This window comes from Larus michahellis, chromosome 6 (assembly GCF_964199755.1).
Source record: "Larus michahellis chromosome 6, bLarMic1.1, whole genome shotgun sequence".
In the NCBI taxonomy this organism is placed as follows: domain Eukaryota; kingdom Metazoa; phylum Chordata; class Aves; order Charadriiformes; family Laridae; genus Larus; species Larus michahellis.
Window position 1 is genome coordinate 27,742,747 of NC_133901.1, and position 139,268 is coordinate 27,882,014.

At 46.6% G+C, this 139,268-nt stretch overlaps 4 protein-coding genes across 11 annotated transcripts in view; 2 read left to right on the forward strand and 2 right to left on the reverse strand.

Moving 5' to 3' along the window:
* The first annotated feature begins 2,756 nt into the window (after positions 1-2,756).
* Positions 2,757-46,563, forward strand: LOC141744697 (putative cation-transporting ATPase 13A4). The gene is made up of 30 exons (XM_074591226.1): positions 2,757-2,947; positions 10,668-10,841; positions 13,342-13,479; positions 15,644-15,714; positions 15,802-15,882; positions 16,766-16,835; positions 17,648-17,782; positions 18,198-18,270; positions 18,926-19,057; positions 20,263-20,433; positions 20,870-21,027; positions 24,267-24,455; positions 24,773-24,834; positions 25,571-25,721; positions 27,125-27,211; positions 27,906-28,059; positions 28,661-28,772; positions 30,640-30,764; positions 31,742-31,905; positions 32,972-33,094; positions 33,702-33,781; positions 35,144-35,186; positions 36,026-36,135; positions 36,950-37,046; positions 37,779-37,851; positions 40,005-40,179; positions 41,173-41,387; positions 42,134-42,222; positions 44,318-44,398; positions 44,920-46,563. Exons 1-30 carry the CDS (start codon positions 2,885-2,887, stop codon positions 45,139-45,141), a joined length of 3,618 nt encoding a protein of 1,205 aa, XP_074447327.1. The 5' UTR covers positions 2,757-2,884; the 3' UTR covers positions 45,142-46,563.
* Positions 46,564-56,952: 10,389 nt separating this feature from the next.
* On the forward strand, positions 56,953-92,036 carry LOC141744611 (putative cation-transporting ATPase 13A5). 2 transcript variants are annotated; one of them, XM_074590944.1, is made up of 30 exons: positions 56,953-57,285; positions 62,558-62,731; positions 63,855-64,001; positions 64,225-64,295; positions 64,372-64,452; positions 65,006-65,075; positions 67,227-67,361; positions 69,643-69,715; positions 70,507-70,638; positions 71,247-71,417; positions 71,650-71,807; positions 72,073-72,261; positions 72,511-72,572; positions 75,208-75,358; positions 76,648-76,731; positions 77,833-77,989; positions 79,426-79,543; positions 80,022-80,146; positions 80,311-80,474; positions 81,066-81,188; positions 82,010-82,089; positions 83,096-83,138; positions 83,954-84,063; positions 84,768-84,864; positions 85,918-85,990; positions 86,602-86,776; positions 87,576-87,766; positions 89,285-89,373; positions 90,076-90,156; positions 90,923-92,036. In XM_074590944.1, exons 1-30 carry the CDS (start codon positions 57,223-57,225, stop codon positions 91,121-91,123), a joined length of 3,588 nt encoding a protein of 1,195 aa, XP_074447045.1. In that variant the 5' UTR covers positions 56,953-57,222; the 3' UTR covers positions 91,124-92,036. The 2 variants fall into 2 exon arrangements, with proteins under 2 accessions (XP_074447045.1, XP_074447046.1); XM_074590945.1 differs by lacking the exon at positions 72,073-72,261.
* Positions 92,037-92,053: 17 nt separating this feature from the next.
* PLAAT1 (phospholipase A and acyltransferase 1) lies at positions 92,054-95,694 on the reverse strand. Of its 7 annotated transcripts, none has more exons than XM_074590947.1 (5): positions 95,294-95,671; positions 94,822-94,935; positions 94,493-94,733; positions 94,032-94,300; positions 92,054-93,635 (listed from the first exon to the last, which is right to left on the reverse strand). In XM_074590947.1, the coding sequence occupies exons 3-5, from the start codon at positions 94,629-94,631 to the stop codon at positions 93,534-93,536; spliced, it is 510 nt and encodes a 169-aa protein (XP_074447048.1). In that variant the 5' UTR covers positions 94,632-94,733; positions 94,822-94,935; positions 95,294-95,671; the 3' UTR covers positions 92,054-93,533. The 7 variants fall into 7 exon arrangements, 6 of the variants coding, with proteins under 6 accessions (XP_074447048.1, XP_074447049.1, XP_074447051.1 ...); XM_074590948.1 differs by having other exon boundaries at positions 94,493-94,736; positions 95,294-95,524; XM_074590950.1 differs by having other exon boundaries at positions 94,822-94,890; positions 95,294-95,500.
* Positions 95,695-97,661: 1,967 nt separating this feature from the next.
* LOC141745355 (IgGFc-binding protein-like) overlaps positions 97,662-139,268 on the reverse strand; it is a 94,340-nt gene continuing 52,733 nt past the window's right edge. The window contains exons 31-92 of the mRNA XM_074593033.1: positions 139,007-139,206; positions 138,526-138,906; positions 137,884-138,170; positions 136,908-137,183; positions 136,703-136,756; positions 136,146-136,238; positions 135,650-135,843; positions 135,186-135,335; positions 134,616-134,872; positions 134,428-134,512; positions 134,223-134,306; positions 133,868-134,109; positions 133,489-133,772; positions 133,099-133,376; positions 132,207-132,805; positions 131,264-131,828; positions 130,913-131,112; positions 130,432-130,812; positions 129,790-130,076; positions 128,814-129,089; positions 128,609-128,662; positions 128,052-128,144; positions 127,556-127,749; positions 127,092-127,241; positions 126,522-126,778; positions 126,334-126,418; positions 126,129-126,212; positions 125,774-126,015; positions 125,395-125,678; positions 125,005-125,282; positions 124,113-124,711; positions 123,170-123,734; positions 122,819-123,018; positions 122,338-122,718; positions 121,696-121,982; positions 120,724-120,995; positions 120,515-120,595; positions 119,958-120,050; positions 119,563-119,655; positions 118,682-118,929; positions 118,223-118,397; positions 116,777-116,885; positions 116,196-116,287; positions 115,421-115,597; positions 113,211-113,501; positions 112,852-113,052; positions 111,875-112,116; positions 111,085-111,249; positions 110,504-110,628; positions 109,492-109,760; positions 108,106-108,314; positions 107,499-107,640; positions 106,025-106,275; positions 105,269-105,398; positions 104,289-104,457; positions 102,901-103,077; positions 101,379-101,506; positions 100,270-100,469; positions 99,157-99,295; positions 98,723-98,854; positions 98,244-98,349; positions 97,662-97,906 (exon numbers count right to left, since the gene is read on the reverse strand). Of these exons, the coding sequence (XP_074449134.1) occupies positions 97,762-97,906; positions 98,244-98,349; positions 98,723-98,854; positions 99,157-99,295; positions 100,270-100,469; positions 101,379-101,506; positions 102,901-103,077; positions 104,289-104,457; positions 105,269-105,398; positions 106,025-106,275; positions 107,499-107,640; positions 108,106-108,314; positions 109,492-109,760; positions 110,504-110,628; positions 111,085-111,249; positions 111,875-112,116; positions 112,852-113,052; positions 113,211-113,501; positions 115,421-115,597; positions 116,196-116,287; positions 116,777-116,885; positions 118,223-118,397; positions 118,682-118,929; positions 119,563-119,655; positions 119,958-120,050; positions 120,515-120,595; positions 120,724-120,995; positions 121,696-121,982; positions 122,338-122,718; positions 122,819-123,018; positions 123,170-123,734; positions 124,113-124,711; positions 125,005-125,282; positions 125,395-125,678; positions 125,774-126,015; positions 126,129-126,212; positions 126,334-126,418; positions 126,522-126,778; positions 127,092-127,241; positions 127,556-127,749; positions 128,052-128,144; positions 128,609-128,662; positions 128,814-129,089; positions 129,790-130,076; positions 130,432-130,812; positions 130,913-131,112; positions 131,264-131,828; positions 132,207-132,805; positions 133,099-133,376; positions 133,489-133,772; positions 133,868-134,109; positions 134,223-134,306; positions 134,428-134,512; positions 134,616-134,872; positions 135,186-135,335; positions 135,650-135,843; positions 136,146-136,238; positions 136,703-136,756; positions 136,908-137,183; positions 137,884-138,170; positions 138,526-138,906; positions 139,007-139,206 (13,487 nt within the window). The 3' untranslated portion in view covers positions 97,662-97,761. The remainder of the gene's footprint in view (positions 97,907-98,243; positions 98,350-98,722; positions 98,855-99,156; positions 99,296-100,269; positions 100,470-101,378; positions 101,507-102,900; positions 103,078-104,288; positions 104,458-105,268; positions 105,399-106,024; positions 106,276-107,498; positions 107,641-108,105; positions 108,315-109,491; positions 109,761-110,503; positions 110,629-111,084; positions 111,250-111,874; positions 112,117-112,851; positions 113,053-113,210; positions 113,502-115,420; positions 115,598-116,195; positions 116,288-116,776; positions 116,886-118,222; positions 118,398-118,681; positions 118,930-119,562; positions 119,656-119,957; positions 120,051-120,514; positions 120,596-120,723; positions 120,996-121,695; positions 121,983-122,337; positions 122,719-122,818; positions 123,019-123,169; positions 123,735-124,112; positions 124,712-125,004; positions 125,283-125,394; positions 125,679-125,773; positions 126,016-126,128; positions 126,213-126,333; positions 126,419-126,521; positions 126,779-127,091; positions 127,242-127,555; positions 127,750-128,051; positions 128,145-128,608; positions 128,663-128,813; positions 129,090-129,789; positions 130,077-130,431; positions 130,813-130,912; positions 131,113-131,263; positions 131,829-132,206; positions 132,806-133,098; positions 133,377-133,488; positions 133,773-133,867; positions 134,110-134,222; positions 134,307-134,427; positions 134,513-134,615; positions 134,873-135,185; positions 135,336-135,649; positions 135,844-136,145; positions 136,239-136,702; positions 136,757-136,907; positions 137,184-137,883; positions 138,171-138,525; positions 138,907-139,006; positions 139,207-139,268) is intronic.

Genomic DNA, 139,268 nt, shown 5'->3' on the forward strand with positions numbered 1-139,268 from the left:
GCAAGTTAACTCTATCCATAGTGGACACACAGAATATAATTTTCTGCATTTATGTGTTTGAAAGCTGTTGTCATGGCTCCAGTCATACTCCTTTTCTTTAGATTAAACAACCCTCTTCCATCTTTTCTGAGCCCTTTCTCATGCTTCTCTGTGCTGTCCTGTAGACTGTCACCCGTTGGTTCACAGCTTCCTTTTTGTAATATGCCCAGGACTGGGTCTCACGTGCTGAGCTAAACAGAAAAAGAGATTTGGGGTGTTTTATAGGCCAAGCTTCTATTTATATAGTGGGATTTTTCAGAGCTAAATAAGTTGCACAAGGATGACATAAGACCTACATGTATTTTCAGGACTGAGAAGTTGTAGGGATGAGGTGAGGCACGTTTTTGTCTTTTGCTTCCTTCCTTCCTTTTAGATTCATATTTAAGGGACTATCTTTTGTTTAAATCTTACCTTTGCTTTTGTATTTTAACTTGTTATTTTTGTGATTTATATCTGGGTTTTAAGACAAATTTCAATTTAAAAATAAGAATGATGAAACTCCATAGGACATGATAGAAATAACTTTTTATTTATAAACTAATGTGTAATTCTTACTTTGAACTGTAGAGGGCAATATATAACTAAAGGTTCTAATATAGGATGGTTTAGAGGTTTTTTCTCCGGGAGAAAGTGAACCCGCTTCAGAAAACGAACAAATTACACCATATTCATTGGTTCTGGAATAACAGATTTTGCTGGAATACTATGATAGGTTATCAAACTATGGAAATTATGAATGTTTCATGAATTTAATCTTTTTTTTTCTTTTTTTCAGAGATGAAGATACAAATCTCTCTAATAAGAATGTTCTGTAGGAGCAGAAATTGTCTACGGGAGCTGGAATAAGCCTATGAATTGTGAGTACATTGGATGACCCTTGATTCTTCCCTATCCCACCCAGGTTTGGTGGGATATTCTGTATGCAGCTCATCTGTCTTCTCTGTGAAAGGGCAGCCAAGGACCCCTACTGCACTCTAGTCTTCTACAGACACTAGAAAGAGCAAGGCTGACATTTGGGGAAGCAGAAAAAGCTGACCAGGCAGAAAAAGCGTGTGTGGCACTCCTGTTTTCCACCCCTGGCACCTCCCAAAATAATGAGTCATTTCCCAAAATCATCAGCCTGCCTTAGAAAAGGTACGTCCGCAGTTATTTCCTGTCTTTTATAGCTTCTAGGTAGCACTGCTCAGTTTTCCTGTATAATCAGGTTTATGACTTTATTGCATTCTTCCTTTTTAATTTTAACTCGAAGATTGCAATTCTCATGTGACAACTGGAGATTTCCTGTTGCTGGGTCTCAGAAGAACAAAATGAAAAGTTGAGAGGCTCAAAGCTATCCTCAGAATTTCAGTGTGGGGAAGGAAGGGGTAACACTGCAGGTGAGGTATGGAGAGCACCTCATTCCCCCTTGATCTTGTTGCAACAAATCTCCCTTAACAGGGAGATTTTAACTCCCTAAGTACAGTTATATTCTTTCCTGTCCAACCTCTGGTCTGGGTTCCTTTTGAAAGTGTGCTAGATGTCCAATGCAAACTGCTTGTCACCAGCATTTTACAAACATAAAATAACAAAAAAAACCCAAACAACATGTACATCTGGTTTGCAGATCTGTGCCTGGCTCATGTTATTAGTAATGGGCAGCTTTTCTGATATTGATTGACCTAGCTCCCTCATTTTCTCTTCTCTGTTCCCTGCATTTCTCCCATTTCAGTTTCCCTGAGCCTGCCCACTGCAGGATGTGCAGTGGTCTTTCCTGGTACTTGGGGCTTGTACAAGTCCGTGCCACATGGAAGTAAAACGCTGTTGAACAGGAACTAAATTCACACCTCTTGATCTGTTTCAGTCACCCTAGAAATAATATTTTAGTTTCCTTAACATATTTGCTAGAAGAACAGGTTTGCCTCTCCTGATCTCATTCCTAAAATATTTGGTGTGTAACTTCTTAAAAATTAGCAAAGGACAAGGAAATGAGAATGAATCACAAGACTAATAAACAAATGCAGCCTGACAGAAACAAAAAAAGGAGGTGACAAAACGCTTAGTGCTGTATTTCTGCCAGCTTCCTTTTGGCCCTGTTTTGGAGGTCAGAGACATTTTTATCTGGTTCACTGACATCAGTGGGGAACTCCACGTTCCCCAAGGAGTGAGTAAATAACTTCCATGATGTTTCCGAAAACTATATAGTGAAGTCAGAAAACATTCTGTGATGATATTCTTAATAATGAATAAAAATACTGGTTACAGATCCTACATGGCTGGATCCTGACACACAGTCAGTGCATAAATCCACCTGCACAAACTGGGCCCCCTATTTACAATGCCAGAGTTTGAATTTTTTCTCCAAGGCATATGTGGGGATCGCAGCTGGGCGCTTAGTTCAGGCTGGTTGCTAAGAGTGTTAACACCAGCAATGCCTATTTTTCTTCTAATTTGGACACGCTCCTGGTCTCCAGTGATTCCATAATCTCTTGAAGAAAAATATTCCCCTCTTGCCCTCCCCTGAAATTTGCATGCCGACAGCATTTGTTTGCACCTATCAATCAGAGTTATGACCCAGAATCAGACTGTGGTGAACACTTGTGAAATCTAACTTTTTCTTTCTTGTAGTGTCTTTGAGTGAACTTTGCATGTACCCTCGCAGTCGCAAAACTCCAACAACAGAATGAAGGGAGGAGGGACGAATGTTACCTGCTAACCCCACAGAGAGGGAGGAGCTCCATTCTTCAAACATTAGCAGAGTTATAAGGAAGGTGTGTACTTGGAGCACTTCCTCAATGTGGAAGTTCAAGCACACAGCGCTGAAGACCTGTCCTGAAGGTGCTCTAGAAAGTCTCCAGAGAGTCATTTCATGGGGGGAAATCCTGCCAAGAACCATTATGCACAGCTTAACCAGGGAGAAGAGAATGAGATGGTGAGTTCTATCTCTGTCTAGGTCTTTCTGAACATGAAGCAGCAGGTGGCACATGTTCTTCAATAAAATGCTACAGTCTGTAATTTAGTTTTGGATGGTGGGGGTGTTCCCATAGCAGAAACATACAGTTAGAAAGGGATATAATTGTTTTAGCGGAAAGAAAATGAAGTTGTATGTGTCCACTGGATTTAATTGGTTATTCCCTCCAACAGGGGGTGGCTCAACAGATTATTGATGTGGCATTATAAATCTAGGTGGAGGTGGTTTTACATGAGCTTGAGGGACAGGAGCAGTGTTCCTAACCATTTGACAGCTGAATCTCCAGGGTCAGCTCCAGTTAGATGAGGACTGGGAACCTTGGCTTTGTCTGGAACATAAAAACACATGTGTTATATTTGCATAAATTATTAGCTAATGCAATCTGTTGAATTGGCAACACTATTCCAGCCTGAGCGCCTGTATAAAGCTGGATTTCTAAATACAGAGCTACTGTAGTTCTTTCCATAATTTCCCAGGGACGAGTATGTTTACTTGCATTCTGTAACACGTGGAAGTAAGTCCTATGTTTACACGAAGTTTCTGATCTACTGCACAGTGCTTCTCTTAAATAGGAAGCCCAGTGCACAACCGTAGTAAATTCAGTGCTTCTTAGCCGCTTTGGCACTACTGTGTGTTACGGATCAGCTATTTGTTGCATATGCATTCTGTCCATCTAACAGGTTCTGCTGGAGATGTCAGACCCACGATGCAGCTGTACAGCAACAGTTCTCATGCATGTCTGGTAAATGCAGTGCTTCTCACAATTCCTGTGCTGCACAGCCGCTGTAGCTCTGCTGTGAGTGTGTGTTGAATTTCTGGGTGTACAGCAGTCCCAGCAAAGCTAGTGAAACACAGTTACTTACAAGCTGACGTGACTGTTCACTTCCAGAAATCCTGGAGAAATCTTCAAAATCTACTTGCTGAGAATTCTATTTTAGTGAAAAAGAGACCATGTCATGGAAAAATGTGGACATTTGTTAACCCTAGATATAGATTTTCAGTCAGCTCTCTGCCATCCAGTGAAGGGGAGATGTCATATTTTCCGTAATGCAAACCTGGGTAATCTGGGATGTGCTGGGGAATGCAGTGCAGAGTCACCCAGCAGTATGAACTGAGCACTGCAGGAGGAGCAAGGCACTGGCTCTGAGGGTGGGGACTAATTAGCTCAGTGCAACGCAGAACCTGGGTGGCTCTGCTGAGTTACTGGTCCTGCACGCAGCTCCTGCTGCTGGTTCTAGCCCTGGTGCTGATGGGCCACTGCTCCCCAGCCCCAAACGGCGGCTGCTCTTGTGCCTGTGCTCCACCCTGCCCCTCTCCTTCTAGGACCATAAACACCCTGTCGTTCTCTTCCCACTACTGGCACCATCGCTAGCAATGCCAGAAATGAGCCTGAGCTGATTAGGTTTAAGTGTACTGTCTGGTACTGTGTAGAGCCCACACTATTGTACCCTGTATGTCCAATTATTCTAGCTGTGCGCTACTGGGACTCCCAAGTTGTGCTTGCGTGGAGCCAACTATCCCACATTACCTTTCCAGTAATATTCTTGTTTCTCACCAATATCATACTGAGCACATGTGCCGTGAGTCCAGTGCTTGGGGATCTGCACTGTGAATCTGAGGTTTTCCATGCACAGTTGATGTGTGTGCACAGTGTTGAGTCAATCTGCACTGTGAATCCGGGGTGTCTGGCAGTTGCCATGCTCTCTGTGCCTGCAATGAGCATGCGCAGTGCTCATTCACCTGGGGCTCCCGAATGAAAATCACAGAAAAAAAGATTAATAAAGCAGTTGAGTAGCAGGTGCAATTAAAACCATAGCCAAGTTGTGCTAGATTTGGCAGGTATGTATATGTCTTTGTTACATATGTGTAAGAGAGAGAAAAAAGTTAACGAGTATGAGATAGAGGAAGATAACTGTGAGGGTATCTGAGGTACTGTAAGAGCAAGAGGAAAAAAACGTGTATAGAATGAGAGAACTAGCATGTGTATTTGTGTGAAAAAGAATGTAACATGCAGGTGAGAGAAGTTGTGAAGAAAGAGACAAAGAAGGCTGTGTTAAAGCAGAGGAGAGAAGGAGAGTACATGGGGTAAAAGAGAATTATGTGCAGACATTCTTTCTTTGTTAAAATCGGATATTTCAAATTATTGGCAGCCACAGCAAGTGGCACTGGCACATAAAGTCTCAGTGACCCTGCAACATTTTTTTAAAATTCTAAACCATGAAAAATATTTTTTTACAGTGTTTTTAACTGTCACTTTAATCCACCTGAACCAAATTATTCACAAGCAGTTCCTGACTCCTCAAACAAGATCACATCACTGGGTGTAATAATGTAACAGCTGACATTGTGCAGGTGCCAGTTCTTCCAGAGTGAAATAGTTCAAGTAATTTTGAAAGCGTGCAAGTAGTTCATTTGGACTCTGGACATACAATGCTTTCCTGTGTTGAACTAGCTGACTTAGGAAATCTACCCTATATATCCTTGTGTACATCTTTGGGATTACTTTACGTGGCTGGAGTACATTTGCTTGAACAAGAGTTCACTCTCCTGGTACCCAGCTAAAACTTAGCAATGTATATGTGGAGCGTGAGATAATATCTCTCCCTCTTCGTAACTATTTGTAGTACCAGCAATATTTCAGTAGTGTGAGAGCGCTCTGGACACAGCAGCTTGCCTCAGAGAGGGCTAATAGGTATGGTAATAGGAAGGGATTTATTTCAGGAATTAGCTTGCTTTTTTTTTTTTTCCCCTTCGTAAAGATCTGCTTGAAGGTGTTTTTGAAAAGAAGTAATTGTTGGTGGAATAGGAAGAGGGAGGAAAGACACAGCTTTATGCCCTTTGCCAATTTGATGCTCCTCTCTGTACAGCTTGGCACTAATCATTCCCTTTGCACAAACTGTAAAGTGCAGAACATAAGTCTTGCAGTGCAAAAGCTTCTGCTGCTGCTTCTGGAAGGATTTGCCAGCAACCTGTCTTAAGCACATGTTCCCCAGTTGCTTACCTCTGAAGGAATGGGACAACTGCAGTTAGTTAGCTGGTGAACCCCAGTTTGCTGCTGCATATTGTCAGCTGTTTGCCTCCTTGGGAATGCCAAAATTCTGAAGGGAATCTGATCCAGGAATTTTACTTTGCATTTGAAAAATTTAACTGTTCAGATAGAATCTGAAAGGCACAATCTTGTTCCTAATGGAATGATAGTGAATGTTGCTGCTGGCTTCAGAGGGAACAGAAACAGACCTTTGATGAAACAGGTTCTGGTTGCTAAGAATGAGATTCAGTTATTAAATTCCTTGTGAATCTTAACCAGTCTTTCAAGTCTAATCCTATTATCTGTTGTTATAGCAACAGGTTGTTCGTAATAGGATACCTGGTGATTGGGTTGCCAGAAATACGATAGTTCACAGCCACTGTTCGGGCTCCTTGCTGGTAGCTACAGGTCTTGTTTTCACCAAAGAAGAGGGTGCCTGAACTTGTTTGACTTTTGCATTTAAATTCTGCTGTGCAGATGACCTGGCAGTTACAGGCAATTTTTCTTTTAAACATAAGTAACAAAGACTTGCTGGACAGTAGAGGGATAAGCCCCTGAGCGCTGCCTTTGTATGATTGTAAAAGCAGCTAAGAACCTTTCTTGGAATAAGCACATTTTCTGCCAACTGAGCAGGTCTGGCAGCTTTTTCTGTCCCATAGTCTATGGCCCCTCCCCAGACCCTTCACTCACAAGTTAAACCATTTTGGTTTAGTCACTCTTCTGACTGTTGGGAGTCTCAAGAGAAAGGGGATGTTAACATGTGAGGAAACAAGGTTTTATAATACACTACAATTTATTAAAAATTATTCTATAGAGATGAGATGAGCCCTGTGTACCAGCCTCTTTTGTAGGCAGCATTACCTCCTGTGAGATAACAAGAAGCCCTTTGGAGTCTTACAGACTCCAATCTTAGCTTTGTTTTCCACTGTCTCTTAATCTGGTGCCCTCAAGAATCCAGGTTATTTGGCTGTGTAATTTTATGTATTCCAGATGCACACTTTGAGCCCTAAAAACCTGCTCACACAGTAGAAAAGTTGTCAAGGTGCAAATCTGTATTCATCAGACCCATCTTCAAAAGAAGCATGTCTGCATCAGCAGAGCCTCTTTGTGCAATGAAATACAACCCAGCAAACATTACACTCTTTTCCTTAACAACATAATACCAACCTGACAGACATGTTCTTACTGGTGACATCAACACCAGGATTTCTGCCAGCCCTGGAAGTATTGTTTGCCATAGTGGACATGCATTTGCTTGGAGGTCTTTGTAGTATAGGCCTTGTGAATCCTGAAGAGTTTCCAAAGAATTCTTCAAGAATTGAATAATTTCCAAGCCTTAATTACTGTAAGACATTCAGGTGGCGAGATAAACCTGCTGAGAAACCTGCATCATGTTGTGCCTGTTTCCCCCTTCTTCATGCATGTTGTAAATACCTCTGTTGTGGGTCTAGTATTCACCTTTTTTCTTTGAGAAGATAATGGTTTTGAGAATTCTTCTAAAGAATTCCACTGTTGATGTGTTTGACAAGTGAGAAGTGTTTGTACTAATACTGTTTCTGTTTCAACAAGGAGCTATTTACTTACTAAATGTTTTTTTAATGAGTGCAGCCTTCATTGCTATAGTCCTTCCAGCTGAAGGCACAGGGTCAGGAAAAACACTTCAACCTAACAGAACATTTTATTCTGAAGTTAAGTATTAAAAGGTTCCAGCCCAGGGAAGTTTGGCACAAGTTAGGTTTGGAGCTCAGTCTATTTCCCTGCCTACCTTTACTTCTAAATGATGTGGCGCAGGTAACCTGTTCCAGACATTTGCAAACTATGAGAAATGCTTTGTTTGGCTTTAGGCTCCTGCATGGACATCCAGATACAAAACAGTAGTTAACATCTGATGTTTATTCTTTCCCAGCTTTCTCCCTGTAGAGCTCCTGAACACCTGTATTCAGAAATGTCATGTTCTTCAAGACACAAACCAACGAACCTGAACCAACACCTGTGTTCATAGGGCAGAATGTGTACTGTGTCATAACTGCTCAAGGGTATCTATCTATCTATCTATCTATCTATCTATCTATCTATCTATCCATCCATCTGTCTATCCATCTGTCTATCTATCTCAGGAAAGTCCCTTGTGAGAAGTAGCAAGACCCAGCAGACAGTGCAGTGAATGCTTTAAGAGCATGGCTTTTTTACCCCAGCTGAGCTGTTTTCCTTGTCTTCCCCTCTCCTAGTTTTCAAGATGAGGAATACTGATGCGTGGCTTGGTTTTGCAAAGTGTCTTGAGATCTAAGGAATACAACCATTTTTTGAGGGGAAACTATTCTGGAAAACGTAGGCCTGGGCACATATGCAGGCATATGGGGACTCAGACACATATTTTCATATATAGGTGCACGGTTTCCTAGGCAGAGAAAGACAGAGTCTGCCCTAGCTCTATGGTTGTTGTCATATCAGGTCTGGGGAATCATTCCATTTTCAGTGGAGAAGAACACTGCCAATAGAAGATGATCCCAAACGACTGCCAATCACATGCCGAGCGCCCACCTTAGCCCTTCTTAGTTCCATTGACTAGAGGCTTACTGACTTCTCAGACTTTGGGTGTAAGGCACAAAAGCTGTAAATTAAAGGAGTGATTCACTGGTAGAAGCAAGATGCACATGGCAGCAATCTCGTTCTTCCCCACCCTGATATTCATGCCCATCCCAATTTGAAAATATTATTCCAGTTATTCCAGGTCCAGCCATTTGCTGGAGAAAGTCCGAAGGCGCGTTCTTTTAACAGTTCTTCCCTTAGGTGTCTCTGTCTCCTTGGAAATTCCTTTGCCGTGCTGACAAGCTGTAAAGTCTGGATCCAAGCATCTGGATCTTGTTAGTAAGCCATTGCTGTGAACAGTAAGTTCACATCATTCTATGTACTGTTCTGTATCCTGGTGCAGACACTAATTTTGTAACCTTTTTCTTAACGATACAACTAGAGAGAGGTGAATGGAGAGCCCTTTACCTGTTTAGAGGAGCACGTTAATATTAATAGCACGTGAGTGCCACACCAACCACCTTCTAGAAAACCTTGCCTATCTGCTGTCCTCCATGAGCTTCCTTCTATCTGCTGCAGAATTGCCTTATTCTCTTGGGCTGCTCAGAGATTATAGGAGCCTTTGAAAATGCTGAGCATACACATCTCAAGGTGGTATAACCAGGTCCTGTGCAATGCAGGCCACTCCCCTGTATAGTTTACCATACTTTGTCCCCACAGCTGCCAACTTCTTCCCTTTAGAAACCCCATGGATATTACCTAGGAAGACAGAGTTTGTCTTCTGGAGAATGACATAGAGCAGGTAGGTCGAGGCAGTGTGTGGAACCACTGGGTAGGGCCCACATTTTGCATAACAAGCAGACACCAGCACAGAACCAGGAATTATGCATTACTCATTCTTCCAATTACATTGCCTTTTCTTCTCACCTTATGAATGGATCTTGCAATATCTGTGGCTGCAGATATCTGATCTTCAGAAGGAGATTACACAATTGCTGCAGGTATACTAGGAAGAAGGAGATTGAGGAATCTTAACCCTTATGTTAGCAAATTCTCCTGGTCACCCGATGTAATTGTAGTCATGCAATCTCCCATCTTAGATCAGGGTTGGGTCTCCTCTATGAATTCACTGTATACATTTAATTTAACCTTTACCAAGTCCCTGCTAGCACTACTGAGGTGGAATTTGGCCATAGTACGAAGACCTGACAGCTCTTAAACTGTAATGCTGACAGTCATCCCTTTGAAGTTTTGTGCAAGTCACCTTGCCTCACTATAACAATTTCCCCAGCTTTGAAAATGGAATAATAATACCTACTCATACAGCTACAGTGAGTAGCTTCCTTTGGCCCTCTGAACATGTGAAGCATTCTGCAAGTCTTCATGAGTAGTTCTTACTAACCATTGTTATTATTATTATTTTGGGATGTTAGGACAATGGCACATTGGCAAGGTCCAAAATCCCCCTACTGGAGCTATTATGGAAGATGGTAACAGCCCTGAGTCTGTGACGAGTTGTGAAAGCAGCTCCAGCGGGTGCAGCCACACAGTGTCATTCAGCACCATGCAGAGACACCAGCTGAGTCTCTGAAGTGTGGATGCATTAATGCAGACTCGCTGCTGTGGCAGGACAGCAGTGGTGCTGCTGGTTCTGAAGCAGGCACCGTCTCAGCTGCTGCAGTGGGCCTTCATCCCCTAGTGCAGATGTACTGAAGTTCTTCAGCTGTCTCAGCCAGGGACCTTAAAAAAGGCTGACCAGGCAGATCTGTCTTCCTGACTTTAGGCCTAAATGTCTGTATTTTGATGTCATTCCAACTCATGTGCACACATAAGTGTCTCATGCTGAGTTTCACACATACATAAAACTACTTTAGAGGTTTGGTCAGACTACAGCAATCCCGATTTTGTGAAGGTGGATGAAAACTTCTGTGGAACATGCAAAATTTTTTTCTAGTCATGTTTAGGACACATAAAGAAGCCAAATACAAGTTCTGTGACTTGTTTTTTCACAGTACCATACCAAACAGTACCTATGGGAGAGCAGTGCATAATGGGAAAGTATAGTATTCCAGGTGTTCCTTTAAGAGAAATAGTACTGATTTTTAACTTGTCTTTGCTGTACAGGAGATTTTTGGTTACAAGACCCAAGGCTGCCGAAAGGCCTTGTGCATTGCTGGATACATCTTGTCCTGTGGGGCGCTGATGCTGCTGTTTTACTGGAAGCCAGAGTGGGATGTGTGGGCAAACTGCATCCGCTGCAGCTTGGAAGAAGCGGACATTGTTCTGCTTAGAACAACAGTAGGTGCCTACTTTAATCTTTAAGTTAGTCCCTAGTATGTAGTTAATTGAAAGATGAGTTAATTGGAAAGAATCCAGTTAGCTGAAATCTCCTACATTGCTGATTTCCTGCAATAATATCTTATGTTTACCATCATTAATCTAAAGAACTCTCAAGTGTTCCACAAATTATGTGTAAGATGATGATTGGAATGGAGGGTAACAGCTGATCAGACAACAAGTTGAAAGAAATTGGGGTGAAAAAACCTGTAATATCCGTGGTTTCAAGACTGTGGTGTTTGCTCTCAGTCCTTACTCCTCCCTTCCACCATTCCTGTTCTTTCTACCTTGCAGATCTGTGCTACAGATTCCAAAGCATCTGTTTGATTGACAATGTCCAGCAGATTCTTTTTCCCTCACTTGGCTGTCCTAGTGAAGCTGCCCCCCTCTGCCAAAATTTACCCAGTGGGCCAAAGCTCTGTCTAGCTCTGTCCCCAGCAGTGTCCAGCAGTGCGTGATGAGGAATCAGTAAAAGGAAGAGGGCAAGCTTGGACTGCTTGTTTTCTTGGCTGTGTGTTTCCATTTTCCATCAGACCTTCCCCATGTCAATAAGCCCTCAATCTTGCAGTTAATGCTTTCAGGGCTGTTATGTTTTGTTAGTAGTTTCCTAATAGAGATTTCTATCTGTTGAGGACTGTACTGAAGCACTGTGACATACGCAAACCTTGATTTAATTTCATGAAAGCTACTGCAACACTAAAAGAAGCAAACTGAGAGCTGACTCTGAATCCCAGCTGAGTCTAAATACTCCAGGAGCTGGCAGGGCTGGTTTACTTCCAGAAGTTTGATTTGTTCTGCTTCAAAGACTCCTGAACAATGGCATTTGCAAAATGTGCAATTGCAAAATGGATCACTTGCTACCGCTGTATTTGAGCTGCCTTGTTAAATGAGCAAAGCAGCAGGCAGTTAAAATCTTGGGTTTTGAAAACCACAGATCTGCCTGTTGAATATTTTATATTGAAACAATCTGCCTTCTAATAATGGGGTATATGGGTTTTTTTAAAAAATAAGCATATTAGGCTTAATCTCCCTTTTTAATCTTCAATTCAGTTTGCATTTTTAATTACCTATTCTTGTATGACATTTTAAATGGATTTTCCATGCCAAGCACTTCTCAGATAAATGAATTTTTAAATGATCCTTTGTGTAATTAAACAAGAATTGAATCATATTGCATGGTCTTTTTATCAGGAAGCTCTCTCAAAGTATGCTCTGGGCATTTGACAATTTCAGATTTTCTTCGTGGTTCTTTGTATTAAAATGACAGTTTTGTGTTTTTTTTCCTCCATTCTGATTATGTCAGTTCTCAAATGTGATGGCTACAGCTAATGAGGATACAAGTAATCCCATCAGCTTGATCCTTGGAATTCTCTTTTGCTTCACATGAAACCTTCATTCATAATTCATCGTCATTACTGCAATTGCAATATAAGAGTCTATTAACTCCCTTTTGTTATTTAATTTTGACTCATTTTAGTTGAGATAATGAGCACCTGTGTTATTCACTGCTTTCCATCTCAATCTGCATCCCAATGTCTACTAATTCTGAAATTTAAGTTAAAGATAAGTATCAGAAAATAAAAGTTATTCTACTCAAAATACCAGTTGAAGAATAAAAGTGCACAAGTAAATAAGATATATAAACATTATTAAGTTCTTTTTTAAACCCTTAAATTATTCAAAAGGACTCATATTTGGTACAGAATCTTCTTTTTCTGTTGTCATTTCCAAATGAAGTTTAATAACTGTGCTTTCAGCACCTGGCTGGCTGAAGTAATCAGCTCTTTGCATCTGCCAAACAGCTCACACACTCAATATGATATATAAGTCAGTCTCATAGTTGGCTTTAATGCATGGTGGTCAATGTTCAGGACTGAAACTTAACATGAGGGTACTTATTACCGCGATTGCTCTAATCTCTGAGACTGTACTACGAACAGTAGTTATCAGGCAGTTCCAATGTTGAACATATTTTACAAAAAATAACAAGATCACAAATTCAGTTTGTGGCAAAAGGTTGTCTAAGATACCATAAGGGGGGCATAGTGCTAACACACTTTTTTCCAATGAAGTGTTAATACAGGAATGACTGTGAAAAGGTGTTGGGACTAAACATCCATTTTGCAGTACAGCGCTATGTTTCTTTTGATCTTCCCTTTACAGTATGGTCACTGCATCTCAGATTGTCCTGTACTGTTTGCCTGTCCTAAATCATGATCTGGGTGTTCGCATTCCATCCTTACCAGCCAAGCACCAGGTCTGCAGTCAGTGAATTATTTGCAGTACTTGCATTTTGACAGGACTGTGGTTCTGCTCCCATTCTGCTGATTTCTTTATTGGTCACAGGGTGCTGGGAGGCCCCTGTGGGTTAATTCTTTAAGAAAACTGGAGCAGTGCTCTAAAAGACTAGAAATTTTGATTTTGAGGGAAATAGTGATACTTCTCTTTTATGTTCATTCAGGATGAATTTCGGATTTATTCTCGTAAGACTGTGACGTGGATCTCTGTGTCTGCACTTATCAGAAGTAGAACGGATTATCCAGCCAGTGCTGAGGAAGACTCAATCTTCAGCAAAGCCATAATGAAGCCAAGTTTGCAAGTAAGTTAAGTATTCCCAGCAGCATCTGGGAGGTGATAGCAAATCTCAGACATGCTTCATGAAGTGAATGAGCTGTGAAACATATCCAGCTAAGAAACTTGCATCTTGGTGAACACAGTGAGCTGTGGAAAAACAAACTAAAGATTTTGGAGAACTGTACTCACCTGTGTAGAAAATCCTCTCTTACTCCAAGGTGGGTATGAAAAAAGAATCCTCACTATTCCTGAGAGAAGACCTACATTATAAGTAGGAGAGCTTCAAGACACTGGGGTTGGCAGTGAAGAATCAGAAACTCATTCCTGGCACAGGAACCAAGGAATTTAGGGGTGGCTCTGTGTTTGAAGGGAAACTGTGAGGAGCCAAACATCACAGCTCCCACAGTAACATGAAAACAGGGATGAATGCAGCAGAGAGGAAACAGAATAGAAAAGTACCTAGGCAGAGCTACATCAGTATTTCCAGAAATGTTTCATCAAGGAGGGTCTGAAACATGTTTTGCCTTCTTGCCTTTGTATGTACCAATTTGTGCTTTAAAGTACATTTGCCGGTTCCATAGCTTTGAGGTCCCAGGGAGGCACAGGGGAGAAGGTAGAGGATTAATTGGTCCAAGCAGATCACAGGGTCTCTCATGAATTGAGTAAATATAATTATCCCCATTTTAGAACAAGTACCAGACAGTTCAGTTGTGTATCTTGCTTAGCATTACACCTTAAGTTGGTGTGAGCAATAGGAATGCAGTGGTACATTTGCCAATATCTGGCTCTTGATTATAGTTACTAGATCACTGCACTGGGGAACACATAAAAGAGCTATTTTCCCTTCCAGGAAATAGATTTCTGACTTGTTAGCATTTGTTTTTATATCTACAGCAATTTTAAGTAGATATTTTCATTATAAACCTATCTTTAGCGGAGTAAAGCTGTTGCTATTACTGCTGGTTTGTGTGGGCATACATTAATGTACATAAGAAAGTTTAGTGCCAGCTAGTTTAATCAACTAGCACAGTATGAAAGTGAATACTGGTTTGTAACATTCTTCAGAGGATTGAGTTAGTAACATAAAAAAGGCCAACATAGCCTCAAATAATAGGCCCTTTGAACACCACTTTCATATCAATCAAAATATCTAGATAGAAAAGAACAGATTTCAAAGCAGCAAAGAGCAAACAGTTTAATCCTTCATTAGCAATTCAAAAGGCCCTACTTCTAAGTCAGTTATAAAACCTTCTTGCTGTTTAACCTGCCTAAGTCCACGGAGTAACGTGAAGTGCCCAAGAGCTGTCCAAGGACCTGTTCCAACAGCGAGCTGAGTCCCTCATTTCCCACTCCGGTTTTTAGCATTGCAAATATTGCAGCTCCTATTGCATGAAATCCTAACTACAGACCTCTTGTTAGGTTAATGGCTGCGGTTATAGCTCCATTTTGAGTCAGTGTATGAGTTGAGTATAGATTTCATTGGCCTATGATAATACTTATTGCACTGGGTAGGGAGAGTCCCCTAGAGCTGATTTCCTTATTACTTATGTGTATAGGTGTATAGCCTTGCCTTCTTCCAGCTGATATGAAGCACCATTCTCTCTAACAGGCTTCGTTATTATTGTGCAGGACAGGACAGACTCCTTTTGCAAGTTATAAATGGCAGTATGTGTTCCTAGTGGATAACTGCTCTGCAAGGGCTTAGCATTAGCAGTGACACAGCACCATGCCTGCAAACTTGTCACCATGCCTGCAAACTGCCCAAAGCCTCCTGCTTTCCTCAAAGCCAGACAGACGATATGGGAGTTGTTGACTGAAGACGGGCTTTGACAGCTGCCTGCATACTCACCACTGCATCAGTGATCTCTTCCCTCCATTCTCTGAAATGAAAGTGAGGACTGTATTCCTTGCTTCACAAAATGGGGAGAGAAGAATGCTGCTTTGTACTTCCTTGACCTAAAGATCTGTAAAGCTTACTGGAACCTGCACTGAAGTGGGGATCCCACTCTATAACATAACTAGGGAGTTAGTAAATGCAATCCTGTATTCTCTACCTCCCTACCCCCCATGTAATTTGCTTTATCTGTGCTTGACCACAGTGAGGATGCCGAGCTGAGATCTGTGAGCAGGCCTGGGAGTATTTTTGTCTGCTGTGTTGCATGTATTGTTGTCCCTGTTTTGTTTTGCAGGTGAAAAGTATTCAAGTACAAAAAATCCGCTATGTCTGGAATATCTATGCAAAACAGTTCCAGAAAGTTGGGTGAGTTCAATGCCCTGGTTACACAAGTCTCTGACGAAGTCAAGCTTGTGAATAACGTCCTAAGGAAAATACTCCTTTATGTTTTAGAGTCCTAGAAGACCACCACACGTGCTCAGCTATACATGCCAAATTTGGTTGTGGTCTCACCCGCAATGAACAGAATGTCAGGTACACATTTTAGAACACAAATACTCAACATATGGATTTCAAAGAGATGTAAATTCACTGCTGTTGGTGCATTTTCCTTGAGTTTCTTGTGTATCCATTAATATGCACGTAATTTTAGATGAAATGGCCATGCTTGAAAAATTGAATTAAAAGGGCTAGAGAATTTTGTGTATTCCTTGTCAAAGTTTTTTAAATGCCTCAGTATTCATCACTGTTATTGTTCTCAATCAAGAAATAACTATGCCCTGTAACTAACTCTAAGCAGTTTTTATTTAGGGTAAGAGAAAGTCTCCATGAGACGGTGCAGATAAGTTGTGTATATGCTTCTTCAGTGGAACTCCATGTAATTGTATTGAACTTCTAAATCAACTAGTTCTGGTCATTGAATTTATTCTCACAAACTACTGTATCATTAGACAATTTACAGAATAAGTATTCCTGAAACTGCCAAATAAAGAAATGATCTTCAGTTGATTGAATACTGAAAATCCAGCTGCTGATCTTAGCTCATGTTGAGTCTTACATTCAAATCAGCCTTAACTGTATCCAAAATTATTTGGGTTTAGATCATTTAGTTTTAGGTGCAGAATTCCTTTGTTTATGGTGCTTCAAAGAAATTTTTGCATGATGGAAATGTTTGCTTAAAAGGCTGTGTTACACCTCTTGTCTGTTTAAGTAGATTTCACTGCTACAGTCATTTCTGACATAAGCATTGTAGGGGCATTTAATTTTTTATCTTCTCCTTGGAGAAAGATCCTCACCTTTATTCAGCCCTTAAACTGGGATCAATACAAGCTCTCAGGGCTATTGAAAGCTGCAACTTCTCGAGTGAGCTACATTGTCACTATTTGATCTGTAAGTGATATATCTTTATCCCATACAGGAGAGTTATATGTGGGCCAAACACTATTGATGTTCCAGTGATCCCTATTTGGAAACTACTCATCAAAGAGGTTAAGCATTTTTGATGCTTTTATTCTAGGCTACTTGGGGAGGCAGAGCGTGCATATAGAATATAATGGATTCTAGGTCTGAATTAGCTTTCCATCAAGCTCCTTTTTCAAATCCTGTTTAAAGCTGTTCCATGATATCACCATAAATTCATTTATTTCCATTGTTCCCTATCCTCCATCCCCATGCCTCTATGGCTGCTTGGTATTTGTACGTATCTGTGTCCTGGAAGCTCGTTCTGTTGGCGTTACAAGGGTCAGTGAATGTTTACAAGCTGCACTGGAAATCAAACCTTCCAGGCAAAAGCTGTCTCTTAGTCAGCAGAGATTAAGTGAACAGCAGTAGCTGGTACATGCCTACAGCCACAGAGAGATCCAATGAGCTCATGACTCTGGGCACAGCACTGTGTAAAGCACGAATATCTTTTTCAGGCAGGAACTGGCTATATGTGGCCTAATCAGAATGTTTGTAGGGATGTGCCTATGGTATGTGAGCTCCATCCTCACCGCACAACCTGCTCTTCTCTCACCTTTGTTACATTTCTTGTAAAGAAGCAGGCAAAACAAGGCTTGGGCCAAGCCATTCACATCCCAAATAGCATCCTATTGGTCCAGATTATTTGGCCCTTCTGTCAGATGGAAGTGGTCCAATCCGATTAGACTGAAGCCATTGTTAACGATATTAGAAAGGAGGTTGTGAGACACAACACTTAATAGGTTTTATTCCAGCCCATTTCTAACAGGATGGTCTGGCTGGGTATATGGTAGCCTTTTAAATGTGACCAGCTCTTGAGTATTGCTCTCTCTCCAAACAGGTCTTAAATCCATTTTACGTGTTCCAGCTGTTCAGTGTGTGTCTGTGGTTTGCTGAAGATTACATGGAATATGCCACTGCCATCATAATCATGTCTCTACTCTCGATTTTTTTGACTGTATATGATCTTAGACAGGTGAGATGCCTCACCTCTTACCACAAGGAGGATTTATTTCTAATGTCTGGGAAAGGCCAGGATGTTATAACATGCACATGTTATGAGAGTTACTCAGAGGTTTAGTCTCATGACATTGTGTAGTAGCAGATGCAATGGCCTGGCCTCCTAGTCATCATAATCTCCATGTGGTTCTTCACCCACATCCTCCCTTCCCCATTCCAGTGCTTTGGTTTGGAACTTTCTGTTACACCTTCTCCATAATTAGGGTGGGGAGTTTCTTTCTCTGTATGATTGTACAGTTCCTGACAGGGCCAGACCCCAGTTTATGAGGGCTCTCATAACCACAAACAACAAAAAGGAATAATTGTTAGTGGATGAATTGCATCATGTAAGTAAGATGTAACACTTTTGTGTGTTCTCCTTTAATTTATAGCAATCGATTAAACTGCACAGACTGGTTGAGTCTCACAACAACATCATGGTCACTGTCTGCAGAAATAAGGAAGGTGACTCCTGTACACTTCTTTCTTCAATGTGTTTCATTTCTATAGCAATTTATATCACAACCGTATACAATGTATAGTATCAAATTCCTTCTAGAGCAGTTTTCTCTTCTGTCTCTCACCTCGATTAACTAGCTTCTGCAGATTGGGTTAATTTGACCTAGAGGTATGTTGTGGCACACCAATCATATTCATAATCTTTTGCTAAGGCTGCGCTCAAACAGTTATCAGGAAAAACAATGTCATTTTTCTTAAATCAGTGCTGATGAAGCCAGCCACATAGCCATTAAATGGCTGTGACTCCACCTAGTTGCTCCATGCAAATTCTGTTCATTGTCATGGTATTTAGAACACAATCCAAAAAGATGGAGTCAAATTAAGAAATGTAGATCCAAGCCTCTTCAGTTAGGTCAGCACATTGGAAAAACAAGCATTGGTTGGACTCCTGGGGAGATAAGAAGGAATTCTGCAGTTCGAACTGATGCCTAGGCTTTTCTAAATATTGGAGGTTGTATTCTTATGTTCTACTTTTGGCCCCTTCTTTATCAGGCATTATAAAGAAGTAACGATCTATTCAGCTGGTAGTTCCTTGTATTTTTTCCCCCTTACCACAGAGAAATATATGAAGTACAAAGTTTGCGTTACATGTCACCTACAGGTTTCCAAGAACTGGAATCACACCATCTTGTTCCTGGAGATATGCTGGTTTTGAAAGAGGGCAAAACCCTTTTGCCTTGTGATGCCATCCTGATCAGCGGGCAGTGCATTGTAAATGAAAGCATGCTGACAGGTACAGCTTGTCCCTCCCAGGTGTACCATCAAAACATCATCATAGCCCTATGGCTTCAGCCAGTGACACAGGACATACAGCATTATCCTTATTATGAGATAGTCCATAGCTATCCTAGAAGGGGATTCTTCCAGGTGTTTGCTATAATAAAGACTGAATTGTAGTTAGCCCCAGCTTATCTAAATAGACAAGATGGACTTCAGAAATGGCAGTTCATCCTTTACTTCCTTTCTGGGGTGCAGCATTTAGGAGGGGATCCTCTGATTAGAAAGGAAAGAGTGGACAGTGAAGAGGAGTGAGCAGGACAGGAGAAGAAACAGTAGATACAGAGCAAAGCTGTTCCCACACAGGGCCCACAGTCTGCTCAGGCTGTAGGGGTTTCTCTCTGTCACTCTCAATGTCTTGTTGCTGATCGCTGCAACGCCTCTAACCTACTGGAGTGTCTGTCTAGCTCTCCAGACAGCCCCACATTCATGTGATAGCAGTGGAGAACACACCACGCGGGAGAGTTCACTGCAAAGCAGGATTTTTGGTGCAGAAAGTGCTCGTAGTTCTGCTTCTTGTCTTTAAATTTAGTCTTGGCCTGAATCAAACTGAAACCCACAGTTCTGAAATTTCATGTGAATGAGAAATTCCAGAAACCACTTTCATTTAGAAAGCTTCAGCTGTCAGAAGATATTTCTTCTGCTTCACCTTAGTGCCTCTGCTCTGACATAAATAGGACATTTATCAGCTGTCAAGCATTGAGTTAAAGGCTGTTCTTTTTACTCGGAAGGGGAAATATGGAATGTCATATTTCAACTGCCTAAGGGAATAGTGTAGTGACCTGCACATGAGTTTCAAACTAGGTAAACAACTTGGGGCCATCAAGTGGAGTCATGCAACTCCAGTGCAGGTCTCTTTTCAAGTCTGTGTATCTACAGCCTGGATTCAGAGTCCTTGGACTGCTTTCAGTTCTCAGGCTTACACGAAGCTATTGTACTGAGGCAAAGGAGAGCTTTTCTCTGGCAGTCTGCTTGCTAGTCTTCAAACTCTTATTCACTCTGAAGAAGTCACAATATAAAGTAACATTTCTCTAAACTGGTTTCTCTAGTAAATACCTTTAACTTACCATCTAGATGTCTAGATACTGTACTTACTTGAAAGTCAGGAGGCTGATTTTAAGGTGTACTGAAGTTTTCTTCATCTGAGCTAATCTTCCCTAGGGGAAAGTATTCCGGTAACAAAGACCCCCTTACCCCAAGCTGATAACTTCAAGCCCTGGAGAATGCACTGTGCGGAGGATTACAAAAAACATGTCCTCTTCTGTGGAACAGAGGTCATACAGACCAAGGCAGATGACAGAGGAGTAGTGAAGGCTGTGGTGCTGCGGACTGGTCAGTCAACACTTCAGTTTGCTTTTCCTTTCATGCTTTTTCTTACTCAACAGTCTGACTTAATGTGCCCGGGTCCCATTAAGTAAAAGGCATTAATCCAAATTCACAACAGTCAGATGGAGAATTGATATCCTGGGCTTGGCTAAGCTATTATGCATTGTTTCTGTTTGCTTGGCATAACTTTTAAAAAAGCACTAACATATGATTACAAAGAAGAATTTCACTTTGCTTCTGAGACATGGAAAAAATCCTCCTCCTTAAAACAAAAGTAACTTTTTTCTATATTCCGCAGAGTGGGTCACATACACTGAAAGAAAAGATCTGGGCCTTCTTTCTTAAGTTACAGAAATTAGGAGTCATTTTCAAGCCCTCCGTTCTTTGTAGAGAACTTTTGGAAATGTTTTCCCCTTGGAATAATTTTAGTTTGACTTTCCAGGTTTCAATACAGCCAAAGGGGATCTAGTGAGGTCCATTCTCTACCCTAAACCCATGAACTTCAAGCTGTACAGAGATGCCTTCCGGTTCCTGATGTGCCTTGTAGCATTTGCAGCCATTGGAATGATCTACACAGTGTGTGTATTTGCACTTAATGGGGTGAGTTACTAAACGCAGGAGAAATGGTCACACCCGTTTTCAAGACACTTGAAATTTGAGTGATTTCATATACATTTATATATAAAAATACGCTCCTTGTCACTCTCCTTTTTGCCTTAGCATATGAGGCCATTTTACAATGTAATTGAATTTGTGACAACACACAGGCTTTCATATATTTAATTCCAAGGTGCCAAAACCACTGTTTCCCCAGTCCTTTCTACTACGGTCTTAGTAAATCCTGTGCAAGCACTGCATGTCTTACCAGCAGCCTTCAGTATACCGACTGCCTCTGTTGTGTGTTGTCTGCCCTGTGCTTGCCGATACATGTAATTATCAATGCATGTAATTAGCATAATGTTTTCTAGAGTTCTGAAAATGGGAGATCCTAAGAGCTTAGCACTCTGCAAGTAGCCTTTACAGAGTTTTTGTAGCACTTTTTCTACATTCCTAGGAAAATCACAAGTGAGCCATGGGTTTAATGGGACAGAGAATGATGTGTCATTGTGAAAAGGCAGCTTTCCGAAAACTCCAGTGTAGGTCAGGTCAAAGACCATCTATCCCTGTCCACTGACTCTGAGAGTTATTGATATCAAATGCTTATGGAAACTGGTTAGGAAGTATGGCAAGTATAGAACAATTCTTCCCTGGTATAATCTTCTAACTTCTTCAAGAAAAAGGTTTAACAGTTCAGTAAGCTGTCATTTCTATGTAGATCAGCTACCTATAATAGCCACTGACAATCTCCCAGAGGGTGTTTTAATACATTTCTGAGTCCATTTATGCCTTGGACTTGACAGCACCTGTGGCAATAGTTCCCACAGTTTCATCACGTACTGCATGAAAATGTTTTTAAAGCTGCTATCTAAATCACTGAAGGCACTGTAGATTTTTGTTTTAGAGAAGTAGCAAAAAGCTGCTTTCTATTTGATGTTTCCTGTACTATTCATGATTTAGAGATCATTGGCTACCCCTTCAGCCACCTTTCTTCCATGTTACAGACCCCTGAACAGTACAGGTGCAAACACAGATCCCTGAAATTTACTGATGTTACAAACAACTCCCCCTTTTCTTCTGCCTCCTCCCCCCCATATTTTTATATAGTCATTTGGTGGTGGGGGATAACTTTCACTTAGTTATCACTCACCTTAATATCCTTGAGAACTTTTGAGAAATAACGTTTGCAAAGGCAACTATCCTGTATCAGTTGAATCACCCACATCTCCATTGATTTTTCCAGAGTTCGCCAGGAGGTTCATGGATGTTTTCCAGGTTCTCCAGGTCTTCCTTCTGTGAAGACTGTGTTAGCTCTTCTCTGATGTGCCATGTACATCAACAGTTGATTAATTTTGTATTACAATTTTAATCAAGAAGTTTCTCAATATAGAACTAAGACTTACTGTGTCAGGAAGCAGCAAGGGCCAGCTATTCCCTAGGAGAAGGCAAGTCAGGAGCCAAGGTAGTGCCCTCACTGACCAGGGCACAGTCGCACAGTATCTGAATGCTGTGGGGAGAGCTGTGCGCTGATAACAGCCTGTCAGTAGTCCCAGGCAAAGCGGTAAATAATCCTGGTAGACCAGTCAGAAGCAGAAAGAGATGAGGACAAGAGACAAGGCTGCAACACACATCTAATGACATCCATCCAGGAGACAGTGCTAGAGGCATTTAAGCCCAGGCCTGAGCTTAAATGGAACTCTGGAACCCATGAGCAGAAGATTTGGGTGGAGGTGAGACTAGTGAAGGTAATTAAGGCCTATTAGTGCATTCTCCGGCCCTGCTATATTGGTCTTTTAAATCTCTGGAAAGTTCACCTGAAACCCTTTTAAAAACAGTTCACTCATTCTTATGCATCAAGGTCAATGTAAGAAATAGTTGCACACTATAAACAGTAGTTCTGTGATTTTTAAAGCCTAATTGCTTTAGAACTTCTTCAAAAACTTTCAAGAAATCATTTCATGCCTTGATAATTATCTGCCAATGTAAAGTCCAAGTCCTGAGTTGCAAGGTTGATTCTGCAATTCAGCTTTTGAATAATTTTTCTCCTTTGGAATAATCTACAATCAGTTGGCTCAGAAGATTAATTCCCCTCGGGATATCAAACAAACTGTATTTAGGAACATATCCTGGTGTCTGCTTTGCAGTTTTTCATTTTTTTTTTGTTTAACTTTGCCCTTGTAATATGTAAAATACATGCTGATGTTATCGCAGCAGCTGAAGCTGTCTTGTCAGACTGATGTAAGATTCAGTCACATGATATACTAAATGCTTTCTCTTCTGTGACTGTATTATCTAAAGGTGGTAAGTGCTTCATTCTAATATAAAATAGATACAAAATATTATCAAACTGGTGCCTTCTATTGACTGAAACAGGATCAATGAAAGGAGAATGAGAACATGATGGAAATTCAGCACATCAAATGCAACATGATTTATGGTCAAAGTCCCAAGCTCAGAACCAGTAATAATAGAACTCTAGTGATGGTTTGCAGATCCTTCTGAACTGTAAATTGGCTTTCGTTTGCAGTACCTCAGTTCTGGGAGCCCAATTTGAAATCCATTCAATCCTTTAGCAGTGATATCAACTGCCGAGAATAACAGTGCCGACATTCAGCATACTGGCAGTCAGTTTTACACTGACCTCTAAGCTCCCAAATTAGAGATTGCTCTTAGAAGTGTAACTTTTACGTCCATGTCTCTTCCTGCAGGTAAAAGCAATTTCCTTTCATAACTCCTAGAACATAAGGTCAGAAGAAATCATTAGCTCATTCATTCTGCCCTCCTTTTCAGCACCATCCCATATGTCTCACCTGTCACCTTAACATTGAATCAAGAGCTATGCCTGTAGGCAGTTGGATGAACGCCCATATAAATGGCAAATTCTTGTGTGCTGTGTCATGGGAAACTGGATTTGACTGAGGATGCAATAACCTAGCTGGCATGTTTGAACTCATTTGCTTTGGAGGAGACTGTGTGTTCTACCTGGCAGGTTTGTTGGCATGGAGAATGAAGGAAGGCCTGGAGGCTGCTCTTTAGCGGTGATGTATCCTTAAAGCCTTTGGTTAAATCAAAGCAATTAATTTCTTAGGGAGATGAATACATGATGGACCATGGGCAGAAAACACCACAGCCTGTATCACCTGCAGTGGAGGGGAGAAGGGATTAAGAGGGCTACACTCAGACAATCCAAGCAGCACTCCTTGCTACCCTCTTGCTGATAATTGCCTTTGGTTTTATGTCAGGAGGAGGCAGGAGAAGTGGTGAAGAAGGCTTTGGATGTTATCACTATTGCTGTCCCCCCAGCTCTGCCAGCTGCCTTGACAACAGGGATCATTTATACGCAGCGGAGGCTGAAGAAAAAGGGCATCTTCTGCATCAGCCCACAGAGGATCAACATGTGCGGACAGCTGAACCTCATCTGCTTTGACAAAGTAACTGCTATGTGGCGATTACTTTCTTACTAGTAATGGGAGCCATACTAGGAGTGGGAGAGTATGGGTTTTGATCAAGCATTTCCATTGTATTTTAGAAACATACTGACCAATCTTATATACTTAAGTTTGTGTTTTCTGAACAGACACTGTTAATAATTGTTGTTTTTCTTGGAATCTAGGAATTGACTGATTGCACTTTTGCTCTGTACTGTGCTAGCATTTTCTGGACGCTAACTTCTTAAACTAAGTCTTTCTTTTTATTCCTGTTGGAGCTTTCATGTGGGAAGTTAATTTAAATGTACATTTTAACTTAGACTGGCACCTTAACAGAAGATGGCCTGGATCTTTGGGGCTTGCTGCCCTCTGAAAGAAACTGGTAAGGCTCCTCCTTGACACGCCAATGGTATTTAAATTTGGTGGGATAGTGACTGGATTCTCCTCCTAGACAGCTGAACAAATCTGAAAGACAATTATTGTCAAACAGCAGTTTGACGTTCCTCATGTTTAGATTTCCAATATTATTTCTGTAGCCTCTGGAAAATTAGTTTGTTGCCTCATCCCAGCAGTCCTGCTTCACGTGAAATGATGCAGCCACTGTCGTCAGTATTTGGCACAGCATGCCCAAGCAGTGTAGCCTGTAGTAGACATGCTAGGTTAGATCTCAAAGCTGCAATGGTGCCCAATCCTTTGTGATGGGAACTCACTGTTACCCATGAGATTGCCTCTCAGATCCTTCAGTGCCCATGATTTTGCCCATTTACTTTTCCAGAAATACGCACACACAAAAATGCTCAAACTTATATGAGCCTCACAGCTCAAGAGTCCTTACACAACCCACAAGGAAGATATTTTATAATAATCTGTTCCTCTGTCCAGCCCAATGGACTCCTTAACTATGCAGAATACACCTACTCTGACCACGTGTATCCCAGCCTTTAACAGGTGCGCGATAAATAGCTCATGGGGGAGGACAAGTCCCCAGAAACATGCTTGTGGTCTGACCACAGGATAGGACTTTTTAACAGCCCCCTGACTTATGATTTTTTTTTTCTGTTAGTCATATGTTGTTTGGTGTTCTCTGGTGGTAATTTTTATGTTCTCTTTTGCATTAGCTTCCAGGACATTCACAGTTTCCCTGCGGACCACAGCCTGCCTTGGGGCCCTGTGTTCAGAGCAATGGCGGTTTGTCATTCATTAATTGTTTGGCAGGGCAAGATCCAAGGAGACCCACTGGATGTGAAAATGTTTGAGGCCACTAACTGGGTAAAGCTGTGCTTTGTTGCTGTGCAAATAGTGTTGGGGAGTTTTATTGTTCTTGCAAAGGAGGAACGTCCCAAACCGTATGATGCCAGTAGCCACTTCCCACACAGAAGTAAAACAGATAAAACCCAGAAGAGATACGACATGCTCAGGCTTTTGGAGAAATGTTCCTTGTTTCTGCCTAGAGCTTTCAACTAGGGGTACTTTGAGTACTTCGCTCCTTTGACTGAAGTGGGGGATATCACGCAAACCCTACTGGGATATCAGCTCTGACTGTGGCTGCTGCAAGATAACAGGAAGTCCCAAATGTGACTTATATGCAGATTAAGACTGCTTTTACAGAGCACGTAACGGACTTCTGCGAACTTTGAACTAGATGCAAGATTTTGAACTTTGTTAGAGCTCTGTCAATGTGGAGATATTTCTGCCATCCTCAGGTTTGAAATCCCATGCTGCTATGAAAGATCTGTTTTCAGTCTCTGTCCCATTACCCACAAACAGCCATCAGTGTTGCAATTCACTCTCTGATCAGTTGTGGAGAGGCGGGGCAGAGCATTTCATAAATGCTCATTCCCCTTCTTGGGGAATGAGCATTTACGAAAACTAAAAGGCTGCAAGTCCGAGATGGATAAGAGGAAACCAGCCCATAACTACCTGGTAGAAGGTATAGCCACAAGCCATGGCTGATGCAAGATAAGAGATTCAGGGCAGGATTAGCTAGTTATGTGCATGACATCTGTCTGTTTTGTATCTGCAAAATGTGTAAAACAGAAAAGTTTCAAGGAATAAACTATGCAGTAATACAGGAGTTAGAGGGTGTTTTTTTCCCAGGGGCATCACCTTGTCATCTCAGCCTTAGACAGACACCCATCAAAGTTGTAAATTAAACAGGAGTGATCCTGTTAAATAATTCCTGTGAAACATGAATAATCATGTGCCCTTTGACACCATAAAATATTTTTGTTCCTCACAGTCATGTTGTTATGATTAAAAAACCCATCTGATTTGTGGAGTACTTCAAGAGCAGAGAATGGTGCTTTCTACACTAATACAAACTCTTATTAATTATTTTCCCACTGGGTCTATGTTAGATCTAAAGGGTTTTGAATATTTCAGTGGGTTGTAATGAATAAAGAATTTATTGTCAGTGAGAGGACATAATCTATTTGCTGTGCAAGAGTACAGCAGTATTTTACTGAAGCTGGTGAAGCTCTGGATTTGATTGCCAAGGGAAATAGTGGGTTTTCCATTAGCGAAGTATTTTAGTGTGAGATCAGACAGACCCCCCGCAGGAATGAATAAGATACCTTGTTTTGAGGGAAGGAAAGGCTCTAAATGATTCCTTGGGGGTCCTTTCAGGTCTGCTGGTGCTATGATCTGAAAGATTTTTGTCTTTCAATACACAGGTGATAGATGATTCCAGTGGACACCAGATTGAAGGTCAAGGATCCACACATGCCACACTTGTTAGACCTGGGCCTAAAGCCAGCAGTGTAAGCTATTTGCGGGATTCACATTCATGATCAAGTTAAACTGTCGGTGTAAGAGTTACCTTTCAGTAGAGAAACATTTGGTTGTCCTAGTCCAAGACAGCTCTTCCACACTTCGTGTTTCTTTTATTGCCTGCAGAGAGATTGCTTTGCTGTCTTTGATTAAAAAGAGATACTTAAGGGGAGCTTGCTGCTCGAAGCAGGGGAATGCTGGATGACAGATTGTCCAGCTCAAGACTTTGCCTGTCCTGGTTGCTTGAGACTCAGTCCAAACTCAACTGAGTGGTGGAAATCTCTAAGAGCACTTGGGACTGCAATGGAGTCTGGTAGCTGATGTCAGACCATTACTGGTGACATACACCAAGGGGACACTTTCAGACATCCATTTTCCCTTTGCAAAACCAGTGTAAGACCTAGCAGAGTCTTGTTAAAGAAACAGGACTGGTGAGTTCCTTTCAGTGAATTACATCTAATAGTCTGCTAAAACTGTCAGTGATCTTTTCCTACTGCTTAAGCTAAATATTTCTGTACAAATTTCACCTCCTATTTAGATACCAGTTCTTTTTGTCCCACTGTGACAAATCAGCCCGTTATACATGGTAAGCTTCTTACCATGGCCCAAAGGATGGACTTAAAATCATTTGGCCTGAGTTTAAAATCCTTGCTGCAGTATCTAATCCACTTGCTTTTCTCCTAGGTCCCAGTGGAAGGAGTTACCATTTTACATCAGTTTCCATTTTCTTCAGCTTTGCAGAGAATGTCTGTCATTGCTCAGGAAATTGGTGGGGAACAACAGGTCTTCACAAAAGGGGCTCCAGAAATGGTAGCCATGTTATGTAGAGCAGAAACAGGTAACTAACATTTATAAATGCTTCCTAGAAACACATATGTGTAAGTGACTTTGATGATGCAGTGGGGTCGAAGGTCCAAATGAGATTTCTGGGTCTAAGACTTTATACTTCAGCCTGACAAGTTAGGGTCTCTCTGTTGTGCTCCAAGTCGAAGCTCTCATACAGCCCTTCTCTGCAAAGAAGAGACGGATAAGACATAAAAGCAAGTTCCAACTCTTGTACAGGGTGTACAATCTCTGCCAGAATAGATATTTGAGAAAGGTGTCCACTGGTCCAGTATACACCAAAAAAAGTTTTAATTTTTCTCCAAAGCTTGGGAGGGCAGCTAGAAGAGTACAGCTCCTTCATGACATGAAGAAGGTAGGACTTCTGTGATTCTGTGACTTTGCAGAATAGTTTAGGATACTAAGTGCAAAGGGACAGATCAAAGATTTTCTTATTGAGCAAAGTTCAGTTCAGCAGCGTCCCTTCATGTCCTTGGCCTATTGGTAGACTCCAGGTGTACCTGCCCTCTGGGGCAGGAACCTTCTCTGTTGCAAGGCTTCCTTTTATTAAAAAGCAGTCAAATACCCTGATGAACTGTCTTTTCCCCTTTTTACAGTCCCGTCGAACTTTGAAAGTGAGCTTCTGCTCTACACAGCACAGGGCTTTAGGGTCATCGGACTGGCATGTAAATCTCTACAGGCAGGGAAGCAACTTACTGATCTAACAAGGTAAGCCACAGACTGCTTCTTGTCAGTCACATTCAGCCATGGGCTAGTGGTGCCTCACATAGTACCATTATCACAACACCCCTGCCAAGATCAGGGCTGTAGTACAGAGTTTGTTTAGATTTAGGCCAGAGGAAATCTGATTTAAACCTGGATATAGGTCTGTCTGAGAACGGGTAGAGGGCACTTCGTTACCCCATGCTTATAGTGCATGCCCAGAATCCTTACACATTTCTTAACAGTACATCAACATAGGAAATATAACTCTAGTACACACTGAAGTCTAGTATGCCCCTCCCTCAGTCCATCATTTCAACCATTCTTCTTGCAGATTTATCCAGGCTTTCAGCTGAAGAGAAGTCTCTCTTCTGTTTAGTTTTGTTTTTTTGTTATCCTGGCTCCTTGATTAAGCAAAGGCAGCAGATTATGCCCATTACACTGCCTGTTCTCTAGCCCAGCCAAAGTCAGCAGAGTTCTGCTGCTGTCTTGGTCCAATCCTTTATCTTTCTAGCTTTAGCTTTCTTTAGTTTCTAGAGAAGCCAGAAAACTCTTCTGCTATGCTCAAGGTATTAGTTTTCCACAAGCCTCACACAAGAACACCTACACACGAATCCATATGCTTTTACCTAAATCCTTCTAGCTTTTGTCTGTGATACTGCAGAAACATCTATTCTGAAACATTTGTAGTTACTTAGCATCTGCTGTCCTCCCTGTTTACTAGCTGCAGGTCCTAATTCAGATATTGCTCACTTGCTCTTTCTCAGTGCTTTTTGCTTTGCTGAAAGGGCCAATGACACTGGGGCAAAGCGCAAGTGGTTTGTTTAATTCTTGTGACGGGTATCATAACAGACCTATCCAACCCAATGAGCAAATGTGTGTGATATGGCCCAGATTTTGCAGTTGTGTGTGCAGTTATAGCATGCGTGAAGTATATACTGCCAGGAGAAAAAAGAAAACTGGAGGACAAACACAAGATCTGCTGTGAAAGCAATGACTATTCAGGCACCACCTGACTCACCTACTCTGACTGCCATGCAAGCGTTTGGCATCACCTGCTTCTTACTACAGAGCCTTAAATAAGTGTTTGAAAGCTTTTATTTTTTTTAAGACTCTTCAGAGTCAACCTGTCTCCCTGAGAGACCTCTAGTTTATGAGTCAGGGATGGGATTGCTTACCAAATTCTGTTCTCAACTGCATGTATTCAACTGTAAAACAGGCAATAGCAGCACAGGTGTAAAGAAAGAGTCAGAGAGAACAGAATTGGAGTTCCCCCATGCTGTTTGCTCAGGTCCTATTTGAAGAGTAGCAGATACGTTTACTAAGGTGTGTTTCTTTGTTGTACAGTCCTCAAATTTGAGAAGGACTAGTGTGCATGAACTTTCCAAATCAGACCACCACAGTTTGGGAATCCTGCAGGAAATTCAGGGTGCTTTTTCATGCTGGCTAAGGATGGTGCATGAGTGGAAAACAGTCCAACTTATCCATCAGGCTTCATGTTCGTATGTGGAGCAGGTAGGTTGAAATTGGCTCTTATTTGATTTGGTAATTAAGCAAATATGAGCTAGAAGCTGGCTATGTTCTGAACTCATTCTTCAGAACAAGGGAAGAAGAGAACAGAAGGATGAAAAATCAAGTGAAGATCCTCCATACATAACCAGCACCACTTGCTGCCAGTGGGAAGTAAACCCTGCTGGTATTGAAATAGCACCACAAAAGACAAGACAACCTGGGACTGCTGAAAACTAACAAGTTGTTTTACTTCTTTTGAGTTAGGTGGAATGGTTAACATCTACTGGCTGTCAGCAAATTCAGTGCAAAAACAGGCCAAAGGCAAAAAGAAGAATTAAATCTGTCTGTTCTTCACTCTTAGGGAGGAGGTAGAATCTGATCTGACATTCCTGGGTCTGCTGATAATGGAGAATCGATTAAAGAGGGAGACAAAGCCTGTCCTGGAAGAGCTCAGTGCTGCCCGTATCAGGAGTGTTATGGTCACAGGTATCTAAAATCTATTTATGTGGCCACTGGCCCAGACAGGGAGTTCAATGATGTTTGAGCGAACAGTCTGCTGCTGTTTTGTCACCACCACTGGTAGGAAGGTACAGACATTTGTATCTTTCAGGCAATTATAGTCCAAGAAGCATGTGTGTTGTAATAATGACATGAGCTGAACCATGCAGACTTATGTCCCTGACTACTTCACCAGGCTGTGTCAGATACCTAACTCTTAATCTGTCCCACTTTCACCACAATCGGAGCCTTCCTGTTCCTCTGATGCTTTTTAGTGAGTGCTTTTGTTCTCCCTGGTAAGGTTATCAGATGACAGGCACAAAAACATGTCATACAAGATACCCTCTTTATAGGGCCTCATGAAATCCTGTTGTCATAAATGAGCAGAGATGGAGCATGGATGCCAGGACAAATCACTAAACCTTATGACATCTAGTAATTCATGCCTAGCAGTCCCCATTTATTCCATTCTTTTCTTGAAGGGCTGGTTTGGATTTGGATAGGTTAACCTCCATTTTTTTCCATGGAAAAAAGATATTTTTCCAGGAGTCACACAGATCTTGTCTTCTTGGGCTTCACCTCTTTCAGCACATATCCTACACCAAAGCCATCTACGGGTAATTGATGGCAATCAGTGATACTCGCAGCAATTTAGCAGTGAAACCCTTACTGTTTTTTGTCTAAAACACATAATCTAGGAGCACATTCCCCATCTTCAAGCTGAAGATGAAAATATTTCATCTCCAGATCAGAATGAAAATATTTAATTTTCAGATGAAAACACATTTAATTGTTGAGACAGACCTTGTCTGCAAAGTTTTGATCTTTATCAAAAACTTTCTTAGGCACAGACATGGAAATCTAAGTGGTTCTTCTGGATAAATTTGAAAACTCAGAATTCAGGAAAAGTCTAATGTTTCCTCATTGCAGAAGTTTTTAGATAACATTCCCCTTGATTTTTCTAGGTGACAACATTCAGACAGCTGTAACCGTTGCCAAAAATGCTGGGATGATTTCTCCAACGAACAGAGTGATTCTTGTGGAAGCAAACCAAATACCTGGATCTTTTTCAGCATCTATAACCTGGAAACCACTAGAAGAAAACAAAACTGAATATTACAGACGCCTGGTGAGCTTATGAGAAGCAGGTGTTGTGCAGCAGGAAAACAAACTAAGTTTGAATGCTTTAAATAATGCAGTGGGATTATGCTAGTATAACAGAGACCAGTCGTTCACCATTGTCTGCATGTCAGAATGTTATGTGCTAGAAAAGTTTTTTAAAAGAAGGGATCCTTATAATCTAGGATCCCCTAGATCTTCCTTCCTAGCATAATATCTTGTGAACATGTTTTTACTAACTGCCTAGCTAGGCTTGAGAACAGCTTTGCAGAAACCCAGGAAAGATTTGTCTCTAGCCCTCATGCTTAGCTGATGCCTGTTTAAAGCATGTTTCCTTTCCCTGCAAGGTAAATTTAGTAGTATAGATGTGGACTTAAAATCTATGGAACTGCACTGAATGAGCCAGCCTTGTTCAAGCAGTTAGAGAGTTAGCACTTCCCCATACCTGCAGAATTAAAACACAGATTAACTGTTGAGAAATTGCATGTACACAGTGAAACATAGGCCAGCTATGCTAAGAAATTATATTTAATCAAGCATCTCCACGAAGACACTGAGCCAAAGACCAGTTACTCTCTCCCTGAAGAGTATGTCTGAAGATGCTGACCCTACTCTGGGAAGTATTAAAGTCAGGAAGGTGGTAGGGAATCTCTGCAGGGGCTGTTGAGGGTCTCCTTTCTACTAAAGCTTAGCCTGAGCAGCACTTTCACCGTATTTCACTGCAAAAAGGCATGCCTATTTATGGTCCCCATGTGCTCTCTCTAGCTCCACTCACTCACAGTGCAGCCCACCAGATTGGGACTATTGCATAAATTCTATCGAATGTGGCAGTGCTGAGGGCCAGCTTTTAAGACATACAAAGCACCCAGATCACACTGAAATTAATGGCATTATGCACCTAAATCGCTTTACAAATCCAAGCAAAGCCAATGGGCCTTGAAGCCAGGTGTCACAGAGCCTTCACAAGTGCCCTCTCCCTGGTATGTCATTTTCTTTGTCTGTAGTACTGCTTGTGTAAATGCACATAGTAGCTTTTGGGGGCCTGGGAGTAGCACTCATTTTGTCTTGTTTTGTAGGAGGATGACAGTCAGACTAAAAGAAGAACCAGGCTGGCATTGGAATCAGGCCAGTATCATTTTGCCATGACTGGAAAATCCTACCAAATTGTAGCACAGCATTTCAGGCACTTACTTCCAAAGGTAAGATCTAGATTATTTAATTGGAGTAGGCTTGCCATTCAGTAGATCGCATTAGCTGTAGACATGTGCACCAGGATGTCTTTTGGGAACAATTCTAACCCTACAATACTCATGGGCTGGATGAATCTCTGATCTTAACATATGGGGAAGGATCTGAAAATCCCTGGATTTTTTTCTGCACGAGAGGAGCAGGCCTGCCTCACGGTGTGAGGACATGACTTAAAATATATGCCTGGCCCTTGCACTGCGCTGATTCTGTGATGTTTTAGAGAACAGGAGAAAACATGGTATTACACAGTATGCAATTCATCATGACTTGTCTGTTTTATGGAAAGGATAGTCTCATGAATTCTCTTCTAGTAAATCCCTGCCTGGTAATCTGTGCTCGTTCAAATGACACACCAGGCCTCTTGTCCTTATTGTGATTTTTATTTTTCAAAATGTTAATAAAGATAGCTTTTATCTTTGATCATCAGCTTTCCTGTTTTGAAGTCTAGCATCAGTTGTTTGGAAATGTGAATTTTTGGTGGTTTCTATTCCAGATTATCACTGAAATCACCGTGACTCTCCTCAAGAGCTAAAATCACTTCCTTTTTTCTCCTTACAGCTCCTGCTGAATGGAACAGTTTTTGCTAGAATGTCTCCTGGTCAAAAATCCAGCCTTGTAGAAGAGTTTCAAAAGCTGGAGTAAGTTCATAATGAGCACTAAGAGTAAGGAAACATTTGATGAATTTCCAGGCTTGAAAAGAGTCTAGTAAGACCTAGCTTTTGTGTAACATAGCATTCCCTGGAAGTGCCTCAAACTGAAACTGCCACAGACATACACCTTGGCAATTAAATTCCAAAAGCCTGTTAAAGAAGAGACACTGATGTCCATGTTGGTTTTGGCAACCTGTCAAAGACCTAACATTCCCGTGATTCTGGGTTTCGTTTGTTCACATCATCCTTCATTCTTACTTCTCTTTCTGGGCCTGAAGGAGGGGCACTTGTCTACCCAAGATTTTTAGGATGTCTCCCAGCAGTTTCTCTGATGCTAGTGGTCTTTTTACTGCACTGTTACTGGCTCAGTGTGATGGGTTAGAAAACATGGCAGGGCACTCTGGATTGATATGCCCTGTGCTGCTCACAGTCACAGAGGTGTATATATATCCCCAAGTCCAAGGTGTCTTGTTACCTGTTATTCAGCTGTTTCTCAAGTCTTTTGAAGACCCCACCCTCACCTCAACTAGCTAGCCCCTGGCCTTGCCCTAGAGCAGGGAAAGCTTTAGGCTGTTTCAGATTTTTGGCCCAATATGAGCAGTTGTGAGCACACCAACCACTGTCTGGCCTCACTGGACCACCATCAGTGCCTCCCAGTGAGAACTTCCCCTGCACTGAAATCCAGGCCTCAGCAGTAAAAGACACAAGTGAGTCAGCTCCTGAAGCACTATGTTGATTTTTACTTGGATGCTGCAGATGTAAGAATTTACTCGTAGGGCTCAGCTCATCATTTCACAAGGTTATTTTAGCCTCAGGGTGGGGAGCTGTCTCCAGGTGTCCTGTTAAGATCATGTTCTCCTCCTTTCTCTACTCCAGCTGCCTCTGTCACTCTCTGTCTGCCCCAGGAGATTCTGGCAGGACTGGACCCCAAAGCAGAGTCCCTATTTATGTCTATTCCCAGTGAACACGAGGTACCAGTGCCTGCAATTCTTCCTTTCTGAGCAGGGCTGTCACCATTAGCCCTTTCCTCTGTTATGATTGACCTTAAACCCAGTGAAGATGGGAGACTGAGTCCATTGTAGTGAACACAATACTTCATGCTAATGTATTCTTCAGTCCGTCATAGCAGAAATTCTTTACTGTAGGCACATCTGAGGTGCAAACCCAAGGCCCACGCATAGTCCACAGTCCTGGGCTTGTATTTCAGTCTTTCAGCTTTCCAGAAGGGGTTTTAACAAAAAGCTCGCATGACTTCCATATATGACTCGCATGGAGGAGATTCTGATTCGCTCCTGTTTATATGACTCACTTTCCCCAGCACTGAACCATAGGTCACTTTTTTTTTTTTAGTTACTTTGTGGGCATGTGTGGAGATGGAGCCAATGACTGTGGGGTAAGTGAAAATTCTTTATAATATATTTATTTTAAAAATGAATGCAATGCCAGTAGAATACCCCAAACTGAGCACATGCTGGAGGTGGGAGTGCTCTGCCTATTCATAGAACGGCTATACTGGCATCAGTACTGATTCAGGTCTGATCCCACAGTGTTGTCCTTACCATGCAAGAGCTGTCCTAGGCAGAGATTCTTGCAGTTTGTCGTCTCGAGGACTGGTTCATTTGCTTTGCAAAAAACACCAAAGGATTCTCCAAATCCTCCCCTGGCATTTCCTTCAAAATCTTCAGTGATTGTAGGAGGAGAGGACTATGGTGAGGAGGAGTTTCCACAGGGAACAGCTGTAGTCATACAAGGTTTTTATAAATGCACATTTTAGAAGTGCAATAAAGTGTTTTGTTTTTTCCCAAAAGGAAGGGTCCACATTCAGGAGGGACCCATAATTCCTGTCTCGGCAGGTTCAGTTCACTCCGTGACTTCAAACATCCGTGTGTCAGTCAGCAATGCCACCTAGGCATTGAAGCATTCTCCTGCCCTAACACAAAGTCACAAAGTCACAAGGGTTCTCCTGGGGGAAGCAAGCAGAGAACCTAGACTGTCCACATAAGGAGTGACTGCAATTAAGTGCTGACAAAGGAGGCAGAGCCAAACCTGTCTTCTGCAGCTGGTGGTGGATGGCTTTGGGTTCTGTCGGAACTGGACTTTCCCATGCTGTGGGAGTGAAGAGGGACTGCTGTTCACAGAATGCATCCTATAATAAGGGGTCATTTTTTGGCTGACATGTCAAATGCTGTGTCTTTATGGTTTGTGAGTGCTGAAGGAGAATGTAACTTTCAGGCTTTGAAAGTGGCACATGCAGGGATATCACTGTCAGAGCAGGAGGCATCTGTGGCTTCACCTTTCACATCCCGAACCCCCAGCATAGCGTGTGTGCCAGAGCTAATCAGGTAAGCATGGGATTTTGTTTCCTATTACATAAAGGAGACGGTTCCCACTCCTCTCAAACATTAATGTCGTGTGTTCCCACCAGGCCAGAATGTACATATCTATAGAAAAATGAATGTCTTTGACTTTGAAATTGCCATTTGTCTAGTTCCCATGTGAAATTCCTTTAAGATTTATTAAGTCCCTCAAAACTACAGGAGGAGGGAATCTACAGCTGAGCTTTATGTCATTAGCAGTATTTCAAATGCAAAGGAAAGAGCAAAATGAACAATGCTCCATAAAGCTGAATCAAGTGTCCACAGTATCAGCCCGTACACTGCTGTTAGGCCCTGCCTCTGATACCCTATGCAAGCAAAACATCAGCATCTGTTATGCCAGGGTCCTGATTTTGCTTACTGTGGCAGATAAATAACAATGGAGAGTGCATTACCTTCATTGGATTCTATATGTTCACTTCAGGAGGAGAGGACTTGTTAGTTTGAACTCACTGAGCAGCTGTATGCCTTTGTATGGTTTTCCTCGTATGAAGTCGTTGCCTGCACTATTAATGTCAGCAGGAAGACTTGCTGGGGTACATTGTGATCTTGGGAACACAGATGACTGGATCAAACCCTTTTGCTTGCAGCAGGATTTCTGCAAGTGAAGATTTTATTTTCATTCAGCCCAGATTTTTTTTTTATTTCACCTCCCGGCAAGATATTAGCAGAGACTTCTCTACTTATGACACATGCTTTGTTTTTCAAGTGTTTTGAGAGGACGGGCAACAGGAGCAGACCCATCACCTAACTGCTGTCCTTTATTCATGTCTTTACACAGGGAAGGCCGTGCTGCCCTTGTCACTTCCTTCTGCATGTTCAAGTACATGGCACTGTACAGCACCATTCAGTACCTTGGTGTTCTCCTACTGTACTGGGTATGTCTTGGGAACATGTTGGCTAGAACTGGATCAGCTATTACTCCCTTGTAGAAGAAACATGGCATAAAAGCCACAGTAAAACTAGGGTATGGAGCTTTACCTTTATCTGAGCTGCAGACTTCGGTGGTGTGATCATATGGCCCTCCTGTACCCTCAGCTGAAAACTGGAAAGATTCTTCCCATTAACTTCAGCTAGTGGGCTCAAGATTCAAGCTGGGCAAAATGAAGGCTGAGATACTGAACAGTATTTTGGCTGAGGGCATATGTCTGTGAAAAGGGAGAATCTGGTGTAAGCATATGCTGTTGCAATTTATTCAGCATTTAAAGCATGAATTAGCTTGACAGTAAGGAAAATCCCCTAGAGTGCCTTAAACCACTTTTGCATGGCTTCTTCCCAAATAGAGAGGAGGGCTTTGCATTCAGAAGTCACCCAGCATTGAGAAAGCACATATCTTCAAATAGCCTTCTTTTTTATTGCATTGAGTGTACTGGAAGCCTGGTTAGTCTGAACAATGCACAAAATTAAAGTATTCACTGCAGGCCCAGTGATGACGAATCTATTGGCAAAGTCGTGGATTGTGTGGTCCCCTTATCTGCTGACTAGTGTTTCAGAGCAAACAGCAGAGTATTAGCTCCATGAAAAGAATACAGCTTTCTGAAGACGATATAAACAAGCCCACGGCAAAAGTCTGATTTATGATTTTTTTTTCTTTGTGTTCCTCTTTTCAGCAACTAAACTCCTTTGGGAATTACCAATTTTTGTTCCAAGATCTGGCTATTACCACTGTAATTGGTGTGACAAGTAAGCCCCTTAGTCATCCTATGTATTAATTTCACCTCCTTGGAAATACATAATCCTATGTACAGAAATGAAGAAAAGAGACTACATAGAGTGCAGGATGTTTAGATTTGTAGAGGAGGTGTCTTGAGAAAATCTCTGAAATAAGATTGGTAATTCTTAGTGCTGCTTTTGCTTAGCATGTATGTTGTTGTTGATAATGGGTTGTTATGTCTAGAAGGAGTAAAACCAGACCTAATGGAGTGGAAAGTCTGTTCAGGTTTTTTTCCTGTTAACTTGGGAAGGCAGATCAAGAAGTTACCTAAGGATCTATGTCGGCAACTTGTACAGTGGGACTGAGTGCATCCTCAGCAAGTTTGTCAGCACCACCAGGCTGTGTGGTGCGGTTGACATGCTGGAGGGAAGGGATGCCATCCAGAGGGACTTTGACAGGCTTGAGAGGTGGGTCTGTGCAACCCTCATGAAGTTCAACAAGGCCAAGTGCGAGGTCCTGCACGTGGGTTGGGGCAAGCCCAAGCACAAATACAGGCTGGATGGAGAATGGATTGAGAGCAGCCTGAGGAGAAAGATTTGGAGGTGTTGGTTGATGAGAGCAACATGAGCCAGCAGTGTGTGCTTGCAGCCCAGAAATCTAACCATATCCCAGACTGCTTCAAAAGAAGTGCGGCCAGCAGGTCAAGGGAGGTGATTCTACCCCTCTACTCTGCTTTTGTGGGACCACACCTGGAGTCCTGTGTCCAGCTCTGGATCCCCCAACATAAGAAGAACATGGACCTGTTGGAGTGAGTCCAGAGGAGGGCCACGAAGGTGATCAGAGGACTGGAGCACCTCTGCTATGAGGACAGGCTGAGAGAGTTGGGGTTGTTCAGCCTGGAGAACAGAAGGCTCCAGGAGGACCTTATAGCCCCTTCCAGTACTTAAAGGGGGCCTACAGGAAAGATGGTGAGGGACTCTTTATCAGGGAGTTTAGTGATAGGATGAGGGGTAATGGTTTGAAACTGCAAGAAGGTAGATTTAGATTGAATATTGGGAAGAAAATCTTTACTGTGAGGGTGGTGAGACACTGGAACAGGTTGCCCAGGGAAGCTGTGGATGCCTCATCCCTGGAAGTGTTCAAGGCCAGGTTGGATGGGGCTTTGAGCAACTTGGTCTAGTGGGAGATATCCCTGCCCATGGAACTAGATGATCTTTAAGGTCCCTTCCACCCCAAACCATTCTATGATTCTATGATCCATGCCCAAATGAGAAAGTGTAGGGATCAACTTTTTGGAGTCCAACTCATATTTAAAGCTGTGTAGGCAGGAGGAATGAGAGGAAAGAGATATGAAAATGGAGAGGAAAGAAATGACAGATGTCAGACACTACAGAGCAGGAAGCTGTAAGCCAAGAATAAGAGAGAAAAGCAGTGCTGGAGGGGAAGGAGAAAGATGGGCTTGTTGAGATAAAGTAAATGCAGGGAGAGGTTCAGATGCAGGAATGTCAAGGGCAGGGGCATGAAAAGCATATATCAAAACCACATAGCTGTCTTCCATCCCTGCTGGAACCCAGACAACTGGAAAAGGCCTTGATTAAATCAAGCCTAAAAGGGTCAACCACAATACTGGGTCCCAAAAGCTACCTTCTGTAAGTAGTCCATTTGGAACGCTGCATCAAGGCTTTCTGTATAGCTCTTTTACTCAAAGTCTGGATAACTTTGTTGAATGTAAGAACAGAGGAAAACCTGTCGGGTGAGCTAATGCAGTCCTTTACCAGCTCAAATAACCAGGGATACTAGGTGCTTAGTCCGTGCAGGATGCACAGAACATGGGCAACAGAGAATCCCAAGCCACGGTTGACAAGTGACAGAAAGAGAACCAAAGAGCTTGAGGATATCCTTAAATCCTTGGGCCTGACAGTAGCCAAAAAAAAATCTAACATTTTCTTTTCCAAAAATGCCTTATGATAGGCAGATGCCATTAATTGACCTCTTCTGTAGCCAATAAGATTTTGTAAGAAAACAACTCTGTATTTTGTACTTGTATTGTACTTGTATTTGTATGTAGTATAAAGAACATTATAGACTGTAAAATCGCTGGCCATTGATATCAGTCAGTAATAATACAGCAGCACTGCTTGTATTTTGGACACACTAATAAACATGTCTGTGCATGTTGCAGTGAGTTTCACAGGTGCCTATCCAAAGCTGGTTCCCTACAGGCCTCCTAGCCAGCTCGTCTCTCCCCCGTTGCTGCTCTCTGTTGTACTTAACATCCTCTTCAGCCTCAGCATGCAGATTTTTGGCTTTTTGGTGGTCCAGGAGCAGCCTTGGTATTCCAAGACCGATATACATAGGTAGGTTCCTGTCATGGTTTAACCCCAGCCAGCAGCTAGGACCGTGCAGCTGCTCGCTCACCCCCACTTCCCTCCCCGAGAAGGGTAGGGAGAAGAGGGAGAAAATGAGGGGAAAGGCAAAAAAACACTTCTGGGTTGAGAAAAAGACAGTTTAATAGAACAATATCAGAAAAGGAAAATAACAGTAATAATAATAATCATGACAGAAGTCACTCTCACCGCCTGGTGAATTGGCACCGTCCTGAGCGGCATTTGTGCACTGTACCCCCCGGGCCAACCCCATTTATATACTGAGCATGGTGTCTATGGTACAGGATATTCCATTGGGCATTTTGTTGTTCTGTCTATACTCCTTCTCAGTTTCTATGGGAAGCTGAAAACAGTCCTTGAAAAGCATAAACATCGCTTAGCAACAACTAAAACAGTATGCACTGTTGATATTCCTTTCATACATCATCTGAAACACAACAACTAGAAAGAAAATTAACTCTGTCCCAGCTGAAAACAGGACAGTCCCCTTCTTGGGACTCTGGGTGACACAGGACACACCTGGTGGGACAGGTCTGCATGGTACTATTGATCAGCTTAACTGTGGGCCTGATCAGTAGCTGCAGGCACACCCTGTGCTTCCCCACAGGGTGCAAACACATTAAAAAGTGTTGTCTGCGGGTTCTTACGCTCTCCAGCAAGTCTGCTGTGCAGCACAGTGCACGTGGTGAGAACGCTTGAGCTCAACGCTTTTGTTGAGCACAAAGAGGAGTATTTGATTGCAGGGAAGACCAGCGTATCCAAGTAGGTTTGAGCTCAGGCTCTACCAAGTTCAGCAAGCTCAACCCAGTGGGTAAGATTGAGAACATTGCCAATAACCTACATCCCTGTGATAGCAGGAGCAAATCATGGCTGTGAGGGAGGATTCATGATAGTCGTAGTGGAAGTTGGGGAAAATAACCAGGACAGTGATCATTTGCTGACCAGTGTGCTGCTCTTTTTCAGTGCCTGCCTCTCAATGAACAACCACATGGAGAATTATTCCTCTGTTTCCAGCCTGGGGCTCCATGGGATGAGAGATGGAGCCCTTGAGCAAACAGACAATGGCTACAAGAGCTATGAAAACACCACAGTGTGGCTGCTAAGTACCATCAACTGCCTCATCGTAGCACTAGTGTTTTCCAAGGGAAAGCCTTTCAGGCAGCCCATCTACACAAACTGTAAGTATGGGGAGAGAGGGAGGGATCTGTGAGGAAGTCAACTTAGGAGGTCAATTCACTGGGGAAAAATTAAAACTTGACCAAAGTGATGCCAAGCAAAAAAAGCAGAAGACCAATATTAGATTACTAAATGACTGAAGGCCACCTTTTCAGAAGTTTTAGTGCCAGTGGCATCCTGTGACCAGTGGCTTTCTGAGCTGGGCCCACACATTGTGCTTCTGTACTGCTAAAAACTTGACCCTGGCATTTGGATTTCTGAAACAGACCAATGGAGTTTGATAAAAACTTCTAAGCAGTAGCAGGAAGGTGGTGTGGGCTGGCAGAAGCATCATATTACTTAAGGTAGCCTGAATGAGACATCTCAAGAAGAGCCAGAATTAGGTGGTTCCACTTTGCTTTAGTCTTTAGAATAACTCTGGAAGAGCCCTATTCCTGTGTCCCCAAAGCATGCTGGATGAGCAGTATTTGACAGAAGTCATGTTCAGGGCATTCTTTTGGGCCCATCTCAGAAGAAAACATACAATGACATTTGCGCATTTGCAGAGTAAATGCTGAAGGTACTTGTCTGAGTAAAGCTGAGGTTTTACTGTGTTCATTTTTCTTTTGCTGAAAGTTCCTTCCTATCTATCTTATGGATTTTTTTTTTTGACTGACACAGAAAATTATAACAATCCTCTGTAGTAAAGGCAACCAGCTGAGATTGCTCATAAACCTGTAGTTTTATTTGTTTGTTCTTGCCCCTTCAGATGTGTTCATACTGGTGCTCATAGGACAGCTGGGCATTTGCCTCTTCTTGGTGTTTGCTGATATTGATGATCTCTACTCTAAGATGGATGTGAGTATTGTTCCGAGGTGGATTTTCTTTCTACTGCCAGGCCTCTTATAAGTGGGATTGTTTTTTACAAAAGACACAGACTTTTGCAGGGATACATGGCACCTTTAAAGAAAAATCATATTTAAAGAGATGGATTTTAGATGAAGGGTTGAAGAACCTTCTGAAATACGGTAGCTCCAAACTAAGATCTGTGCATTCTGACACCTGGACAGCTACACATGTAAGTCTGATTGTTTCAGCGCATTGTCCATGCAACAGATGGCATCACTAAGCTTACAGTGCTTGGTATGTTGGTGGCTTGATAGTTGTGAAGCGTGTGGCTTCAAATTTAAACTAACACACCATGCACTTGTGTTTCTCTGGCTGTACTACTCTGTACACAGATCATCTTGCAAAGAAGATCTGCCAGTTCGCACTCAGAGCATCTCTCAGTTCTCAGTCCCCAATATTTTCAGGCTCCCTGTTAAAATTTCAGATAGCCCTCAGTTTCCTAAAGCAACATTTGGGTTTAGAACAGTTGTAGAGAAAGACTAGTGGGGCTGTCATGGCAATAGAAGATCTATCTTGATCCTTAATTAATAAATACCGGTAGGGCTTGGCTTATTTAGTCTGGCAGAATGCAAGATGGGAGTTGCCTTGTGCTATTCCATCTTAGAGGAAATGCAAGGGAAGGATAAGATCTACATCAGCCGCAGGACAGGGTTGTCAATGGACCTGTGAATTAGTATGTTGAGGCTGGGAGATGTTAACCACCTCCACTGTGACACTCTCACAGCCTTGTAGTAGGAGTCACAGGAACAAAACAACAAAAGCAACACATGGCTATTTTTTCAGTACGTTTCTCATCAGAACGATGAAGTGTGGTGGCTTTGGGTAACAAGTACTGAACAAGATGCTGCTTCCAGTCCTGTATCTTTGTGTGACAGTTAGCAAGTGGATTTAGAAATGGAAATAATGAAACATGGAAAGAGAAATATAGACAAGGGGAACGGACCTGGATTTTGAATGCCAAGCAGTCTAGCTAAAGCTGCTTCACCGTGTAACTGTTCCCAGAGCAGCAGCTCGGCAGGCAGACCCAGCTAAAGAATCTGCCACGAGATGGCACTTTAAATCAAGTCTTAGTCCTGTCGTGACACAGGACATTGTCAGCATTGCAGCTGTGAGGGGCTAAAATGCCTTTGGCGAGAACTGCAAAACTCCCAGGATGTCTGGAAGGAATACACTGGATTTGCTGAGAAGAGAAAAGGAGGGAGTGGCGATTAAGAAATTCTGTAATAGCCTAGCCCTGGAGAAACTGCTGATCCAAATTTTGGATCTGAGCTGCATCTCCAGAATAAGTTGAGCTAGAGCCAGAAAGCCAGTGCTGCCAGATGAGGGAAGCTGGATCTGGGTTTGGAGCTGAAATGTTCAGATTTTGAGCTATTTCTTATATTAGAAAGAAAGGAAGCATTTAGATTTCCTGTTGCGGTTCTGGAATACAGTTTTCTCTGCTGCATCATAAGTTTAAAAGCATCTTCATAAATAATTCCTCAAGACAATATTGGCTCATCAGCAGTGTACAGCCAGTGTGGGATTCTGGCTTTTGATGACACAAAGCTGGTGAGGCGTCTAGAGAACAAGTCCTGTGAGGAGCGGCTGAGGGAGCTGGGGTTGTTTAGCCTGGAGAAAAGGAGGCTGAGGGGAGACCTTATCACTCTCTACATCTACCTGAAAAGAGGTTGTAGAGAGGTGGGGAGGTTGGTCTCTTTTCCCAAGTAGCAAGTGGTAGGACGGGAGGAAACAGCCTCAAGTTGCGACAGGGGAGGTTTAGATTAGATATTAGAAAAATTTCTTCACTGAAAGGGTTGTCAAGCACTGGAACTGGCTGCCCACGGAAGTGGTTGAGTCACCATCCCTGAAGGTATTTAAAAGGCGTGTAGACGTGCTTTGGGACATGGCTTAGTGGTGGACTTGGCAGTGCTAGGTTTATGGTTGGACTCAATGATCTTAAGGGTCTTCTCCTACCTAAATGATTCTATGATTCTATGACACAAGCGCCTACCAGGCTCTAGTGTGTGCACATTTTGTCGAACAGCTTCTCCTGCTTTTTTCCCAGCTTGTTTGCACCCCTACCATGTGGCGGATCTCCATGGTGATAATGCTTGCAGTCACACTTGCTGTGTCCTTCCTTGTCGAGGTGAGCATGCTTCATTGAATGTACCTGTCAGCACTAATTGGAGAGACAAAAGGGTCAGGTCTCACTCTCTCTCCCTCCTCCTCAGCCCAGGTTGGGAATATGTATTAAAACAGGAACGATTGCTGCTACCTTACCTACCTCACCCTTACTCTCTTTCCTCAAAGCCATACATCTGAATGATAAGATAAAAGGGAATGCAAGGCCCAACCACCTTTTTTTTCCTCTGGTGAGTGGAATGTATCAGGCACTGCCCCAGGCTAGAGAAATACAGGCAGCCTTTGGTGTTTCCTACTCAGATGCTGTAGACTGTCAGGAGGAGCTGGTCACAGTTTTCTGGTGGAGAGCTCTGGTGGAGCTGGTATGAGAGGTGGCCAGTAAAACGCTATTTAAGGGATGTGGATGAGCAGGACAGGGTGGGAAATCTGTGTCTTCACTACTTTCCCTGTGTGTGTCCTGTGGATAAAGAGGGAAAACTGCTATCCAGGTCCTTCAGAGTCTTCCTTTTGCTCTTGCTTTTACAGGAAGCTGTCATTGAGAACAGACCCTTATGGCTGCTGCTGAAAAAGACCTTCCGGTACCACTCAAAAAGCCATTACAAGAGGCTGCAGCGAGTGTTAGAGCAGGACTCAGCCTGGCCACCTCTGAATGAAACATTCTTCTCAGATTCTGTGGCAATATCGGTAGAAGGAAATATGGGAGGCCATAGCAATCCAACATTTGACAGCAATGAGGACTCACTCTGAAGGAAACTGAAGAGGACACATGTCCAGGACAGTTGCAGTTGGCTGTAGAAGGACTATCTCAGAGACATAAGAAAAGAGGAAGGACAAACCCATCACTGTTCCCCCATTCTAAGACTGACCAGCTCTGGCTTATTTTTAAATTAACTGAAAGCAGAAAAGCTGTCTGCAGGAGCATAAAGCCACAACACTGTTTCTCCTGCCCCCTTGCCCATGTACGAATGTCTGCCAGCTGTAAATGGAACAACTTGTTGAATATTTGCGAAGTATCATGGTTGAAACACCCTATTGCCGCATCCCTCTCTTGAACTGCATCATACAATCCATAAACACGGGGGCTCCTCCAGATGAGAAATAGCTAATTCAGTTACCAGCACTCCTCTGGGGAGATCCACTTCAAGAAAACAAATAGAATTTACTCCTGATGGAGGCTGCCGAACACTGGCACGTCCTAGGATTCCTGTAGCTCCTGGTGTTTCAGATACTGCTACCTGGTGTCTGGCATTTGTTGGGATTTCTTCCCCTTCTGGCAATACTTGGCTTTCTGGAGCTGGAAGGAACTGCAGATAGCCAAAGCCCTCTGGAACCATCCACTCCTAGCACCATTGTGCTCTTCCCATGGGAACAACACAGAGCTCTATCGCTAGCTCACTGCTACCAGGCAACCTGTTTGTCCTCTTCTCAGTTTAAAACGTGCTACTTGCATTTTTGGGGTGAAAAATCTGTTTACCTACAGAGCAGCATGATTTCATTGTTTAACGGTTCTTTTTTTGTGGGAGGTAGTTGTTTGGGATATCCATTTTAAAAAAGTAGAATGGTCATTGCAAATTATGATCTCATTCGGTGGGTCTACAAGGACATGCTGTCCCTTGTGGTGTGAGCTTGCTCTACTGGAGTGGATGCTGCACAGCTGGGCTGCTGCCTGGCATGAGCTCCTGGTTTACCAGTTCCAAAAGAAGCAGATATTGAATGAGTTACTACCTCCAAGGGCCTAAGCCCTGAATTAAATGACAGGGAGCCAACTAGGTCTCAGAATAATTTTATTAAATTCTGTGCCATGCTCTGAAGTTGAACCATCTGAGGTTTTGGCTTTGGTTTCCAACCATAATTGCACATGCTACACACCATGTGTCGTTCATCAACTCATATCCCTCACCTGTTAACCTTTGATGGTGACTTTTACTCACTCTGCCGTGCTGCTTCTGCCGTACATAAATGCAAGAGCACTGCGCATTTCTGCAGGTTTTACCTACTCAAAAAAAGTAACTTCTACCAGCACAAATTCTCTTAGCCCTTTGATGCTAGGCTGACTTCCTGCTCACCGTTATTTTGCAGTCTCTGTCCCCAGGTGGGTGAAACGACAAGGTATCAGTCGGGAAGGCTTCGGAGGAACACTTCCGTCTTTAGATAAGGTGTGCAGGGGAGTTGTCCCCTCTGAACTGCACAGTTTGTTTTTCACAGCTGGAGCTTGCTCATGCTTTTCCTGGGTGGGGCTGAGGAGCACTTTGGGAGCACTTCAACGCTGAGAAATGCTAAAGCATTCTTGCATTTCCACAGAAACCCAGAGAATAAGAGAGATCGGGAGTCATGGTAAAGATTCCTTTGGTCTTTTAGAGTAAAAACTAGCTCTGGAAAACAAAGAGCAAATCAGAAGAGATTATGGATTGTTTTGATTCAACATGTCTGTACCAGAACAGTGTTTGAAAAGAATTGAGCTTGAATCAAAAAATAACTATTTTTCTAAAAAGAAAAAAAAAGTTTCCACTTGAATAAACATTTATTTGACTCAAAGCAATTTTTTTTGCCATTTAAAACAAGTTTGACACAGGCAAATGGAGTAAATATACCTTCCTACCTACTGCAGTTTACCTAACGGTAAACACCTGCCACAAAGCCACACAGCTTGACACAAACCAGAAATGGTTCACATTTAGTCATAAAAGTGTCTCCAAAGTTAGGATGAGTTCCCAGTTTGCAGGAAAGTCCATCGGGAAAGTGAAGATTAGATGCTGTGTGTGCACCTTGCAGCTTAAGGAGACCCCAGAGAGCAGGTTAGTGGAGTTATTCCTGCCATCCTTTCTTAGAGATACAGCGTTTCCCTTGGAGACAAAATTCACCGTCCTATTTATGAACTCCCGCACACAAGAAATATGTTGCAGCTTCTGATAAACTGGCAGCTGCAGTAGCGTTGCAGACTAGCCATCTAATTTAGGTTTATGTCACCATTGACGATATAAAAGTATGAACTTGTGGCAAACCTGTGGGTCGACAAGATAAAGACTTGCTTGTCTGCTGCTGAAATACAGCCTTACCTGCAAAAGAAGAGAATTCAGAGAATAGGTGATATTTGACCTCCGCTGCCCTGTAAGATGTCAGTCTTGTGTTCCATCTTCCTGTGCAAGTCCAGTGTCTCCAGCCGTACTGAGGTGTATTTCATCATCGATCAGCAGAGCTAAACAGTGTGTCCCAGCTGCCTTGAACTGCTTGTGTACCGTACCTCTGGCCACCAGGAGACAAGCGATGTGTTACACACATCCTTGCTGCAGAAACCAGCTCATATGCACACATCAAGCCCCTATGTTCTGCTCCCTCGCCTCTGGTGGAATGTCTGAGGTCCCAGTGCTGGGCTGGTCCACTCAAACTTGGACTGGGAATGTATTTAGGGTCAGGATGAGGAATAAGCAAAAAAAAAAGCTTCGAGCGCGGTTGGGATTCACATCTCCGTTTTGCATTTTGGGGGTCTCTCTAATTTGAAAGATCCTTAAACTTCTGGAAAGCAGGACGGCATGAGCAGTAAGAAGCATCTTCTTGCCCGCAGTGTGTCTGCCAGGCACTGGCCGTGCTCCTTCTGCCCGTCCCCGCTTTTGCTTGCAAGAGGCAGCTGCAATGTAGGCGCTCGGTTCTGTCTGTCTGAACTTGCTGCTCGGCACTCCCAGCTTGTACCACTGACAGAACAGTGGAGAAACACAAATACAACTTAGCCACTTAATGAAAAGAGTTGTTTTGTAGGAACATTGTAAAAGTATGCAAATTCTGCGGCTGCATAAGGGCAGAGACAGATTGACAGCCCTGGATGTGGCTCCACAGTCCCTGTCTGCAGTCCAAGCTATCCAAACACAGCTGAAGAATCCCTTAGAGGACCGAAGCTCCAGGCTCCCTTTCTCCTTTTGTGACTGGCAGTGGACACCAGTTGGATAGATCCCCAGTGATCTTTGCCAGCAGACACTGTCCATCCTGGTTAGCTTTCTGCAACTAAACGACAGGGGCAGACTCCCTGGAGCACAGCCAACCCGCTGAGCCATGCAGCCACTCTCAACAGCTAATTTCAAAATTTGATTTTCCTTCTCAAATACACTTGTCCTAGTTAATGAAAGAAGAAAATAACTTTTATTTATGCCCTTCTCATTTTTTTTATGACTTGTTTATCTTGATACGGTCATCGCAGTTTTTGTCTGCTCATCGGCGCTCTAGAGCTCAGCCTGCTTGGCAGCACATACAACCAACCGAGGAAAAAAAGCTCCATTTAAAAGATGCAGACCCTTGCCCATAATAGCTGTACGTGCACATAATATTAACAAACCAGAACTGTTTACGACCACAGAATCACAGAATCACAGATTAGTTTGGGTTGGAAGGGTCCTTTAGAGGTCATCTAGTCCCAACTCCCCTGCAATGAGCAGGGACACCTTCAACTAGGTCAGGTTGCTCAGAGCCCCGTCCAACCTGACCTGGAATGTTTCCAGGGATGGAGCATCTGCCACCTCTCCGGGCAACCTGTGCCAGTGTTTCACCACCCTCATCGTAAAAAATTTCTTCCTTATATCTAGTCTAAATGTACCCTCTTTTAGTTTAAAGCCATTACCCCTTGTCCTATCGCAACAGGCCCTGCTTCAAAGTGCAGGGATGTGGAGGAGCGAGGCCTGGGCACTTGGCCCAGGCTGGCCAACAGGATTATTTCATACCATGAACATCACATTCAATATAAATTAGAAAGTTTGCTGCGTAGTTGCCCTCTCCCTTGATGGCAGCGGTCCAGAGAACTTCTTGCCTGGTGCCGGACCCTTGAGCCCTTCCTCCCAAAGCCGCAGCACTCGCAGCATCCGACATTTGCTGTTCCCTGCTAGGAGTGCACAGCTTCCTGCTGAGAGACTTGGATGAGTATAATTCTTTTGTATCTTATATTAGTATTGGGATCAATACTGGTTCTAAGTACTATTGTTAATTATTTAGTCTTATCCTGTTAAATCTATTTATATTTCAACCCTCATGTTCCCTTTTTTCCCCCGATTCCCCTTCCCAGGTGGGGAGGGGTCATTGAGTAATGGAATAATTGTCTAAATGACAATAAATGGTTATGGGTTTTCTCAAACCATAACAACAACGCAGCTCTTCAGGAGTGTTACAGAGGAGGCTGCGGAGACAAAGTACCTGCCAAGGATCAGCCAGGAAAGGAAAACAGAAATAGCTGGTCCCCAGACCGTTCAGTCCAAGGAAAGGAAACAGAGAACTCAGTTATCATACATTGCAGGCGTCTGGTGCCAACAACTGAGTTTAGAGGACTCATTACTTGCTCTCCTGGCTTCTCAAGTCCTCATGTCGGAAAAACAGTCCTGCAGGATTCTGCACCAATATCCCCCACCGGACAGCGCTTAACCCCTCTACAGCTTTTGTCTCGTTCGTGGGCGGCCACAGCCTCCAAGCTGGGAGGGCCATGCTGTGCTGCGCCAGGGCTCCGTGCACCACGGGCTGATGGCCAAATGCATGTAAGGGATGGCAGCCCAGCCAGGCTGTGTGCATTTGCTTCCTGCTTGGCTATGGGCAATGGGGACATGATTCCACTTCTAAGAAAGTAACTAAATGTCCTGTGTGTCTGAAATACAAAGCGTATTTGTCTCTGCTCGGAAACGTACTGTTTTCACAGTGTCCCCTGTGGCTGGTGACCACGGTGCTTGTCACTGACATAGCTCTGATTACTCAGTACAGGTCACCGTAGGTAAAAGGGAGTGAAGAAAGATCCACCTGTATGTCTTGTTTAAATCTAATTAGTAGATCTCTTTGGTACTTGCTAGGTGATTAGCAGACAGGGCTAGAATACAAGCTTCCCATTTTATTGTGTAATCGCCCCAGCCTTTCTCCTAGCCCACATCGATAGATCGCTCCAGGTAAAGGAGCATGCTATTTCAAGAAGAGAGTGAGGCTGGAGAGAGAAAGAAAACATCAGGACATCATAACAGACTTGGGAGGTGCTGGAAGAAGTGCTTTTGGACCTGGGAAATGGTTCAGAGAACAGGAGACACATTTCATTTATGTTTTACTCCCCTCTCACACCCCACCCAAGACCAGGTAGATCTTGATTCGATAGCTCCAAACCATGGAAACCAGCAATGCTCCTTCAGCCGTTCCTCAATGAACAAAGTTTTACTACTGCATGCAATCACCATGCACATGCCAGCCAGAGTCTAACAGCTACTCTGAGCAGAACCGCCTGTTGCTGTAAAGCAGCAGAGCTCTGCAGAGGTCACGGTGCGCCCCTGGGCATTGGCAACTGCCTTCTGTTCCTCACACTGAACCTCCAGCCTGCCACTCCGTTCCTCCTTGTGATCACCCTTACGCAGAGCTCGCTGCCCACTCACTGCTGACTGAAATGAGAGCCTTAAGCAGCCTCTCATGATGCTCCTGCTAAATCTTTACAGCCTTTCAGAGCACAAGTTGTACAGGACCATCCTATCCTTTCCATATAGACGGTAGAGCAGGAATGTGGACATGCCAGCCTATGGCTTGAGTCCAAGGCTCTAAGCAAGGCAGGTATTCATCAACTGGACCAGTCTTTTTACCCCAGTGACTGGGTCATTGTGAGGTTAGGCAAGCATACAATTCAGGGAAGAACGTGAGGACATGTTGAACTACCCATGCAAGACTTGGTGTCCGCGTCCTTGTGACAGAGGGTACCTCTGCAAGGCTGAAGGCACCATGGTACTGTCTCCGAAGTTTGGGGGTGTTGGTATAGCCCATGCCATGGGCTGATGGTTGTCTTCCTCTGCCTGGAAGTTGTGCCACAGGGAAAGGGCCCTGGACACTGACAGGATCCTCAGGAGAAATGGAGAACATCTCCAGGAACAGAACAGAAATGAGGGATGTCACCCCTATGCCCTGGGGGGCAGCTGGAACAAGAGGCAGATTACCAGCACATGGTCTCTGGTGTGGCTGTGAACACTGGAGAATATGTTGTGTTGTTAGATACCAGAGATATTAAATGCTTCTTGTAGCTGCTTTTTAAATTTCTAGAGAGGAGAGATTGCTCGTTTGTATGGACCATGTTGTGGCTGATTAACTGTATACATTACACTGAATACAGCCAGACTTATTTGCTGAAATAAATATAAATTTAATTATAAATCTCTTTTTGCTTCTGTGGGGACAGAGGGTGCTGCTTTACTGCTCTCTTTAGATCACCTGCTGGTTTCTTTACACATCAAAAGAACCTTTTGGCATGGCTACAGCTTCCCATTTCCTTACAGCCGAGTGGACACCTGGTACTTCAGCAAAAATAGAGCTTTATTAAGTGCACAAAAAAGGAAAAGGACCTGAAGAGCAGTAAGGTGGGACATGCTGTGCACCAATAAAGGAGGAGAGTTCAAACTGTGAAAAGTGAGAGGATGAAAGAGGCAGGCAGCCCCAGCACGTCCCTCTCCCGTCCCTCTGCGCCTCCGCCTGCAGTAGCTCTGGGCAGGGAGCTCTTTGCCCTCCAGATTTGCCCCACTCAGAATCTGCCGAGATCCCCAACTGCTGACCATGCAGTTGAAGAGGGACTGGAGCCAGTGTGTCTCCAGCAGCTATTCAAAGCTGGAGTTGAACTGAAGAGCTTTGGATGGCCCTCTGGAGGGTTTTCATCTCCGTAGCAGCCCAGCGAAGATGGGGACGCAGCCTCCTGGTTTGACCTGGCAGTTGGGAAGGCTGCGAACGCCTCTTGGCGTAACCCCCCTGTGCAAAATCAGAGGCCTTGCCTGGCGTCTCAGGGACAGGGTAGCAAAGGCAGAGCTCTGAACAAGCTCTCCAGGGCTTACCTCGCTGCCCTTCTCTTGCTCTCTGAAATGCTGGACCCTGCCACGCATCTGCAGCGCCTGCAAAAGCCAAGGCAGAGATCCAGCAGACCCCAAGCTGCCTCCCCCACACTGTGCTGCAGCCCCTCTCCTCTGCCTCAGCCAGGGAGGTAGCCAGGTGGGGTACGTAGGTAAGATAACTCATAGAAATATACAGCCAAAGTACCCAGGCAAGGCAGTATGTGTTTTGTCTCCAGCTGCAGGAATCATGCACAACATGCCCAGATCTCTCTGAGGAGCCCCCCCAGTGATGCTGCCTTGGACGTGTCCCACCACGTTCCCCTGGAGAGCACACAGCGCAGCAGGTGCACGCTCACGCTGAGGGCTTCACCTGGGCAGTGCTATGGAAAGGGGAAGACAAAGGCTTTCTGGCAGGCTGTGATTCAGGTTTGTCTTGGTTGTTCTCTTGTGGAGGGTGCCAAAGCAGTCTGTGTTTGTCCCGGTAAGCCGAGAGGCTCAGAGCAGTGGATGAACAGACCTGGGGGAAGGGACCAGGAGCCAGCAGCGATTCTGAGATGCCTTTATACATCCGTTTTCCCCAAATCGAAGCACCACGCCGTGCCCCCTGTCAACTTTCAGCCCATCTGCATGAATGTCCTAATGTTTTGTTTGCTTTGCTGGCAGGCAGCATGTTTTAGAGCAATTCCCCGGCTCTTCCCCGTGTGTGCACAGCTGAAGGAGACACTGTGCAGAGCAGCACATGCTTCTCCACCACACAGAGCAGCACGCTTTCCCCGAGCTCACTGGGGAGGAGTTAGCCCAGCTCTGGAGGCATCTGGCTCCGTAAGAGCAGGGTCTGTCCCACATGGACTGACCCACTGTCCTCTCCAGGAGGCTGGATTAGCGCACGGGGGGTGTTGTGGTGGTACAGCTACAACACCTCTGACACCTGAAGCACGCACAGTGCCTGTAGATACCCAGCAAGTGTTTGAATCACTCTGGCCGTTACTGGAAAGTTCACTGTGCTTACCAAAAACGTGTCTCGTCTGCACTTCTCAAGAGATCAGGACAAACCTGGGTGATTTCTAAGTAAACTTACCTTCTTGGCTCCCCTGCCTGCTAATGAGGTGAAGAATGCAGTGATTAAGCCTGTGGTCTGTTTAAAAGCTCTAAAAATGTCAATCATCTCAGACATCTGGTAGGACAGCACTCAGTTAACCCAGCCTGTGAGGTGGCTGGGGCACAGCAGGTAGAGGTAGAGCAAGGGCACTCGGGGTGAGAGATCCAGGTGGTAACTGACAGCCATTGGACACTGGGACAAAGCGTTTGGAATCAAGCATGGCTTTGCTTTTCAATAGTTTTGTTCAGCTGTTCAACACAGCTAAGTTTTTTTAACAACTTGGTATCAGACACTCACCAGTGTCTGGGAATAAACCTGATCAGAGCGCAGGGAAGGAGAGAGAATGACGGGAACATCAGGAGCAATACAAAACCAGCAGAAAACACACAAGAAAAAATACAGGTGGGACTGGAGAAATGTTAAGTCCTGATGAGCCCTGCTGTGCAGGTCTCATTGCAGACTGGTTGGTCCTGGGAATAAACGACATGATCCTGCTAACTAAGGTTACCCGAATCTGAATTCACAGAGCACCATTTCCCCACTGCGATTAAGGTCTGGGTTGTGCTTTACTGAGCTTGGACAGGGATTCCTGCAGAAATCACAGGAGCATGAAGCTAGTGGGGATCTGACGTGGGTATTTTGTCCATCTCCCTGCTCAGAGGCAAGATCTACCTGTCCTTAGATTATCCTTGTCGAATTACGTCCTGCTTTTCCTTAAAATCTTCTATTGTACAAGATTTCCTCCTGCCCTAGGTAGCCTGTTTGAGTATTTTACTATCCTTTAAATTAGAAAATCTTCTTGAATGTCTAAACTAACTCTGCAAATCTAATTGTTTAATCTAACAAGAAATTATTCTGATTTATCCTTGTCTCTAATAAGAATAGGAGAAAAAAATTAGTGTTGTGTATTGTAAGAGTTATTCTGTTTCCCTTCAGCCTTCTCTTTTCTAGTTCAAACAAACTCAGTTATTCAACATTTCCTCATGGATCATGTTTTCCAAACGTCTCATCTCGTTGTCATTTGGTATCTTGCCATTTAGTTGCACATTGCTAGGTCCTGAACTCCAGCCGAAGACTTGCAAACAGTGAGTCGAGTGGAATAATTTCCTCCCATCTTACTGACCTCACCAGCCTCCTGGGGATGTGGCTCAGAACCACAGCGGCTTCTTTGGCAAAAGGAAACTCAGCCTGCAGTTAGCTACATCTGCTTCGCTGTCATACACCTGCTTGGCCACTGCCTCCTCAGTTTGTACTTGTTTCCTCCAGCTACTCAGTGCGGCGTTTTACTGAATTTCATACGGTCATTTGAGACTATTTGGTCAGCATCCCAAAATCACGCTGGATTGTTTCTTTCCTCTAAAGCAGGTGCTTCCATCTGCTCAGTGTCATATACACCTTTCAGTTGTCTTCTCCATCCTGTTATCCAAGCTGCTAACAAAGCCATGAATATTTTGGGTCCCTCGGGATGGACAGTGAACCACTGACACCTACTTAGGGTTCAACCTTTCAGGTCATCATAAAAGAATCCTATTTCTCAGTATCTTCATATCTCATGGGGAGCTCTGTCAAAAGTCTAAATGTGCCACATTAGCTGCTTCCCTCCCGTTCCCTGGAGCATCTCCCTGTCAGGGAGCAAATGAGATTGGTTTGATAGGATCTTCCCCTGACAGATCCATGTTAGTTGCTCCTTATCACTTTGTTATCCCCTGGGTACTTACAAACTGACTGATTAAGAATTGTCTCTCACATCCATCTGTGTATTCAAGTCATGTTGACTGGCCTGAAATTCCGTGAATTCCTTCTCTTTTGCCTTTTCAGGTGCCGGCTCCACAGCTTGGTGGACTGGGGCTGGAGGTGTCCCCCACAGCCTGGGGAGCACTTTGCAAGCGCGGGCTGTGGTGGTGGCGATGGGCATCCTTCTGCCCCACACAGCGAAACTGTTGCGACTCCAGACCAGAGACTGGAGGTCATATTCCTGTAGATGAAACACACCTCACCCAGGATGATGAAAATAGAGAGAACTAGTAACACCACCCAACTAATGATACCTTTCTTGAGTTTCCTTCCCCTGGAGAGTTACAGGAGGCGTTGGCTGGTAGTAGGCAAATACCTGCTTACAGTGGGTTGCACTTCATCTCTTTGTGTAGAAGCTTTCTGCCACAAGAAGGTCCACAAAGGACACAGCTGGACTTTGTGTAAGGGCCGCGTAGAAGACCTTTAGAAACAGACACTGCTTCTGAAAACCGGGGAGTGGAATGACTGCAAGCGTATCGCATCCAGGGAGCTGCACGACTGATGTGCAGAGCAGCGTAGTGGATGAGCTTACCGATGCCCTCTCAGAGGAGAGGTAGAGACAAAGGGGGATGGTTTATTTGAGTTGAAATCTGATTCAATTCAGGCTTTAGACAGTTCAAAATGACAATGCTAAAAAAAAAAGAAAAATATGTATTTTTTCCACCACCACCTTGATTTTTCAGGATTCTTCAGTGTTTGGTACATCTTTGCTGTTTCATGGGCACAACTACAGCTGGAAGAACCCCCCGAAAGATGGATCTGGTTAGACTATGTAGAGCCAGCCCCGGGTAGACTCAGGGTGCAGCAAAGTGATAATTGCTCTTTGGTCATCCTAGGGCCAGACAGCCTGGCCTCTGCTTGCTCTGTTTCAAAGAGAAGAAACATGGATAAATGCTTTTATTTCCTTAGTAGTCTGCCTAGTGAAAGGTGCTTCTCTCACTTGTTGGAGCCTTTTCCAGTGTGGAGCTGCAGACTGGGGGAGACTTAGTGGACTCCAGACACACTGCACTGCAATCCCTGGGTATTGCTCTCTCTCCCACCTTGGGGAAGGAGAATTTAGAAGAAATCCTGGTTTGCCATCACTGGGGAAATACACTGTGTGCAAAGACTGTGTCTCTTTATGGAGTTTAAATCCCCTGGTCTCATCAGTGAGAGAGAATTACTTCCCTGTGGCTGAGCCAAAAAGTGTCCAAGCGAACTCAGAGACATTGTCTCTATTCACACAAACATGTACTTTATTCCAGGACAATAACACAGCACATTTTTCCTGCCTGGATAAATGCTTGTTTTCAGACTTTGTGACAGAAGGAGAATGGGGAGAGACAGAGCAATTTCAGCTTAGTGCCTGAAAAATGTCTCTGGCTACACGGAGAGCTGGGACACGAGAGACTGGAAGGTGCGCAGTGGAGCTCCCAACCCTGCCTGCCACTGCCGTCCCTGCTGGGGGAATGGTTGGAGCCCCCGTCTCTCCCTGCCCCGCAGGGCTTCATGCTGCACACTGTTCAAGGGCCCTGTGTTGCCCAGGGCTTCTCCAAAGGAGTCATCCAGCCCCGTTGCTCTTGCCTTTAGGCAAAATTTGAACCAAAGCTGAACCACTGCTCCAGCACGCCCCTCCACTGCGCTGAAACCAAGCCCAGGACTGGACACTGTGATGTCCCCAGAGCAGATCCTTCTCTCTGACACGCTGGAGGTGGTCCCAGGCGCTAATGTGGCTGCTCTGGGGTCAGGTCAGCGTGGGGCTGCAGCACCCTCCCGCCCTTCTCCTGGCCAGTTTCCCTCCGAGCCCTGCGCAGGGCCGTGTCCTCAGCACAGGATCATGGGTGCCCTCCCTCCCTTGGCCACCAGAGCTCTGCTCCAGCCAGTCCCACCCCGACGAGCACAGCAAAGCCGGGAGACAGAAAAACACACGTCTTGCATAAGGCAGGCATTTAAGGGCTTTACACGTGAGGGTGGATTTTCCTCCCTCTCCTGGGAGCCTTATAAAAAGCATGTGCACTGTGAGGTTTTCAAAAGCAGCAGAGAGGACCATGGTGAGAGCTGACTTTAATGCTGGCCTGAGTTCAAGTCAGTAACTGCATTCAGCATTGCTTGACCCCACCACCAACAACACTGTGAAAACAACGTGGTCAGATGGAGGAAAAGCTTTGGAAGGATCATTGTGTGCTCCTCAACAAGGATGAAGAAAACGAGCTGGTAAGGAGTGGGGGACACTGCTGGGGTTTAGTTTCTTGTGTGTCTCTTTTCCCACATGCCCGTTTTGGATATGCCTCTGCTGCTTTTTCATCTTCACTCCCCATTTGGGCACTGTCTCTTCAACATAGCCTTGGTAAAGGTAAAAGCCCAGATCAGTCCTTGCTGACTTTGAGACTGATTTTTGCAAAGTAAGGGCTAAGTGAGGAACATACTACATCAGTCCAGAGGCATGAAATATGGAAGAGATCTCTTTGCTCACCAGAAGTCATCTGGCCAGGGAGCAATGTCCCTTTCCCCACTGTCTGTTCCATTGTCTTTTCCATCCTAGCTATGAGGATCTCTACTAATGGGTACGCTTCCCTTTACAGGGTGATCATGTATCAGACAGCAAGTCATAGGGAAAGTGCTTACAAATGAGTTTTATCCTGGACAATTGTCTGAGGTAGTGATTAAATCACTTCTCCTGAAATGTAAGGGTCTTTGCTGCTTGCTGGGTCTAGGAAGATTGGGCAGATGACCAAAGCCTACCACAGCTGTCACAGCAGGCACCCCTTGTTTCTCAGTGTTTTACAGCAGCTTTTATGGAGCTGCTCTGTCCTTACAAAGGTTTTTTTTATTAATGTTAATTGAATCTACTTTCTGTCTTTGATTGTGATTGATTATTGATTATGTGCAGCAGCCTGGAAGGGCTGCTCTAAGTGAGTGCTTTGCAAACACAATGAGTTGGAAACTCTTCCTCTACCTGCCAACACAGAGTGATTACACAGAGTCTGGTGAGGGTGGGAGTAAGACTTTCTCCTCTACATTTCTGTGCAGGGAACAACCGGAATCCAGATATTTCCAGTGCACAGAGTGGGCACAGAAGTAGATGCCTCTGCGCAGGTGTAAAATGTAGTCCTGTCACTCCTGTATTTGCTAGAAATACATGCTGCGTGCACTGGGATCACAGCAGCACGCTCCCCCAGGACAGGAGTCTCCATCCTCTGTGAGCAGAGGCTGCTAGCAGGTGCTTCCCAGCATCTCCAGTGTCACTGTTTGCCCAGCCCTGGGGACTGAGAAAGTGCCTCCATCACGGGGATGCGGGTGCTCAGGGCACGCACAGGTGGGAGAGACCCTGCCCTGCAGGGCACACCTGCACCTCTGCATCAGGATTGCTTGCAGGGCTACTAATAGCAGTGGGGCATCAGCTTCTCTGGTTGCCTTCGGTCAATTCCTGCTGGGGGTTGACTGCTGCTCATGTGAGCTTGTTTTAGACTAGGGAGCTTGGGTCAGTTGCAGCAGTCTGGATCCAGCGCAAAATGGCAAATCTCCTGCGGGAGACAGGTAAGGAGCCAGCTAGGGATCATCTGTGTCATGCTGATTGCTACAGGTGGTGTTCTTCAGAGGTCACTAGCTGGTGTGTGGATATGGCCCCCAAGGCCTGCCTCTACGTGCATAGGAAACAGTGGAGATGCCAACTCCCTGATGAGGATGGAAGGCCAGGATGGATGGGTGGATGGAGGCTGTTGCCACAAGCAGCCTTTTAGCTGGGAGCCTGCGCACCCTGGGTGAGCTGTACCCACTTCTAGAGAAACTTCTCTTGCCCCATCCAGCCTGTGGCTGCAACCCTGCTGGCAGAGGAGGGCCCTGGCTCTGCTCTGGGTGCTGCCGACGCAGCCTGCCTTGTGCAAGGTTGTCTGCATGGGGCTGAGCGGTGTTTTTCACAATACGTCCTCCTGCGGTTCTGTTTGCTGGCACAGCCTTGTTTGCAGGTACTGCGTTTCTTGGAAAACCCTTCTTACCGCAGGCGGGCTCAATGGGGTAAATCAGCCGTGAACATAAGTTCCCTCAGCTCTGGCTTCAGTGCTTCCTCCTAAGCACTGTGTGAATGCCCGGTGTGTATTCTCGGAGCACAGGCTGCCTTTGTACCCGGCCTGCGTAGCACGATCCGGTTGATGGGCCACGTGTTGCAGCCGTACAGCGAGTGACTGCACCAGCCAGGCCATCTCTGCCCCGGGGGACTTGGGCTCCTGCCTGTGACAGCAGGGCTGGGATCCTGCCTGGCTCTGTGCCGGCACGGTGCTGAGGACCTGGCATGACCCGGCTGTCCTGGGGTCCCACAGTCTGCAGGAAGGGGCACCTCCCCAGCACCTGGAACGTCAGGAGCTCACAGCACCACCCCACTTATGTAAACCACCCCACTTAGACATATACAATATACTTCTACTGATTCTCTTCCATCATGTCTTCCATTTTATGCCTTTTTGGGTTCCTCAGTGGCTGTGCTTGGCATACGGCTGTGTCTACAGCTCCACTTGCTGGCAACTGCCCCTGTTTGGCTCATGCTAGAAATGCCCAAACACTCCTGCTGGGAGACTCCTGGCCATGGACTCGTCCAGCCCCATCGCCACAGCTCTTCCTAGCCTTCCTTCCACCTTTGGCTGCTGATTTGGCTGCTCTCCTGTCCCTGTGGGGTGATGGGTGAGTCGGGGTCCCACACACCTCCTGTCATTCCAGCCTCCCTCATAACAGGCTCCTTGTTTTCCAGGCCTGCATTTGGAGTGTATTTATGAAAATCCTGCTATGAAAGGGCAAGTAAATGAAAATCTCCTTGAATTTTCTTAGTTGTGGATGCTGTGGTTTGTCCTCCCACTCTGAAAACACCGTTTGTATTTATTGATTTAAACTTCTGTGGCCTCTGAAGGAATAATATTTTGTGTACAGCAGGGCTGCACATCTAAAAGCTACAGAGCTGGTTTGAAATGGATTTTGCTAACCTGGTATAAGGGCTGCATGGTTAGCTTGATTTCAGTTGAGCTGCATTGATTTCAGCTTAGTTTGTTGATTATGATCAGAGTTCAGATAAATCAAGTTAATTGGTCTCTTAAACCTAAATAGGTGCTTACTGCAATGCCTTGAAATCACTTGAAAATTACATTTGAAGTTAAACCAGTACAATTGTTTGTATAAGCCCTCTCCAAGGAGCTTTGCTTTGTTGCAGACTCTATCCTGTAAAGCACGTGTTGTCCTTCTGGCATTTCTTTGATGTGTATTTCAGCTGTGGGACTTCCTCGTTCTTATTCTTTTTTGTCTAATTTAAAGCACCATTTCCTCCCCCCTCCTCTCAGCTACGTGAGCCATGTCAATAGGTTACACTATCCCATCACATTGTGTACTTTAGTTGACAAGCTATTCTGGAAAAGCATTCAGTGTAGTCACAAGTAGATGTACAAGAACGTTTACTTACCACTGCTGCCTGTGCCTGCAGGGTCACTCGATACCTCTTCAGGGGCAAGTGCCACATGCACCCGCTGCCCTGTGGGTGGGTCATTGTTATCTGTGGTCTGGGCCGGGTATCTCACCTCGGTGATGGCACAGGATTGCTCCTGCATCTCCTTGCACGGGCCTGTCCTGCAGCACCCCTGAGCAGTGGGCATCTGGCAGCATCTCTGCCGGTGTCAGAGCGATGGGCCAGGCTCGCCTGCCATGCTGCTGCTTCCTCGCTTGCTCCTGGGCGCGGCTGCTCTCCTGCCCTCGCCGTCAGCCCTAGGGTGAAGTCGCAGGGATTGCCTGGACCTGGGATTTTGGACTAGGGAGGAGAGCTGAGAGGTGCCTGGGAAGTGCCCTGTATAGGGGAACAAATGGACCACTGCAGCAGGAATGGAGACACCTGATGAAAGCAATAGATACTTATTTCTTTCAGCAGTGGGTGCAACACAATAAATTACATTTCTTTTTCTAGGTTTTCATCTCAGTCTTAAACCAAAATTCTTTTCATAAAATCACAGAATGGTTCGGGTTGGAAGGGACCTTAAAGATCCCCTGGTTCCAACGCCCTGCCGTGGGCTGGGACACCTCCCACTAGACCAGGCTGCTCAAAGCCCCATCCAGCCTGGCCTTGAACACTTCCAGGAATGGGGCATCCACAGCTTCCCTGGGCAACCTGTTCCAGTGTCTCACCACCCTCACAGTAAAGAATTTCTTCCTAATATCTAATCTAAATCTCCCCTTTTTTAGTTTAAAACTGTTAGCACTTGTCCTCTCACTACACTCCCTGATCAAGAGTCCCTCTCCATCCTTCCTGTAGGCCCCCTTTAGGTACTGGAAAGCTGCTATAAGGTCTCTCCGGAGCATTCTCTTCTGCAGGCTGAGCAACCCCAACTCTCTCAAATAAGCTTTTTTCTCAAATAAACTTTTAAACATAGTGAGCCCCATTGTGGGAGCTGGCTGGGTTCCTGCCTTGGTGCCTGTGGAGAAGCAGAAAGGGAAAGACCCGTGGCTGCTGAGGGGGCAGAGGTAGGGTTGCAGGGCCAGGGTGGCACCTACCAACACTGCTGTGAGAGCTGTAGCCACGCTGCGGGTGACATGTCCAAAGGGTTGGCATCCCAGGGTGCTGTGTACCATCAGCTATGGATGGAACATCTTCCCTCTTCCCTCGTGCCCTGCAGGGTGCTGAGAGGGCTGGGAAAGCACCCAGCATGTAGAGAAGGATCCAGTTACACTACAGGCATTAAAGGTATTGTTAGCCCCATGGGCAGGTTTAAAGCAAACCAAAGGGCTCAAAAATCCAAAGTTCTTCTCAAGGGGAAAAACTAAAGCTATGCACTTAATCTCCTTCACAGGCACTGGAGCATCACTGAGTAGATGACTATGGGGCTATCAAAATAAAAGGGCAAGTAGGGAAGTTGACAAATGACCTGGGTAATAAATTGGAGGAAGAGAACTTACAGAGCAAAAAAAGCCCTTCCATATTTGCTTTCAAGATAAGGCATACGTGGTGGAAGGTAACACACCAGTAGGTATGGTACCTGGTACCTGACAGGCGTTGCTCGGCACTTGGTATTTTTCTTTCCCTGAGGCAGATTCTATGCCCCTGCTGCAAGGTAGATTTCAGCAGTCAGCACTGAATTCACATGGAGACAGCCTCCTCGGTGGCAGGCAGGGCTGTTTGGTGCTAGCATCGCAGAGAGAGAAGTGTTACCATGACGGGTCAGCTGCAGTCTTGATGGTAAAAGCTCCAGACTGGAGTTATTTCTTCATTAATCCTGGGAAAGCTGATGTGAGAACACTTCTCTGCCAGCAGCAGCACAGCAGCATCCTCCTTTCAGCAGCTCTTCTGTATTCTTAACTACATCTTACCAATCAGCAAGCTCTCATATCCAAAAGTGACCTTGAGCAGTTATGGAGGAGGGCTTCAGTCACCAGCCTTTCTTTTCAATAAACTTGCACTTCCTGATGAACAATCGCCAAGGTCAAACTTGTTAACAAAGAACGCTTTCTCTTGGCTGTACAGGAGATATTTGGCTACAAAACCCAAGGCTGGCGGAGGGTCTTGTGCATTGCTGGATACATCTTGTCCTGTGGAGCTCTGCTGCTGCTGTTTTACTGGAAGCCCGAGTGGGATGTGTGGGCAAACTGCGTCCGCTGCAGCTTGGAAGAAGCGGACATTGTTCTGCTCAGAACAACAGTAGGTGAACCCTCCTGCTCACTGTTATTTGCAGAACCTACTCTTCTCACAGATAGGGCAGCCCGTCTGCCTTCGGGTGATGTAGCAGGTTAATAACGCTTCCCACTTCTGGAAGTGGAGCAGCAGGGATGAATCAAGCTTCAGAGGACCAACCATTTTTATTTGCAGAGTTTGAAATACTGTGCAAAAGACCGCGTTTACGCTAACAAGAGCGCAGCTACTCTGCCTGAAGGCTGGGTGCCAAGCAGGCTTCAGGCATTGCTGCTGCTCTCTGTTCTGTAAAACGGCTCTGCCTCTTCCCTCCCTTTATGGGCATGGGGTGCAGACCCCTGGCTTCAACGGAGGGATCATCTTCAGAAGTTGTGGCTTTTAGTAGCCTTTCTGCTTTCAAGTTATTGGAGAACACCTAGGAGATGGGTTTTAGAGAGCTGGGTTTCAGGCATTCGTTATATCCTAACGCTCCATGACTGGAAATTGAAACCCAACCCGATTCTAGCACAGCAAATGCTTAAGACACTTAACGTTCAACATTGCAATGATATTCCTAAAATAAACGCACTCAAACCACTAACTGAGTAATCTGTTGCTCATTGTAACTAATTACATTAGACTAAACGGATTAACGGACAATTCAGTCTAATAAATGCACGTATTGCAGTAAAGCTGAGTTGCTTTTGGCTATGGATGTACACCAAATGACAGACCATTATAGGAGTTTTGTAGAGCAAAGTAGCTGTTTCTGAGGGCTCAATGTCCACACCAGAAGTATTTCAGAAAGCTTTTATTTCCAACTAGCTCGAGTCTGCTCCCACAGACTGGATATCCATCCAGTAGCTATTGAAGCGCATCTTCTGGTTTAATTTCATCTTCTCTGAAATTGCTCTGCAGCATGAACTAAAGCAAATGGAGATGCTTGTGAGATTGACTTCGAAGTGCTTTCCTGATAGGTACTAACACACTGATACCAACATCCCTGTTACTGTGGACTTACATTTGCTATGGTTGCAATGATGCCACGGTACTGTAGTTCTCTTGAGAATCTCTTATATACTTCTCAGAGTCAGGAAACGTTATCACAGGCAACATTTACGGCTTGTCACTGAACTGTACTCTATTTCTCTAGGATGAGTTTCAGAGATACACATGGAAGAAGGTGACCTGGATTGATTTGTCCACATTGGCACTACCTGTGGGTAGTAATTCAGATGGTCCTCTTGTAGCTGATAAAGACTCTGTCATAAACAAAGCCATAATGAAGCCACAGTTAAAGGTGAGTCGTCTATAAAAGGGAGAAGAAAGATAGCAAGGAGGAGGTGGGTGAAAATAGGAGTCAAGGCACCTGGAGGCTCCCAAGGGTGCTCTGGCAGCACCTTTCTGCAAATTCTGTTTACATAAGCTCAAGTTTTCTCCTAAAATATGGTGAAGCATTTCTGTAACAGTGAGATGGTTTTTCCTTGAATGGCAAAAGGAATTTTTGCTATTTGGTCTTGCAGGTGAGGTGTATCCAGGTGCAGAAAATCCGTTACATTTGGGACTTCTCTGTAAAAGAATTCAAGAAAGTTGGGTGAGTGTCAACAGCCTGTTACAAAATCCTTTGTGGTAGGGGACTCCCTTGTCTGAACTTTCTCCTGTTTTCCTAGATCATTAGAAGACAGCAACACATGTCACAGCATACACCACAAGTTTGGAGCTGGTCTCACAAGGGAAGAACAGAAGATCAGGTGCGGTCTACATATGAGTAGACGTATGAGCTAATTGTGGCAGTGTGACCTATCAATTCTTCCTTTCAAATTCACGTGAGCTTCTTGCCGCTCACCTAAGTAGTGCGGCAGTGCAAACTGTGTGGGTGGCACTCGGAAAGGTGCAAAATCATTATCCCTTACACTCTGTTGAGCTCATTGTCTTCTCAGTGAGGCCAGGCTAAATCTGGGGAAAATGCCGCCGATTCCACCTGGGATTCAGGGCACAGCAAGGTGTGACTGTCTTCCTTTGCCAGCGTGTCCTTAAAAGCCCTCTGGAAAACTCATTACAAAGTTTAGCAGCAAACTGATGATCTTTTCGTCAAGGATACAGTAAAATTCTGCCTCTGTCTAAAGTCCTCTCGGGTATAATATCTTCCTGACAGGTTTATTTATCCTGCTCAGCCATATGCTGCCCCTAGGGCTTAGTTTTTTAGATAGGTGTTAATGTTATTTGGATGCTCAGTTTTCCACGTAAGTCCTACCCTAAGTGACTGACCTGTAACATGGGAAACCCTTCTCTACCTTCCTACAGGCAGCTGGTGTGTGGGCCTAATGCTATCGAAGTTGAAATTCGTCCTATTTGGAAGTTACTTTTTAAAGAGGTAAGTAAGTCCGACCAGCGCTTGGTCGGTAGTAGTGGGAGGGATTGATGTCTTCCTCCTCTGCTCTAGGCCCTTTATTCCTAACTGAACATCTCCCATGAGCTGGGACATCTTGCCTCGTGTCCGAGCGGTGACATTCACCTGGAGTGCTCATGCTTTCTGCCGCTGCTAGGACTGACCGTAGCCACATCAGTAACTCTCTCCTTTCATGTAGGCTCTTGATAATGATTTGCAGTGCATATTTTATTGTTACAACTAAGACACACTTGTTCCTCTTTAATAGCCTCATTTTAGTAGTCCAAATGTAGTACAAAGCATTGTGCAAGCTTGCTTGTGGCCTCAACAGCAGTGTGAATTGGGAGCGTGCTTTAGAAGGGAGGAAAATATTTGCAAAATTCCTATTTTCTAATTGCCTTGTTCACCTAGTAACTTCCTTTTCTCTTATGATATAGACGCAAGACAATTTTTTTCCTGCATGAGTAAGGACACAATGCAAGACTGTTCACAGAATCATAGAATGTGTTGGGTTGGAAGGGACCTTTAAAGGTCATCTAGTCCAAGCCCCCTGCAGTAAGCAGGGACATCTTCAACTAGGTCAGGTTGCTCAGAGCCTCATCGAGCCTGGCCTTGAATGTCTCCAGGGATGGCGCCTCCACCACCTCTCTGGGCAACCTGTTCTTCCTCTACAGAGGACAAAATAAACATATCTTGTGGATAAGAGGAGGGACACATATGGGTGGTTACTTGCATGTAGAGTTTGCATCTAGAAATGCCAACCTGTAAGCAGAGGCTTTGCATACAGGATACTGTCATGTCATCTGTGGTCGCTGTAGTGGATTATGGACACTACATGCGTGTCTTTAAAATGGAAAAGAGCTGTGAATGCTGAGACTTGAAGCTAGCATGTGTCTGAACTTTAAGTGGAGTTTCTTTGAAACCCTACAAAATACACAAAAAGCTCCAGGGCTCCTGAAATTGGTTGGATTTGATGTTACCAACCTTTCAGTGCCCCCTGGAGATGTTTTTGAAGAGAACTCCAGCGTAGCACTCTAAAAAGTTTATTTAATTTGAACTTTGCACTTCCATCCAAGGCTGAAGCTTCATGTTTGAAATATTAATGGTGGTGCCTGGAGGCAGACTGGTCCTCATAAGCTTGTGGTATTTCAGTCCAGATACAGCTTCGGTGTCTGACGGCTGGCACCCTGATTTAGTGTCTGTCTCTTTGTCCTAGTGAATGTCGAAGAAAGTATTAAATTTTCATTGAGGGACCAAATTTGTCAGATGAATAATTCATTTCAGTTCCAATTTTATGCAGAAAGCTCTCAGTGGCTATTTTAGTTATACCAGTTCTACAGAAAAGGCTGTCACTCCTTCAGACAAGGTGGGCAAATCTCTGAAAAACTTCATCTAATTCTTTTGTTGTTAGTTAGATAAGGCAATAACCAAAATTATAGTCTCAGACTTCAGTGGGGCTTGTGGCCTCTTTTAGCATAACACATTAGAGTGAGTGATGACTGGTATTGTAAGGCTGACACAATGTAGAGTAGCTAAAAGTATGGAAGTATGAGGAAATCAAGCCTTCATTTTTAGCTGTAGTCTAAGACTGATTACTGACGTCCCCAGAGACCATTAGTTCTTCTTTACTATTTTTCTTTTTACAAATAAATATTATATTCACAGTGACTTTCTTAAATCACAAAGTATCAAAGACTTTTATGGTAATTCAGTCTTTTTTTTTTTTTTTTTTTTTTTACATTTGGGTAGTGTCTCCTGAGTAGCAATTACTTGGCATCAGAAACATTCAAGTCACCTTTGATAGATGGCTACGGTGGGAAACCAACCGACTTAAAGTCCCTTAAGTCTGACTTGAAGTTGCTAGTACAGTTGCAGCTGCATTGTGACTGGTTAGCAACAGCTTTTAATTACAAGCACCATGAACTATGCGTAAGCTGGTGAGTTCAGAGCTGGAGGCTATTAACGCTGTAAAACAGCCATGAGAGAATGCTGCCTTGGGATGGCAAAACAACCCGTTAAATTGGTGTTTAAGACTCCTGGATGCTGTAATGAAATGTTGTCACCTCTTCCCACACTCGATCTCTCTTGACATGTGTTATGTCCATGCCCTGATGCACGTTACATTTACGTTTGCAGATTTTAAACCCTTTCTATGTGTTCCAAGCCTTCACCCTCACGTTGTGGCTGAGCCAAGGCTACACTGAATATTCAGTGGCCATCATAATCCTGTCGATCATTTCTGTTGGCTTAACCGTGTACGACCTCAGACAGGTGAGTCTGCTGCCCACTGCTAGCAGTTTCATCTGTCACAGACACAAGTAATGATTTATATGCTCTTTCTGGTTATTTCTTATTGCTGTGTATTCTGCTGTATTACTAGAGATTTATTTCTATGGAAGAGTTAAAAGGGTCATACCTGGGTCTTGAACTTCCCAAGAATTAAAGAAGATTGAAGTCTGATACCTGGGGTTTGTAAGACTTTATGAAGGTGGACTATACCATGAGTCTAGTTCCCACTGTCATTTCACGATGATTCACTCCTCTTAAGGTTTGCTAAATAACAGGTCTTAACAGCAAAAAGAAACATGACTTTCTATTTCTCAAATTTGTTCAACACCTCTGTCACAGATACAGCTGCTTGGATACCTATGATTCTAATACTCTCAGCTCATTCACTTTTTGACCCAAAGCATTGACCTGTGGAAACCTGAAACCCTCAGTCTCTATGGCAAAGGCAAATAGATCGAGCTGAGCCTCCAGCATCGTCTGCCTGCCATTGAGAATCCTCACGCAGCCCCGATGAGCCTCCTGCTGGAAACGCAGAACACTCTCGCTGGGAGTTGGGAAACTCTTCTTTGATTTCTGAGTCCACTTTAAAGATACAGGGAAGGCAAAAATCACATGGAGAAAGTACGTAATAGGGAAAAAAGAGAAACTATGTGAATGAAAGTACAGATCGGAAAGAGTGGTAGGAAGAGGAGCAGCCTGGCCAGCAATGTTTTAGTCTCTCAGGTCTGGATTATTAGGTATCACATTCCTCTGCATTGTCAAGATTTAAAAGGAAAAAAAAAATGGGGATTCCTGGGTTCTGGTAAATGTTTTGTTAATCTTCAGGAAAAATATGAGGGTTAGCGGCCAGCACTGAGAATTACAGTTCGTGCAGACGGTGTGCTGAGATTAGAGGTGGTGGCAGGTCTGGGGTGAACTGACCTGACTGTCATGCTCTTGTGCTGCTTCAGAGCCAGGCACGGCTCACGTTGCCTCCAAATTCACTGCTACGATCATTGTTGCTGCACTGAAATACTGGGGAAGGGCAAGATTCAGCCCTTCGAAAGGTTTCTTGAGAAGGTGGCATGGCGAACTGCTCTGTGAAGTGCTGCCCAGGAGGAGGGAATAATGAGCCCTTCCAGGAGCTGGCTTTTGTTTGAATGGACTCTGATTTTTCCCTGGGCTGGTAGAAGCCCACATCACATTCCCTGTATCGGTCCCAGGCCCCCGGGCTGGCAGGGCTTGGGGCAGTGTGTGCCCGCGGTGCTGAGGAGGCACTCCTGCCCACCCTCGGCCCTGCCAAGGGCACGCTTCTACCGCTGCCTTGTTCCAGCCCTCATGCTGATCTCAGCGAGGGCTTTGTAAAGAGCTGGGGCTTTTGCCAGCGCAGGTGTGTTGGCTGCATATCACGTTTTTGTTTCTCTGACTAATATCTGTAGGATGACTAGCACTCCCATGTTGAACAAGCACTTGCATCTCTTTGAGCGCACCTTCGTGCTTAAAGTGTTGGTGTCCATCCTGGTATCGCAGAGAACAAAGAACGGATATGGTTTGTTCGGCTTTCTTTGGCAAGGCCATTTTTATTGTGCTGACTGATAATTTTGGCAGGAAGAATTACAGTGTTGAGGCCTCCAGATATTCTTCAAACTGGCTTGACATCTTCGCATGAACAATGCTAATGAAGAAATCCACACTTGGGGATTAGTTTTTTGCAATTACAACTTTTAAATCAAGATAAGGCATTCTTTCTGATGGCCTTGCAATGACAGTTGACTTCATCATTATCTCAGGATATGTAATTGTCTGAATTAGATTGCAAAAACTGGCAAAGCACAGACACCCAGCTAAATTAGAATTTCTGTTTTTCTTCTTGCAATGGCAGTGTTGTAACGATAGTCTTTGTGACTTGGTTGTCCTGTTGATAGCCTCCTAGCAAGGGTAAAACTGTTGAGCACAAAGAAACCCTCTACGAAGGAACTGCAGATAGCAGTGTTGCTGCTGAGAAGACTTACTCTGACATGAAGTAGGAATAGCCCCTTGAAGGTTGAGGGAGATACAGCAGCATGAATCGGAAGCAAAAAGAAAATTAGGTCCATGTTCCCACGACAGCTCGTTCGAGGTTAACTCGATGAGCTCATATCCTGATCTCTAACAAGCGATGTGAAACCTCCCCTGGATAACTCAGCAGAATTCAGTTTCTGTGGTGTTAGCACGAGCGCTGAATCGTAACCTGCTTCGCTTGAGTATTGGTGTTTCAACACTGCAATTGCTTTCCCATCAACAGCAGTCTACCAAGCTGCACGACCTGGTTGAGGAGCATAACAAAGTCCAAGTTACACTCTGCACGAAGAGCGAAGGTGAGTCATCCGCGTCTCATTTTCCTCACCAGCCTGTATAATTAATTAACATGTTGAAATATATCTGGAATTGCACAGCTCCTGTTGATTTCTACAGCTGAAACATGAAGGGCAAGCTGCAGGGAGAACGGGGCAGAGGGAGGTGAGCCGGGCAGGGCAGCGAGAAGTGTGGGCACAGCCTGTGTGCCGCAGTAATGATGCATCTGAATCATTATCATCTGTATCTGCGGCATCTGTAATGATACAGGTGAACCTAGTAATTTGTGTTAAGAGTCAAGAATGGCTTGGAAAATTTAATTTCACAAACAAGCAACTAGATAACAACTCTGGCCTTCTGAGCCCTGCTTCCCTGCCCTGCTATAGGCTACTTTCACAATCTTGTCAAGTAGCTTGTGAACGATTTTCAAGGAGTGTAGATATATGGCTCCCACCAAGGTGTGCACTTTCTCTCCTGCATCTCAGTTCATTGCCTGTAAAATAGGGGTTGTAGCTGTTTTTGCCTCCTAAAAATGTTGAGATGGGCCATTGTTAGGGTGATGGGAGGTGTAAAGGCCTTGGATAGGTTTTCTTGGTCAGAGTGTCTAATAAAACTGAAGACAACCACTTGGAGGGAGATGTTTAGACGAGGAACAATCTTTGTGCTAGTGCTTTTCAGTTGGTATTTTTTCTAAGAAGCACTGGCCCTAAATCATGCAGTGTAGAAGTTTGGCGGTGACGTGTGTGCCTTGAGACTTTTTTTAACTGCCCAGAACTTGTGCACAAATAAAGTTCATTTTTGTATTGTTCTACAGGTTGCAAAGAGCTGGAGTCTCGTTACTTAGTCCCTGGAGACATGTTTCTTTTAGATGGCAAAAGGCTCTCTCTCCCATGTGATGCTGTGCTGATTGATGGAAGCTGCATTGTGAATGAAGGGATGCTCACAGGTGCAGCCGTGGAGTTTGAAATGCTAATGCCCTGTGCAGATTGTCTGCCAGGGAGATGTCTCTATTTGTTCTGACAGCGAATTGTTTACTATTTATTAGAATGGTTTGCAGCAGGAGGTGGAAAAACTGTGGCTTGAATAATTCACAGTTGTCTTGGGCTTTTGAACAGTGCCATTGTGTAATATGCATTTCTATCCGCATTGAAAACAAGTGGGATTAATATACTGTCAGGAGTAGGAAATGAAACTACCCAAATACACTGAACATGTATTTTTTGAGTTTTCAGATTCTGTTCTTGCAGTGGTTCTGTTGAAGCAAGCACAGGGGTCACTGTTACACCTAAACATTGATCCGCTACAAGGCATGAACTTGTCAGAAGCAAAATTTGGCCCAAGCCCATTGATAAAAAAGGCTCAGAGAAGCTATCTGGTGCACTCTGAAACTAGAACTATAATGGCTGTCACCATAAATCCACATGTGTGAGTACATAAGCAGCTAATTAGTCAGGCAAACCTGAGCACCTAAAGGGTGCTGTCACTTTTTAATATGCAGAACCTGATAGATGTTTAAAATCCCCTTTAAGTGAAGCTGCACGCTGTTGTTCATAGGTGAAAGCATTCCGGTTACTAAAACCCCCTTGCCCCTCGTGGAGAGTCCGATGCCCTGGAAAACCCACAGCATGGAGGATTATCGGAGACACGTCCTCTTCTGCGGGACAGAAGTCATACAGACGAAGCCGACGGGCAGAGGGCCAGCGAGAGCTGTTGTGCTGCAAACCGGTATTTCTTTTATCGTTTGCTAGCCAGCAGAGGGAAAGGGGCAACCACAGAGGCTGGTGGGAGAGCTGGTTTCTCTTTGTAGTTCAAGTCCAGCACAGATCTGCCGTCCCTGAGAAGTGCTTGTTGCCACCTGATGGCTAAGGCTGGTGCAATGTTACCTGTCCCCACATAGCACCAATGCTGTATGACGCCGTTATGTCACATACGCAATGTATGGCACGTCTTCATGCAGGGTTCAATACAGCTAAAGGTGACTTGGTGAGATCCATCCTCTACCCCAAGCCAGTGAACTTCAAACTCTACAGAGATGCCTTCAAGTTCATCGTGGGCCTCTGTGTCATCGGTGTGTTTGGACTCATCTACACCGTGTGTGTGTTTGTGTCCCACAAGGTCAGTACCTGCTTCAGGTGCCAGCTCTGAGCCCTCGGTCACTTTTAGGAATATTGTTCACTTCTGCAATAGAGTTTTCAGATGCCAGGAATGGTGGTGGAGGCGGGGAGATGGACAGAACAAAGCATAATAAATCTGTCGTCCCCAGGGGCAGAGCTTGGGGTGCGTTGCTGCTGGGCAGGAGGGTCGGACCCCCCGAGAGCAGTGGAGCAGGGCGCGGAGGCTGTTCCCACCCCACCACCCCTGTTGCTGTCACTATTTGCAGAAGCCGATGGCAGACGTGGTGGCTATGGCCCTCCTCCTCCTCACTGTGCCTGTGCCTCCCACTATCCCCGCTGCCTTGACAACAGGCACTGTCTATGCCCAGAGGAGGCTGAAGAAAAAGAAGATTTTCTGCATCAGCCCACAGAGGATTAATATCTGCGGGCAGATCAACCTTGTTTGCTTTGACAAAGTAAGGCGCTTCCTGGGGCACTGGAAGGTGCTGGGGGCTGCTAGGAACACAAGATATTTTCTTTTTCCACCCCATCTGCCCTGATCTAACCCCAGGGAAAAATCCCCCGCAGGTGGGCAGGCAGCAGGGTCGCACTGTGGGCAGGAGGCTTTCCTTACCCTGCCCAGGAGCTGGGGAAGGACCTCTGGAGACGTGGCAGGAGGAAAGGGTGGGCAATAGCAGGGTAACTAGATATTTATTTAAATTTAGACAGGCACGCTGACAGAAGATGGACTGGACCTGTGGGGCATCATCCCTTCAGAGGGAAGCCGGTAAGGAAGGATTTCATTTAGCAAGAACTGATCTCCAGTGTGAATGTACTGCCCAAACATCTAATTAGGAGGGAGGCAGCTGCACAGGATAAGGAGAGACGGCAAATAGCAGGCAGCAAGAGCTGTTTGGGTGCATTTGGGGAGGCAGAGCGCAATGGGTGTCCCTGCTCAGCCCCTTCCTTCCAAGGAGGGCACCTGGGCGCTGCTGTGGCAGGCAAAGCTGTAAAGGTTGCTGCTAATTCAAGGCAAACAGAAGTCAGCAGCAGCATGAGTGCTTTTAATTACCCCGAGGGGATTTGGAGAATATGCACAGAGCTTTTCAATTATGTCATTCTCAGCACAGTTCAATAAATATTCTTAATCTAGTCAATAAACCTTTCATCACTTAAATGTTAGGATAATGCTCCTTCTGCTGAAATTAAGTGTTGCCAACTTTGGTGCCTGTCAAATCTCACCTACTTCTGTAAATGCTATGAAAATAAATCCATGAGACCACAGATCAGACCTGCGCAGCTCAAATGTCCTTAGGGACTCCCTTAAACCCATGGCAGGCTCCATCTCAATTCCAAGCCCAAAGACCATTGAAATCCTCAAGAAATATCTGCTATATAAACATTAAACATGAGTATATTGAGAGTTATACCACTCAATTCGTATTACTGTAATACGATAACAGACTTCAGCTCTGCAGTGCACGTTATGCCAAACTCAAAATATTAATCTTTTGCAGTGGCCAGAACAAATCACACACCCCACATCAACTCCCAGGTTTCATTAGTAGTTGTTAATATATCAGATACTTCAACACCACAGAGATAATCATGCCATAATGAATGAAAGGTTTAATTCATTGCGAGAGGACCAAAATCACATTCCCAATACTTCCTCAAAGGACAGAGAGAAAATTACTATCTGATGCAAATTAATGAGAAGAGATTAATAAGTGTCAACCAGTAAAATACTCTTCCAGTGGGACCAAACCGCAGGCACATCTCTTTTTGGCCCCCCTCCAGCGCAGCAGGCAGGTCTCACTGAATTGCTGCGTGCTGAAGAGGTTTGGAGCCCACCAAAGGCAGGCAGCTCATGGTAGTGCCAGAATGGTTCCCGTCAAGGCAGCCTTGCAGGTAGTACCTGCTCACGTGAGCAGCAGAACGAAACTGGATCCATATATCAGAATAAATTCATGTAATAAAAAAAAAACCCCAACACCTCTGCAAGGGATCAAAACATAAGGCTGTCTTTGCAGACACGGCCAATCTGCACCCAGCTGGGAACTAGTGCTGGTGGCTTGCCAAAACGCAAGGAGGAGCTATTGCTGTCTGCATTGATCTCGTTTAGTTATTTGCATAATTACTCTTTCTTAAGTATTCACATCTTTAAACATATTACAAGACTAGCTGTCAGCTAAGCTGAATACTGCGAGGCAATGACAGTAAAGGAATTCCATTGAACTTGCAAAATATCCTATTGTACATTTAATAAGATATAAATGTTTGTTGGGTTTATGTGGTTTTTAGCAGTTTCACAGTGTCCTCAAGTATTAATTAATTAATAAGCCAATTATGACCAGGCTGAGAACAAGGTATAATTTGCTGGAAACAGAACAGACTTTGATGGCCCAGAGGGACAACAAGTCCTGGATTCATTGTTCCATTTAATAGAGCTGCGAGCCTTCACACTGCTTGCTTCCAGATGCATTTCGCTGCGCCTGTTTTAGTAACAGGGGACGCTACTGGTGATCAAAGGTAAATAAAATCTGTTTAAATTTCTCCTTAACATGCCAGCCTAAATGGTAACGGGCTGTGTTGTGGTCTGGCAGACACAGCTTGTCAGCCAGCCAGTTTCTTAGAGGGGAAAAATGTGTGTGTGAGAAGACTCTGAGAAATAACTTCCATGATGAAATTATAGAGCCTTCACCCACCCAGCCTCGCACGTGTTCAGTCTGTACTGCGGGGCCAAGGAGGGAATAAACCTTCCACAGAAAGAAACTGCAGCATGAATCTTTGACAGCGTGCCTTGGTGGAACTCAGTAGAAGTCAACCAACTTATCCATTTTTAAAACCAAGGCGTGAGGGACAAGCATCTGGTGTCTGTGGCCATGCAGATGTAAAATCTACAGCTGGAAGTGAAGGTTGGGCTCCTTGTGGCTCTCCCAGGGGTGCTGAGAGTGGGCTGACGCTGCTTATCCACCCCGGTGGGTGCCCAGCACCAGCCCGAGCAGATGCGCCCCCTTTCCATACTGCAGCTTCACAAATCTTCTCCTAGGGCAGGTTGCCAAACTTCTTTGCGATCCCTGCTGCAAGTTGTTTCCTCTCCAACAGTGACTTCTCTGCTTTGTCTAACACCAAACAGCATTTGCCAAGCGGGACTCCTGTGCCAGCCCCTCTGAGTGTTTTACCATCTCAGTCACTTCATATCAAGTTGAACTCATCCCAATTAATTATTGGGTGGTTTTTTGGCCTTCTGAATGCATCTGACCTGTTATCAGAAGGATGGGTAGGACAGCGTGTTGCTTGCAGTTATTAGGCTCAGCTCCACTGAACGCAGCCGAGCAGCACCAGTACGCGCTAGCTGAGGACTTGTGTCTCTGCACCCCTTTGATAAGTGGTCCCACTAACCTTCTGCTTTTAATCAGGTTTCAGAAAATCCATAAGTTCCCATCCAGCACTCCTCTGCCCTGGGGACCCGTGTGTGGAGCCATGGCGAGCTGTCATTCACTGGTTGTTTTGGATAAGAAGATTCAGGGAGATCCACTGGACCTGAAAATGTTTGAGGGCACACACTGGGTAATGTGACTCACACCCTCTGCACGCATCCAAAGCAAGGACACCCTCAACCCAGCCCATGGGGGTTCACTCACGAGTCAAGCTCAAATATATACTTGTAGGGGAAAATCCTTTCTGGTCCTGGTCCTAACAGCCGGAATTTGCTCTGATATTTCTGCTAACCTCATGACAGATTTGCAGCACTGTGGCTGCTTTTTGATAGTCCAGCCATCATTTTCCTTGTGGCTGCCTGCATTTGCTCTCTTAATTTGATTTGGAAACACTGGAGTGTGAGGAAGCAGAAGGGGAGCCTGGTTGCTGGAAGCAGATGACCAGACCATGCCGTTGGCCACGTGGTGCAGAGAGCGCAAGTCAGCCAAGGAAACGCAGAGGCAGGGTTTTATGCCTGTATGCGAGAGGTTGCTCTCTCTCATTAGCAAAGCGACATCCCTATGGAGAAACCAAGGCTGGAGCCTCTAGCTGAGTGCACAGCAAGTCTCACAGCAAGAGAGGCCTGGGGAAGCGGCGAGAGATGGAGCCTCAGGACTCATCCGTGGGGAAGGAGAGTTGCTTGGGTGGGAGCAGGATGGGAGGAGGCAAGAGAAGGAAAGGGGATGCTCTTCTCCCTGCCATGTCCTAGCCATGGAGGGGTTCTGGGTCTCTGCAGTTAACTGCCTTCTCATCTTTTCTCCTTCAACCTTTTGCTCAAGAGAGATTAATCAATAAGTAAAACAGATGGCAGCTCTTTCAGCAGCACTGCGGGACGGCATCAGGCTGGTGCTCGCACCTGTGGAAGAGCAGGCAGCAGCAGAGCCACATGACAGCAGAAGGGGACTGTAAGGGTGAATGAGCCCTGGCAGCACGTAAAGTAAGAGAGATGGAGGGCTAAAAGCATCCTACACTGAAAATTACCACCCTGTTTCTGCACAGAACATCAGTGACAGTCTTTTAAAAGCAGGAGACTGGAAGATAAAAACAGCTACATAATATTTCTCTTTCCCTTCATCATTGATATGGCATTAAATTTGTATGGAACTTGAGTTTAGAGAAACCACAAAATTTGACACAGCATTTTCCTCTCATCAAGTCAAAATACGCAGGGCCATGTAGGCTTCTGCTGAGGACACGGCTGCAGGGGGGCTGTCACTGACAGTAGATAGGGAGACCTATTAGATCATAACAAAACACTTCTGCAACTGAGTGGCAACAGTATGGGCGAAACACACTCCCATGTGCTGCTGCCCTGCTTTAACAGACAGGTGTGAAGCCAAAAAAAAAAAGTATCATAAATAATGCTTTTCCTTGTACAGGAGATGTATGACTCCAGCACAGCTCAGGATGGGGCTGCTGCTCTCAACACCTGCGTTGTTAGACCGGGGCCGAAGGCCAGCACTGTAAGTCCAGTTCTTTCTGAGAATGAATATTCTGTGTTTTCAACCTGCAGCATCTGCAAACTCCTAGCATATGCGCTATTCATTTACCTGGGCTAGCGGTTGCAAAATGCCTTTCAACCGCTCTTGGTACCGTGTTGTACCTTTCCCCAAAACACCCTGGAAGCGTAGGACCAGGAAAGCAAACTCTAATTAAAGTGGAGCTTCTTCTCTAAAGTGGCATCTAAAGCACTTCATGGGCCTTAAAAGCCCCACATTTCCAACTCCACTATTTGCACTAATAAAAGATACAGACTTCTCTGAGTCCTCACCCTGTAAAGCTGCTGGCAAAATGAAACTACACACTCAGTGTAAGTGGAAAATAACGCAGAGAAACTTTGTAAACAGAATAAACATCAAAAGCATGAGTTCATCTGCAGGAGGAGGCAACATAAGGGCAAGGCATTAGAGCTAGAAGCACGGACATGGGCCCATGAGCCCTACTGGTAATGGTTGTGCAATGCTACTAACAGATTTATCAGCATCACCCCAAAGCACGGTGTTGTTTGCTTCACTGTTCCTCTTTAAAGTACATTTGGGGGGCTCCAAGTTTTGACAGTTAAAAATTGTTAAGTTTCCAGTCCAAATGTTGAACCAGCCAGCATCCTCCAGGTGGAAGGAATGTGATTTCTGCTAGCAATACCAGTAAGACAGTGCTGTGGCAACAAGGAAATCAATCTTGTTTCTAGGATTGCTCTGTTCCCATGGTAACATCACTGTAACACGCCAAACTTCAGTTCCCAGGACTGTAAATGCAGGAATATTAGATTAATATGTGATTATTAAGAGAAAGGATGGGACAAAGCCTGGAAAACCAGATAAATATAAAGAAAACCATTGAGGTTCCTGGGAAGTACACTGGGAAGACAGAGTTGTTGAGACTGTGGTTCCTAAACTTGTAAGCAGTGATCTGATCCTATAGCCAGAAGGCAGCATAAATGAAATATTCTCCTATTAATAATAAATCACCTTAGCAGGAAAGCCTCAAATGAGCTGAAGTTCAGAATGCATTTGCTTTGTTTAATCAAAGACTCAAATATCATCTCACTTTCCTGATCTCTTCAGGCTCCCATGGAAGGAATAGCAATCCTGCATCAATTCCCATTTTCTTCTGGGCTGCAGAGGATGTCTGTTGTTTCACAGAAGATCGGAGAGGAACAGTATGACCTGTACATGAAAGGAGCACCAGAAATAGTGTCCAGCTTTTGCAGACAAGAAACTGGTACAGAACTGGGAAAGGACAACTTTACAGTGTTTATTTGGACTTAATCCAAACCGGAGTTTATGTTGGGGCTCTAATCCGAAAAGGTTTTCTGTGCTCGCCCTTCCCACTGGCCGTGCTGCAACTGCATGTGTATGACTCTTCCCACAAGCAAGCCTCGGGCTTGTTAAATGTCAGTAGTTAATACTACAAACAAGTTTTCGTTGCTTGTTTGTAAGTTAAAGATGCACACAGCCCAACAGCCAGTGAGATGCACAGCCTGAGGTTCAGCCCCCATACATCCCTTAGCTGACGTGCATCAGCTGAAGATATAGCGCATAAATAAGGTTGATATGTCAAAATACCCACAGCAGATGTAGGATCATGCTAATTGCTTGTGTCACAGCAAGTGTGTTGTGCTGCACAAGTTCTTAAATTCCCTGATAATTTATTGCTCTGTAAATTCAGCATTTTGTTACTGACCTGGCTTGCAAAGGCTTTAAATCTCAGCGATGGGAAACTTGCTGTGGACATACAAATTACTGTTATTAAGGATAATTGGTGTTAACACTCGAGCCAAGACTTCTGTCCTCTCTCTGCAAGTAAACATAGGCTTTTCTCTTTTGTAGCTCAACAATATTATAGGCTTATACTCAAATTTGTCTGCAAACTTGAAACTCAGTCACTTTCACCGAATACTTCAAAAGGATGCCAAGAAAACACAGTGCCCATGGTCTGTGGCTCTGTAGTTTGTTACTTCAGATGGCACTGACCTGAAAATAGATGAAAATGGCTTTGAGGGACAATGAAAACATATAATTTAGAACAACCTAAGATCTAATGACACAAGCCTCCAAACAAGTCAACATCAGCAAGAAAAATGTCTTCAAAATTATGTTTCACTTTCTCAGCTTTCTAAATAGCTCCTCTTATCCTGTCTTGATTGTTTCTATATTGATTGCAGCTTAATGAATAATTAGGTACCGCACTGTAAAGCTGTGATTGCAGGATGTAGTGAGTACAAAATACTGCAAAGGTAAAAGGAACTTTTTGCTTTTAGAGTCACAGGAATGATCAGAGAAATGAAAATTGAGGAACTGTGAGAATTCTCCCATTAAGGCTTAAACATAAAAACCATTTCCTCAGTCACTCAGCACGTATGCAGTAAAGTTTAGGGCAGAATCTAGTCGCTTATCTTTATTATTTGTCCTCTGCCCAGTAATTCATTTTATCTACCTGCACCTTAACTTGCATTTTAAAAGTATAAAACAGGCACATAGATCAGTTATTTGAACAGTCAGTTGCACGGCCTTGGTACAAACCGGCTGACTCCTATGAGATGCCACAGTGCTGTAACCCAGGCCATGAAGCAGTCTAAAAGGCAGGCGTTTAACCCTAGAAAAGCAATCAGCAAGGGTGGAATATTCTAACCACGAAACTTTTTTTCCTGTAAACAGTCCCAGATAATTTCTTAAAGGAGCTGAAGACGTACACAAGCCAAGGCTTCAGAGTCATTGCCCTGGCCCATAAAGTGCTAAACCTGGGAAAGGATGTAGACGTGAGCAGCCTGGAGAGGTAAGGTGTGCTGATGAGCTGCTGGTATCGCTCTGGGGCTGCTTTCCTATCTGCGTGTTACAACCTGCCCCAAACCTTCCCCTCCTCTCCTACCAAAGGGGAGCCTATTGGGAAGCTGTGCCCTGTAACACCTTCCTCTCAGCAGATGCTGATTACACTGTTAATCGCCTGCTTTACTACTGCTCTCTCGAGGCTCACTGAGCTGAATTTCAGAATCTGTTATCAAAGGGTAATGAAAGCTGGTCATTGTGCTTCTATATGGCGACGGATTGGGACTGCAGTAGAAATTCTGTGTGCTGCAATCTGTGGGTTTCAGCCAGCCAGTTCCACCAAATCCCTGTCCCTCTCTCTGCACACACACCTCTGCTGCGTTGCTCCCACCGAGCACGGCTCTCCTGTTGAACAAAAACCACAGGGAGAGCCTCGCTCCCTGTGCTGTCCCTGGGAAACAGCGTGTGTGTTTCTTTCTTGCGCCAAGAGAGGAGGCAGAGTCTGGGCTGATGTTCCTGGGCCTCCTGGTGATGGAGAACCGCCTGAAGCAGGAGACGAAGCCTGTGCTACAAGAGCTGGCTGCTGCCCGCATCAGGAGCGTCATGGTCACAGGTAAATCTCCCCAGGCTCCTCCTGTGGCTGTGCTGGCTGCTGCGGGGCACACAGGACAGAGATTCACTCCTCCAGCATCTTCCATGGCACATCCATAGTCTCTATCTGGGCTGCCACCGTGCTATGGCAGACGTGAGGAGCCTACCTCTCCACTATCCTTGCAGGGGACAACCTACAGACAGCTGTCACGGTGGCCAGGAACGCGGGTATGATTCACACGGGCAGCAAAGTCATCCTCATCGAAGCAAATGAGCCACAGGGCTCCGCTCCAGCTTCCATTGCCTGGCGACTGGCAGAAGAGAGCAAAGCAAACACAGCTGCTCCCCATGTAAGCACAGCCAGGGATGGCTGCTTTCGGGTGCCAGGGGGAATTAACAAAGCTTTTAGTGTCTAATTAATGTCTAATGCCCAGGCTCCTTAGGCCTGGACTCCTTGCTAAGGATTTGGAAGTAGCTCTGAGGAATAGAGGAAACCTGGGGGCTAGTTCGTATCTGCCCCAGGGTATATGGAGTGTGGTATTGACCATGCGCCTACTAGGGAGAAATAATCAATACAGTGGCTCTTAGCTCAAGGCAACATGCAAAATAACTACACAAATAACTGGCAAGGCTCTGCAGATGCAGTGGCCACTTCAATCACACTTGAAGTGTGCAGGATTAATTTGTGCAACGTGCAATTATACATACTGGTCTGTGTGACTATTTGCTGGGCCAAACTTCAGTGTCTAAATGAAGTGGCTAACGGGGATTAGTTACGTGTGGAAACACAGGTAGAAAATCAAGTACTTCCAGGTGTAAAGTTTTACAAAGGGATGCTGCAGGGGGCTGTGTCCCTGGGTGCCTGGTGGGAGGCTGACGAGGGGGAAGTGAGATGGCATGTTATGACCTCAGTCTGAGAATAAATGCTGTCTTATTTCTAGGAGGTATGTGCTAATACCGAGGAAAAGATCACCTTGGAAGGAGAAACCTGCAACTACCATTTTGCAATGAATGGAAAGTCCTATCAGGTTATTATAAAGCACTTCTACAGCTTGCTGCCAAAAGTAAGTTCAGAGGAAACAACGCACTTAGTTGCCCTCCTTGTTTTGTAAAGCGGCAGTGGTGTTCCAGCTGGAGAAAGGTGTTTTTCTGACGGTAGCTGTAGCGTTGTCCCTTCACAAGTTGATAACTCTGGGCAGCCTCCCACCATGCCTCAGGTTTAACCCAAACAGCTTGCTTTCGGCATCTTCTATGACCTCAAATGACAGGGGTGGCTGTGGTGCTGCGAGCAGCTGCACAGTGGAGTTACTCCATGGTCACCTTCTCAATTTCAGTTTAATTAAAAACATCAACACCATTCCCATGTGCCGCTACCATAGCTGGCAACGGCCTCTGCTCAGCAGGGGCATCAGGAACATGAAATACCCACATCTACCAGCAGAAATCTTCGACTCCTGTCACCCAGTCCGTAAAATAGCTGGTGCTGGGACAGATTTTTGGATTTTGTACTCTCTGGCCAGATTTTCAGGTAGGAGAAACGTCAGGCTGAGCAGTGTTATTGCTGCTGTCATCAACCATCTGTTCTGCACTTGGGAAGCACTTATAATGCCTTGCTGCTCTAAAGGCTGCTGCAGAGCACGGGGTGATCGCTGGCTTCCCAGCACCTCCTGCGGAGCAGGCAAGGTAGAAAGCAGAGCAGGATAAATCTGCCGTTAGAGGAAATCTGAACCTTAAGGGTAGAAAAACTATGGTAGGGTTTGGGAGGTGGGATTGGAGGGTTTCACAAGTGTCAGGCACCCACCTGTCAGGGAGGCCTTGTCCTGCCTCGGTGGAGTGATGGAGGCACAAATGCCTGCCCAAGGCAGCCCGTTGCTCTTTCTTGCAGATACTGGTGAACGCGACTGTCTTTGCTAGGATGTCTCCTGGCCAGAAGTCCAGCCTCGTTGAAGAGTTTCAGAAACTCAAGTAAGGTTCTCTTTTGTTTTCTTTTTGAATCAAACCAATAACATGTGGGTTTTTTTTGAAATGTGATCGTCCCAACTAGCTCTGCTGCAGGCCCATCTTTCCGACCCTCCCTTCTTCCACACGTAATCCCTGTTTGCATCACTCTGGGCCGCCTTCCTCTCAGTTCCCCCCCAGGGATCCCTCTGCATCAGGAATACCTGCACCCCTCTCCCAAACTTAGCCACTGCTTCTCACTAGTGCAGTACAGAAGGCAGCATTAAATGAGGCTGAGATGAAAATAGTCACAACCCCATATTTACAAATAGCCCCCACCCCCAGTACCTCCCGCGTGGCTGCTGGTGCTCTCCTGGCTGCAGCTTTAGCAGAGCTGAAACCAACCTGGTGGATGCAGTTGGGAGTTTGACCCCGAAGATGCTCCTTCAGGTCCCCCAAAGGAATGTTTCCCCATGCTAACTGTAGATATCACTTGCTAAGCATAAACAAGACATGATACCTTTCTGAAAAAGGAACACTTAATTATTGGTTATGAGATGCTTCCTCTGGGGATGATGTTCCCTGTTCTCTCAGAGGGACATCACACGTGGTGGTTTGGGAGCTGCTGCATGATTTCAGCAATTCCTGTGTCTTTGGGTCTACAAAGACAGTCAAAGAGAAAATGCTGGTAAAAGCCAAGCTGCAGCCGCAGGAGCAGCTGCAAACGTACGCATCCTGCTGCCTTTCCGTGGCCTCTCGTACCAAGGAGAAAACACTGTCTGGAATAAAGTGGCAGCGTTCCCTTTCCTGTTACAGCCTCTTTCAAACCTTAATCATAATTTTGCCCTGTGCACTCTGCCCCAACCTCTCCCCATGTACAACTGGTCCTCTGGAAAGAGTCGCTGACTTCTGCAGGGCCACCACGAGTCCCTGCTCTGATGTCCCTGCAAGTGCTAAGCCAGCGGGTGCTCCACCACAGGATCAAACCCCTACATGAGAGACTTACGTGTTTTCCTCCTTCTTCCTCCACCAGTTACTACGTGGGTATGTGCGGTGATGGCGCCAACGACTGCGGGGTACGTAGGAGCTCATCTGCTGTTCTTGGGAAATTTCACCTCTTTCAGCCTAAGGAGTGCTATGACAAGTGGCTGCCCAACACCCCTTGTCACCAGCATTTCCCAAATTAGCTCATGGGGACACTTGGTCAGTGTGTCGTTGTAAAATACTATCTATGTGCTTATTTTTTTTATACTAACATAGATGATAATAGAGGATTACTGATTTGATTTCCCTCCCTGCCCAAAACAGAGGCAAAGGACTTTTTGTTACACATTTGTTCAAATTTACAATTGTAAATTTGAGGGTCTTAGCCATAAAAAAATTATTATATCTATTATATTATTATAATAAATGTTATCATAATATAATTTTATAATAATGCATCAGCTTGCTTCATAAAAGTTGTCCATAGCCTACACCTGAGCACTAAACCAGAGGCAACAAGGCCAAGTGACGGGGAGCTCATAAAAGGGCAATAAAAGAAATAGGAACATGAGATTGAAAGGAACAGAAAGAGGATAAAATGGTAATTTAAATAGTTTAGGAGCCTGTTTAACAGGAGAGGTGTGCACAAACCCCAGAATGGGAAACAGCATACAGGGTAGTTCAAAGGATTGTAAGTAGGTGTAATGGGATTAAATGAACAAAAGAATTATTTAAGCTTCAGGAGAGGGAAGATATCTGGAAAATGAGATCAGGTGGGCCACAGAATAGAGGAAGATCAATTACAAAAGACACTTGAAGCAAAACTTGTAAAGCACCAGTAAACATACTGCGTGGGCTGGGGGGGGGTGGCTGCCTCTCCAGCTTCTTTTACTCCTGTGCATTTCAGGCTTTGAAAATGGCGCATGCAGGGATATCCCTGTCAGAGCAGGAGGCATCCGTGGCCTCACCCTTCACCTCCCAAATCCCCAACATCCAGTGTGTGCCGGAGCTGATCAGGTGAGTTTGCTGAGTCCCTGCTCGGAGCTGAGGGTGTGGGGTCGCGAGTGGACTTGCGCTACCCTCAGAGATGCTGCTAAACCAAACCTGATCCCTCAGTCACTATATAAAATAGAGCAGAAGGGTTTTTGAATAGGTTTTGATCCTCAAATTCCAGTGCTGGGAGGTTTTTTTTTTTCTGGTTTTAGGAGAGCATTGGCCACGGTGGCTGATATTTTTGGAACAGGTACAATGGGAGCGTGGCACGAAAGGGCAGGTATAATGGTGACAGAATAGAATTGCTTGTCATTACTTTAAAATAGTGATACCCATGCGCTGCACTCGGTCATGGAACAGCCAGTGAGAACGCCTTTTAACCAAATGTATGCAAAGACAATTACTTGTTTGTGTAGAAATGTGCTTGATTCCCAGAACTGTTGAACAAATTAGTAATGAAAAAAGCAACAACGGCTTAATCCAGGTATTAAAATTGTAGCTGCAGAGTAAAACCAAAGAAACAAAACACTGCAGATGTGCAGTTAAGTGGCTCTGCAGTATCTTGAGGCCAAAATATTTGTCTATGGAATTTGAACTGTTTCTTATTCTTCTTAGAGCTCCTAAACAAAAGGAGTTGCCCTCCTGAGAAGCAGAAACCACTTGTAGCACTAAACCCCCAGTACTGTAGCTGTAAGGGAGGTTTTAGCTTTGTTTTGTGTTTCGAGCAGGGAAGGTCGAGCTGCTTTGGTTGCTTCCTTCGCTGTGGTTAAATACCTGACCCTCTACGGCCTGATTCAGTTTGTCGGTACTGCTCTGCTGTTTTGGGTAAGTGTTTCGTGCCGGTCTTTTATCAGTACGCTGTGCTCACTGTAGGTTTTTATCTTTAGTGGTATTACTCAGCAGGGAGGAAAAGGCATACAGGGCTTCAAGGCGTAACAAAGACGTGAAAAGCCGGGTAATTCATGGCAGGGGGTAGATTGGTTGTAGGGACACCTAGAATTGGGGAAAAAGCCCAGTGATAAAGCTTCATCTCTTCCAAAAGAAAAAAGGGAATTAGAAGGGGGTGAGTCCCGCCTAGATGGGTGGTGGGTGCCCAGGAGCAGAACTTGCTGTAAAACGGGGGATTTGGGAAAGCAGCTGCCTCTCTCTGCTGGGAAAAATGCTTGAAAAAGAAGTGAGTGTCTCAGGCAGATGCACGAGGGTAGCTAAGGAAGATTTACCATGGTGTATCACCAGCATGCGATGAATCCGCTAAAATTTCAATACGTGAGAAGAAAAACAATGAAGGAAATTCACATATGGATTTACTCGGGGCCACCTCTCTTGCCTCGGTTCATGCACATCTCCCGTGTGCAGCCCTGCGGAGGACGCAGAACAGGAAGCAAAGAGAGCGGCTGTGAGCCTGCAAGGCACGGCCCAGCCGCGGTGGCAAACAGGGAGCACTTGTGGGTTTCCACATGGGGACAGCTTCCATGGCCACTAGTTTGGGCCACACCAAATTTGTCCCTGTCCCCACTACCCAAAGACATTTCAAACCTGGCACGCACAAAGTGGTCATTGCTGGTTATCATTGTTATTACTGTGGGCCGGGAGTGCGTGACCTGATCTAAGTGGTCCAAGGGGCATTGGTATCTGCTAGAAGAAGGGTGGAAAAACATTCAACTGCTACATTCAAATGTTGGGTTGCCCACAAGTGCTATGAATTAGCTAAGGATTCAGTGGAACCTGGCTGACACCTGGCAGCCTGGGGTTGCATCAGGGCTGTGAAGCTGCCATTGCTGGCATGACATTGCTCTGAAATAGCGTTGGATGCTGAAGTTTGTATCATCAAAGTTGACGTCGGTTCTCAGGTGGTGCTGCCTTTGTTTTTTGTTCCAGCAACTGCAAATCTTTGGGATTCACCAGTACCTGATACAAGACATCGTCATTACCCTTTTGGTTTGCCTAACAAGTAAGCTGCTCGGGGAAACCAGCTGTGTCTGTTTGAAAGCCTGAGTCTAAATGGTTGACTTCATTTCCCAATAAAAATAAAAACAAGGAGCCAAGTTCTGCTGTCAGTAACATGATAACCATTGGTGCTAGAGCAATTCCCAGGGCCCAGAGCATGGGATTTGGCTTATAGTCCTTTGCAAACATGGCTGCAGAACTCTGTATATAACCGATAGCGTTTGGATGTGAGACTCAACGGGAAGAGGAGCAGTTGCTCTGGTGACTGTCAGTGGGGCTCAGACAGTGTAAATTCAGCTCCTGGTCTCCTGTGTGCTCCTGCTGTGAGACCCAGTATGGCTCTTAGACTTCACTGGAGATTCCCACGGGCAAGTGAGGATGATATTCCCCATCTTCTCTCTTTGTTCTCCTGAGGGGGAGATTCAGGGGAGGTTCAGATGGAAAATAGTGGAGATCAAAACCACTTCTTGCCTGGTGATTAGGTCCAGGCTTTGCAGCTTTCACCTGTGATGAGCGGGTGGGGGTCTATGTGTGGCTCTGCTTGCCCAGCAAATGCAGAGGGATGCTGGTGGCCTGGGCTGCCACAGATGGCAAACGTCTCTGGTTTCTCCCCAGTGAGCTTGACTGAAGCCTATCCAAAGCTGGCACCTTATCGCCCCCCTGGCCAGCTCATCTCTCCTCCCTTGCTGCTCTCCATCATCCTCAACGTGTGCTTTACCATCATCATGCAAACCTGTGGCTTCCTTCTGGTGAAGCAGCAGCCCTGGTATGTAGTGCTGGCCAGCCAGAGGTAAGTCCCTCTTTTTGTCTCTGGTCCCCCGTTTGCAGATCACGTTTCTGCTGTGTCTGGGGGACACCCCAGCCCCACCATGGCCTGGAGCCAGGCACGCTGAGGGACCCGAGTGGGACAATTTCCACCCCCCCCAAGCTGTGTGTGTGCTCAGTGGAGTACTGCCAAGGAAAAATGAAGTTGCTGCAGATGCCACACTCAAATCTTAAAGGGCCAGCCCGAGGGCTAACACATGTGTGTTTTTAAAACACCTCTTTTGAAGCCCATCTGGAAATGCGTGAGAAGTGGCAGTGCCAGGGCCCAGGGCTGTGGTGGGCGCCCATCCCCGGGGTGGCAGGGGATGGCTGGCCTCCCTCCCTCCCTTCTAATCTATATATGAATGGCTGGTGTATCATCACACAGAAATGAGCTGATGGGGCAGGAGGCCCAATAGGCGTTTCAGTGGGGATGCTCCCAGACGCCAGGGCTCAGCCGGGGCTGTCCCCCTGAGGCTGCATGGATGCATGGCAGGGCGAGCGTGCCGGAGTGATGTGCAGGTGGCTGGGGCATGCATCTTCATAGCCATGTGTCTCGGACACTGCTATCATTGCCCACTTGAGAGCCAAGATTTTGGCACAAACCAGAAAATTAAGCTAAGTTATTTGGGTTTTTTGTTTTGTTTTTGGTTTAAAACGTGGTTTTTACTCCTGCGGGCGGCATCTGGTTATAGTAGGCTGGGTCAGAAAGAAAAAGGAATTGCTGTTTGCACTTTACTGCTGCTGGAGAAAGCAGGAACAAAACGCTGGGTGTTACCTTACAGACATTGCTCTCCAGGGAACCAGACCATGTCACACACCAGCCCAGGGGGAAATGGTACCACCAGTGGTGCCCAGAGCAGCGTCCTCAGTTACGAAGACACTACGCTGTGGCCACTGTCTTCTATCAACTGCATCATTGTGGCCTTCGTCTTTTCCAAGGGAAAGCCCTTCCGGAAGCCCATCTACACCAACTGTGAGTAGAGCCGGAGTAACACGTGCTCTACAGGCTCTCATTCCTGCCCCAAAATAACCCTGGCAGTAGAGGCTGCTCGGGAAGGGATGCTGTGGATTTCTGTACCCACACCAGTGACTGGCACGTAAAGTAACTGTTGGTGTATGTGAGCTCCTACTTCTCCGTTTCTAAAAAAGCTCAGTGAGCAGTGCTTATGTTAGCTTCTTCCTGGAGATAAAAAGCAGCAGAGCTGAAAAAGGAGACTGCATTTTATTTTGGAAAATGTGTGCTTTCCAGAAGGTGATGGGCTGGATTTAGAGCAGAACTGTGTACTATTGTGAACACAGAGAGCATATGAGGATCAGATGTATTTGTTTCCAAATACACACATCAGAAAGAGTTCCTGTGAGATTCACAGTCTTACCTTGCCTGACTTCCATTCCTAGAGATGAGAGAGAAAAGCCTGTGATAGTATCACTGTTAAAATCCTCTCACAATAACCTTTCTTTTTCTGTTTGAGTTTTGCAGAGGTGATTTAGCCCTTCTAGCCACCAGTTAACTGGCAGCTCCTTTGCAGTTGCAGCTCACAGGTGACGGCAGGGCTTTGCTTAACCTCAGGGGAGTTGATGTTATTAGGTATTTTGTTAAAAGGCAGGTCCTAAGCCCATTTCACAGAGCACTGATCACCTGCAGAAGGTGTGTGAGACCAGAAAGAAGCTGCCCTGCAAGCAGCCAGGCTGAGACAGACCAGAGGACTCTGGCAGCTCACAAATCTGCATGCGCTTCTCTGTTTTATCCCTGTTTGGGGACAATCCCTAGGAGGAAGTAAAGGGCAGTTCCATTGGTTTTGCCACCCAGGAGCCCTGTTTTCTCCTGCCTGGCAGTGAGAAGGTTGCCAGGAGGCTGCTGGGAGCTGTTGGCCCAATTGACCAGCTAGTTTTAAGATGCTCAGCTCCTGGTAATTGCCAGCATTTTGGCAACTCCAGACATCTGAGCCATTTGTCATCTCTCTGTAGCCTCCGGCTCCTTTGGAAGGGGATACAAAGCCAGACAAGCCCTTCCTGTGGAAGGCACGGGTACAGCCCACCTTTGCATTCTGTTGGTTGCAGAAGCCTCTGACCTCCCCTCACCCCGGGAGGTCAGCCCACGAGCACAAGCAGCCTCCTCTGCTGCCTGTTGTCCAGGTGTGTGGCTGAGCACCTGGAGGAGCGAGTGCAGGGGAAGGGGTGATGGTGTGCCCTCACAGCAGTGCCCTTTCCAGGCAGTTTTCTCTAGTTGTATAAGAATCAGAATGTGCTAAATCACTTGTGCAAGAAAAACAGTGTAGGTGGGGAGGTTTGCAACAGGCTGCTGGGGAGTAGCTCCTCTAGTTTCAGTTCCACAGCTCTTCTTTTAGGGTGCAAAGCAAAAAAATAAAAAGGCATTTTACATGATGGCAGTTTTACAGCATTAGCATTCGGGGGTCCTGTCAGCACATTTGCAGAGTTTGGTCACCAATCCCCCTCCTTCTCAGGGCCACAAATGCTCTTCTTTCCCTAGATGTGTTTTCAGTCCTCCTGGCCCTCCAGCTTGCAATCTGCCTCTTCCTCTTCTTCGCCGACATTGATGCTATCTACAGCAGCATGCAGGTAAGTGCAAACGGAATGGGCATTTCCTTTTCACGCCACATATTTTGCTGGCCCTTTACCTAAGCGCACAGAGCAGAAGCTACAGCTGCGGTCATCTTGGAAACGAATGTGCTGACCCGATGCTGACGGGGCAGCCCTTTCAGACTTCTCCAACATCCTTCTGACAAGGGCTTGATTAATGAGGTAGTCCTCCTCCCCTCTAAAGAGTGGGTGGCAAGAGGGAGAGGAAAAAGTGCTTATAGCTCGCCGAGCTTTTCTTAACAGAAAAGCACAATAGGGTGGATTGTGGTTTTGCGTGTGGCTTTGCAGCTGCCTGCCGCTGTGCTGCCCCGGGCTATCCTGCACGGGATGGATTCAGATGGTGGCCTGGCATCAGGGTGGGCATACGCAGAGGGAGAAGAGCCGCACGTTGAGCATTAGCTGCAGCTCCTCAAAAGTATTTGGCCACCAGATCCTGCCCCAGGCACCTGATCTGCCGGTTTCAGCAGTAGCCAGGGTGAGTTAGGCAGCTCCGTGCCGTGGGGAATCTGGCATCAAACCTTCCAAGATCTCTGCGACAAGGAATTACTGTCACTCACTTCTTACTGCCTCCTCCATGCTTGCCACCAGGAAAATGTTAGTCAGCCTCTCAAATCATTAGGAACAGATGCAAATCTTGGCAAGGCATTTAAACCTAATTGCTGTTCATGTCTTTTCCAACAGCTTCTTTGCACTCCTGTGATCTGGAGAGTTTACATCTTACTGATGCTCGTGGTCACCTTTTGCGTATCTTTTTTCACGGAGGTGAGTGCATTTACTTACTGCCTGTTCCCCCTCTGGTCCTTCTACCCTACTTGTGTCAACGCTTTCCTCCCGCAGAAGCATTTTTTTTTTTTTTTGCTTTCCCCATAAGACTCAATCTGCGTCAACCAAATCCATTTTATGCAGCACCAGAGATTATTTAGACCACATCTCTTAAGCCTTTAGAGAGAGGGAGCGGGAGCCGCAGTGCAGCTGCCCGTGAGGAGCCGCTGCCCCGGCTCGCAGGGGAGCAGGCCGCAGCACAGGCCAGGCCCTTGGCACTGGTTTTAAAACAGCTACTTCCCTCTTGCCCTACAATCGATCGGGCCAGAGGCTGCGCTGGCTTGTGCAGTTGGATGTTGCAGTAATGACTAAGCCCTAAAGCACTGTGTGGGTCAAGGCCGGCTGTGTCACCCCTGGCGGGGGGGCGTGGGCTGCATCCAGCACCGGGTACCGTCCCCTGCAAGGAGCAGCAGTGCCCAGCCATCCCACAGCCCCCGGAGCAAAAACATGTCCCTTGATTATCCTCTTCAGCCAAACAGACTGAGATCAACGCTGTCCCAATATAACCGAGCAGAGCCGTCCTGTGGATGAGGGCGGTGGCTTCTGGCAGCCCTGTTACCCAAGGGGAGCGCAGGCAGGCGCCTGGCGCCATGCTCCCGTGGGGCTCAGGGGTAGCACGTGTAGCAAGGGATGGGGTTTGTCCCCGAGCGGTCCTTCCTCCCAGAGAAGGGCAGCAGCACTGAGCCTGCACTCTGTCACTCCGCAGGACGTTATCCTGCAGAACAAGCACCTCTGGCTGCTGCTTAAAGCCTGGTTTGGGTACAAGTCGAAGAGCCAGTACCGAAAATGGCAGAGGATGCTGCAGAGGGATCCCAACTGGCCTCCCGTAAACAGAAAAGACGTTGCTGCAAAAGGCACGGATGAGATTTACATTAACCCCGCCTACGAACACAGCAATGAGGACTAAGCCAGAGCCCACAGCCGGGCGTGGGTCTGCGCAGCGCTGGCAGCTTCCCCCACTCCCACTGACCAGCCTGTGTTTTCATCCTCTGACGTGCACCAGAGCCACGCGTTTGGAACCCCTGCACAAACCCAGCCATTCAGGGGCAGGCTGGGCCCACGCTGGCCACGTCCCGGAGCAGAGGCAAGGATTTTTCTCTCAGCTGCTGGTAAAACAACCAACAGCCTTGACTCTAGTCTTGGCAACATCTCCTACAAAGGCTCAAAAATACTGAATACAGTGAAGCGATGGCTTCTGCTGCTCCACGTCACACTCTCACTCCACGTTTCAGACACTGCTCCACCCAATCCTGTCAATGCACCCACCAGACTTGACGGGAGGGCAATCCAAAATCCGTGACCTAATCTTGACCGCACAGAGGAGCACACGTACAATTGCAAAATCCTGTGTTAAATGAAATGCTGCGTCTTCCAAGAACTACAAGAAAGTTTCGCAGATGAAGTAATCCCCATGTTCTTGCATCTTGGAGTGCATTACAGATGTGAGAGGGCACATACCCTGTCCTCGCCCAGCTTGCCCGCGGCCGTTCTCGCAGACATAATGCTCCGAGTACAAGAAAGGTTAAAGCTGGAGGACTGCTGTAAGGCCAGGCTGGGAAGGCTGGCGGGGACATGCCCTACTTGTAGCAGCACAGCTGCTACGCACACACAAACCCCCCCTGTTCATGCTCTGCCTCTGCCAGGTCCTGTGTCACGCGGCAGAAAGCAGGGCTAAGCCTTGGGGTCTTGCTTTTAACTAGGTCATGCCAAGAAGCCAGGGTTTTAACATGCCCCAGCACATGGCTGCTGGACAGGCACAAGAAGCCCATCCCTCTGTACTTGCTCACTCGTTTTCAAATCGTTCAACCACCTAATTAATTAAAAAAAAAAAAAAAAAGACTTTCAGGTTCTGTTTTATTATGTTTCCCCATGTTAAAAAAAGAAGAAATATATTCAAATGTAGCAACAGATTACGACCAGAAGTCTGGGCTTTGTTATTTCAAACGTTGAAACAACTGCTGTTTAAAAAAAGCTTCTGATCCCGTTATGTACATGTTAAGAGCAGACAAAAATAGCAAGCCTCTTACAGACAACTCTTTTGCTCTCATCTCTTCTTACAGTCCAGGCAGTTGCAGAAAGCAACACAGGATTTCATTTCTTACATGCAATTCCAAACGTGCAAGCCAGATATTCCTGGTAGAGAGTAATAAACCACACTTTTCCAAAACAGTTTTCTTTTAAGACAAGGCATGTGTCAGCTTTGTGACAAGGAAAGAGCGGGGCTCCGTGGATTTGGAGACAGGGCATAGGTGCTGCACAGCTCATTCTCCAGGCAGAGACCCCCCGGCTTTGCCTTTCCGATGGCTGGAGGAAGATCAATCTTGTGCTGGGGCTACAAACTGATTAAACTCAACTTCTGGCGCCTGAACCATCACCCCAGCTGCGGGGGGACAAAGGCTCCTGGCTGCCCTCACAACCCATGGTGGTCTTTCTTTAAACCTCAGTGCTTTGGCAGCCCAAGAAGTAGAATCATAAGATGGTTGGGGTTGGAAAGGACCTTAAAGATCATCTAGTAAGCTTGGTCAGGTCCAATACCAATAATCACTGCACTTACCAGGATGAAGAGGGAAATTTCAGTTGCACAGCAGTCCCAACCTGGAACAAACTGCTGCCAGAGGAAAAGTTAGCTGGGTTTTTGTCAAACCATGCCCCGCCCCCCCCCCCCCGCAGACTGGGGGCCTGCTGCTCCCAAAGGGAGTCAGAGGAGCCAGGGAAAGGGGTGCTTTGCAGGCAGGAAAAAACTGAGCAAAACATTGTCATGCCAAAAACACTGAGGAATACTGCCTGTAAGACCTGCCCTTCCTTCCTGCCTCCTGCCCTCGCACGGCAGGCACAGGCTCTGGGACACAGCACATGCCTTGTCTGCCCTTCCCAGGGTTTTCCACTTGCACAGGCTCCTCCCAGTTGGAGGACACAGAGTAAACCCTCAGCAATACCTTTTTTTTTTTTTTTAAACAAAAGTAATGTAGAAGTAAAAACGTTTCTTCAAGCAGGTTAAAATAGGTTATTCACAGAAAGAGCCCACAGGATGTAGCTGATAAAAGCCACCATGCGTGCAGAAAGCCTGCGCCAGCCCTCAGCAGAGCAGCAGGGGTGTGAGGATGGAGAATTTGCTTCCAAGTGCTCCCAGACTACCACAAAAATCATCACAGGCAATGAAATAAAAGCAGATGTAGCAAACAGGCTAGTGCTGCTCTCAGCAAGGGCGACACAGTTGTTTGTTAGTAAGCCTCGGTGGCAGCTGTGGCCAAAAACTGTCCTGGGTCCCTCCTGGCTGGGGCCTCCCTGTCCTGGTCCGAGCTCATCCCGGCAGCCCGTCAGTACTGTCTCTCTCTGGATCTGCTCCGGAGCAAGCCCAGCAAGGAGAAGGCACCAGCAGCAGCTGTTACAAACCCAATGGCACCGATGGCTCGTTTGGCCTGCAAACAGGAAGCAAAACACAGGCTGGAAACATGATAAGCTTGGTGTTTTTTTTTTTTTGTTTTTTTTTTAACTCCCAGGCATGCTAATGAAGAGCAGGCAGGAATAATGGAGGCAATTAAATGAATGACACACACCTGACCTAAAAGCGGAAGGGGTAACACCCAGGCTTTTACCCTTAGGCTGTGGCATTCAGCAAGAGGGCACTGCCAGGGTGCAGACAGACCATATAGTGAACCTCCTGGTGCAGGGTCTCCTGTGAGGCCAGAGGCGGCGATGGTTTGGTTGGGTGACTCCCCATACAGTTGGCATGCCATGCCCTGGTCCAGGGGCTGACACAGAGCAGCAAGGAGGTGTGCTGTGAGGCATGCAGGGGCTTACCCTGTGTTACTTACCTGGTCAGAGACCCCCTCGCCATAGCGGAGCAGCGTCACGAAGTGCTCACAGTTGTTGCCGAGCAGGTCGTAGGACACCTCCTGGTCAATGAGGTACTCAGCGCGCCGGATGATCTCCTCCACCGGGAGGGGAGCGTAGGTGCCATCGTACTTGTTGTTGATGTGGTAGGTGTCATTGCCCACCACGTCCTTCAGGAGCTGCATCCTCACCCGGGCCTTTCTGCTGAACACTGACTTGGCACTGGAGAAGGTGGCTGGGGGCCCTTCATCTGGAAAAGGTATGGATGGGATGAGCCAGGAAGGCTCTGGCTGGCTCCTCCAAGACCTCAGAGGGTTTTCTGGCTGGCTCCTGGAAATGCTATCTACAGACACAGGGTTCCCCACCAGCCCAGGGGGAGTGACAGGGCTTCGAGGTCACCCCAAAGCCCCTTCTGCACCTTGCCAGGCTGCACCAGCCTTACCTACGGGTGTCACGTTGATGATGTACCCGTCCCCCAGGTAGAGGGCCCAGTGCTGGTAAGCTGGCCGGAAGATCTCAATCAGGTCCCCGGGCTGGGGGTCGCCAGGGTGGGTGGCACTGAAGCTCTCGATAGCTGCCATCTCAGGGGCCTGAGGTCAGGACATGCCCCTCTTGCTGGGCAGGCTCAAGGCAAGGCGAGAGGTCTCGGTGGAGAGGGGAGGTCTGGGATGTGCTCCGGGCATCTGCTGGGGGATCGCAAGCAGGGAAATCATTAGCGCCTGGCGCTGGCACCCTCAAACGGCATGTGGAACGCTACCGTGGGGCACCCACCTGCTGCTGGTGGTCCCCTCTCCGCAGGGCCCCAGCTCGGGGGGCCGGGTCCCGCCTGCCAGCGACGACCTGCCGTAGGGTCAGACACGGAATCGCCGCCCCTCCCGCCAAGCGCTGCCGGCCAAGGCTGAAGCCATCACAGGCGGGCATCCAGCTCGCAGCGCCCGACCCCGCCGCAGGGCCACCTCCGCGGGCCCCCGCTCGGAACCGCCCCCTCCGCCAGAGCCCCCCGCCCCGGTCCCTCCCGGCCGGGCTCCCTTCGGGGCTCTGCTTGCTCTGGCACCGGGCCAGCTCCGCCGGGGGGGTCGCAGCTCCCCGGGGGAGGGGGCACAGCTGGGGTGCCGAGCCCATCCCTAGGCTCCGGAGCACCCCCAGGAGCTCGGCAGACCCGCACCCCGAAGGGGAACCGCATCCTGCGGGCAGGCACCCGCTCGCATCGCCGCCCCCGCCCGTCCCATGGCGTCCCGCTCACCCCCCAGCGCCTGTCCTGCTGCTGCGGCCCGAAAAGTCGCCCCGAGGCGGGGGACCGGTGGCGGAAGCTGGGCCGGCTCCTGGCTCCTCCCGGCCGCTATAAATGGCGAGGAGCTGGGCGAGTTCCGGGCAGGCGGTGCTTGCTCGGTCCCCGGGGGGGGTCTTTCCCTGCCTGCCTTCCCGCCTGGCCACGCAGCCGCTCTGCCCCGCCGGCAGGAGCCCCGCTGCGGACGGTGTTGCCAGAAGCGGCCCCCGGGTGGAAGAGCCGCGGGGGTGGGCTGCGGGGCGGGGGCCCAGCCGGGCATCCCTCCCCTGGGAACCTTTCCCGAGGGAAAGGCAGCGCGGAGCTGCCGTCCCGCTTCTTTGCTGGCGAAGGGAAGCAAAGGAGGTGGAGTTCGGAGTAAATCCCAAGGGCAAAGATGTTTCTAGGGTGGCTTTCCACGTGTCTTTCGTGTTGTGGGACAGGAATTTCCTTTAGGACATCAGAGGAGTCTCGTGGCTGTGCCCAGCAAGAGTCCCCTGAGCTGAGGGGTGGCCGCGCTGGCAGCCCGAGCAGAGCTGGGCAGGTCACGGCTGTGCCTTTGGCTACTGACGGCACAGTGGGCTGGAAAGGAGTTGTCACTGGCACCAAAACTCTCCTCTGGGTGAGCTGAACTAGGCAGCGTATTTAAAGTCTGGCATTTCAGAAGTCAGGTGAGCAAGACAGTTGATGTAAAAGATGTGAGCTGTGTAAGATTTGTCACCTTTCTGGCTTCTATTGACATAAAATAGTTGATTCAGTGCGGCCCTGAATTGCAGTTCTGCTTTCTAGATCACCCCCTGCTTCAAGTCTCAAGTATTCGCAAAGCTTTGCTGTGGAAAACCAAGGCAATTCTTGTGGTAGAATGGTAATCTATCCATGGAAATCCAGAAATCCGCTTTACCTGGGCACAGCTGAGCCCTGTTGTCTGGGAGGACCCGGTAGGGATCCTGCAGGGTAGTGGCCGGGCTGTGGTCCCACCGGCAGCAGGGGGAGGTGAGTGTGGTCAGCAGGGCTGGGCATTCACACAATCGCACTGCCAGCAAGCGCGGGAGCGCAATAGGGAGCTGACGCTGAACAGGCAGGAAAAACGCTTTTATAATTGCAGTGAAATTCCAGCATGAGGCTGACAGTTCGTTTGCGCACAAGTAGGTCTCTCGCGCTGATTCGTTTTCATTATGTAGCGAGGCTGAAAGCCCCCTTCCATTCACACCCTCTCCAAAATAGCTGCGCTGTGCTGGATGGACAGCTGGCATGTACTTGAATGGACCAGAATAAAATGCCTTTTATCTACCTAACTGTTCATGGAGGCTACAGATACTTTTTTTGGCTAATGGCACACGTGAGTTTATGGATACAAGGGAAAGGAGAAAGGGTAAGTAAATAATAACCAGGATTATAGCAGAAACAAGAGGAAGCCCACGCTGATCCTCACCATAATCAGAGTGAAGAAGAAAGCAAAGAACTGGAAAACCATCAGAGAAACCTTAATGGTGCATTCCTTATGTCTCAGTGCTTCACTCATGGCACTGGGAATTTGTTCGGGGCTTGTACAGGGCCCAGGCAGGGCTTGCTCCCCTGAGCCTCGAGAGCGCTCTATCGTGGGTCAGGTGTCTCACACACTGCACGTTATCAGGCCTTGCCACAAACACCTCTGACCTTCTGCTGTAGGGGCATCCTTAGCATGGTCTGGGACTGAGCTGGTGCAGATCTCTGCCCGTGTTCATCATCACATGGCAGCTTCGGCGTTTGCAAAGACCCCAAGGAGAGTTTATGACTGGATCTCGTTCTTCAGAAAGATTTTAAGCTATCCTCTTGCTTAGCACGCACAGGCTGGGGGCTGATGACAACCCCACTTCTTGTGCACTCCACACTGACAGCAAGGAGGCAGCTCTCCTTCAAACAATCATTTCTTTCAGTCCAACGCACCCAAGGGGGGCAGTGGGGGTCATCTTTTTTTACTGCACCTGTCACCAGATGAGGTCAATGTCATCATATATTACTCTCCCCAGTTGGATGTGCCTTGCCCGAAGAGGAGCCAGAACTGTGTCCAGCTCAGCCTGCTAATCCCCTCCCCATGGAAGGATTTGGGTAGGGTGATCTCATGAAAACCTGCCTGGGATGCTATAGTTAATTCTGACTTCACCAGTTCACAGTTTGTGGATCTCCCAGAGGTGTGTATGCAATGGTGTGCAGCACACTTGTGCTGGCCAATTCTGCCTGGACTTTGTGTTTTTTAAATAGCCTCTGAAGACAACACAGTCTCTAGTGTGATTTAGGACATATTTCAATTTGGGTCTTCAACATGAGATCTGAGAGAGATTTTAGATGAACAATTCCAAAGGTTTTAACCAAATGCAATTATTTATTGTTTCTTCTCAAAGTACTAGAAATACTGTTAAAATAAAAGAGCAGAAAGTAATACCAATGAATTGGAAAAATATTGCTAACTATGGGTATGTATTTGGGGGTTCATTTTGATCAAATGCAGCGTTCACGATGCAGCCATAATCTTGCTCATGTGCTCTGTCATTCCTGGACAGTTTCAAAGAAGAATCCCTTGATATCGTAGCTGTATCCATCTTTCTTTCTCTTCTGTACAATGGGGGGGAAAAAAAAAAAGAACAACCATTTTAAATTTCTGTTCTTATCTGTAGTGAGAGGTCAAATAACGGTGCGAGCATGAATGAAGTCAGATTTTGGAGTTTTGTGATAGTAGTGCTTACGCCCTGTGTAAAGGAAACGGATTATGTTAATTTAGCAGAAAAAGCTAGGTTTTCCCTCACACTTCTCAAGTGAGATCCTGAGTGCTGTGGCTCCTTGCTGGCCCAGCAGGTGTGTGACTAATGGGAGTTTTGAGGCTTACGGGTGCTACAAGGGGGTGTATGTGTCTCGACTCTGCTGAATGTAGCAAAGCTGGGAGAAGCCTTACCTGCACATGTACACTGCAAAGGAGATGAGAATGACGATAACAACTACGCCTACCACAACTCCAATAATGATGGCAACCGGCTGGTTCTCAGGCTCTGGGGGAGGATCTTTAACAGAAGAAGAAATAAGAGCACTGTCAGTGAAAGCTAACCGTACTGTGAACACGATTTTTTTTTTTTTTTCCTCGACCCTTGCCTATCTGCTTGGTTTATACTGTGCTCTCTGATCAATGTGGCTTTCTGGAGTGGTTTCAGACCCAGATCCTGTACGCTCTACAGAGCCCTGCTGTCATGCCTTCTAGCACCTCTCCACCGGGGGATCTGACCCCTTCTTTCTGCTTGGATCACCACAGGCTCTTACCCACCGAGTTACTAATTTACAGCATGGAAATGAAAAACAAGCTCAGTCTTCTCCATAATGACACCCATTTTTGAAAGTGGTGTGTAATGCAGAGAGTGAAATCCAAAATAGTTTTATTACCTATTTTTTCAGCCTCGCAGGTTTCTCCTGTGTACAATTCCGAACACTCACAGTGGAAGTGGGGAGAGGCACTGTTGGTAGTTTCAGAGCAAACTCCATCATTCTCACACGGATTTGGCATACATGGTCCACCTAGCAAAAAAGAAGGAGAAACCCTTCAGACTCTCTGATAATCCGACACTGAGAGAACTGTTCTTGTTTAGATTACGCTGACTCCTAATGCTGGATATTCCCTGTATTTTAATGTCAATTACTTGTACTTGACAAGAGGAATAAGGGAAAGAAACACTGTTTCTACGACGAAACATCAGAGCAAGATCCCAGGTATGCTTTTCTTCTGTACACACTTTGTTGCAACTATCCCCCACCCAGTGATGTAAGCAGTAAGTCAAGACTTCTTAGCATCAAAGGCAATGTGATAGCGGTTGACTCACTCCTGTAGCATCCACGACTGTAGTTTGAAATGCCACAGATTTCATCAGATCCACACACTATGTTAGAGCAGGAGACAGTGGAGCTTTCTGTGCACTGGCATCTCTGAGAGCAGTCGTCAGTGGTGAATATTTCTCCAATCTGGAAGACAGCAGTTAAATGTTAAAAAAAAAATCAAATAAAATCAGCCAGAAAAACCATGAGTGGAGCACTGGGGCCCATGCTGCGCTCTCCGATGCCTTCCTGATGAATGGCAACAGGGCAGATTTTTTTTTTTTTTCAGTAGTTTGTACAAAAAAGAAAGCAAGCAATTTACTAATCCATCTCTCTGAAAATCAAGAATGGCCCAAAAAAGAAGGCAAAAGAAGAGTAGGGGTATAAGATCCTAGCCTCAGGTGGGGTACGTGTGCAACCAACAATGCCTTAACTGTTGCTGGAGATACAAGAGAGTGGCAGATGAAACACCATGTCTCCAAGGCCACGTGGAAAGGCTATGTGACATATTTCCTGGCAAGTGCCACCTGTTAATAGCAAGTATCTGCCTCCTCCCATAAAACAATCTTTACTGGTTTAGGCCTTTTCTGTACCGAATCTCCAGTGTTACAGAAGAAATCTATGAGATTATGAAGCTGTTCTATCCTGCAGTGACAATGGAGGATTCTCCATATTCCTCAGAGTCCAGCCATGCCTGGGGCTCTCCATGTCACAGCCAACTCTACAGACTCTCAGCCCTGCCCATATCACTCTTCATTGAGAGGAGAGGGACCACAGTGACCAACAGAATTTCTCAGTAACTGGTGTGTTGTAAACTTCAGAGCATATGAGGCTATTATTTATTGTAATAAAGGTGAAGAATTAACACGGAGGTCAGAGTGTAATCATACACTTTCTCCAAGTGCTTGCCATGAGTATTTTGGCAGGCAGAGTTTGAGGCAGACCAAGTGATCTACTCTCTCTTCCTTTCTTCTAGAGACCAGAATTTTATTTAACAAATTGCTCTTGGTTTCTAATGCAAAACTATGTGCTGAGGAGAATGAGAGGATTGTCAAAATAATTAGCAGAAGAAAATATGGTTTGGTGCCGCGGGAGCTATCTGACCCACAGAGAGACTGTACCTCATAATATTTGTTAAGGTACGTGCAGCCACATTGTTTGTAAGGCACGCAGTCAGAATCACTAAGAACATATCCAGGGAGACATTCGCAGCCTTCAACACAAGGTGATTCGCACTCAGAGGGGCTGGTCAAGTCGTTGCAGGATGCTGGGCATGCAGACATGCATGAGCTGTAGTTGCTGTTAGCAGGACATGATATACCTGTAAAAATAGGGAGAGTCCAGTTATAGCAGGTTGCTGTGCATTACTTATTTACGCAATGCCCTTTGATAACCAGAGGATGTTACCATTTTGAAGAAGGCAATATGATGAACGCACATACCAGAGATGTGCACACATGTATAATAGTACTGAAGTTGTAAGTAAAGCGCTCCGAAGTCAGGAAATGCATCATCAAAGCTATTTGTATGCTCTGCTCTTATTTCTGGTGGTCACTGATCTCAAATAACTTCTCACACATTCAGGGTAGCCATCCCTGCAAGTACCAGAGCTGTTTCACAACTCTGGGAACTGTGTTTCACCAGGAATACAAAGTCATCTAACCATGGGTGAGACAGGGGAAGTAGGGTTTGATCAATCTCCCAACTTGCAGAAAAAAAAGGTTTGAGATTATTGTAAGTTTTATTTCAGCATTTTTTAGTCTGAAAGATTTGGAGTTTTCAAATGCATCTTTTTTGTCTTGAAATTTCTCAGGAAAAAAAAAAAGAATTAGTATGTTTTGTAGATTTAAAAAGAGATTGAAATGAAATGTTTTTCCTTCAGATTTGTGGCTTGTGATGGTCTCCAAAATTTTAATTTTTTTGCCCAGTTGGGAATGGGGACATTTTTTTTCTCTCGCAAAACTTCTGATGATAGGGGAGCTGACCGCTCTGCCTTCCTAAGTAGCTTTCTAAGTGGGGGTCTAAATGCAAAAGTCAGCATAGGACACAGAAAGAAGGCCAGAGGAGCAAGTGTGCATGCTAAACTGTGAACAGTGATTGAGGTGTGAATCAACATGCTTTTACTCCATGAGAATCTTTGTTACATGGTACGTCTAGAAAAAGCCTCAAATCTCATATATTGAGAGACCTTTAGGCAGAAACCATACTTTCTGGTTCTTTCTGTGCTTACCACAAACTGTCTGTTGCCTCCAGCCTTCCATCCTGACTCCTTGCTGCTGACAAGCCAGCACATATTCCTCCAGACTGCGACATAAGGTAGCATCGTCATCTTCCACACACATATCAAACAGGCAGCTCCTATGTGCAACATGAGAAAGCGTTCATTCCCAATATCTTTGTTATTGTTAATTTTCAGCTGCTTTTCTGCCTGATTCTTAGTTACTTCCATTTTCCTGTATCTTGCTGACAGGGAAACAGAGGAATAAAAAAACCCCAAATCCAGCCACATGATTGGGAAGATCAGGTGACTTGTTGTGCAGCTGCTGCGAACACGCGAGGTATTCATATATGAAAAAGCAATCACCAGGTATCTGACTGCTTGTCACAGTAAGTTATTCTTTGCTGTCTCCTTCTGGTTTAGGCTAGCATGGCTATATATGGCTTATGGAGCACTTTTTCAGTGCTGCTCAGTCTTATAGCTGGACTACACAATTCTTTCAATACAGGGCTGCCCTCCCCGTGTCCATATGCCTTGAATATTGACACAGAATTCTGTTTTACCCAGTGTTTGTTTGCCAGTGCTACCTTCTCAGCTTTTCTCATCATCTGTGTATCCATGGCCCGATTTTCAGATCTGAGACGAATGGGATCTGCAAGTATGCAGCACCTCAGAAAAATCAGGCAACCACTAAGAAAGTCCCAACCAAATTATAGAGTGAAAAGTATGTTAAGAATGAGGATGTTTACATTGAAGCCAGTGGTCCAGTTTATTTGGCTTAAGATACCTTCACATCCTTCTCACAACTAAGAGGGACTTTGAAGTGGACATTAGCTATCTTTAAACATTAGTTACAACTATATGACTAAAGAAAACTGGCAGCTACTTGGCAATTTTGTGACTGATGATGGATGAATAGTGAATGTGGGGATGAATCAACCGGTTTCATACAGCTCAAAATTAATTGTGTAGGAATTGTATGTGCAGGAGGCCAGAGCAACCTTGAAACACAGCAGGGGGAACTTTCTTGAAGATACCGGGTTAGTTACTCTTCATTTATCTGTTTTTTGCATTTCTCCATGAAAGATTCAAGAAGTGTCACTGCCAGCTTCAGCCTTTTTGGCTATAGCATGAAGGCTATGTTTTATGAAGCTAGAATTGCGAAAAGGTACCTGAGCCAAGTACCAAATTCTCACTGAATGTGGATGAGAACTGTAAGCACACTGGAAATCTCAGCTTAATGATTGACACTGCTGCTTTATCTGTGTAGGAAAAGAGGAAAGCTACTTTCTAGTGCTAACAGAAAAGTGAAACTCTAAACAAATGGAAAGATAGATCATCACAATTATTTAAAAATAAACAAGGGGAATTAAATTTATCAATAACGGGATCACTGGGCCCTGTTCTCCAAAGACACTACTATCCTCAATTCCTATTAACACCCTGGAGACCGCAGATGCAAAGTTCTTGTCAGACACTAGCACCAAAATGATTTTGCACATGGGGAGAACAACTGTCTGCAGTAGACACTTACGTGAAATAGAAATTTGGTGGGACCGTAGAATGACAATTCACAAAAGGACCATTTGAGTCAATCAGGATATGACATGTAGAAGTGCTGTTTTCTTGCCCCAGCTCATTTTCATTGCAGCCTTGGAAGAGCCCTGGATCCGGTTCCTCCTCGGACTCATTTTTTGAATTGACATCTCGTCTGGAAGTGAAGTCATTATGAAACCATCAGTTCTCTGTACATCCAGCATTCATAGTGCTACTCTCTAAGTAACAACACAAGAGTATTTCTGCCTTGTGGTGTAAGCGTAAGCTTATTTCTCTCTCATGATTTATCCTGAATGGGAAAGAGATAGATGAAGCAAATCACAGATGTACTAGAATGTTTCCTACCATCTCAGAGGTTTATTTAAATCAAAATGGATAAGTGTAATTATCTCTTTGGAAATTCTGCATGACACAGGCTTCATCCAATGCCTCCTTCACCCAATCTATTCAGTAAAACTTGAATGTTAGTTAGAATGATGCAGCTGGAACAGACCACTGTTTCTTGGACGCATGCTCCCTTGCACTGAACAGCTGGCTGCATCCCTGAAGTGCCAGAATTCTCCTGTAGGCACGGCCTCCAGAGCCCCTTTATGCTCAACACTAGCCTACGTACTGCTTTCTACTATTCTGGCAGACAAGTTTTTGCAGCAAATTATATCCTGACAGCTAATACAATTCCATTTACTTGCTGAAAAAGTTCTGCGTTAGTGGCTAAGCAACCTTGAGAGGTCTTTCAAAGCAAATTAAGAAGGAAGGAAGGAAACTTCTTTCCCCACCTGTTTCAATATTCTGTATGGACTAATTAGCACAGAATTTGCCTGACCACAAATATCATGCTCATTTATACTCAAGAGAATGTCCTTACTTTTTGTGTACTGGCAGAAATCACTATATAGCCACAAAAGCAAGGAAATCAGACTCTCCCAGAACCTCTTCTGGGAGGAACTGAGAATTCATCTTCATGTATTTCAAAGCTACCTTCATGTTCCTGAGGGAGGGATGACACTGAACCAGGATTTGCCCTCCCTCAGGCCCATCCAGCACAACTTGATGTACTTATCTTTGCCAGGAACCATGAGCAAAGATCTTTTTCATCCCCTTGCCCTAGCAGTTGTAATGGCTGTGACTCCAAAGAGGGATACTGAACTGGTGTAATGCAATGATAGTTTGGGCCTCTTTTGGGTAGATAGAAGGGCACTGATAGTTCACCTTAGTGATGAGCAGGAAAAGTCCCTACACACAGAGCAAGGGAAGAAGAAAGAGCAGAAATAAGACAGTGTAGTTATTCCTGGATATTAACTATGGCTTAATTCACTCACTTCCAGTGGCTGTGCTTGCCATGGATTTAAGTAAAAAATTAAGTACCTGAGACGAGAAGTTGCTCTTTTTAGAGGAACTTTCCAGCTCTCACCAAATGCATTCACATTCCGCACCCAAACGCCATCTGGATTTGTGAAGTCATTTCTATATCTCCCATCAAAGTCACCACACAAGCCTTCCACTCTGTTCCTGTAGGTGTTGGCCAGCTTTATATCTAGGAAAGTTCAGAAGAAAAAAAGCCATTACACAGAAATCTTTGCTTCTGAGTGTATGGAAGAGGTGGAAAGCAGTGGCAAGTACCACATTTCATGATTCAGATCAGAGTTGGTCGTGTGACATGGGCCTCATACACAGGGTATGAACACAGCCCTGAACATATATATTCTTACATGTATTCACTGTTTCTGTGCTCTGCAACATGGATCATGAAAAAAGTAATTTCTTGCTGCCAATAAGTTACCATATAACATGACATCACCATCTGAGTGCTCTTCTTGCATACTGCTTACTGCATTGCAACAAACTGAATGCATCACCCACTTTTTGGCCTTCATTTACAATCCACTTGCTCATTGAGAAACAGAATTCCTATAAAACAGACCTTTTCTTTCTGCAGTTGGAATTTTAGGGTTTGGAATGATAGTCATGTGTATAAATGGCCTGATACTTTTCCCATATACTCAGAAATAACGTGGCTATATTCTGTTGTAAATCAGAAGTAACTCTGCTTTGAACAGAGGAGGTAATGTGTGTTCAACTTACATGAGTGAGTTGTGTATACGTGATACAAGGGTCCTGCTGAGAAAATAATGGGATTATCTGGAATAGGCTTGAGATGAAGCACGTAAAAGGATGCACTCACAACACATTTTGTTTTAATTTTCTGGAAGTTCATACCACAAAGGACCATAGGCTCAAACAGTGAAGGTTTCTAATTTTGCCTTGGGTTTAGACCTTCTCTGGGATGAGAACATTTTTTGAGACAGTGCATAAATATTCCGGTACATTGTCTTAGTATCACTTACCTGCATTTTGACTGCCATCAAAGCTCACGTATAAGCCAAAATCTGTCTCCAGGTAAATTCTTGTTGTCCTCCGATATATACGAATACCTTCATGAGGATGAGCAGGGGGTCTCACTGTCACACCATCCAACTAAGAGTGAAAGAATAAGTTTAAATTCATAATATATAGGCCAAATTAAAATCTGGCTTCAGTACAGGTCAATGCTACAAATGAACACTCCTCCGGTTTTGTGATAAATGTATCAGACAATTTAACCAGGTAAAAACCGCAGTATTCATTTTTTTACAGTTAACAAAATCATGTATTGAGGAAAGTGATCTGGACACCGTATTTTCATATCATCCTAAGAGATATCTATTATTGAACTAAAAATGTATACATGAGCTATGTGTACTCTTACGGACCAATAAAGAGGAAAGAAATAAAATTTTCCTAGCATAATTCACACTTTTCTTTTCCCTACCACTGATAAAAACTTGTATGAGTTTATTGTAAGTCTTTGGATATTTGGGATTTTATTCTTAAATCTCTATTTATTCATTTATTTGTTTGAAGTAGAATTATATCCTTCATAGCTATAGAGAAAAAATACTCAACACAACAGAAAATCACATTTGTTGTTGCCTCATAGCACTGCTGTAATAATATAGTTAGCTTTAATACTTAAATTCTTCAGAACAGACATTTATTATTCAAAGGTGTTTAACTCTAAGGCAAAGCCTTTCTCTGTGCTCTGGAGTCAGTGACAGACTTACCACTAGCTGCTTGTTCTGCCTGAACCGCACTGTATGATTGTAAACATTGATGAGAATCTCTTTCAGATAAGTAATGTGTCGACTTCGATAAAAAGGATAGTTCATGCCTTCAATGCTGAACTGCGTCAGAGTATCAGGTAGGTCAGGGATGGTCTGAGCCAGAATATATGTGTATTTCCCTTGAAAGTGGTGCACCAGACCATCGAAGGTGATGTAGTGTGGATCGCCCATGACCCGGCATTTCCCAAAACCTAAAGGAGAAGAGCTTCATTACTCTCCAGTCTAAATGTGCACGTGCCAGATCTCAAGTGTGGATCATTTTAACATAAGTTAGATAAAAATGATTGCTGCTAGCATGCAGGTCTCTTAAAATAAAGATGGGTGCTCAGGCATCACCCTAGTGAATGGGCACTCAAATGGAGAGACAGCCAGAGAAACTCATTCATCTGCTGAGAACCAGCACAAGCCAACTGAACTGAAGCAGAACATTAGGGTTTATAGGCTTTATAGAGACTAAGCTGTGCACATCGGTTCTCTGCAGAAGAATATCTCTGCCACACAGCATGGCTTGCAGTGGGCTCTTAGGGATGTCAGTTTCATAATCCTCAGCAATGTGTTGCTACAAAATTATTGGAACATGAAATGCAATGTCTAATTTTGGCTGGCTCACTGCTGTCACACTGATTGCTTCTGAGGTTACTAAATTGATCATTGCATTCACCAGACCTAACAATCAGATGCAGCAACTATTGTCTAAGTATTCTCCTTGACTATTAAGAACAGGGCAAACCATTATCCCAGGAACAAGGCTCTCCCTAAGACTGCTGGGGTGCCTCTGCTGTGGTATTTTGCCAACATGGAGCAGGAGGAAGCTGTATTTGCATTATGCTCTTGTACTGACCATCAATACAGTAGGACCTATGCCATACTGTTCTTCAACATTGAAGTGTAAAGTCACGAGGCAACAAGCTATTTCCTAAACAATCTAATTTACCCAGAGAATATGGGAACTGAGGTTCTCTGACTGGCCTGTTACATGTCTGTTCAGATGTGCTCTGTCCTGTTTTGCCTTTATTTTTTCTCTTCTCAAATCAACATGCAATGTAAAAAACCGAATCATTGCCATTGCGATTCATGGATATAGCTGAGTTTTGGTTTTAGTATATGCAGTGCAAATCTTTTATTTATTTATTTATTTAAACTAGTCAGACTGAACTGTGAAATGTCTAGATTTAAGTAAATTTTCAAACTTTTGTTCCACTTCCCTCTACAAATTCTCTGTCTTGTACTGGAACTTTCAATTCTGAGAAGAGGTCTTTTTGTGTTCAATAATGTGCCATCAGTAGCACTGTCAGAGCTTCCTTCGTTCCTGTGGAAAAGACTGGAAGCACCACGGAAGAAAGAATAGACACTAATACCCTTCCTCCTTCTCCAGCCCTCATGGAACGCCAAGTGAAGATCTGCCCGCACATACCTGTTGGATTGCACTTATGTTTTCCATTTTTGATCACGCAGGTTTCCTTAGAATCACAGCTATAGCTCTTACATTTGATGACACCGTTCTTCTCACACTGGCATCTTTTGGTGCAGTGTGGAGTTATCCAGGTCTCCCCAGCCTGAATGCAAGTTGTATTAATAATATGTTACCAAAGTGCTCAGCTTTGCAGTGCAATAAAAGTTCAATAGCAAAGGGGCTGGCTAGGTGCACCCTGTCTAGTTGGCAATTCCTATACTACTCGATCCAGGCATAGTCTCACCAAGAGCCTAGGAAGGGGGGATCTCAGTCCATTTATCTTTCTGTCTTCGACATGAGAATTTGAACACAAAGCAGGACTAGGACATACTGCTTGAATAACTCTGATCAACCAACTAGTTTAGAATATGCCTCGATTTTGGCCTCAGGTGCAAAGTACCAAGATCCTGCACCTCCTAATGCCTTAGTCTGCAATTTTTACTGATCAGATGAAAGATATTTAAGAGGTAGACCCAGAAGATTTCTTTATCTCTCATTCAGATGAACAGGAGACCAACTTTCTACAAGTTTTGCAGCCAGAGATTTGCTCCACAGACAAACTACTTACACTGTAGTAATTGTTGTCATCATCCCTGCAGCCACAATTGCTCAGAGGTACACACTTGCCATTACTGAGCACATAATTATCAGCACACTCACAGCCCTCTGTGCACTCTTCTGTCTTCTCACAAAGGGAAGAGGCAAAAATGTCATTGCATGTTGATGGGCAGGTGGAGACACAGTCTGTGTAATAGCTGTGAGATGGACAGGGCAATGCTGTGTGGTTGAAGAGAATAAAATCAGCGTTATTAAGTACATTTAGAAATTGCACGGCAAACACATATGCCTGCCTGAAAGCTACCACTTGGCCTGTAAAATGGCAGTACAGAATTGCCTTTTAATGTCTGATTTTGACCATCAACCAGTTTTGATTTTTTATATTTTATTTTAAAAACCAACCAAAACAGAGAGCCCCCTCTGAAGCTGCTTATTCAGTTCTATTACAGACTCAGTATTCCAGTTCAGCTGCAAATGGGCACTGCTAGAAATGAAAATCTTTAGGCAAGTTCCTTAGAATGCTCAACCCTCCAGTGATGCTGAACAGACGTGTATCTAGCTTAACCATAGACATAAACACATGCAAGAACAAAAGACATGCATTGTTAGAGTGAAGATTCATCTAGCTCTATACCCAGTTTCTGCCAGTGACTAGAGATGCGTAAGGGGACAGACAGTTCAAGAAACAGGGTAGCAGGACAAAGGGTTTGTTTGTCCAGTATTTTTCTCCACTTGTGGCAATGAGGCAACTAGGAATTTCTGATGGGCCTATTCACCATTCATCTGGCTTGGTTTTTAACCAGTTAATTGTTTTGCCCCCCACAACATTATGTGATAATTAGTTCCACAATGTAATACTAAATTGTGAAAAAAGCAACAAAAAGAAACCCACTGTGTAATCTTTACTCATTTTTACATAATTTGTTTGTAGCTTTGTTGAATGGGTGGAGTGAGGCACATACATCGGAAATTAATCTGAGAATGTGGCCCTTAATAAGCAACTAGCCAAATAGTCAGTTTTCGTTCAAAACACAGTGAGTAGCATTGAGCCCTGTGTCCTAATATGGTATCCCCCTTTGTTTTAGTCTTATGATTATATTATTTCTCCATTTTAGGCTCATTGCAATATCTCATGGCACTCATTTGGCTACTAAAGGCATTCTAACTCCACATTACTACACAAAACTTGTCTAGTCCTGAATTATCACTGGGTTTAGCTCAACCAGAACACAGTTCAGCGCAACAATGGAGTCATAAAATCATAATAATAGAATTGCATTTTGTGAGAATTTGGGGTTAACTTTCTTTTATACAACTTGTTCACCTAACACTGCTAATTCATTTTCATGCTATCAGCCATCCAAGTTTCAGTGTTTTCACTTGCTTGTGCACTTACGACAGAATGTGCTGTTCCTCCATTTAATGGTGATTCCATAATTCCTGCAGGTGTCCACGTAGAATTGAACTATGTCACAGAGAGCAGACTTCATGCCATCATACTGACACATGTCATAGATGCAGATCCGTATGAAGTCTTCAGGCTTGACTAGATTATGACATGCTTTGAATTTGTCTGATTTTAGGACATTGCACTGGCTTTCAATGACTGGTTTATTCTCAGCAGTGCAAGGAGGAACATCATCTTCTCTTAAGTCTGGTAAACAGCTGCATAAAAGCACAGACAGAGCTGCATTTAAATTTCAAAGACATATAAAAGACAGAGACTGAAACTGAAAATTGGTTTCTACTAAAAGTTATTAAGCAAGTAACGCTAGAGACTACAGTCTTCTTTCTGTCTATGACTGAAAGATTAGGAAGAATTAGACCTGCCTGGCAATCACATACTGCGTCTGACCCTCGTTACTCTCACTGAACTTGCCCCTGACTAGAGGGTTGATTTCTCAGCTTTACCTTGGATCTGCCTGGTCACTGCAAACTTGTGTGGTGATCTGGACTCTTGGCTGACCCTGGCTTCCACACTTGGACCTGCCCTGCTTGCCTTCCTCGGGTAGTGTGGGATGGGCTCTGGCTGGTGAGGCCACTGTTCTCTCAGCTGTGTTATCACACTTGGCTCCCTGTCCCTTGGGGAGCAGCTGGCCCTCACTGTTCCCCAACACCATTGCCCTGCTCTAGGTGTTTTCAGTGTAAAATATGAGAAGCTATGCTACACTGTGGACTGCCCCAAAGCCTAATTCCCCAGGTCTGTATGTAGATCAGTAGAATGGCTGTGGTTTCCCTCTGGCCCATCCAGTGGTTTCCTGTGGTGATGGCTTTTTTTTGAGCTTCAAATTGAGGAAAAGAAATGTCTCCTATACACTGCTTATATGTAACAAAGTATCAGTCAAAACAATTGAATGGAGTCTGTTTACTAAAGGAAAATGGAAGATAAGAAAAGAAGTTACATTTACCCTGCATCACTGTCTTCCTCCACTTTCCAGCTATTTCCAAACTGTGCAACATTGACGAGTGTACCATTGGGCAAGGACAGGTCATCTTCACGATCATCATTAAAGTTACCACACATTCCCTGTACCTGCAAATCAATGAGAACCATATTCTCAGCACAATCCGTTCTACATCAGCTTCCCCAAAAACTTCTTATTCATTGCCTATGAAATGATGTGACCAAATCACCACCAACAACCAATCTCATACCAGAATTTTCAGACATACTCACTAGTGTCTGACTTCACCCATGGAGAAATAAAATAGAAACTGCAGTAAATCTGTGGTTCCCTAAGGCTTCAAGGTGTTTACTTTTATAAGTTGGATGTATTCCCCTACCCAGGTCATTTTCTCTAGCTACCCTCTTGGAACACAAGGAAATTGTTGTGAAGAGAAAAAAATAGAAAGGAAAAAAATTACATGTGTTACAATACAGCTACAAAGAAAGATGCAACAGCAAACCACAGGATTCAAAGAAATTAAAAGTAAATGCACAAAGCAGAGGTTTGGAAACAGTGCCAGATGTTTACATATTAAATCTTACCTTTGAAAAATAAGAGTGTGGGAGGGTGATTTCCAGGTGGTGATCACCATCATATTTCACTATCATGCCAAAGTCAGTTTCCAATACTATAAATCTGCCAACGTTTCCAATGGACACGCCTCGCAACCGGTTCTCCATTGGAGTGTAGACTCTCTCATTGTTCAGCTGGAGAGACATGTCATTTGTCAGTATGGACATTCTTCCATGAAAGCTTTTCTGCTCACAATCGATATTCCTTGCGGTGCTGAAGATTTATCTATGACAGTACACTTCCACCATTGCATATTCCAACTATGGGTTGCAGGAATCAGCCTTTTAGCTGAGGAGAGCTGGGCAAGACCCACAGCCTGTGCCTTTAACAGGGTGCTGGAAAGATCCCTGGTAGTGAGCTAGTTCTCACCCACTCATCCATAGGATTCCCTGCCTCCAGTACTGCCACATGCTATTCTAGACCAATACAGTATGACTTGCTTTTATTCTGCTCTTTTTAGCCAGCTATAAGTGATTGGGTTTTGGGTTGACAACAGCTACTGAAGTGGGAAGCCCCATTCTTTAGTTCAGGCAACAGTTCCCTGGAGGGTCTGGGCTCCATCTCCAAGATATGGCCAATAGAACAGTAAATCCAAACTAGCGAGAAATTATATTTCCCCATGATATCCAGTTAATTAAAGTGCCCACAAGCACATGCGTACATATTCCTTAGGAAACATGAAGATCCTTTTTCCTACAGCTACTGTAGTGAACTAATTTTAAGATACTTCTTGCCAGAATAAAGAGCACCACCACCTACCAGGATTCCTTGGTTTTTCTGAAGGGTGATTCGTACACCATACACATCTACGTAGACTTCTTTCAGGTATGTGGCCCCTCTTAGTCCTCTGTCTTCATTCTTGCCAAGGATGGTTATAGGAATGACACTATTGCTGTTGACAACCTCAACTAAGGTGTAGGTGCAGGTACCCACAAAAGTGTACATCAGTCCATCAAAAGTGAAATAATGGGGATCTCCTGCCACTTGACACGTTGCTTGGCCTGCAAGTGAAAAAATAATCTAAGAATTTTGGACTGGATTTCACCATGGACTCAGCTGACAAAAGATGTTTGCATTAGTGCAGCAACCTAATCCCTATCGTTATTACACGGGCAAACCTTCACAGTGGTATCTCAAGTTCATGCCAATGACGTTTATTTGGAAATAAGAAATTTCCAGAAAGTGTCTCCTAAATGTAATTTGCAAATTATGTACAAACTGGCAACTTGGCAGCAAATGAACCTCTTTATACATTTCTATATGTTGTTGTAGGCATTATTTATGGTAGCTGAGAGTAATACAGAGCTTTTCTACTTAACTATATAAAAATTCATAATTATATATATAAATATAGATCTAAATATAAAAGTAAATAAATTTGCATCTATACACATAGATACTTAACGCATTTGTCATCACCCAGACTCTCAGAAATGCAGTTCTCAATTACTCCCAAATTTAGAGCTTGCAGCACTGTGATGTGGGACTTGAATTTGTATTATCAGGACAAAAGGAACCCAAGCGACCTTACAAGCTTTTGGGTAGCATCAGTTTTTGCTGACATCCACTACAACAGAAAGGAATCTGTGCTTGCAAGACAGATCATCATGTCTTTTCAGCAATTATTTGTGACTTCTTGCCATAACATATGAAAAGGTATTTATAATAAAGCTAGAAGGAGAAGAAGGATTTAATTATGGAATTGACATTAAGAACCACTTTCAGGCAGGACTTACCATTGGAATGACAGCCCAGCACACCATCCTGAATACTGCACTCTTCTCTGACTCCACACTCCCAGGGTGTGCATACAATGGTGTTATTAGCCTTGCAGGTGCAGCGTTCAGTGCAGGGATAACTGGTGAACCAGCTTTCATCCAGCTGAGTGGAAAAAAGAGTGTAGAAAAATATACTATAAGATAAATTGGAAGGTAATACTGTAAGGGACAATCAAATTACTAATATTTAAATGAGCATTACATATGATCATTTGGGCAATTGTAGCCACACAGCTCACAGATCAAGAAGGCTGGCAAAGTGAGTCTATTTTATTATTAATAATGGTGTAAATAATAATTGTGTTATTGTTATTAACATCTCTTTTTTCTCATGGTGATAAAGAATGAGATCTCCTGTTCTTTCTTTCTTTTTTTTTTCTCCTTTAAATATCTGAAGTAACTTGCCTGGTGATACTGGTTTTTGTCATCAACGCAACCACAGCTGCTTTCTGGCACACATTTGTCTCCACTCAAAACATAGCCTTCCTTACAGAAGCAACCTTCCACTGGTAAGGAACTGCAGGAATCAGCTGCTGAGATGTTCAAACAGGTAGAGGGACACCTAGTACCACAGCTCTTGTAGATGCTGCCTCCAGGACAGGGCATTGCTAGAAACAAAAAGGAAAAATAAGATCACTCAAAAGGGCAAAATCATGATTAAGGTTTTCCTGATGTTTTCACTATTTGCCCTTGAAAATATCCAAAAATTTCTGTCAGAAAGTCTGACACTGGAGAGTCCTGCATACAAAGGATTTTCTTGCAGTGTGAGAAGGGGGGCTTTTGGTAGAGGTGGGCCACCCTGCATGTCACCTCACAATGGAAGTCAAACATTGTAGGCTCGCTTTGAGGTAGATCTGATGTGATCATACAGAACCAATTGTGCTTGGATCAGTAAAACGTGTTCTGCAGGCCGAAAGACATAAAGTCACTCCATTAAGGAAATAGAAGAATCTCTTCATGTACCACCTGATATGGCCCCATTACTGTAGTTCCTATTTGAACATCTACCAATGTATTTAAAAATAGAACTAAAAATCAGACTCTTATCTTTCACTGAGACCCTTTGAGGAAAATATATTATACTGTCACACCCCTCCTGCTCATGGTAGAATTGGGCTTCTATCACTCAAAACATGCTCCCCAGGGAAGACATTACATTTTACAGAAATCCTGAAGCATTTGTCCATTTCTGTCATCTAAAAAAACCCTAAATACTGTTTCTGGCTAGATTCTGTAATAAATCACTACACATGACTCTCATTTAGTTCTGTCCCTACAGCAGGTTCTCTTAGTCCTGTCAGGCAATTCCAGACAACAACTCCAGACACCTGCTCTTTGTCAGGTTCTTAATTGAGGTTTTGTTGATTTGATGGAGGGAGCACTTGAGAGTCAATCCTCTTAATGTGACTGAGTCTATAATCAAGCCATAGATGTTTAGGTCCTAGGCTATGGCCTCAGACCGCGGAGTCTGGGTGTCCATAGCTGGAATCTGTTTTGGAGGGTTAGAAGCTTGTTTCTTGCCCTGTCTTTTTATATATGAATTCTCTGTGCTCTGTCCTCCTGGGGCTGACTTACTGGGTGCTTTAAAGCCATTCTAAAGTTACAGTAATTCTTTTTCCAAACTTAGCAGCTCCCAGAATCTCTCAATGATTTTTATGTTTTCATTTCAATGCAGAGCTAATTGCTGATCATAGAAAAAAAAGAAAAAGGAGGAAAAAAAAAAGGTGCAAATCTGCAGAAGGTAATACAGTGGTAACTAGTATAATCAAAATTAGTGTAAAAGACAAAAAAACATAAAGAAGAATTATGGTTTATTTCAGTGTGGTTGACCTTTAGAGGACTTTTTTCCTCCAGGTTTGTACTTTGTGAATATAAAGGTCCTTTAGAAGATGTCTGGCAAGCACAAAACTGCCCAGTGCTGCATAAAATCAGCACCAGTGGAACACCTGGAAATCTTTATTCTAAGAAATACAGGTTCATTATATGAAATTTCCCATAAGGTCATTCTGAAGAGAATTAATCAGGAGATAGGTGAGAATATTTGATTTCTTTGCTTTATAGAGATGTACTTGTAAACTTCCTAGAAACAGCTGTTTCTCAAGGTCTCCTATTAAACTAGTTCTTTAACCAAAAGCCGTCAATAAACATTTGTGTATAAGGGACTACCAGCTCCGCTTAAGTTGAGGATGGTACATTTTCAGTGGAGCAAAGCAACAGTTATTTTCCCAATGAGGAAGCTCACATAAGATACAGTTGAATGCAATCAAACTTTTTCAAGAAACTAATAGTAAATTATTAAAACTTTAAGGATTAGACCTACATGTATCCAAGCGTTCATGAAAATTAGTGTTTTATACAAATACTGGAATAGTACTGAAATTGAAGTAGGCTCAAGACATGTCAAAAGATAAGACTGTACTCAAAACATTACATAAAATGAAATAACACGCATGAAAAAGGTAGAGGAGAACGTGCATACTTCTGAAGTTTAAATCCAGGATAGATATTTATAAGTCGCAACACTCACGGCAAAGAGTAGCATTCCTCCACTCTATGCATATCCCAGCATTGACACATGACTCAGCGTAGGCCTGGAGTCCATAGCATAAGGATGTTGCCTGTCCACCAGTGAAACACATGTCATAAACACAGTTTTCAAAGAAATTCTCTGGAGGCACTTTGGTATGACAATCCTTGAAGATTCCTGTAAATCAAGAAAAATATATAGAAGGACAGAAAATAAATGGGATCACCACCACCATCTATTTTCTGTCATGGCAAATGTATTGTGAGTACTCCAGGCTAACTTTGTTTAGTAGGTTAAACTAGCACTTGAAATAGAGCATGCACAATGAGACTTGGCTCTCTGGATCAGACTTTCTTCTTTTGATATGAAAGTTACAACATAGCTTACAGAAATTAAGAGCTGCTGGCTAGGCAAGCCACTAATTCTGGACGACTGCAGGGGCTCCCCAATGCAGGGAATATCTACAGAATTTCAGATAAAGTATCTGTAATACATGCAATGGTAGTGCCCCCTGAACTATTTCTTTTAGCAAGCAGAGTGCAAGTCACTATAAAGCAAAGAGCAGCTATGTCTCCCTGCACACATTCTCAGATAAACTTCATGGATACATTGGCACTGTCTGAATGGTTGACATATCTTCACCAAGCACTTATGAGTTTTATGTTGGCCATTCACACTGGAGGTTTTATATGCTTCTGATGTGAACTCAGAGCAACAGACTATAGAGAGGGTCCAACACAAGCTATAAAGTGCTCCATCATATGATTCATACTACCTGTTGGGTCTGTGATCATGCCACACATTGTGTTCTTCTTTGCTTCACTTTCCAGCGCAGGATCACATTTCTCTTCTGTCCCGCTTGAGCATCTGGGGAAAGCAAGCAATATCAAGTGTGCGTTTCACATTTCTTACTATCTGATTTTCAGTGAAAGATTGACACACGACAACCCTGCACAACAGGGTGTATTTTATTAGTTACATGACTTTATCCAGCTTCTTTGAAAAGCTGATGTCAGCCTTATCACTGAATGGTCTCCCTTTTTCATGCCTTCTGGGCTATTCAAACGCTTATTCTTATCTGAAAAAAAGACCTATGGGATCCAATCAGTTATAGTTTCCAATCAGGGAAATGGACTGAAGTCCCATCCCCCTTCACACTCAGCAGACAGTTCCTGATTTGGAAAACAAGACTTAAAGGACACAAGCCCTCTTCTCATTCCCTGTTTAATCTAATGGAGCAGCTCCCTACTTCTAATGGGCAGTTGGAAGATGTAAAATGGGACTGGATGACAAAGCCAGTAAGTGCTTTATAGAGTTTGATTAGCAAATGCCATGTGATTAAATTAATATACATACATAGTGTTATTCTCAGGTACAAGCCAGCTTTGTCCAAGATCGTTGGTACCACTTGCAACGTCACCATTGGGCTTTATGTTGTCATCATTTGGATCACCATTATAATTACCTGTGAGGGTAAAAAGAGATTTATGGGACACATGAAGTTCACACCTGTAGAAAAAATCTAGGTTTCAGATGTAAAATAAATTACTATCAACTAGGGAGAATATACATGCAACATCAATCTGTACTGGGCAAAATAAGAAGAGCTCAATCGTGTTTTAGGCTTTGATCACTGACATGAGCTGCCGTGCAGAGACCTGTGGACTTGAAGCAAGAAGACTGTAAGTTTCTATGTAACTACATCACATCGCATACAAGAAAGAATCATTTTTCTAGAATCAATACTAGAAAAACCCAACTCATTTGCTTGGATCCTACTTGTAGAATGTTGGACTAAAAATCAAGTGTTGTTACTTGCAACATTATATTCTTAGGTAGATTTCCTGAATGGAAAGTGTGAAAAACCCATGAAGACATAGTTGAACTAGGAAATTTCAGTTGATCCAAATCAATCCAAACCAAAATAATCAGCAACTCACAAGACAAGCTACTCTTGCAATTTCCATCCTGAAGTACATCTCATATAATCACCTGGATTTCAGAATGTTGTTCCAACTAAACCTGCTCAAGTTCAGGCATTAGCAACATTGCTGATGAGAAATTACTGGTCACTACTAATTCCAGCGAGCTCCTACTCTCGTTAGCTACATAAGCCACCTGTGACTCTTACTTATTTTGCTATCCTATTGCAATAGAATTTCTTACAGAACACAGTAGAATGTGCCCTTTGCATCTGATCTTTCTCACAGGACTCTAAAATACCTCTATATTTTGTATCATATATAGCACTTAATATTTTGTGGTATCTGAATTTTGGAAATGAAGTATGAATTTTCCTTGTTATTCATCAAGTCTATCAGGTCAGGATTATCCATTTTTGATCCTTGTCATTGTTTTGTTTTAATGTAGACAGTGCCTATCTTAGCTGGAAGAAAAAGTAGGTAAAAATAAGTGTTTTCTTTCTTTTTCTGTTATTTCATCTTTTTCTTTTCCTTTCATCATAAAAACGTGATCATTCAGGTTGTATAAATACCTCCTAAAATAGCACAGGAAAACAGCAGCAGGAAAGTTTGAGGATGCTGACAGTAAGCGCTCTGCTAAAAATGTTATTTGTAGTTATACCTCACAACATTCCAAATGGACAGCATGTTACCAGGAATTATGTAAGTAACAGTTCTGAGAAACTGAAAAATTCTAGCACGTTTTCTTCACTGCTGTAAATTCTAGTCCATTTGACAAGCACTAGTTGCGTGGAGAGTAAGTATGATATGCTAAGGAAAAACGTTTACGTAATCACCAGCCTCCGTAACTCACTAAAAAGAGACTAAGCCTATGACTTACCACAGAGGCCACAGAGCAGACCACTGTAAATAGAGGGCACAGAGACTTCTGCATAGTGATTTCCATCGTATCTCACCCACAGTCCAAAGTCAGTTTCCAGGAGAACATATCCACCACTGCTCTGAATACTGATCTTTTCCATAAACACAGGCAGGTTCATTCTGCTGCCATTCACCTGTACAGTAAGTTGTAAAAGTTAGTGTATGTCTGCTGGGACTCCTAGAGATGCCAGCAGCTACAAAACATTAGTGGCAGATATGATCTTGTGCACAAGGTAACTGGAAGAAATAATAATAATTTCATCTGAGCAAATCTGTTGGACATATCATCAAAAAGGGGTACATTTAACTAATAAAAAGAGAAAGTTTGCTATGAACTCTACAGTCAGAGAAAATATTTCATTATCTGAATGTCAGTTTAAAAGTATTACATATGTTGTTTAAACAAGTATTTTCTTACATTCACTTTCTTGTTTTTCAGCAAAGAAATCTGGTTGCCATAGACTTCCACTTGCACTGACTTCACATAAGAGACTTTGGTGTTGGCTCCTCTGTGCTCATTCGTTGTGGACACATCAAAGTATGGAAGGCTCTCAGAGACGTTGCACACTTTGGAGAGCGTGTAAGTGCAATTTCCCATGAAATTATGAACTCTGTGGTCAAAAGTGTTATAATGTGGATCCCCAGAGGCACTGCAGAAAGCACGGCCTGGTGAGAAAGAAAGACAGAATAATTCCCTCGAGTCTCTACTAGACTTCTGCAGTTGCTCTCTTCCCACTTTGTTTTACTTTGCAATTTCTGCTCAGATATAACAGTGATGGCATCAGTAAAGAACATTCCAAAGCCCAGCCGAGCCTCCCACCTTTGGACCCATAAAGAATATCTAATCTTATGTATCAGAAATCTATGGTAGAGGTTGGGGAAGCGCTTAAAACTGGAGGAAAGAAGCACCTAAAAATTATGTTATATCCAAAATAAAAACAGAATTTGGAAGTTAAATACATTTTCAATATACCATGAACACCTGTATAACACGTGAAAACTTGCCATAGAAAAGGCAAAAAAATATTTATGGACATGGCAATAAAGGGTGTGTGAGATAACTATAGGCAGCTGGTGTACTGTTCCCAAAGACCCCAACAATGTGGCAAAAGAGATCCAAGGCAGGACACCAGAAAGAGTCCGACCACTGAAGGACTGTCCCAAAAGCGTGATTGGGTGAGCAAGAAAAAGCTCTCACCCTCCAGTATAAAAACTCTGTCACTTGGCTGCAGGTCCTGTATTAAGAAACTTGAGCAGTTATGACAGGCAGTAAGAGTTGGGGATGGGACGTGGCAGTACCTGAGCTGGGTGTGGGCATTGGAGGTGATGGCGTGTGTGCAGTCTGCGCCGTAGTGCTTGGTGAGGGTGTTGTGGGTTGTGACGTCGAGGGACCTGCCAAAAGAGAGAGTTAGAGAAGACCTGCGTCAACATAGGAGTTTTGTTGCAGGCAGCTGGTCCATCCTTCCCAAACACCCCAACACTGTGACCAGAGAGGACCAGGCCAGGGATTGCACAGTGACTCCTCAGCAGAGAGTTCTGCACTCAAGCGATCTCCAAACAGCATTACTGGGTAACAAAAGAACATGCGCAGCCCCTTCACTACAGCCGCTCCATCCCATGGTCGCGGGCCTTGGAGGGAGTGAAATGAACAGCTGCCACGAGCAGTAGAAGATGGGCAGGGAGCACGAGAGTACCTGAGCTCGGTGTGGGTGTTGATGGTGATGGTGTCTGTGGAAGCTGCGTTGTAATGCCTGGCAATGTTGTCGCGGGTTGTGAAGTCAATGTACCTGGCACAAGAGAGAGTTATAAGAGATCTGCACCAACGGGGGAGTTTTGTTGCAGGCAGCCGGTGCACCCTTCCCATACGCCCCAACACCGTAACCAGAAAGGCCCAGGGCAGGAGTCGCAGGCTGTCATCCCAGAAAGAGCCCTGCCGCTCCAGGGCTCTCCCACCAGCACAGCTGTGTGACAAACGCAGATTAGGCACTTCAGTACCTCTGCTCAATGTCTTGGCTGTGGGCCTTGCGATACATGAACTAAATAGTGACTGCAGGCAGTGCCAGCGCTCCAGCCTCCCAGAGGTAAGCCTGCTTGGTTGGGCACAGGCTGCATCACTGACCTACAGGGCGCTGCAAAGACAACCGGTGCTCCTGCCTGTAGCACAGCGGGCCACCTCAGTGGGTGACATCTCTCAAGCTGCCCTTCCCCAAGCCGAGCCTTGTACCTGCACGTGGATGGGAGAGAACAGTACCTGTGCTCGTCTCGGGCGCTGGTGCTGTTGTATGTGGAGGCCGCGTTGAAGTGTCTGGCAAGGGGGCCGAGGTGGTAGGAGCTGGTGGATGCACAGTGAAACAGAGGTGGAGAAGATGTGTTTCACAATGAGGACTTGTTCCCAAATGGGGATGTTACACCTTTCCCAAACACCCCCACACCATGGCCAAAGGAGCGCAGAATACTTACCACAGACAGTGCCAGCACTCCAGTCTCCCAGAGAAACGCCTGCCTCAGCACAGGCTGCTGCATAGGCCCCCAGGTCATTGCAGAGCTGCTCCGTGCTGCCACCAGTGGCACACTGGTCATAGACACAGCTCTCAAAGTACGTCTCGGGTGGCAGAACTGCGTGGCATGACTGGAATGGGCCACCAAGTTGCGTGAGGATTGCACACTGCTTGTTAGCTGCCTCCTCCTCGGAGGGGGAGCAGGACACAGGTGGGATGATGGCCGGGTCACACCTGCAGAACAGACAGACAGCCCTGAGCCCACGGCAGCCTGTGGGCCCCCAACCAGACAGTTTCCTGACCTCCTTCCCAGCCAAAACCTCAGCCTCTGTAGTCCAGACCCCTCACTAAGACAAGGCACCCATGGTTGTCACTTGCAAGGGTGAACAACATGCCCCACAGTCACCACCCTCCTCCATGGCATCAGGTGGACAGAAACAAATGGCCAAGGCAGTTGCAACCGCAACAGCTTGGGAGAAGATTCATGCCAAGGCCCCGGGCCACTCTCTCTGGGGGCAGGAACTGTGAGACGCAGCACGTGGAGTGGGATGGCAGGGCCGTGCATGGAGATGACTGAGGACCCCAGACCAGAGCGCCTACGGGGAGAGAGCACCGTGCACCCCGACCGCATGGAGGGACCCGGACACTGCCCCAGGCAAGCCAGCCTTGAGGGGAAAGGGGAATGGCCACACTTCTGGCACCCAGTTGCAGCGAGGACGTGCCACTGGTGGGTGGATCAGAGAGAGGAGACACGAGGACGATACATCTGCTGCTGTGGAACCTCACGTGCTCTCACCCGCTTTCCCACCACTGCCTGCCTCCTCTCCCTTGCCCCGTGCCTGCCATTACCAACCCTTCCTCCTTGTGCCCCTCACAGCTCCCCTCTCCCACGCTCCCTTTTGTCCGTCCCCTACGGGACGGAACAAGGACTCACAGCCACTCATCATCCGGCACCATCCAGCTGGCTCCAAAGTCGTTGAAGTCCGGCACGACAACCCCATCGGGTCGCATGAAGTCATCCTGCTGGCTCCCGGTGTACGTCCCACACAGCCCACACAGCTTGCCCTTGTGCTTCTCAGACACCCTCACCAAGAGCTCATGGTCCCCATTGAACTGCAGCTGCAGGCCCAGCTTGGTAGAAACCCGCACGTAGGAGCCACTCAGGGAGACGGTCACACCAGGGGCAGGAGAGGCCGGCAGGGAGGCCAGAGCACCGTTGATCTGAATAAGGGGGAGAGAGGGAGACAGAAGCATAAGGCAATGCCCTCCACTGGGAGGTCACTGTGCTTCCCTGCGGTGGTGCCAGGGCCCAGTGAGTCAGAATGGCACGAGAAACCCTGCCCAGGCCTACGAGAACAGCAGCTCCTCTACATACGGCACACTGAAGGCTCAGGAAAACAAGCCGAAAATCCGTTGCTGCGCAAGCAGCCCCATCTGCCCCGCTCAGAGCCTCACCGTGCTCTTCTGTGAGCATGCCAGCAGGCTCAGGGAATATCAAGCTCTGCTTGGGGACAGAGTGGTACTCAATGGTGCCTAGGGCATCTGTTGTTCCCAGGTGTGAAAATGAGGGGCTTACGTAGACCGCCTTGTTCTGGCGCAGTGCAATGTGGAGGCCTTCCATGGAGAGTGCCACAGAGTTCAGAGCTGTCCATGTCCGGCTGCCGCGATGTTTGTTGCGGGTGGTGACAGTGAAGCCAACGGAGGAGTTGTCACAGCCCGTCACCACCGTGTAGTTGCAGGAGCCCTGGAAGTGGTGAAGCTTCCCATCGAAGGTGCTGTAATGCGGGTCACCGTAGATGTGGCAGAGAGCAGTGCTGGCTGGGTAACAGCCCCTCTGGCCATTCTGGATCTTGCAGACCTCGTCCTCGCCACAGGACAACGTAGAGCAAACCATCTGGCCGTGGGCTTCACACCGGCACTGCCGAGTGCAGTTCTTGTTCACAGAGTACTCGCCTTGCTGCAGGCAGAGAAACACCGAGCGTCAGCGTATCAGGCAAGAAATAGGGGCAAGGGAGTGCCCTGGGAGGGGTGCAAGCCAGGGCAAGGCTTTCACTCACGCTGTAGTAGATCCCCTCAAAGAGGCAGCCACAGTGGGCCTCAGGCACACAGGTGTCTCCGCTGAGGAAGAAGCCAGAGTTACACGCACAGCCCTCCATGCAGGGCTTGGAGCAGTTCTGCGGGGCTTGTCGGTCAACACAGGTGGCAGGACAGCCAGTCGTGCAAGGGTCATAGTAGCTGTTGGCGGGGCAAGGCAGGGCTGCAACGGCAAGGGGACAATTAGGACCAGCACGCCTTCAAGGAAGGATGACCTTCTGGGAAGGGGAAGACCAAAGACTTGCTTTGGCCAGAGGGTCTGGGCGTGGGGAGCAGCACATCCCCCTTCTGGCAACTGCAAGGCAGGTACTCACGGCAGAAAGTGGTGTTCCTCCAGGGAAGGACAGTCACGCCGACTGCCTGGCATGCATCAGCGTAGGCCTCCAGAGCAGCACACAGGACCTCCTGGCCACCATTCAGGGCACAAAGGTCATAGAAACAGGTGTCAAAGTAGTTCTGGGGGTTGATCACAGCGTGGCACCTCTCAAAAGAGCCAGGCCTGGCAGTCAGCATGCCACAGAACTGGTCCGATCGGTAGAGCTTCTCCTCTTCTGCGCTGCAGGGTGGGGAGGGGACGGGGACACCGCAAGAGGAGTCATTGTCTGGGACCTGCCAGCTCTCCCCCAGCTCGTTGGAGTCTGCGGCTTGCTGCCCATTGGGCATCATGTAATCGTCCTCTCTGCGGTTGTTGAAGTTCCCGCACATGCCACAGGTCAGGTTGAAGTAGGCAGTGGGCACCTTCACCTCCACCGAGTGGTCAGTGTCGTAGGACACTCGGAGGTTGAAGTCTGTCTCCAGGACGATGTAGCGGCCGCTCCTGCTCACCGTGATGGCACCTCCGGCTGCGCTCACCGGCAAGGTCTGGCGCACATTGTTCACCTAGGGCAGAACACCGCAATGGACCCTGGACCTGCCCCTGGCCTTCCTGAGGTCTCCTGCCCCAGGGAAATCAGATGCCAGGCCGGGCACGCCAAACCGGTGCCCATGATGCCCTCGCACCCAGACCTGCCCGTGGCTGGCAGAGCCGCGTCTCTGATCTGCACCCTGCAGGGGCCTCTGTTCAAGGCAGGCCACATTCCCCATTTGCCTCTTCCTCCTCCAGCCCCTCCAGAAAGGAAAACCAAAGCAACCCAGGGGCTTCAGGGGAACCCACCCGCGCCTGGGACAATGGAGATGTCTGGCACATGCCAGGCCCTGCCAAGAAAAGCCAGCCCTGCCTTGCAGCTACGCCACGCTCATGCCGGACCCACGGCTTACCAGCACTTGGCTCTTCTCCTTCTTGACAATGGCAATGCGCTCTCCGTACACCTCAACCAGGACTTCGCGCACGTAGGACACTCTGGTGTTCCCACGATGCTCGTTCTTGGCCTCCACGTTGAAGTAGGGCAGGGAGGTGCTGTTGGAGCACACTTTGGCCAGCGTGTAGGTGCAGTTGCCCATGAAGTTGTGCGTCACCTTGTCAAAGGTGTTGTAGTGAGGGTCACTGTGGACGTGGCAGATGCCGTAGGATTCTTCGAGGCATGCAGGTTTCCCGTCCTTCACCCCGCAGTACTGGTCCGCAGGGCATGAGGCACTGAAGCACTGAACTTTGCTTCCCCGTGCGGGACACGTGCACTTTGAGGAGCACGTGTTGTCCGTCCAGAACTCCGAGCCCACGGGGTAGTGCTGCCCGTTGTGCCAGCACCCGCACTGCTGGCTGGGCACACATCGGTCATTGTAGAGCAGGTACCCGCTGTCGCACACACATCCTTCCACGCACGGCAGGCTGCAGGTAACAGGAGCCATTGGGTCAACACAGGTGGCAGGGCAGGCTGCACCACAGGGCTCGTAGTGACTGTTGGCTGGACAGGTGATGGCTGCCAAGACAGAAGACATGGCCTTTACTTGGAGAACATAACACTTCTCTGTGCTACATTTTCCTCTTCGAAAAATTAAGAGTCGTTATTTTCTCTGTGCTCTGCCTGGCTCCAGGGGTATTCTAAGCCATACTTGATCAAATGGAAGAGAAAACGGAGCCTCTAATACTTACAACGACCTGTAAATCCCCGTGGCATGTAACAAAAATTTTTCTTATTCCCCACTCTGCTTTTTCATTCCTATTTTGTGTTTTCCTGAGGGTGACGAGCCCTGGTACTCTGTGTGGACTTACGGCAGAAGGTTGCGTTCCTCCACACGGGGATCTTGACACCAAGTGACTGGCAGGCATCTGCGTAGGACTGCAAGCTCTTGCACAGGGCTTCACGGTCCAGCTCCAGCTCACACAGGTCATAAAGGCAGGTGTCAAAGTAACTGATGGGGCTCAGCACAGCATGGCACATCTGAAATGGGCCGCTGGTGTCGTTGAGGAGCCCACAGAAGTGGCTGCTGGCAATGACTTGCTTGTCCGTCTCATTGCAGGCTGGGGTGGGGAGTGGTCCGGCTGAGCAGCTGTGGAAAGACAGGGAGAAGGGCTCCTAGGTCATCTGTGGGCTTCTCCTAGTGCCTCCCCCTCCCCTGGCCCGATGCGTCCCCAGACCTGCTGCTGGGGGGCCACACACACCTGCTGTCGTTGGACACCTGCCAGCTGTTGCCCAGGCTGGTGGAGTCTGGCTCCAGCATCCCTTCTGGGTTCAGGAAGTCATCTGCTGCCATCCCGTTGTAGTTCCCACACATGCCACAAACCTTCTGCCCAAAGGTGCTGGGAAGCGTCACCTCCACCCGATGGTTCCCATCAAACTTCACTCTCAAGCCAAAGTCTGTCGTGACCACTGTGTAGAATCCGCTGGACGAGACCTGCACGCCCGTGGCTGGGGTGCAGGGCAGGATCTCTGCCACTCCATTGACCTGGAAGGACAGAAACCAAGACAGGGTTGGAGCAACCCATTTGGCACAGCCCTCTCCTCTCACGCGGCCCCAGCGCCTCTCCGCCTTGTGCTTACCGTCACCACTCCACCCTTCCCCAGCCTTATCCGCTGGCCAGCCACATCGACATCCACGTATCGGACATAGGACACGCGAGTGTTGCCTCCCCTGTGTTCATTGGCCGCTTCCACGTTGAAGTAGGGCAGCGAGCCGTTGCTTTCGCACAGCTTGGAAAGGGTGTAGGTGCAGGTGCCCATGAAGTGGTGTAGCTGCTTGTCGAACGTGTGGTAGTGAGGGTCTCCTTCCACCACACAGGTCCCTGACAGTGGAAAGACCAGAGGAAACGTTCAGTCAACCACCTCCCGCTGCCTCTTCTCCCCAGCCCACCTTGCACAAAGAACATCAGCCCCATGACAGGTCTACTCTACTCACCTGGGCCTGGTATGGGTGCTGACGTTGTTGTGTCTTCTGAAGGTGTGGTGATGATGGTGCCTGGTGTTGTTGGAGTCACATTGCCTACAAAAGAGACAGTGGTACAAGCAAATCAATCCTCCTTTTCTAGCTCTTGTTCAAGACAGAAACGACAATGACTGCCAGAAGAAGCAAAGACAGCCCTTCCCCGGGCTGAGCCTTGTACCTGTGCAGTATCCCTTTTCAATGGACAGATCATCCAATGCTACGTTGCTCCGGACGTCTTCGCCCCATTCTCCCTCCAGGACAATCTGAGGGAAGGTACGGTTCCCAGCATTAGCTCCGGCCGCGTGTGTGATGTGCCCGTAGAAAGCACGGTTCATCTCAGATGGCAGTGAGAGCCTGTGCCCTTACCTGCAGGTTTCCTGTGCTGTGTACCGTGATCTCTCCCAAGTTCCACCTGTCCCCGTGGTTCCCAACGCTGCTCCAGACCAGCAGCAGGTCTTCGTCCTTAGCCACGTACACCCGCAGGGCCATTTCTTCAGCCGTTCCGTACATGTGATACCAGAAGCGGAAGCAGTGCGGTCCTTCCGAACTGCACACCGGACTGACAAGATGAGCCACAAAGCCGGGAAGGGCATTGGTCCCTTGCAGGTAGATGTAGTAGCCATCTGAAACAAAGCAGGAGCCACACTGTCACACACACATCAAATCTACACAAAGCAGCCAGGGACAACCCAAGCCCAGTCCTGGGAGTACCCCCTGCTGCAGTTGTAGGCAGGCAAAAGGAAGGGAGAGCAAACACGGGCCCTTTGCTAGCCACAACCCTCCTCAGCCCCGAGTCCACCTCGACTGCCACAAAGGGCTCTGGATGAAGGCCGGGAAACATGAGGCCTTTATTTGCTGTTAGAAGGGGTTTGTTGCCATCTTCCCAAAGACGCCCCTCTGCCTGAAGGAGCGCTGTGTACTGGTGGCTGTTCCTACCTCCCGTCGTGTGGTCAGAGGAGGGGCCGGTATTCTCCGTGGGCGTTGGACCCTTGTTCCTTATCCAGTCAATGCTGCTGTAATCTGCCTGGACCCACTCACAGAAGTCATCGTCGAATGTGCAGGCAAAATTGCACACTGCTGGGGGACCTGGGTATGGTGCAGAAAGGAAAGCAGAGTTTCTAGAGTGAGAGTGGCGCCACCTTTTCCCCGTGTCCCACAGGGCACGCCTACATCCCTTGCACGCTCATGGCTAGGAGCAGACGGCTAACCAAGTGGAAGACCATGAGCTGAGTGCCCAGCAGCCAGTAAAAAACATGGATGGGAGAGAACAGTACTGGTGTACTGTTCCCAAAGACCCCAACAATGTGGCAAAAGAGATCCAAGGCAGGACATCAGAAAGAGTCCGACCACTGAAGGACTGTCCCAAAAGCGTGATTGGGTGAGCAAGAAAAAGCTCTCACCCTCCAGTATAAAAACTCTGTCACTTGGCTGCAGGTCCTGTATTAAGAAACTTGAGCAGTTATGACAGGCAGTAAGAGTTGGGGATGGGACGTGGCAGTACCTGAGCTGGGTGTGGGCGTTGGAGGTGATGGCGTGTGTGCAGTCTGCGCCGTAGTGCTTGGTGAGGGTGTTGTGGGTTGTGACGTCGATGGACCTGCCAAAAGAGAGAGTTAGAGAAGACCTGCGTCAACATAGGAGTTTTGTTGCAGGCAGCTGGTCCATCCTTCCCAAACACCCCAACACTGTGACCAGAGAGGACCAGGCCAGGGATTGCACAGTGACTCCTCAGCAGAGAGTTCTGCACTCAAGCGATCTCCAAACAGCATTACTGGGTAACAAAAGAACATGCGCAGCCCCTTCACTACAGCCGCTCCATCCCATGGTCGCGGGCCTTGGAGGGAGTGAAATGAACAGCTGCCACGAGCAGTAGAAGATGGGCAGGGAGCACGAGAGTACCTGAGCTCGGTGTGGGTGTTGATGGTGATGGTGTCTGTGGAAGCTGCGTTGTAATGCCTGGCAATGTTGTCGCGGGTTGTGAAGTCAATGTACCTGGCACAAGAGAGAGTTATAAGAGATCTGCACCAACGGGGGAGTTTTGTTGCAGGCAGCCGGTGCACCCTTCCCATACGCCCCAACACCGTAACCAGAAAGGCCCAGGGCAGGAGTCGCAGGCTGTCATCCCAGAAAGAGCCCTGCCGCTCCAGGGCTCTCCCACCAGCACAGCTGTGTGACAAACGCAGATTAGGCACTTCAGTACCTCTGCTCAATGTCTTGGCTGTGGGCCTTGCGATACATGAACTAAATAGTGACTGCAGGCAGTGCCAGCGCTCCAGCCTCCCAGAGGTAAGCCTGCTTGGTTGGGCACAGGCTGCATCACTGACCTACAGGGCGCTGCAAAGACAACCGGTGCTCCTGCCTGTAGCACAGCGGGCCACCTCAGTGGGTGACATCTCTCAAGCTGCCCTTCCCCAAGCCGAGCCTTGTACCTGCACGTGGATGGGAGAGAACAGTACCTGTGCTCGTCTCGGGCGCTGGTGCTGTTGTATGTGGAGGCCGCGTTGAAGTGTCTGGCAAGGGGGCCGAGGTGGTAGGAGCTGGTGGATGCACAGTGAAACAGAGGTGGAGAAGATGTGTTTCACAATGAGGACTTGTTCCCAAATGGGGATGTTACACCTTTCCCAAACACCCCCACACCATGGCCAAAGGAGCGCAGAATACTTACCACAGACAGTGCCAGCACTCCAGTCTCCCAGAGAAACGCCTGCCTCAGCACAGGCTGCTGCATAGGCCCCCAGGTCATTGCAGAGCTGCTCCGTGCTGCCACCAGTGGCACACTGGTCATAGACACAGCTCTCAAAGTACGTCTCGGGTGGCAGAACTGCGTGGCATGACTGGAATGGGCCACCAAGTTGCGTGAGGATTGCACACTGCTTGTTAGCTGCCTCCTCCTCGGAGGGGGAGCAGGACACAGGTGGGATGATGGCCGGGTCACACCTGCAGAACAGACAGACAGCCCTGAGCCCACGGCAGCCTGTGGGCCCCCAACCAGACAGTTTCCTGACCTCCTTCCCAGCCAAAACCTCAGCCTCTGTAGTCCAGACCCCTCACTAAGACAAGGCACCCATGGTTGTCACTTGCAAGGGTGAACAACATGCCCCACAGTCACCACCCTCCTCCATGGCATCAGGTGGACAGAAACAAATGGCCAAGGCAGTTGCAACCGCAACAGCTTGGGAGAAGATTCATGCCAAGGCCCCGGGCCACTCTCTCTGGGGGCAGGAACTGTGAGACGCAGCACGTGGAGTGGGATGGCAGGGCCGTGCATGGAGATGACTGAGGACCCCAGACCAGAGCGCCTACGGGGAGAGAGCACCGTGCACCCCGACCGCATGGAGGGACCCGGACACTGCCCCAGGCAAGCCAGCCTTGAGGGGAAAGGGGAATGGCCACACTTCTGGCACCCAGTTGCAGCGAGGACGTGCCACTGGTGGGTGGATCAGAGAGAGGAGACACGAGGACGATACATCTGCTGCTGTGGAACCTCACGTGCTCTCACCCGCTTTCCCACCACTGCCTGCCTCCTCTCCCTTGCCCCGTGCCTGCCATTACCAACCCTTCCTCCTTGTGCCCCTCACAGCTCCCCTCTCCCACGCTCCCTTTTGTCCGTCCCCTACGGGACGGAACAAGGACTCACAGCCACTCATCATCCGGCACCATCCAGCTGGCTCCAAAGTCGTTGAAGTCCGGCACGACAACCCCATCGGGTCGCATGAAGTCATCCTGCTGGCTCCCGGTGTACGTCCCACACAGCCCACACAGCTTGCCCTTGTGCTTCTCAGACACCCTCACCAAGAGCTCATGGTCCCCATTGAACTGCAGCTGCAGGCCCAGCTTGGTAGAAACCCGCACGTAGGAGCCACTCAGGGAGACGGTCACACCAGGGGCAGGAGAGGCCGGCAGGGAGGCCAGAGCACCGTTGATCTGAATAAGGGGGAGAGAGGGAGACAGAAGCATAAGGCAATGCCCTCCACTGGGAGGTCACTGTGCTTCCCTGCGGTGGTGCCAGGGCCCAGTGAGTCAGAACGGCACGAGAAACCCTGCCCAGGCCTACGAGAACAGCAGCTCCTCTACCTACGGCACACTGAAGGCTCAGGAAAACAAGCCGAAAATCCGTTGCTGCGCAAGCAGCCCCATCTGCCCCGCTCAGAGCCTCACCGTGCTCTTCTGTGAGCATGCCAGCAGGCTCAGGGAATATCAAGCTCTGCTTGGGGACAGAGTGGTACTCAATGGTGCCTAGGGCATCTGTTGTTCCCAGGTGTGAAAATGAGGGGCTTACGTAGACCGCCTTGTTCTGGCGCAGTGCAATGTGGAGGCCTTCCATGGAGAGTGCCACAGAGTTCAGAGCTGTCCATGTCCGGCTGCCGCGATGTTTGTTGCGGGTGGTGACAGTGAAGCCAACGGAGGAGTTGTCACAGCCCGTCACCACCGTGTAGTTGCAGGAGCCCTGGAAGTGGTGAAGCTTCCCATCGAAGGTGCTGTAATGCGGGTCACCGTAGATGTGGCAGAGAGCAGTGCTGGCTGGGTAACAGCCCCTCTGGCCATTCTGGATCTTGCAGACCTCGTCCTCGCCACAGGACAACGTAGAGCAAACCATCTGGCCATTGGCTTCACACCGGCACTGCCGAGTGCAGTTCTTGTTCACAGAGTACTCGCCTTGCTGCAGGCAGAGAAACACCGAGCGTCAGCGTATCAGGCAAGAAATAGGGGCAAGGGAGTGCCCTGGGAGGGGTGCAAGCCAGGGCAAGGCTTTCACTCACGCTGTAGTAGATCCCCTCAAAGAGGCAGCCACAGTGGGCCTCAGGCACACAGGTGTCTCCGCTGAGGAAGAAGCCAGAGTTACACGCACAGCCCTCCATGCAGGGCTTGGAGCAGTTCTGCGGGGCTTGTCGGTCAACACAGGTGGCAGGACAGCCAGTCGTGCAAGGGTCATAGTAGCTGTTGGCGGGGCAAGGCAGGGCTGCAACGGCAAGGGGACAATTAGGACCAGCACGCCTTCAAGGAAGGATGACCTTCTGGGAAGGGGAAGACCAAAGACTTGCTTTGGCCAGAGGGTCTGGGCGTGGGGAGCAGCACATCCCCCTTCTGGCAACTGCAAGGCAGGTACTCACGGCAGAAAGTGGTGTTCCTCCAGGGAAGGACAGTCACGCCGACTGCCTGGCATGCATCAGCGTAGGCCTCCAGAGCAGCACACAGGACCTCCTGGCCACCATTCAGGGCACAAAGGTCATAGAAACAGGTGTCAAAGTAGTTCTGGGGGTTGATCACAGCGTGGCACCTCTCAAAAGAGCCAGGCCTGGCAGTCAGCATGCCACAGAACTGGTCCGATCGGTAGAGCTTCTCCTCTTCTGCGCTGCAGGGTGGGGAGGGGACGGGGACACCGCAAGAGGAGTCATGGTCTGGGACCTGCCAGCTCTCCCCCAGCTCGTTGGAGTCTGCGGCTTGCTGCCCATTGGGCATCATGTAATCGTCCTCTCTGCGGTTGTTGAAGTTCCCGCACATGCCACAGGTCAGGTTGAAGTAGGCAGTGGGCACCTTCACCTCCACCGAGTGGTCAGTGTCATAGGACACTCGGAGGTTGAAGTCTGTCTCCAGGACGATGTAGCGGCCGCTCCTGCTCACCGTGATGGCACCTCCGGCTGCGCTCACCGGCAAGGTCTGGCGCACATTGTTCACCTAGGGCAGAACACCGCAATGGACCCTGGACCTGCCCCTGGCCTTCCTGAGGTCTCCTGCCCCAGGGAAATCAGATGCCAGGCCGGGCACGCCAAACCGGTGCCCATGATGCCCTCGCACCCAGACCTGCCCGTGGCTGGCAGAGCCGCGTCTCTGATCTGCACCCTGCAGGGGCCTCTGTTCAAGGCAGGCCACATTCCCCATTTGCCTCTTCCTCCTCCAGCCCCTCCAGAAAGGAAAACCAAAGCAACCCAGGGGCTTCAGGGGAACCCACCCGCACCTGGGACAATGGAGATGTCTGGCACATGCCAGGCCCTGCCAAGAAAAGCCAGCCCTGCCTTGCAGCTACGCCACGCTCATGCCGGACCCACGGCTTACCAGCACTTGGCTCTTCTCCTTCTTGACAATGGCAATGCGCTCTCCGTACACCTCAACCAGGACTTCGCGCACGTAGGACACTCTGGTGTTCCCACGATGCTCGTTCTTGGCCTCCACGTTGAAGTAGGGCAGGGAGGTGCTGTTGGAGCACACTTTGGCCAGCGTGTAGGTGCAGTTGCCCATGAAGTTGTGCGTCACCTTGTCAAAGGTGTTGTAGTGAGGGTCACCGTGGACGTGGCAGATGCCGTAGGATTCTTCGAGGCATGCAGGTTTCCCGTCCTTCACCCCGCAGTACTGGTCCGCAGGGCATGAGGCACTGAAGCACTGGACTTTGCTTCCCCGTGCGGGACACGTGCACTTTGAGGAGCACGTGTTGTCCGTCCAGAACTCCGAGCCCACGGGGTAGTGCTGCCCGTTGTGCCAGCACCCGCACTGCTGGCTGGGCACACATCGGTCATTGTAGAGCAGGTACCCGCTGTCGCACACACATCCTTCCACGCACGGCAGGCTGCAGTTAACAGGAGCCATTGGGTCAACACAGGTGGCAGGGCAGGCTGCACCACAGGGCTCGTAGTGACTGTTGGCTGGACAGGTGATGGCTGCCAAGACAGAAGACATGGCCTTTACTTGGAGAACATAACACTTCTCTGTGCTACATTTTCCTCTTCGAAAAATTAAGAGTCGTTATTTTCTCTGTGCTCTGCCTGGCTCCAGGGGTATTCTAAGCCATACTTGATCAAATGGAAGAGAAAACGGAGCCTCTAATACTTACAACGACCTGTAAATCCCCGTGGCATGTAACAAAAATTTTTCTTATTCCCCACTCTGCTTTTTCATTCCTATTTTGTGTTTTCCTGAGGGTGACGAGCCCTGGTACTCTGTGTGGACTTACGGCAGAAGGTTGCGTTCCTCCACACGGGGATCTTGACACCAAGTGACTGGCAGGCATCTGCGTAGGACTGCAAGCTCTTGCACAGGGCTTCGCGGTCCAGCTCCAGCTCACACAGGTCATAAAGGCAGGTGTCAAAGTAACTGATGGGGCTCAGCACAGCGTGGCACATCTGAAATGGGCCGCTGGTGTCGTTGAGGAGCCCACAGAAGTGGCTGCTGGCAATGACTTGCTTGTCCGTCTCATTGCAGGCTGGGGTGGGGAGTGGTCCGGCTGAGCAGCTGTGGAAAGACAGGGAGAAGGGCTCCTAGGTCATCTGTGGGCTTCTCCTAGTGCCTCCCCCTCCCCTGGCCCGATGCGTCCCCAGACCTGCTGCTGGGGGGCCACACACACCTGCTGTCGTTGGACACCTGCCAGCTGTTGCCCAGGCTGGTGGAGTCTGGCTCCGGCATCCCTTCTGGGTTCAGGAAGTCATCTGCTGCCATCCCGTTGTAGTTCCCACACATGCCACAAACCTTCTGCCCAAAGGTGCTGGGAAGCGTCACCTCCACCCGATGGTTCCCATCAAACTTCACTCTCAAGCCAAAGTCTGTCGTGACCACTGTGTAGAATCCGCTGGACGAGACCTGCACGCCCGCGGCTGGGGTGCAGGGCAGGATCTCTGCCACTCCGTTGACCTGGAAGGACAGAAACCAAGACAGGGTTGGAGCAACCCATTTGGCACAGCCCTCTCCTCTCACGCGGCCCCAGCGCCTCTCCACCTTGTGCTTACCGTCACCACTCCACCCTTCCCCAGCCTTATCCGCTGGCCAGCCACATCGACATCCACGTATCGGACATAGGACACGCGAGTGTTGCCTCCCCTGTGTTCATTGGCCGCTTCCACGTTGAAGTAGGGCAGCGAGCCGTTGCTTTCGCACAGCTTGGAAAGGGTGTAGGTGCAGGTGCCCATGAAGTGGTGTAGCTGCTTGTCGAACGTGTGGTAGTGAGGGTCTCCTTCCACCACACAGGTCCCTGACAGTGGAAAGACCAGAGGAAACGTTCAGTCAACCACCTCCCGCTGCCTCTTCTCCCCAGCCCACCTTGCACAAAGAACATCAGCCCCATGACAGGTCTACTCTACTCACCTGGGCCTGGTATGGGTGCTGACGTTGTTGTGTCTTCTGAAGGTGTGGTGATGATGGTGCCTGGTGTTGTTGGAGTCACATTGCCTACAAAAGAGACAGTGGTACAAGCAAATCAATCCCCCTTTTCTAGCTCTTGTTCAAGACAGAAACGACAATGACTGCCAGAAGAAGCAAAGACAGCCCTTCCCCGGGCTGAGCCTTGTACCTGTGCAGTATCCCTTTTCAATGGACAGATCATCCAATGCTACGTTGCTCCGGACGTCTTCGCCCCATTCTCCCTCCAGGACAATCTGAGGGAAGGTACGGTTCCCAGCATTAGCTCCGGCCGCGTGTGTGATGTGCCCGTAGAAAGCACGGTTCATCTCAGATGGCAGTGAGAGCCTGTGCCCTTACCTGCAGGTTTCCTGTGCTGTGTACCGTGATCTCTCCCAAGTTCCACCTGTCCCCGTGGTTCCCAACGCTGCTCCAGACCAGCAGCAGGTCTTCGTCCTCAGCCACGTACACCCGCAGGGCCATTTCTTCAGCCGTTCCGTACATGTGATACCAGAAGCGGAAGCAGTGCGGTCCTTCCGAACTGCACACCGGACTGACAAGATGAGCCACAAAGCCGGGAAGGGCATTGGTCCCTTGCAGGTAGATGTAGTAGCCATCTGAAACAAAGCAGGAGCCACACTGTCACACACACATCAAATCTACACAAAGCAGCCAGGGACAACCCAAGCCCAGTCCTGGGAGTACCCCCTGCTGCAGTTGTAGGCAGGCAAAAGGAAGGGAGAGCAAACACGGGCCCTTTGCTAGCCACAACCCTCCTCAGCCCCGAGTCCACCTCGACTGCCACAAAGGGCTCTGGATGAAGGCCGGGAAACATGAGGCCTGTATTTGCTGTTAGAAGGGGTTTGTTGCCATCTTCCCAAAGACGCCCCTCTGCCTGAAGGAGCGCTGTGTACTGGTGGCTGTTCCTACCTCCCGTCGTGTGGTCAGAGGAGGGGCCGGTATTCTCCGTGGGCGTTGGACCCTTGTTCCTTATCCAGTCAATGCTGCTGTAATCTGCCTGGACCCACTCACAGAAGTCATCGTCGAATGTGCAGGCAAAATTGCACACTGCTGGGGGACCTGGGTATGGTGCAGAAAGGAAAGCAGAGTTTCTAGAGTGAGAGTGGCGCCACCTTTTCCCCGTGTCCCACAGGGCACGCCTACATCCCTTGCACGCTCATGGCCAGGAGCGGACGGCTAACCAAGTGGAAGACCATGAGCTGAGTGCCCAGCAGCCAGTAAAAAACATGGATGGGAGAGAACAGTACTGGTGTACTGTTCCCAAAGACCCCAACAATGTGGCAAAAGAGATCCAAGGCAGGACATCAGAAAGAGTCCGACCACTGAAGGACTGTCCCAAAAGCGTGATTGGGTGAGCAAGAAAAAGCTCTCACCCTCCAGTATAAAAACTCTGTCACTTGGCTGCAGGTCCTGTATTAAGAAACTTGAGCAGTTATGACAGGCAGTAAGAGTTGGGGATGGGACGTGGCAGTACCTGAGCTGGGTGTGGGCGTTGGAGGTGATGGCGTGTGTGCAGTCTGCGCCGTAGTGCTTGGTGAGGGTGTTGTGGGTTGTGACGTCGATGGACCTGCCAAAAGAGAGAGTTAGAGAAGACCTGCGTCAACATAGGAGTTTTGTTGCAGGCAGCTGGTCCATCCTTCCCAAACACCCCAACACTGTGACCAGAGAGGACCAGGCCAGGGATTGCACAGTGACTCCTCAGCAGAGAGTTCTGCACTCAAGCGATCTCCAAACAGCATTACTGGGTAACAAAAGAACATGCGCAGCCCCTTCACTACAGCCGCTCCATCCCATGGTCGCGGGCCTTGGAGGGAGTGAAATGAACAGCTGCCACGAGCAGTAGAAGATGGGCAGGGAGCACGAGAGTACCTGAGCTCGGTGTGGGTGTTGATGGTGATGGTGTCTGTGGAAGCTGCGTTGTAATGCCTGGCAATGTTGTCGCGGGTTGTGAAGTCAATGTACCTGGCACAAGAGAGAGTTATAAGAGATCTGCACCAACGGGGGAGTTTTGTTGCAGGCAGCCGGTGCACCCTTCCCATACGCCCCAACACCGTAACCAGAAAGGCCCAGGGCAGGAGTCGCAGGCTGTCATCCCAGAAAGAGCCCTGCCGCTCCAGGGCTCTCCCACCAGCACAGCTGTGTGACAAACGCAGATTAGGCACTTCAGTACCTCTGCTCAATGTCTTGGCTGTGGGCCTTGCGATACATGAACTAAATAGTGACTGCAGGCAGTGCCAGCGCTCCAGCCTCCCAGAGGTAAGCCTGCTTGGTTGGGCACAGGCTGCATCACTGACCTACAGGGCGCTGCAAAGACAACCGGTGCTCCTGCCTGTAGCACAGCGGGCCACCTCAGTGGGTGACATCTCTCAAGCTGCCCTTCCCCAAGCCGAGCCTTGTACCTGCACGTGGATGGGAGAGAACAGTACCTGTGCTCGTCTCGGGCGCTGGTGCTGTTGTATGTGGAGGCCGCGTTGAAGTGTCTGGCAAGGGGGCCGAGGTGGTAGGAGCTGGTGGATGCACAGTGAAACAGAGGTGGAGAAGATGTGTTTCACAATGAGGACTTGTTCCCAAATGGGGATGTTACACCTTTCCCAAACACCCCCACACCATGGCCAAAGGAGCGCAGAATACTTACCACAGACAGTGCCAGCACTCCAGTCTCCCAGAGAAACGCCTGCCTCAGCACAGGCTGCTGCATAGGCCCCCAGGTCATTGCAGAGCTGCTCCGTGCTGCCACCAGTGGCACACTGGTCATAGACACAGCTCTCAAAGTACGTCTCGGGTGGCAGAACTGCGTGGCATGACTGGAATGGGCCACCAAGTTGCGTGAGGATTGCACACTGCTTGTTAGCTGCCTCCTCCTCGGAGGGGGAGCAGGACACAGGTGGGATGATGGCCGGGTCACACCTGCAGAACAGACAGACAGCCCTGAGCCCACGGCAGCCTGTGGGCCCCCAACCAGACAGTTTCCTGACCTCCTTCCCAGCCAAAACCTCAGCCTCTGTAGTCCAGACCCCTCACTAAGACAAGGCACCCATGGTTGTCACTTGCAAGGGTGAACAACATGCCCCACAGTCACCACCCTCCTCCATGGCATCAGGTGGACAGAAACAAATGGCCAAGGCAGTTGCAACCGCAACAGCTTGGGAGAAGATTCATGCCAAGGCCCCGGGCCACTCTCTCTGGGGGCAGGAACTGTGAGACGCAGCACGTGGAGTGGGATGGCAGGGCCGTGCATGGAGATGACTGAGGACCCCAGACCAGAGCGCCTACGGGGAGAGAGCACCGTGCACCCCGACCGCATGGAGGGACCCGGACACTGCCCCAGGCAAGCCAGCCTTGAGGGGAAAGGGGAATGGCCACACTTCTGGCACCCAGTTGCAGCGAGGACGTGCCACTGGTGGGTGGATCAGAGAGAGGAGACACGAGGACGATACATCTGCTGCTGTGGAACCTCACGTGCTCTCACCCGCTTTCCCACCACTGCCTGCCTCCTCTCCCTTGCCCCGTGCCTGCCATTACCAACCCTTCCTCCTTGTGCCCCTCACAGCTCCCCTCTCCCACGCTCCCTTTTGTCCGTCCCCTACGGGACGGAACAAGGACTCACAGCCACTCATCATCCGGCACCATCCAGCTGGCTCCAAAGTCGTTGAAGTCCGGCACGACAACCCCATCGGGTCGCATGAAGTCATCCTGCTGGCTCCCGGTGTACGTCCCACACAGCCCACACAGCTTGCCCTTGTGCTTCTCAGACACCCTCACCAAGAGCTCATGGTCCCCATTGAACTGCAGCTGCAGGCCCAGCTTGGTAGAAACCCGCACGTAGGAGCCACTCAGGGAGACGGTCACACCAGGGGCAGGAGAGGCCGGCAGGGAGGCCAGAGCACCGTTGATCTGAATAAGGGGGAGAGAGGGAGACAGAAGCATAAGGCAATGCCCTCCACTGGGAGGTCACTGTGCTTCCCTGCGGTGGTGCCAGGGCCCAGTGAGTCAGAACGGCACGAGAAACCCTGCCCAGGCCTACGAGAACAGCAGCTCCTCTACCTACGGCACACTGAAGGCTCAGGAAAACAAGCCGAAAATCCGTTGCTGCGCAAGCAGCCCCATCTGCCCCGCTCAGAGCCTCACCGTGCTCTTCTGTGAGCATGCCAGCAGGCTCAGGGAATATCAAGCTCTGCTTGGGGACAGAGTGGTACTCAATGGTGCCTAGGGCATCTGTTGTTCCCAGGTGTGAAAATGAGGGGCTTACGTAGACCGCCTTGTTCTGGCGCAGTGCAATGTGGAGGCCTTCCATGGAGAGTGCCACAGAGTTCAGAGCTGTCCATGTCCGGCTGCCGCGATGTTTGTTGCGGGTGGTGACAGTGAAGCCAACGGAGGAGTTGTCACAGCCCGTCACCACCGTGTAGTTGCAGGAGCCCTGGAAGTGGTGAAGCTTCCCATCGAAGGTGCTGTAATGCGGGTCACCGTAGATGTGGCAGAGAGCAGTGCTGGCTGGGTAACAGCCCCTCTGGCCATTCTGGATCTTGCAGACCTCGTCCTCGCCACAGGACAACGTAGAGCAAACCATCTGGCCATTGGCTTCACACCGGCACTGCCGAGTGCAGTTCTTGTTCACAGAGTACTCGCCTTGCTGCAGGCAGAGAAACACCGAGCGTCAGCGTATCAGGCAAGAAATAGGGGCAAGGGAGTGCCCTGGGAGGGGTGCAAGCCAGGGCAAGGCTTTCACTCACGCTGTAGTAGATCCCCTCAAAGAGGCAGCCACAGTGGGCCTCAGGCACACAGGTGTCTCCGCTGAGGAAGAAGCCAGAGTTACACGCACAGCCCTCCATGCAGGGCTTGGAGCAGTTCTGCGGGGCTTGTCGGTCAACACAGGTGGCAGGACAGCCAGTCGTGCAAGGGTCATAGTAGCTGTTGGCGGGGCAAGGCAGGGCTGCAACGGCAAGGGGACAATTAGGACCAGCACGCCTTCAAGGAAGGATGACCTTCTGGGAA

What these genes read in the sequence shown, in the direction of transcription:
- LOC141744611 (XM_074590944.1), top strand. Translation starts at nt 57,223, where the DNA reads ATGGAGGAAAAGCTTTGGAAGGATCATTGTGTGCTCCTCAACAAGGAT. An exon ending in AGGGAAGAACAGAAGATCAG is followed by an intron (nt 64,453 to 65,005) that starts GTGCGGTCTACA and finishes ACCTTCCTACAG; the next exon opens with GCAGCTGGTGTGTGGGCCTA. An exon ending in CTATCTACAGCAGCATGCAG is followed by an intron (nt 89,374 to 90,075) that starts GTAAGTGCAAAC and finishes CTTTTCCAACAG; the next exon opens with CTTCTTTGCACTCCTGTGAT.
- PLAAT1 (XM_074590949.1), bottom strand. Translation starts at nt 94,631, where the DNA reads ATGGCAGCTATCGAGAGCTTCAGTGCCACCCACCCTGGCGACCCCCAG. An exon ending in CATCAACGTGACACCCGTAG is followed by an intron (nt 94,301 to 94,492) that starts GTAAGGCTGGTG and finishes TACCTTTTCCAG; the next exon opens with ATGAAGGGCCCCCAGCCACC. An exon ending in GCGAGGGGGTCTCTGACCAG is followed by an intron (nt 93,636 to 94,031) that starts GTAAGTAACACA and finishes TCCTGTTTGCAG; the next exon opens with GCCAAACGAGCCATCGGTGC.
- LOC141744697 (XM_074591226.1), top strand. Translation starts at nt 2,885, where the DNA reads ATGGGGGGAAATCCTGCCAAGAACCATTATGCACAGCTTAACCAGGGA. An exon ending in GGCTGTGGTGCTGCGGACTG is followed by an intron (nt 20,434 to 20,869) that starts GTCAGTCAACAC and finishes TTGACTTTCCAG; the next exon opens with GTTTCAATACAGCCAAAGGG. An exon ending in CAGGAGTGTTATGGTCACAG is followed by an intron (nt 30,765 to 31,741) that starts GTATCTAAAATC and finishes TGATTTTTCTAG; the next exon opens with GTGACAACATTCAGACAGCT.